The sequence below is a fragment of the Heliconius melpomene genome, chromosome 19 (genome assembly GCF_056956725.1).
Source record: "Heliconius melpomene rosina isolate 202511_hmr_F chromosome 19, ASM5695672v1, whole genome shotgun sequence".
Classification (NCBI taxonomy): domain Eukaryota; kingdom Metazoa; phylum Arthropoda; class Insecta; order Lepidoptera; family Nymphalidae; genus Heliconius; species Heliconius melpomene.
Window position 1 is genome coordinate 11,033,509 of NC_140407.1, and position 144,179 is coordinate 11,177,687.

Consider the following 144,179-nt stretch of genomic DNA (forward strand, 5'->3'; position numbering starts at 1 on the left):
TCTCTTCTAATATTTAGGCATCATTTAGCCTTAGTTTTAGAGTATATTTATAAAAAAATATATTATAAAGTAACAGTTTACATAACCGTAAACTGTAAGTGATATATTTTAAGGAATTAAAAAAAATATATATTATATATTGAAATTATAAGAGTACACAAGTTTTTGTTTTGTAATGAAACAACCTAAGCTTGCTACAAATTAAGAACATAACTGTGATACTATTTAATAACCCAAATGCGCTTTATAGTAAGTAAAAAGGAAATGACTAGTTGAACAAAATATGTATTTTTTTTAAGTCATTCCATGACATAAAAATACTATTTTTTTTCAATTGTTGATGTATGTTATTTTTATTAAGTTTCTGTACATACATAATAATAGCTTTTATATCTTTTTATAAATATATTTTATTTGTGTTATAAATTTATAATGATTGTTTTAGTATTAATTACGTGAATATACGGCTTTATTTAAAGTACGGTCAGAAGAAAAGAAAACAATATATCATTATTGAAAACATTAAACAAGTTATTTATTTAAAACGGGGGAAGTATTACAGGATTATGAGTAAAAAATAAAAAAGACGTGAATTTCGGTTATGTTGCTTTTTACTATCAATTTTGGATGTATGTGTACAAGTATGAATTCGAGGAAAACAAAGGAATATGTAATGTTTTATAATATATATTCTACATCGCAGTATTCGTTACGAACAAACATTACTTATTTTACTTCCGTTATATTACTACTCATTCATATTTTTTTTCGCTCGCTCATTCGCATAAGATATCGTGAGAGCATGTTTATTCAATACAAGTGACGAAACAAGACTATCTATATAGATCCAATCGAATTAAATAAATCATACCAGCTACGGTCCTCTCGCTCCGCAATGCCCACCGACCGTACAGACGCGGGGCGCGCGTCCCCTCGCGGGCCCTTACGGATGCGCGGAAATAAGAATATACACTGCGTATCGTAAAATCGGTGAAAAAGTTGCGATAAAAACCTAAAATCCACATACTGAAAATCTAAAAATATATTATAATAGATTTCGAATGTCTATACATAGATGAGTTCACTACGCGCTTATAACGAGCGTCGGGCGCGCCTTAATACAATATTAAATACGTTAAAACGAGAGGTCCGCGCGGGAATCAAACGAAGACCTTGGCCAGGCCGTCGGCCCCGGCGCTCGCGATGTATGGCCGCAGCGGGTGGAAGGCCACGTCCAGGATGCTCTCGTCGAACTTCTTGCGGTGCGCCGTGATCTCCTGCACGCAGGTCTTGGTGTCGAGGTTCCACAGACGCACGGAGCAGTCGTGCGAGCCCGACAGCAGGAACAGGCCGTTGGGGTCCAGCGCCAGGCCCGTGACGGCGTCCAGGTGCGCCACCATGGCGTGCGCACAGCGGCCCGACACGGCATCCCAGAAGCGGATGTGGCGGTCCTCGTGCGCCGTGACCAGCAGCGGCAGCGTGGGGTGCGCGCGAACGCGCGTGGCGGCGCTGTCGCAGGCCACGCGCAGCGCGGCCGCGCCCGTCTCCAGGTCGAAGAGCAGCAGCGTGCCGTCGCGGTAGGCCACGGCGGCTCGCGCGGCCGCGTCCGCGAAGTCAGCGGCGGCCGGCGCCGCGCCCGCGCCCGCGTCGTCACGTAGCGTGGCCAGCAGAGGGCGGGGCGCGCGCGGCGCCCATAGACGCGCCGTGCCGTCGGCCGAGGCGGACAGCAGGCGGCCGTGCGCGCTGGCCAGCGACCACACGGCGTCTGTGTGGTCACGCAGCACGGGCCCCTGCGCGGCTGGGTCGTAAGGGTCGTAGGGGTCGGCAGCGGGCGGCGGCAGGTTCCATACGCGGATAGTGCCGTCCAGGCCGCCCGAGAAGCATTCCTCGGAGCGCGGTACGCCCATGGCCAGGCACAGCACGGGCGCGGTGTGCGCGCGGAACGTGTACAGCGGCTCCACGTCGAGGCCGGCCGACTTCTTGGCGGGCACGGTGCGCTGGAGGTTCCACAGCTTCAGCGTGTGATCCTCGGAGGCGGTCACCAGCGCCGCCTCGGTCGGATGGAACGCCAAAGCTCGTACCTGTGCAATGCAGTATTTTAACATAACTGTATATACATTTTAATTTTTCTAATTTTCTTTACTACAAAAAAATAAATATTTACCATGAATAGTAATTTTGTACATATTTTTTTAATTCAAATTAGGTTGTCACTCTCAAATATAATTAAAATAAAAATGGTAACATACTCCATCAAAGTGCGAGCGGAGAGTGTACTTCGCGTTCCATGTCTTCCTGAAGGACTCCTTGCTGGCGCTGGCCACATCGTAGCCCTCGGACTCGTTGCTGACGGTGAGCTGCGCGAGCTCACCCAGCGCGAGTGGCTTGTCGTCCGCCTCGCCGCCGCCCGCACCCGCGCCTGCGCCCGCACCTCCTCCAGGATACTTTACTGTAAATTAATTTATATGGATATCAGGGGGCGAGGAATGAATTGTTTTTATTTCTACTCACTATAATAACAAGACAAAGCGCGGTGTTCAAGCAATGCGTGTTGAGTGTGTCAATATGGTGACAATATAGTTAACATTAACACGTTTGTAAAGTTAGATCGAAATCTGAAAGCTAAAACGTAATAGTAATAGGAAGAGGCAAAAGTAGACTAAGAGTGCGAGTGTAAACGCGACAGATTGTGGGTTTAATTCCCATTCGAAGAATCCCTATCTATACTTATAATAAAATCGTAAGAGGGTCGGTGTCTATACTTGGAAAATATTTTTAAAAAATGTAATTGGGAACCTTTATTAACGTAATAAAACCCAAAACAATGATTTTTAATTTTTTTTTAAAATTGTTTGTCCGTATGTATGTATGTCTTTATTATCGCTAATCTCAGAATCGACTTAACCGATTTAGATGCGGTTTTCACTATTGGATTCTGGCAAGCTTCCGAAAACATATAGGGTTTATTTTATTACAATCGGTTCATAAATAAAAAGTTATGTCAATTTAAAGTATTTAGTTCGACAAATTTGCTAATTGCCGTAACAGTTATTTTATACAACTGTTTTACCGAATTGACTGAATCTTAAGTTTTCAATTTCTTCATTAATATTTCTAGTTCAAACGGGCTTAGCCCCGTATGCGGGATTGGAAGCCCTACCTCTGTCTACCCCTGCTGTATGCGGGATACACCATGAAGCTTAAAAAAACTAATAATAACAAAATAACGCTATAATACCGCCGACTGGATATTCGTCTCCCTGACCACCTCCGTCAGCTTCGCTGGCTGTTAGCAAGTTTAACTCATTTAGTACCTCTTCCGCTTCATGGTCGACTTCCTCGCCTTAAACAAATGTATTATTATTATAAACTTGCCTAAATCAAAAGGCAGCAATTTTAGAGTCCTATTAGAAAAAACATTTGTATTGATATTAAAATAATTAATAACCCATAGAGATTTAAGATTAGTACATAAAAAAAAATTGTGACATAAAATGTCTCAAAATCGAAAGGATAGCTAAAAACAAAGAGTTTTGACTCTATACAAGTTCTGCTATACAAAGGATAAAATGCGATGCTGAGAAAATGGTCCATAAAAGCCATTTTCCTTCTCACAATGTAAATGGCACCAATAATATTGTAATTTAGCGACACATTGCGAACCGACAGTAGTAGTTCGAAAAGTACTACAGTAGGCTCAATATAAATAGCAAAAAATGTCATTTATGTACTGACGAAACCTCAGGTACAGATAAGGCGATTTTTAAGTGCAAGTTAGGTTAGAAACTTAACTTTTAAATTTAAAAATAACTAACCTAACCGAATCTACACTTAAATATCGGTAGCTGCGGTGGCGTTAGGTTAGGAAATACCAAATTCAGTCTTGATTCTTAATTGTTTATATTCTAATTTTCGAATACCTAAAAGAAAATTCTTAATACAACATACTTTATATCACATAATGAATAAAGTTTCATTTTATTGACACCTTTTTAGATTCTTAGTTCTGTGGTAACGACACATATTGGTCGGTTTTGCTGTAAAAGTGACCAATCAGGACGCCCGAAGCCGGCGATTAAAAAGTTTACAATGTATCGATAGATTACAATATCGCGAATAAAAATCATGAACTAACGGTATTTAAAATCTTACGGTGACATACACACCTTGTTTGCCCGCAGTGTGATGCATTTGTTTCGCTTCTAAATCATCTATTTCGTCCATGTCCATTTCTTGATTGGCGAGAAACTCGAAATTAGCAAACACAGCGGCCGTCTCTTGAACCGACAGGCCCTCGTCGCTATAACCGCTTCCTTGGGAAACACCCGCTTTGCGTTGGTCTTTACCTGAAATAAAACAAATCACTATTAATCTCATTTAAGAAGTTTTGATTTTTTACTTTTTATCATAATTACAAAATATATATTATCATAATAATAAAATAAAAAATATATTTATGTATAAATGCCATGTAAAGTAATTATAGTGTTTTTGTCATCACCACTTTAAATAAAACCACCGTCTTAACTACTTAATAAAAGCCTATTATAATAAAAACAAAAGAGATTATGCCAAAAATTAAAATGATTTTTTTTAAGCAAAATAATAAAATTATCGTTGTAAAATAAAACGCCATTTGTGAAGAATGACGCAAACAGACACAAACCTATCAAAGGGACGTCGCACACGCTTCATTCACGAAATCGAGTCCTAGGTATCGGCAATGAAGTTGAACGATGTTTAAATTTATTATAGAAAATAGGTATATGTGTAAAATAGAACTAGAGATATCCCTCTGGTATGTTCTTTGTGAATGAAAAGTGGCGGATCGGCAAATTTTTAATAATATTTTTGTAGGTGTTTACGTTATTGGTATCTATTCGTCACTGCGTAACACGAATAGAGTATGAATAAAACGAAAAAATCGTGAAATTAAAAAAAATACTACATCTAAACTGTTGGCTCCTTCACCATAGCGGCGAAACCGGTGTACCCCTCTTAATAGCCTTAGTTGACAACACTGGTGTTGCGGCCAGTGGCATAGCGAGCTTAACTCGCGCCCGGGGCAAAATACTTTTACAACGCCCCCCAGTCGAACACAATATAATTTCATATCTATGTTTAAATAGTTTTGCGGACTATTTGGCGCCCCTTTATGAGCAGCGCCCGGGCACGATAGACCCGACCGAGACATTAGGCCGCAACCATTCCAGCAAAAAGATCGAGTTATTTCGTACCTGAAGTTTTTAAGAAAACAGCAACATAATTATAATATTGAGAAAAAGGGTACAATTGTTAATAGTGTTTAAATAAATTTCATAAAGTATAAAATAATAAACACAAAGTAGTTTCTTTTTAATATTTCAGCATAAAAATATATTGTTGATTGTACCAATCAAACACTGTATTGACACTGTAGAAGGGGCTGTTTACAGCTCACATTACTAATGTTCTATCAACCATGTTATACAGATCTTAAGATATTTTTTACTACTGATATTTAATTGAAAATTTACATAATTACTTTCATAAATATAAATAAGACTAAATAACATATTAGAATATTGTATTACACATTTATGCACTCTAATTCAAATATGTATATTTCAATCAGCTCCTGTGTGATATTTTTCAAATTCTTGGTTGTTTTTGTATTATTGATTACTACTAATTTCAATTGGCACTTTCAAAGGAAAGACATATACACTCCTGTGTCACTCTAAAAACAGCTTGAGTTCCTTACATTGTACACCAATGTAGGTATTGTTATATTGTTAGTCTCTCTCAACTTCTCCTATATTCAAGAGTTTCTAGTAAAGATCTCTATTAGAGATAAGTTATCAATTGTACAATTATTTTTCTGGTATTATAAATTTATATACTTTCTTCTTATATGGTACATAAATGAATGAAAAAAGAAACGAAGTATATAAATAAATTGCATATTTCCATATAATATATGACATTAAAATATTATGTAATTAATATAATAAAAAATAAATAAATAAATGGTAGTTATTTTACATACTTGTTCAACTAAATGTTTTTATCACATTGAAGAAGAAATAAATGTTTTTCATTGTCAAGTTGCATAGATTTTTACATACTACTTATACATAAATATATATTCTACATTAATATATTAATAACCTATATAATTCTCAATTATTAGCAAAAAAATTAAGAATGGAGGTGGTTGTTGTACAGCAGCACTGCTTCTGACTGTAAACGTAATGGTTGTGAGTTCAATGCCCACTTAGGAGAATTAATTAATTTCATTTCCAAATTCTGATAACAAGACAACAATGAAAAAACAACGTGCAATGTCTTGAAAACTGTACAGAAGGTGGGCAAAAGTGTCTTAACAAAAGGTTCCCTCTATCTACCCTGCTATATGCGGGATATGGCATAAATAAAAATGTTGTTGTGTAATTGAAATAAATTAACATACCATAATCATACATCTTGCGACTTAAAGCAGTATTCATAGAATAGTGCTGTTGTTTTTCACAATTCCTATAATTAGAGTCGTCACCTTGTTCTTCATTATTTAGTCCCAGTAGAGTTCTTACTTTATTTGAACGCACATCAAGTATAGTATCTGTGTAGCCTATTTCCTGTTAAAAGCAAAAAACTATGTTATTTCTTCTTATATTCAATCTCACTATCATACTAAATTAAATTTTAACAAAAAAGTGCTCAGATGATCTTCACACTCCATTCTTCACTTCCTTCTCAATTTGGAAATATTGTTTGTCAACTGGCTCAATTTGTCTCTTTGATGTACCACAATTCTAGTTACACCTCCCCTATCTATGACATGCAAAGAAAATTTTATCTGTACCTGCAAATATTGCTTTATAAGTTGGCGGCCCTGCTTCCATTGAGCTCGTTCAGCCGGCTCTGGTTCTTGTGGTGGTTCATCAGGAGGGGGACGCATATCACCCTGCTGTAGTTCTACACCATACTTAAGCTTATGAAATTTTGCTCTTTCTTGTTTCAATGCATATTCCAGCATTTTAATCCGCCTCACCAGATCATTTTTTAGATTTTCTTGACCCTTTCTCTCCCCTTGGAGGAAAGCTATTTTTGCCTATTAATTAATAGTTTAATAATTAGAAAAAAAATTCTAGCAAAACATTAAAAACACCTTCCCTAGACTAAACAACTGTAAAAACATTTTTGCATACACATACATCACTATCTAGTTTATTTATGATATAAATGCCTATTTTAAGATGAAAGATTGGTTTTAACAAATCTATCATAATCACAGATCTAAAATTATTTTTTTAAATAAGCCCTGCATTGATTCTTATTGGTAGATTTTACTTTAAATTCTTGTACTCCATTGATTTACATATTTTAGTTTTGTTTATATATTGATAAATCATAGTACTCAAATCTATCATTAAGCACTAACTTTGATGAAGAGACACATTAACCATGTGAAAATTTTATATAAAATGTAAAAATACCAAATATTCAACTTAATACTTTACATACAAATTAAATTATCAGTAACATAATAAAGGGAAAAAGGATGTTAACACACCAATTCTAATGTACATCAGAAATAGGAAAACAACAGCATCCAGAAATAACTTAAGAACATTTTATAATGTGCTCATATTTATTCATAAATAAATCATGAATAGTTTTTGTACTTTAGTAGACTATTAAGACAGATTACCATAAAACAAAATTATCAAGTATTTCAAAGAATTAGGCTAGATTTATGAAAAATCTATGAGACATCACGAAATGTATTAACAATATTTTAAAAAATTGTCAATTACGATAAAATCTTACCTCAAATTCTGCTCTGTCCACCTCCCATTGTGATCTCTCGAGTTCGAATCTCGCCCATTCGTGTTGGATAAAATGCAAAACGCCCGGTATTGAATACTGGACACTTTGACTAGATTCTTCATTTTGTTTGTTATTTACACTAACTCCTATCTGAGATCCCACTTGCCCTCCGTTATGATGAGATACGGAGCTATCATCCATGGCTGTGGGGATTTTCATGACATGGCCACCATTACCGTACTTGTCACAGACCTATTAAGAACTATAACTTGAACTATACGAAATCATACACTAATATATCATTTTTAACTAAAATCTAACTAGTGTTCACGACGGCGACACCATCTAAAACTTTTTACCAAGGTAATCATGAATGAAAAATTATTGCATGACGGGATACAAAAGTCGAAACGACGTCCGTCCGCTGAACATTGCTTTTTAATTTTTTTATTGGATAAATGTTGCCCGTCTACCACTATTATCGACATACATAATATGTCTTAAAATTGTTTTATTACGAAAATAAAATGTTAAGGACAAATTAGTAACATATTATATTCTTAAAGTTATTTATATATTATATTATTGTGATAAAACAATTCTCAGAAATGTTGACAATATATTTAATTAAAAAGAGAATACACATTTTCTTTATATAATTTGGTCTGTAGATGCTTGAATTCGGTTACATACGTTAGCACTAACTTTCTCTTATTTTTTTTTAGTTTTTATTATATAAATTTTGTGCATAACTCATCATTTGGAATGAAAATTGTTTCATTCCAATAAAAAAATTTTTTTTAGCTTTACGCTGCATCCCGCACAGAGCAGGGCAAGCAGAGAACCTACTGTTGTTGTTGTTTTTAATGCTCAACGGGCTTGCTCGAAACGCCATAAACTCAATTAAATTACGGTTACTAAATTATATAATCAGTATTATTTTTCAGGTTTACATATTTTGGGAATGGTGTTGATGATACAATAGGGTTTCCTTGCAATATTCTATAAATAAAATACTATAAAAATTTCACATGAAACATTTTTATTTTCATTGTCAGTATATTGATGATAGAACAAATACTTTTTTTGTATCTTACAGTCATAGCATAGGAATGATATATGGCCTCTCTTGATGGATATTATGAGACTTCTGTCATAACTATTTTAATATTATAATAATAATAAAACATGGAATTTATATTCTAGTGAACTATGTGGACTTTTTAATTGGACTTCTTGGATTCTTTAGAAGGAGAACGTGATCTTGAACGGGACATAGATCTTCCCTTGGAGCGAGATCTAGAGCGGGAGCGGCTTCTTGAGCGGGATCCGGATCTCGGAGAGCGAGAACGTGTGCGACGACGGGACCTCGATCGGCTGAAAACATATATACATTTTAATTGAATAACAATATTAATTTAAAAACTTTTATATATAAAACGAAACAATGTTTCTGTTTTATATAGAATATTTTGTCAGTATCTGAAAAAATAATTTAAGCAAAAAAAATAACATCTAACTATTCTTAAGCAATAAATAAGTAGCACTAGCTATCCACTCATGACATTCCCTGGGTGGCTTTTGGTTTTTCTAAGAGATATTTTCTAATCTCAGTAAATTACCTATTTTATACACGACAATACACAAGGGTTTAATTGAATTTTAAATCACATGTTTCTATCTTCTAAATTATTTTTAGTAAACCTATAAAAATTTGAACATAAAGGGAATCAAGCTATTTCCAAAAGGTATGGGTTCAAGATTGGTTACAATAAAATTTGTATGTTTTCTAAAAACATTTTTCTATTCTTAGTGTGGAATAACACTTCAAAATATTTAAGATATTCATACATTAATAATCATAAGTTTTAACCTCTATTTGGCTTTCTTATTTTAGTGAATGATGTAAATTTCCTTTGTTAGGAATCACCTATGTAACATAGTAAGCCAACATACCAAATTTTTAAGAATCAAATTCAGATAAGTGATGATGCGCTGTCATTGATTTATATAAGCCATATTTAAAATATAATTTTTAAAGATATGGTTGTAATTTACTTAGTGTCTCTTCTGTGTCTGACCGTATAAAGTAAGTTTTTATGTGACATGTAAGAATCTATTTCACTCTTATATTTCAAAACTTAAAAATATCCAGTCTGCTTTGTCTTGAACAGAAATATGGGATAATAATGTGTAACTCACTGAGTGCACGCAGTGATTACAATAGACGTGACGTGACGTGACGTGACGCGGCGCGACGCGCAGAACGAATGTTACACTCAATGTACTTGTCGTTAAGCGAAGTGTGCACGTAGGTTGTTACGTTGTTCAGACGTTACAGATGCTGCCAACATTATTGAAGTACACGGCGCGAAGTGAAATCTACGTAGCGCAGACTACAAGAAGTGCAGACACTGAAGAGTTCATTCTCGGCGCACAGGCCAATGATAACCTATAACATAGTTATCATTGGTTTACGTTCATTGAAAACCATGGAATGGAATCTTTATCTTGAGTTACCATTCTTTTAAAAAACATACCTTATATATTTTTTACCTATTTAGTGTAAAACTGTGTGAAAATTATAGAGATCAATAATTTTCTCTAAAAGATTCCATACCAGCAAAATATTTATATATTGAGTAAATACGTGTTATTTTTTCACCTTCGACGACGGCGACGTGTACAGTCTCTCGCATAGTGCCCACGATCACCACAATCGTAGCAACGGTCGTCGTAAGGCCGAGGTGGGAGCCGAGAACGGGGCGGTGGTCCACGTCCACCATAACCACGGCCTCCGTTGGACATTTCAACGCGAGCCCGACGGCCGCATATTGTTCGCCCATCTAAGCCCCGTATCTAATACACAAATTTAACATTATGTCTATACATAAATTTTGTAGAAAATGGAAATTATTTATAGGTACTTACGGCATCTTCAGCGTCACGAGGATCTTCGAATTCAACGAAAGCAAAACCAGGAGGATTTCTAGCTACCCAAACATTTCTCAGAGGCCCGTAATAAGAAAATGCATCTTCTAATTCAGGCTTGCTAGCATTGTTACCGAGATCACCCACGTAGATCTTACAGTCTCCGTAACGCGACATGTTAGCTATAAAAAGAAAGATAATTTAGTATATTCGCAATTATAAAAACACACAGGTTAACACACGTTGGTTAGAAAAATATCGAAACTTACATTATAAATTAGGTAATTTTTAATAGATATTACACCATTTGTCTTAATTCTATATGTAAGTTTATAAGGGAACTGTAACTACTACAGTAATTAATATATTACTTTTATTAACAAGTAACAATAACTATTGAACACAAGCGTCACCAAACACCGAAGCCGGATGCGAAACAAAATGGCGGCAAGAGCAAGCAAGCTACTTGGATTTTGGTGCGCATCGATCGGTCGGAAAAAATGTTGCTAGCATTAAGTATCTATTATATACAGTATTATACAAGAAAATAACGGATTTATCAAACTTGAATTGAAGATTTTTTTATAATAAAGTATTATATTTTATAACAAACTATTATCATTGTTGAGTATGTCATGTTTCATAATTATTTGAGCGTCGAGTCAACAGCAACATAATTTTATTTGAACACGAGCGACCCGTTAGCAACTTCGCCCGCTGGAACTACATAATTATTATTTTCTAATCTGTATTACTCTGTATTCTTTCGTTTCCTAATAACAATATCATCAGAAAAAATAATGTAAACGTATATTGAAAAGTAAATTTTCCTGGAACCTGGAAGACCGTTACAGAGCAAAGAAATTAAATATTTCATTTCCTCAAATGGGAATAGAACCTACAAAATGTTACATTTGCAGTCACACGCGTCTGTGTACGCTACGATTGTTCTTTTATTTTTAAAATTCAGCTTTTTTGGACTGAAAAAAATCCAGTCTAAAATAGGAGCGTAAATAAATATTAGAAGCTACTGATAAATTGTTTATTCAACACATTTTAAATTACATATAAAAATGGCTACTTCAATTTTTTTGTGAGCTTCTTAAAGATATATAATTCTAGTTTTGGGGTTTACTGCATTAATAAAACATTTCTTTGAATTTATATAATTTTTGTTAACTAATTTACCATTGAGATCAAGTAGATTATCTATGTCTACAAAATTACAATCATTCTGATACACATATCAAAGTAATAATATATTTTTTAACAGATATACATACAAAATGTAATAATACTTACAGATGTAAATATAAAAATAACTCCAATTTAATAATCTCGCTTAAATAATCTGTAACTTACACATTTTTATATCTTATATGATATACATTAAAGCAATGTTTTAAATTTTATATAAAACAATAATTGTTTTGATTACCCTAATATTAACCATATAATATATTTCTATATTTACATACCAAAACTTATTGATAAATAAAATATTCTAATAAATATAAATAAATGGTAGATGAGATTTTATATGTAATAATAAAAAGTATTTATTTTTTTAGTAAAATTATACATTCAATGTATGACGTTTACAGCTATTGGAAATGTTTTATACAAATGTAATATAATACATATTACATTTGTATAAATATATATTTAATACAAATTAATAGTGTGTGTAATAAAATAACCACTTATTGTGCATTAACTCAAACATCTTTTAGACTACTACAATTTATTATGTATATATTTAAATGTATACATGTGCTGATAAGATAAGAGGCTATATAATATGGCATCCATTTAAAAATAGCTGTATGGCTCAAAATTATTAACCAACATACTTTTATCACTTTATTGAAACTAGATTTCAGTTTAATTTTATGTGAAATTCAGTGTAAAATAAATCTTTAATGTTATTAATAATTAATTTATAAAAAATAAATGAAGATTTTCCATGACCATCATAAAATCACATGTCAAGAAATATTCATTTCGAAAAAACGTGTAATAAATTTGAATTTAGGCCCCTCACATACAAGATTACACTTATAAATTTATATATATTATTGCTTTTAAGTATACCAAGGTAATTTATTCAGACATTGTAATATAGCTAGTTCACCTAGTTATAATTTAAATGTTTGTCTTGATCTTGATTTTAAGATATATGTTGTAAAAATATATATATTTTTATCATGTTGTATTTTTAATTTTGCAATGCCATAGCAAATAGCACTTTATATAAATTTGTATATTGTCAAACAAATAGTAGTGACATGTATTTTTTCATTAACTGAATGTATTTTTTATGCATTATTTAAAAAAATGAATGACATTCTGCACATTCCTTTTCTGTATAAACTACAACTGTGCCAAATTTCATACTCTTACATACGCACAATTTTCGTAAAAAGACACAATATTTTTGCTTCATGTTTATATAAAATATAAAGATATATGTAAACCTATACTTTTCATTTCGTAATATTATTTAGTAAATTATATATGGTTATGTATTTATATATATTGGACATGTGGAATTGTGCAAATTGTATTTGACCTTTGTCTGGCATACAAATAAAATTATTGTGTAAATTAATATTAACTATAAATTATGTTTGGCATAATTTTACCCATACAGTAATTAAAACAAATATAGTATACATTATATAAATTATCACTCAAAACATATTTACTGAAGATCTTAATTTAAGATATAAATTAATAATATAAAAAATTGTGTATAACACAATATGTAAGAGAAATCAACAATGTTAAAGTTAATACTTTTGTACATTCAACCCATACTTGCATACTTTAAATTTACAAAATCAATAATCAAAATGCAATGTTACTATATGACAATTTTCACTGTATAACATGAAACAACTATGAATGTAACATCCACACCTTGAACATGCGCACTGATGAAATGTACAGTACAAATATTTCATCACATTAAGTAATTATCAAAAAATATCACATTACAAAAGATGCATCAACATAGCATCCCAAACTTATCTCTTATTAATATTATATCCATATAATTAAGGTTGATAACCTTATATGGAATTCAAAATCTGCGTACTCATACATTGCTTTGGGGTCATCCATAAATTACGTCTTAATTTAGGAGCGAGGCAGGAAGCGGGTCGACGAAGTGCGACATTGTGTGACAAGAGGTGGGGACGAATTCTTCTACATCACATATCAAAATATAATATGAAATTATTATTTTACGAAAGGATTTAGCAGGGTAAGTATGGGTAAGCTGCACTGGTTTCTAATTAATTGTTTTTTAATATAACTGTATTGCTTAATATCTGAAATAGGGACAGGCACATTTTTTCCTTACACTGAGGGAGGCACAGTTAAGCCTATTAAGTAATATTTATGCATTACATGTTGTTTATACTCTCATTCCTTCCAAATCGACATATAAAATACATTTCAATATTTCGTGTGACGTTAAATTTATGGAAGGACCCCTTTTAAGCAAAAAGTATTCACAATATCAGTAATTCTCATCAGTACACAACATATTTTCCATCCATAGTGACAATAACTAGTCTTTTTACTCACAAAATGACTAGCAGAGATTTAGGCCATGCTGTGTTCACTGGTTCACTATGGCAGTGGGTGACGTTGTCTTCTCCGCTGGTGATGAAGCTGTGTTTCATGTTGGCTCAGATCTGTTTGTGTTTCATGTACTTTTTTATCAGGTTTCACAAAGTGTGCATTTACAGGATACTTCAAGGCTGTCCTTAGCTGTTCATTGTGTTCCTCTAAAGAGTTAGTAGCATAATGTAGCACAAGTTCATTCAATGTTCTGAAAAAAAAAAAGAAATTCATTAAAATTTTCATTTTATACAAATATTTGCAGTGGAGTATTGATATGTAATTTACCAAAATTATCCTACTTGGAAATCCTTGTTACTCTCATTTAAATATATTATGTACTTTTTTCAGATAATTAGAGGCCAGTCGTGGCACAGGGGTACAAAGTGTGACTGTAATCCAACTGTTTATGGGTTCAATCCCCAAGGAAGTGAAATATTTATTTAGTCAACACACAATGTCTGAAATCTAGATGGAAAGCAGTAAACGAAAAGTATTGACACTAGGTTCTCCTTGACTGTCCATGCTATAGAGGAAAAAATAATATGGCTAAAATTCAGTTGTAATATATTATATCTATTACTTACTTGTAAATATTATAAGGTTCAGCAAAACCATAACCTCTTTCGGATTTAAAAATTATGCAGTGATATACCATATTATTACAACATATTGACAATGCAAGTTGACCAGTTGAATTGGGTCTTATTAAGAATGTGCCTTGGGGTTTCCCTTCTAGCATCCTTTCAGCCATTTCACGCGTGCAATTTTCTACCATCCAAGTAATCATTTCACGATGTGCATATAGTTCTTCAAGTTTATGTATGTTGTCGTCTTCTAATGCGTGTAAATACTCCTCGGCTTTACCTCGTTTTTGTAACCATCTATAAAAACATATGATTAAAAGTACACAAGTATTAAATTATTGAGACATCAGCTCTGTTATATATAGATTTTGTATGATAGTTTGAAAAGTCAATCACAATTTTGTAACCATCTGTTTTTTTGTTTATTTCTATCTTGCAAGATAGATATTGGAATGGGATGGGACTTAACGTCGCGCTTTGTGTTGGCCCTAAAGAGGAAGTATGAAAATTATTCATTTCTCACAGTGGGACTCAAACTCACAACCATGGCATTTACAGTCACACATTGTGCTGCTGGATCATTAATTATAGAATCATTTTATTAGTTATATAATTTATTTTAAAAAATAGAACTTACACTTTGTATCGGTCTTTTATCTTATACAAATTAATAATATCAGATTTTAATTTTGTTATTTCTCTCTCAAGAAGCAGATTTGAATCAACTGTGTCCTTGAGAATATTGTTTAATCTTAATCTGGCCTGTCTTAAACTGTTGACTCTTGTTATAAGGTGCCTATTATTCTCTATTAAATCATTTCTTTCGTGTGGTTGGGCCTCAGATTGCATTTTCTCTTGTAATTTCAAATGATCTTCACAAGCTTTAAGAGTTTCTTTAAAAGCATCTAAAGCTTGCCTTTTGAATTTAACTTCCTCTCGTAGCCTCATGTATTTGTCAGAGCGTTCGTCATAATCTCGAGTTTTTAATACAAATTCTTTATGGATTTCTTTATACCGTGTTTCTAACGTTTCATCATTTATATTTTCCCCACTATCACTATCTTGATTTCGAGATAATGGATACATGAGCTTAATATCCAAACTGCTGTTACATTGTGCAAGTGAATATTCTGTGTAGTAGTTTATAAGTGCTACAATAGAGTCAAACTCATATGGTTCACAGAAACCATAATGGCCATCTTGATGATAAATTTTTATTAATTTATTTGTACCACCTTTTCTTACAGTTAATGTGAATCCTGTATCTTTATTTGAGGCATTACGTACAAGGAAAGTACCATCACATGTATCCAGTAATTTCTCATTGACTTCCTCTCTGTAAAATATTTTAAAAATTTGTTAATAATTATAAGTCTTATTTATATTTATTTATGCTTAATGCTGTATCTCATATAGCATTTTAGATAAAGGGAATCTAGTGGTAGTTGTTGCATTCAGTTCCCAAATTTCCACTCAATTTTCAAGTCATTAAATGTTGAAAGCTATACCACGCTGTATCCCGCATACAGCAGGGTAGGCACAGCACAGTAGGTTTACATAAAGATAGCATTTTTCAATAAATGGAAATATAACCAACTACACAATAAGTAGTTGGAGAGCATCACTGTAAATGTAATGGTTGTGGGCTCAATCTCCTCTCAGGGAATGATTATATTTAAATTATTTTCATTTCCCTGCTCTTTAAGACATAGGGTGGTGTAGACTTCTGGCACTTAACACACAATGTTTGAAAATTGGGTGGTGAGTTAGAATAAAATGTCTTAACACTATGTTTTCTCTGAATAATATTGCTTTGAAAAACTTGACACTTGACTTGACTTGACTTGACTTGACTTTTTATTTAACATAAATACATTTTATGTACATGAATTAATTTTATAAAAAATGATTATTTGTATGAGATATTTTAAGAAATAAGTGATATCATAATTTGTGTAACTTTGTTATTAATAAATATTATATATTATATTTTATCATTGTATTGAGCATGTTATGAAATGTAAGCAATGAAATATGAAAACTAGAAATACATATTGTCTAACAATATTATACAAACTTTTTATATTATAGAGGTATAATAATAAACATTTAGAATTTTTATTTAATTTTACATAGGTGCTTGCTTAGCAACTTTGTACTTCGTATGAATAATCATTTAAATAATAATATGTACGATAATTATTTAATTATATGTTAATATTGATTAAATAAAATAATAACGATAGATACAATCTTACCGAGTAATATCGCCCCAGTACCATTCGGCATTTTCTAAACTATCATCCGCGGGTTGTTGTGGTGCACCTTTTTCCACCATTATATTGGAATAGTAACTAGGTAACAACATGAAACACAAACTATTAAAACCAGTAGCAATATTATAAATTGGATAAAATACTTAAATCCACTACAATCAGCAAGTTCTTGTCACTTCCGCTTGATTGAGGTTACAGAGCAAGAACACCGTACGAATTGTATTTTGTAATGTTATCAATGATCCATTATGGTTTAAGACAAAAAAACTATTTTTTTTTACTATTATTTTGTGAGTTTTAACTCCGTCCTCACAAAGGAAAAGGCTTGTTAGACATATCAGTGGTTGCTATGGCTGACAAGCAAGTACTGCCAATTGCTAATACTGGTAAGCAAGCAATAGAGATGATTCTTGAATTGAATGAACATCTTCACAATGAATATATCGACTTCATCATTATTAAATAGTTATACTAATAATAAACTACAAAAAATATATAAAATCAAACGACACTTTTATCTCTTTTTATAACATATACAAATCTAAGCCATTATTTTAGAAGGTGCAAATTGTCAATTGAATTGATGAATTGACTATTGAGAAACTGTTGTTACTTTGTGAAATTGTGGACATAGACACTGATGACCAGAGTTGCCAACTTCAGGAGTCGAAAAAATAGCAAATGGAATTTAAAAAACCTTAGAAACAGCAAAATACAATACTAAATGCTACTACTTTTAGATTTGTAATGAAAATAAAGTTACAATGAAAAGATCTAATCAAAGTATTATTAATTTTGTTAAAATTACTTTATAAATATGCATTATATCCATACCCTACTTTAACTACATTTGATATAAATTGCTATAAGCCTCGTTTTTTTATCCAAATATGTATCTTATAAATCTGATATATCGGTATAAGTCGGTACATAAATATTGTTTTCTATATTTTCTATTTTATTCTGGTTGGTTGTCTGTAGTTGGTACTCTGTGGACAGTTACAAGATGACAATTGACAACACCTCATTCGCTTGTCGATGTTTTATTATTGGTGCATTGTATTGTTATTAATACAAAAATGTTAAAGAGCGAATATAATATGATCATTTAAGAATGAAGGAAACTACTTACCAATTTTTAGTAAAAATTAAAACAACCGATGTATAATAAATATTAATATTGCTTTGCGTTACATCTTAACGTCGAAATGTGTAAACTTATAATTTTATTATTATCCTGTATTATATTTGGTGCATCAGCGACCCGAATAAAAGGAGAATTTTCGACAAGTGATTTTTTTAAGTTTTTAGTTAAATTTGGATTCCAAAAAACAGATATTCATTTTCAGAAGGAAACATATGGTTACATTTTTGGTAACCTAACTTCGAAGGATATGTTTAAATATCCTGTGACATTTGCAGTTTTAGATAGACAACATTTTTTACATTACTATAAAAGTCGTGATATTGTGGATAAAGAAAAAGCTTGTCAAGTAATGTTTCAACAGTTGAATGGTTCAGCATACCATCCAAAATGTAATGCCAATGGGCAGGATTTATTTAGAAGAATTCCTTGTAAGCAAGGGGAGCTCTGCATAGATGAAGATTCTCCCTGGAATGTAATTAAAAATAATCAATTTACATATGTTATAAAAAACAGTGGTCAGCCAAGGTAAAACATATACTTCTGTCCTTATTTAAAACCCTACAATATTTGAAAGTTTCATTCATTTGTGAATTGAATTGATAATAATATATTTTGTGATAATAAACATTCCTGTATGATAATATTTGTAAAAACAAATAATATGTATTTTTTATTTTAAGATTTTGGTATGTATCAATAGTGTCATGCTATTTGGATGAAGAATCTTGTACTTGGCATCACTACACTGGAGCTCCATCTACAGACAATAAAACATTAACAAGCAATTCACAAGCTATACAATATGATTTCTGGCTTGTTAATGGAAGTCCAAACATTTCTTTTTATAATTCAATGTTATATCAATTCTCTTTTGATAGACAAAATACATTAGAATTGTATTTGATGTTTTGGCTGTGCTATATTATTCTGCTTCCTGTACAAATTTATGCAGTGAGGTAAGTAATTACTTAATAAATTAACTATCCTTAAAGATCAGGCTTAAAAGAACCCCATGCTTGTGTGAAGGACTAGAGATGTAACAAATATTCATATTTGCACTTGCCCATGTTTTGCTTTTTCTTGCACATTTTCATTTACTTTCAAAACAAACATTAAACAAAAACAAATTGAAGACAACATTAGGTTAATAATAGAGAAACCATTCCATCCTTAGTTTTTCAACATTACGAAAAAGCCACACATTATCAGCCATTACCCTACTCTATTATTTTATAAAAGTTACAAACAAATACAGACATCAAAAGTAACATAATATGGGTATTGAAAAAATATGAAACAAAAAATAAAAAATAGAAAATAACATTATTATGTTTAGTTGTATATTTATTTTGTTACGTTTTGTTAATTATTTTTGATGTCAGTGTCTATCTACTAAAGAATCTATCTAGTAAAGGTTTTATTTAATAAAATAAATTTAGATTTAACAGTCCCAAATATAACTTAAAGAAACCAAAATGTTATCTATGTGCATACTGCATAAAATAAAAAAGGATACCATAATGGAGACTATAAAAACTTCTTTGATTTTAGGACACAAAGACATCCAGTTACAAAATTATTCACATTCAGTCTTATACTGGAGTTTGTGGCACTTTGTTTTAATGTTGTTCATGCTGTGAAATATGCTGCTGACGGCGTGGGATTTGCTGGCTTAGCTGTAGCTGGTGACATACTTGACATTATGAGCAGAGTAAGTCACAATTTATTAATGAACTTTCTACTTCTTTATATTTGTATAACAGATGTAACGTTTAATGAATTAGCTTTATTACACCTATTTACAAGGAGGCATAAAGAATATGAGCCATACTACAAGGCTTTTTGAATTACTGTCAGGGTTGAGCGTTATGGATGCCCATTTTGCCTTCAGAACTTTGATAGAGGCATATAGAGAATAATACACAGGGATGTCAGAACCTGGAAAAGCTTTGCCTGGCCCTAAGGCCCTGGCCTGCCTGTGGTTGTAGACCACAATCATCCTTAGTAGTAGTCAACTTGGCCAGGCGAAAAGAAAACCTATCATAACAATTCTCTTAGATTCCATTTATATCTAAAAATAATCGTAACTCTTAAATGGTTACATCCCCAGTCTACACATGTACACTTTGTAGTGTAAGTTGTACTTTATATTCATAATTAATATAGATTTTATAATCATGTTTTCTAAAATAAAGAGATTTAATTTTCAGTTTATTTAATATTTTGTATACCTATACATCACATATTTATTGATGCTGCCAGAACGGAGTGCCATAGCGCTTGAATACAAACTCGATGGTTTTGTTTTCTATACCCCCTCGAGGGAATTAATTATTTTAATTTTCTTCTTCGCATTGCGTTAAAGACAAAATTTTTTGTTGAGCTGAGATCCAACATTCAACACGCAACGAATCGAAAATTGGGCTGTATTAGAGTTATCGCAGTGTCTTAACACTAGAAGCGCCGCTGTCCCAATTTGACCCAAACGCAAGGTTGATTGTATATAACTTTTTTATTTGTTAATTTATGTAGATGAAATTTTTTTACTATTACCAATTTTACACCTTTATTTAATTAAAAATATAAATAATTTTATAGCAGTCATACTTTTTGAAAAAAAAAGAGATTTACCTAGAACTGCCGCTGGGTCATTTTTGTCCCGCCATTATTATGTTATTATTTGAGGGTATAATTTGACATATTTTCATGCCTCGGGGACGAGGTGGAGGGGAAAGAGCAATGCGGGTGCGGAAAAAAATTGAATAGTAGGTTTAGCAGTCAATGCCTAAGTTTTTAGGGTTCTGTAGCTTTTAAGGAAAAAAAACTCTTATAAGATCATTTTTTTGTCCATCCGTCTGTCTGTGCCTTTATCTCAGGAATGCTTGGAGAAATCGAGTTGATATTCATATGAGTATATGAATATGAACTATATGACGATCTACAGTCCCTTGCTTTCCTGGAAAAGCGCCCTTAAAAAAAGATATGACTATTTATATATAAATTACTATAGTAAAATTAATTTACTATAGTAAAAAACATGTATTTCGACACTATAAAGGGAATCAAATTAATAAGGTACTTTCAGTTAACTTAGAATTATGAAATTTGGCAGCTAGCATCTACATGTAGTACTAGTACAGGAAAAAATCTGAAAACTATACATTTATGTATAAATCTTAAAAAATAATAGCTTGAAAAGTAGGGTAAAATTGGGTGTCAATACTAAATTTTGCCGCTAGTCCAAGTGAGGTATCAGATGAAAGGATGACTAAGCTAGGCTTGAATTTCAGAAAAACACTTGATACCAAATGTGGGCAATTGTAGGGTAGGTAGAGGGAACCTGGGAACCTAGTGCTATGCACTCCGCTGGCATTTTCCGCCGAATTCTGGAGGCATTACCACGCAATGTTATTCTTTCTTTGTGTTTTATTTTTTGATACTTTTATGTTTGTTAAAGAATAAGAATTGATTATTAAATATGGTCTACATATTTTACGAATTATTTTAATATTTTTTTTTGTATTATACCAACAATCAACATAATAAGTAGAATGGGACAAATTTGTCACGACGGCGGTTCAAGGGGGGTATCAATCTTCGGCACTTCTAGTGTTAACTTGCTATATCCACAACTTAACAAGCTGTATGCTGGAGCGTGATGCTAAAAAAACCTTTTATTGATTAATTGATTTTATTAATTTTTCTTTAAATTTAAATATTTATAAATATGTTACAGACATTATTCATGCTCCTTCTTTTACTATTGGCAAAAGGTTGGGCAGTAACAAGACTTGAACTGACTTATAAACCTCTTGTGTTTGGAGTATGGATAGTTTATGGAGTAGTACATATACTATTATATGTATGGAATACAGTAAGTTGTTTTTCATGTACCTACTTATAGGTGAAAATTATCCTGTTAAAATTCAATGGTATCCTGTAAAATTTTCCGCAATAATAACAAAATAAATAAAAAATAATAATTCCGCAGCTAACAATGTCTAACCTGTAAATGAGTGGTGATTGGTTGTGGGTTCGATATCCAATTAAAAAATGGACCATTTAGTATTTACTTTGTTTTTCTCTGTTAAGACAAAACGTGACATTTGGTTCCAATGAACACGATGATTTGAATGAAGTGTTTTAACACTAGATTCTCTCTGCCTAACTCCTAAGCAGGAAAAAGCGTGACACTGCTTCCTATATTACTTATTAATGTATTTTTTTATTATTTTCAGACTGAAGTTGATATAATTGAAGAAATCGACGAATATCAAACTTGGCCAGGTTGGTTAATACTGTCACTGCGCGTGGCCATTATGATTTGGTTCGTACTAGAACTACGCAACACTATGATGTACGAGCACAATATGCCAAAATTAAATTTTTTACTACATTTTGGTGCCTCAAGCCTTGTTTGGTTCGTGTACTTACCGATAATTGCGCTAATAGCTCTGGGAATTAGCCCTCTGTGGAAATTCAAGTTTATTTTAGGTCAGTAGTTGTTTTTATATTAACGTTTTATGTTATTGGAACAAATCACCAATTATTAAATTATTATTTTAGTACTAATAAATATAAGTATTACATATTAAGTAATATTTAAGCTTAGTTTAGTTTATGTGTGGCCAGTCGTGGCGCAGGTGCCCAAAGTGTGCCTGTAAACACAACTGGTTGTGGTTTCGATCCCCACTCGAGGAAATGAAATATTTATATATATTTGTATTTTCATTTCTTCGCTTTGGTGTCGAGGCAAAGTGCGGCGTAGAGTTCCGCCACTCACCACACAATGCCTCAAAAATTAGACGGAAAGTGGGGAGCGCAGTGTCCTAACCCGTGTTCCCTCTTCCTATCCTGCAAAACGCGGGATACAGCTAAAAACATATAGACAATACAAAAATAAAAGCAATTTTTGTGATAAATTAATAAGTTGTATATTTTTTTAGGTATAACATATTCAGCAGACTGCATGGCGTTCATCGTGATGGCCCATTTGTTGTGGCCAACACGTTCTGAACAGTACTTATTACTAGCACCCTCTGATTACACAGGTATTTTTTTTATTTCTTTCTTATAAACTATATTATAAACCAGCTTATTCGCGCCGCTTTATTCGCGTAAGTCCTGAACGTGTGACTGTAAGTGCAACGGCTGTTAGTTCAATTCTGTTTTAATTTGTATTTACAGTTTGTGGTTTCAATCCCCATTCGGGGGAATAATTATTTTAAATTATTTTATACTCGCTCTTGTAGACAACCAGAAATCAAAGAAATCTTGTAGTCGTGTCAGACGCGATGCCACTACGCCATGACATAAAAAAAAAATCATTTTTTAAATATTTTACAAAGGTTGTATGTGTTTCAGCGGGACTCGAAGAGTTAGACGAGTTCAACGAGTCCCCGCACGTGGTGCACAGCGACACCGTCGCTCTCACCACCGCCGAGAGCGTCAACGCGGACGACGAAGAGATCATATTCACACGACCCCACAAAAACGGAACTATATTCTCATAGCGAAGTAAATAAATACAGTTGGATTTAAAATATCTGTTCTGTTATTTGGTTATGGCGCTCTGAACGTGCCAGCTGTGCACTAATCACTTCGCCAATTGTATGGGGAATACACGAGGAGCTTGTGCGACATGAAGAGGTAATTACACAACAGGAGAGTGGATGTTAAAAACAGTTAAAATACTGTCTTCACCTATAATTAACCTAAATACGAGTATTTACAATATATACAAAACTTATTGGGTTAGTCATAAGTCATATTTTACAAAGATATATGCTTATAGTTATCGGTATGGTTTATTTGGTCCGAAATAACGGTATCCCCAGTCTCATTTTTTTTTAATTTAAAAAGTAGTAAGACGCTTTGATAGTCTGTGCCTCTTTTGTTACTGTGTTTTTATTTTTCTTATTTTTTTGTTTAAAAGCGGTTTTGTTTTGATAGTACAGTTAATCAAAGTTAGTTCGCACTCCGGTCTTAGGTCGTCCGTGCCTTTTTTATCCTGTTTTTTTTATATTATGATCTATTGTCAATTGTGAAAATCAGCTCCCAGCTGCTATTTGCCAACTGTGACATTCGGCGGGAAATTTAACTAGTCAGGTTAGTTCAAATTATAAAGAACAGAGAGCGAGAGAATGTACAAGATTAAATAATTCACTTATTTAATCACTCTTTACTCCATTCATAAATTTGTGATACTTGATTGATTGTGATAAAGCTTCAAAATTAACAATGTTTGCAATTATTTCATAAGTTCTTTCGTATTTTTTTTTTAAATATTTTTCTGTCCTTTATTTAGTCATCATTTATTTCTTTATTCTTTAATATCATGTAGCTAATATGCGTTATGTGGGAGCTATATTTTCTTTAAATCAAATACGAATTAAATAATTAAATTGTCACTGTTTTATGATCTGCTTTAGATCTTTCAGATCTGCTTTAAATGTAAGATAAATGTTATTGGGTGTTTATGTCGAGGTCATGTCGTAGAATTACACTTAATGAAATATTTGCGTTTCGTGAAATGCTTAATTATCTATTGGCCAGCTTATATGGAACAGATCAAAGGAATAGGAAATACTAAATTATTAGTACTTATTGTAAGTAATACTTTTTATTATAACTGATTTCTCGACTTTAAAATTACAATGACTGTTATATAATGTTTAGTCCACGACATATTCGATATTTTTTTATTAAAAAATTCTAGGATACCTTATTTTCCGATATGGATAAACAACAATGACAAAATTGTTAATCGTTGAAGATTCAAACATGTGGTCAAATTCAGTTGAGTTCATGGAACGAGTGAATTTCACAAAATGGTCATTCCTACGATATGGCCGAAACATACATAATTTACTTAAAATGTGTAACTACTATACTTTTCATCATCATCATCACTTGTATAGTGTTTGCTTTATTTAAAATAATATTTTATAATTCTACTTCTTTATTCTAAGTGCCAATGTACATTATTAAATCACTTAGATTACAATTTAAAATGTTAATTTTAATTTAAAATTCTAGATATTTGGCGGGTTTACGTCCCAAAGTTTATTTATTGTATTAATACCAAGGTGTTGTTTCAGAAAATGGTCCGCCAATACAAAAAAATACCTACATATTTTTTAAAAAATATATATTATATTTTATCATATTAATGACTTTAAAGACGACATTAGTTAATCAAAGGTTTATTTAATAGAAATCAGCCAAATTTTCTTTCCATACTCAAACACTACAATTAGTAATTCAATTTTTAAAAGTATTCTAAAATAGATATGCGACTGCTGTGAGATGTAAGCCTGCCATAAATATAAATATTAAATGAATTTATTAATTTTAAGAAGAATTTTAATAATATATTGTGTGTCACATATGTTGGTTTGTTATTAAGAAACAGAAAACAAAAATTAAATTATAACATAAATTTTAAATTACCCTCTAGACTTACTTACCATAGATATATTAAAGTTATGAACAAATACGATTTAAATCAAAAATAATTTATTTATTTGCATATTATGATAAACATTTTTTTAATAACCTAAAAACCTATGCACAAACTGATGTGATACCTACTGCAATTATAATGAATATTCAACAAAAATTAAATAATATAGCACAGCCAGGATTTTTTTTAAATCTATACTTTCATCTTTCTTCAAATTCATATTTTTATGCATCTCTTTAAGCCTCAACCTTCGTACTTTACTTTACACTTCAAATTGATCCAAATTATAAAAAAATAATATTTCTTTTTGAAATTTAAATATTTTCTATGAAATTAATAAGTTTAAAACATTTTAAATCCTATTATTATAAAATTATTTGCTTATAACTAATGCAATATGGCCTAAGATGAATAAGTTCAATCTTTTTGTAATGTTATTACTACACTACTGATTTAATTAACCCAAAAATTAACAATAGTAATTGGACTTTAAAGATGATTTTTAAAGAATTTCAAATAGGATGTGATTTAGTTACACGATTGTTCCGTTTAAGGAGGTTTATTTAAAATGAACGAAAATAAAGAAATTCAAAGATCTTATTATAATTATTATGAGAAGTAAATATAAATAAATTTATAACGACCAATTCAATTAATTGGGAAACCGTTATTAAAATTCTACAAGTAGTTTTAAGAATAGTTATAATTTATGTTTACTCTAGTATTTAATGTCTAAGCAGCTAGATGTTTATTTTAAGTTTATGTTTATCTATTGGCATTAGCATGTGATCTTTAGGCTTAAGTATTTATAATAGTGTGTTTGATAGTAACAAAAGTGAAAATAAAAATTTAAAAATGAGCTTTAGTTCGCTTCAGATGGTGTACATGTGATCAGTTAATTTTTATAATATTAATTAATTTCAGTAGTTCTTTTCTTTGTTCAAAGAAAATTTGGACGATATTTGTTATTCTAGATTTAGAAATTGTAAACTATGGTTCTTATAAAGGTGAATAATTATAATCTACTATATTTAATGTACCTATTCTTTATTTGTTAAATGTATAACAAAAATAAAAATTCATAGATCATCCATAATATGTCTAATATTTAATTTTTTCTAAGAACTATCAAATTTATAATAATTCACCTCTGCCTATATTTATTTGTGATCAAAAAGAATGAATATAAAAAAAACGTTGACTGTCCCACAATATAAATGTTCCTTGAAACTTATGATTCGAATATAAATAGTGTGAAATCAATTAATTGTAAATATAATATAAAAATTAAAGTACAAGTAGATCTCTGAAAATTAAAATAGAATGTTAATATTGAACTTTGATAAATGTACTTATATGTTGTAATAATAATAAATATCATGAATTTGATTTTACAGGTATCATTGTATATAACCCATCTAACCCCTAAATGGGCACACAACACAATTTATTTTATGATTCTACTACTGATGTACTAGATTATACTACTGATGTAATTAGTGCAGTATATTGGTGTAAATGAAAAAAAAAAACATCTTTCATATTAGTAAATTATTTCCTTTTGCCTGTTTAGGGATTAGATTTAGGACGATTGGTGTATTGGGAAAATTTTTCCCAGTTTTTGCTAATTTGTTTTTTTTTTTTTGTATTTTGTCCGTTATGATATTTCTTTTATAAATCATATTTTTGATTATTTAAATATCCCAATTGGCGTAAGTAGTCAACATCCTGTGAAGTGTGTTTTATATTTTTTGAAGATATATGAAAGCATACTGCGGCTTCGTGTTGTGACTTTATTAATGACTTGGCCGACCCATTGTTCCACTGAAAATAACCAAGAGTTGTACACGTACCGTGATTATCGTAATAAATCAATTTTCGAAAAAAAAAAAAATTATCCAACACAAAAAGATTGTTCCAATTCTTAAATAGTAATTCAATAGTTCTTGAACAAATAAAATCTTTAGCTTTTATCTAATATTAGACCAGATAAATATTATGAATAAAAAAATATGATGCGCTTCACCCAAGTGATTGATAAAGACGCGATAAGTATATTATAAAACAAAGTTTCGTTACGTGATAAAAACAAGGATTATGCGTAGTGATTGGTAGTTTTTAAGAAAAGATATTTTTAATTTAATTGTAAAAAAATTCTAGGTGTCTATTACTTGTATTAGATTAAATTAATTTGAGTAGAAATGTAGTAAGTAATTTATTATGTTGTCTTGTGCTGTTACATCACTTCGAACAATGCCGTAAATATGTAAATTAAATCTTAATACTATTGTATTTTTTTATTACTCACCATTATATTTCTATACGTTAATTAGTCTTCAAACAAGTGGGGAAACTTATAAAAAAATATCAAAAATCCTTTTGGAAATAAAGGTCCGAGTCCTAACGTAGCTACGCGGGCCGCTCGATTTTTTATACGATATCGAAAACCATTTTTTTTAATTTATGTCGCAGGAGCATAAAGTGTGTAAATGAAATATTACAAATAGACAAAAGTTTTCATTAGTTTAAGCCTGTTTCTGATCAAATATGAAACGAGTTAGTAACAATTAATATTAAATTGTTCGTTATTTTTGGTGACCACTAGTATATTAATCCGTCCATATTGCATAGTCCATGCTGTTCATATAGTCTTTAAGCACGCGGTTGCAATACGACATTTAGGGCCATATTTAAATATAAATTATATATCTATGAGACTTGAGAGCAATTCATAAATAGAGATTTTTAATTTATTTTACCTAAAACAGTAGGTTTAAAGAAACAAGGGTAAAATTTTCAACGTAAATAATTTTATTCAAACTAGTCTATTGAACATCACTAACTGATAAACATTGTACATCTGCAAATATGGAGTTGATAAAATGTTAAAATTAACTAGGGGTTAAAAACATTATTAATACTTATATTTTATTAATGTACACAAATTTAACACATTCCATTAATTTAATAGAATACCTATCTTAGTACGATAAAATAAATAAACATTAAAACAATTTATATTACTTGTTAATACAGCAGTAAGTAAACTTAAAATAACACGACAAAGTATACACATGTAGATCCATATTAGTTCATTCATAATTTTCAAAAATTTATATTATAATAAATATATGTTACATGCATTAATTAGTAAAAATGTATCAATATTTACATAGCTCTTGGCCGAAACTATTACGTAGAAAGATTCATACACTTTTTAAGTATAGCATTGCCATTTTTTAAATTCAGAGATTAAAAACATCTTTGGTAGGAAAATATGCACACGGTTTATTGTTGTAATAATTGAGATGTAAAATAAAATAAAACAGTAAATTTTTATATTTTTTAAAATATTTGTCATGTGAATAAAATATGTTAAAAAAATGGAAAACATTACACAACGTTAACATACTCTAAAATAGTTTAAGTACAAGGAGTCCGATTGCGTATGTACCATATAAATATGTAAAATGATCATAAATATTCTTAAGCAGCAACTGCTCATGTACAGTGCCATATTTGCAGATGGCCATTCTATTACTCCGTAAGAAAATAAAATTCTCAATAAATAAATGTCAAACACTATGGGTGAGACATTTCACACCGTATAACACAATTCCTTACTATAAAAATGATCAACAACGTTGCACCTCGTCTAAATGAGTGTCAAAGAGGATGTCGGTGTGCACAATGTCATGAGATTCAATGGCTATAAGTATAATATAGTTTGCCGCTTGAGCAAAAAATTGTGGCTGCGAGACGCGGGCGGTCGTCGGTGAAATTCAGTGTATGTATTAGTTAATTATAATATCATTTTAAAAAATAAAATCAACACATTTTTAAAGTGGTCCAAGTTACTAAAATTGTTGTCTAAAGTGAGTTTACATGATATTGCGGAATATCAACAAGCACACCGAGGCCCGTCCGCGGCTCGCGGCCACGCTTAGCCTAGCCATGCAGGACTTAGGTGGGTTCGACTACAGTACGTAATAAACTTTATAACTATATTTGTCATATTATCGCATCTTCCAGTGCACAAATCTTCGAGATATTATAAATCGGAGCATGATAAAGATTACTATACTTTAATGCTGAAAAATTCACAATTCACTCTAGCAATCTGAGTTAACAAATCAACATGAACAATATCATTTTAAATTTCTACAATATACAATTTCATTTACATTAAATCGAAGCATATAACTGTTTTTCTCAATAAATATTTTTTTAATTATACAATGCAAACATACTAACGTCACGAAATATAATCGCTAGATTAAACATTAGCAAAAACAAGCACAATGCAATATACTACGGTGAAAGCTCTGTTTTACAAATCGATTATGTTTCAGCTCGCGTGTTCGTCTCGTACGAAACGTTACAAAGGGTATCTACCGAGCGGTATTTATAAAATATGGTAAAAATCAATAAGATTTTAAAAATATGTGACTATCTACCGCTACGCTCGTCGCGGACATGTCGCGATGTATTGCTTACGTGACGCCCTCAATGTTATATTGCTTCGTTCTGCTGCTGCCCGATACTACGAACTACAACTATAACTAACACGTTGCGGATTTCAAAGTTCAGAATTAAAAACAGAATACTGTCTAGAATTAAGGTGTATGCTGACATCGATATCACCTGAGGGAAAGGGGGGGTCCAATAAAAATTACGCAAAACAAATGTTCTTCACGACGTCTGAAAGGGGAATAATTTTGAGTTATTATAAAACAATTCCCCTCGACTCGAGTCAAAGGTGTACCTATCTGATACACACTAATCAGTCACGTGAGTTTACATATCTTTGCTGGAGGGGGCTGGAGTGGGGCAGAGCGTATGGCACGGTGGCGGTGTGTGGGAAGAGGGGGGTCCTCACAGGGGGTCCCGGCGAGGCACCCACACTGTGGGACCGCTCTCTGCCGTTATCACCGCCTTCACCTTTGCGTATATCTCCTCCGGCGTGTCGCCAGTCACTACCGCTGTAAAAAAAGCAAATAACTCAATTTTATTAAAAAAAACAAATTTATATTAAAAAAAATCTAAATTATATGGCAGGAAATGGGTAATAAATATGATAGCATGTTATTTATAACATTTATTAGCCATTTCCTGCCTAAATTTTTGATTTTAAAAATTACTTAAATATAAATATTCCCCCGAAAGAAATTCGTGAATCGAATCCATACCTAATTTCTAGATTATATGTAAAACGGCCACTACACAGAACGTTATATCTCAAAATTGGGGAACCTGTCTTATAGCATTTTTTTATCAACACTGTTATATATTCTAACATTTGTGTACAAATACAAGTACCTGTAAAATATTCGGCGAATTCTTGCTCCATCTTAAGAGCACGTTCGTATGTTTTCTTAGCTTGATCCTCGGTCATTCGTTTCGTCATTTCCCTGAAACCATTATAAGCAATTTAGTGAAGTGCAAAAAAAAGGTAAAATACATGTAAAATTAAATGTAATATGTATAAGACTTACATAACAGATTCTACACTCTTTGGTTTGATAAATATGGCAATGGGGTACAATTGCGCCACTTGTAACCTCTTAATAGCGTTACCGCTTACGTCCAAAATGCAGTGTTTCCCCTGAAAATTCGAATCAATTATTTTTCAAAGTTTTATATTAGAGGCGCGTAGATAGTGGAGGCCAGTCTACATTTGGCTAGCTAGTCCCAGGCACTTAGTTTCTCTCACTGCAACTAACTCTAAAGTGCTAAGGTGTTCCATTTTGTATTAATTAGATGATACCTTTTCGGCGACTTCTCTGACGGAGGCGACGGAAGTTCCATACAGATTTTCATTGTACTGTCCGGCCTCTATGAATAAGTGGTTCTGTATATCTCGCTCCATTTGCTCGCGGCTTCCTACAAAGTGGTAGTCGCGTCCGTCTACCTCGTAGTCTCGTCGGGGTCGCGTCGTATCTGTTCATAAACATTATACTATATGTTCAGTTCTTAATTTATAGCGTGCGTGCCAGTTGAGCACTAATCACTTCGCCAATGTCACGTTGTATGGAAAACACACGGAGATTGTTCAACAGGAGAACGCATGTCAAAATATACTATATATACTATGATATACTATGTGACGTGGACACAGCTTGTATAGTTAATATCACTTAGAACGTTAGTTACAAATAATTTACATTTTTAATAGGTTTACATTTTCTATAAAATAACATTGAAAAAACACAACTCAACAGGCCTCAGCTACGCTAAAAATAAATTATTATAATAAATTCTTATACAAAATATCTAATACTCACGTGGCACGCAGCTTCCAAATTTGTCAGGGAACTCCGAGATTAGGTCATCATTGATCCTATCCTTTAGTGGGCCGAGTATAATAACTGGTCTCGTGTAATTAATCGTCAACTGTTGAACAGTTTCATATGATAGGACTGCTTCGTCTTGACCTAAGAACATAGAATACGATATGTATAAAAATGTTATCCTCCATATTATTCATCCTACAACTCTCAATAACGCACTCTACTATTTATAGGTGGTGTGTTGAATCAGGTAATAAAATTTAAAAATCGTACCAATTTCCACTATAAGACACTATTATTCGAAATTACTGGATATAGCAACACTCTATTGTTAAAAAAATATATAAGTGCCTATTGTTTTTTAAACAAATTTAAGCTCTCGATCATTCGTGCGTCGTGCTCTACGACTAATTGCTATGAAACGTATTTTACTAATATTATTTGTCTTCTCCAAGAATGAAATTTTTTTTTTCAATATACATATTTTTGTTGTGCCATTAATGTGAGTGTAATATTAACCTTTTTACATTAGAGCTTATTTATTGGATACAGCTAGTCCATTTTATTCATATTTTATTAATAATAAATAATTCAATTGAATCAAATAAAAAATAATTCATATTGAATTAATTGATGATCTAACGGATTTTTCTAAGGTAATATTATAATTGCTGCCTGGATCAACTTATAACTATATTTGTAATACAAAAAAAAATCTAATTAACTACGATGCTAATTTCATAACCTATCTAATCTACTAAAATCTGAAATATAAAATTGTAAGAAATGTTTAACTAATATGCAATGCCCTCAAAGTGTCGAATCTTGATGTTCGGTTCATATCTTACCTTCAAATAGAAAATATGAATCGAAAAACCTATGAAAACCTTTCTCAATGAATCGAGTCAACATGCTTCACAAAACCATTGTTGCATGGATGTAAACAAAGTAACATAATTCACAGGTCGACCAACAAAAAAATAATTTACTGATGAACACATCACCAGTGTCTATAAAAAAAATCTTTTAAAATCTGGCTTCAAATTGACAATTGACAGCTATCAGTACATCGAATCACTAATCAGATAAGCTTATAAATACAGCGTTTTCTAAAGCGACACAATCTACATTCGAAATAAATTCAGCACAGCAAATATTTTAAATATTTAAAAAGCCCGTATGATGGTTGTCAAAGTTTGTTTACGGTGTACATGCTCGTGACAATGTAATGTCTATAGGCAAAGCGCATACGAGTGCGAGCTGTGAACATGCGGCGCCTCGAGCGTCGGCTACTGTGATAGAGGCGGCCCTCGTGTCCTCGTGTGCTTCCAGTGGCCCACTCCCCCTTCACAACTTAATAATGACTTTCTCTCGCGTATTCAGTGTTAACCTACATTTAAGGAACTTCAAATGTCACAATGTAAGTTGCGTATACATAGCGTACCTTAATTCGTCATAGCTAATTTTGGCATACTAAATCTCATAAGTTGGTGGCAGGCACAAGATTTGTTACGGAACTTACATTGTTCAGTTCGATAGTGTAGCACCGACGGCTTGTCGTCAAGACTAAAGAGCGCGACGTCACTAGTTTGTGGGTGAATCAAATTGGGCTCGATGTGATATAAACGTGTGCTTATAGCTATTAGATTCATCGCGTTGTATGAATTAGAAAATAAAAACTAAACATAAACATATGACAAATAATAGAAAAATCGAGTGTTATTGAAATGGAAACTACATTTCTAATTGATGATCATAACCAGAATGCGGGAGATAAGGTATCGGCTACTGCACTCGCAAGCTACGCCTCACTCCCAAAACTTACTCTCGTCCTCGAGATAAATGAGCGTTATCTCCTCCATCATGGGAAGTTCCACTCGGTACAAGATTTCCCCTACACGTAGAAAAATTCACGTTACATATATTCAAATAAATTGCATCTTGCAAATGGTCCGTTTCATGGAGAAGATCTAAGTGGGAGGCTAGCGTGTCTGATAGGTGTGGTGGGTAAGAGACGAGGCAAGCTCACGAGCATAAACGGCAAATGAAACTGATGTAAGATTGTTGGCACAAAGTTAGCTCCTGCCAGGCGACTAGAAGCACAGGAACGGCCGAACGTGAGTCAAACCAAACCGTGTGCCTCTATACCTACGCGGAGCCTAACGCCGAGTGGTCGGATACTTTCTGATGTTCACTTCCTAAAACTTTACTTTATTTATATTTTTCCGAAATTAAGATAATAACATTAATTTATTTTAACTGATAAGTTCCTTGTGTTAGGCTTCAAAATTATGAGTCAGCTTCACATCTTCGAAAGCTTCCGACCACCACTTATATCGTCTAATCACACAACCGTACCATAAGGAGCATATTAAAAAACTGGTAACGAATTTATTATTTTAATAAATATAGGCGTAATTAAGTACTGTGTAAACTCCATGTAACGTCGGTCGATTTAACGATAAATTTCCTAAAGCGTCGGAATCATTCTCTAGCTTGTTTTCCATACTACATAATAACACTATGCAGTGCTCACTCTTAAATTTAATAAAGACAACTCGTCATTATTATGTAAGAAACAATGGTTTCTAAGATGACAGAAATGATAAGAATTAAATGAAGATGTGTACGTCCGTTTCTTTATTATCTAGCCTGTAAATTTTGAGGTCAACATTGGTCAGGAACGTTACATACACATATTATATTACTTTTTAATCCATCCGTCAAATGGATATAACCACTGTTGCCAGACGTCCTGATTTTAGCAGAACATCCTAAATTTTTAGACCAAAATTAATTGACCCGATTCGAACAGAAATGTCCCGTTTTTCATAGATAATTCCACATAATGTGAGATATAATATCTATCATCATTGGAAATTCAAATAAATTAATGCATAAATAGTCAATTAAATAGTGATTTATTTTGTATCGCTTTTTACGAAAAAATCACTGTAAGATCTCTACTGGTAAATATAGATCTATTTAAGTACGTACTTCCTCTCCTGCTCGATCCGCTGTGCCGTTATATGGAGTTACACTGTACTATACTTATACTCTGATCTTATACAAAATGCGAAATTTAATATAAATATAATTAATTACGTATTTGTATTTTTCTCTTTAATCATATTACAAAATAGTGTTGCCATTAAAAAAATTACAATGCGTATATTTTGTTATAAATAAGAAATATTAAAATCTACTACTTCTATACACGTCACAAATGTATAAAATAATAAGTGTTTGTATTGAAATGATCTGATCACGGTTATGCGATTAGCTACATCAGTTCTATAACACGGATGAAATAATTGGTGACAGTAATTAGTCCTCGGGCGCATTTACCATTTTTAAGCAACAGTTAATGCGTATATTTTTACTTGTAAATATTATTATGATAATATAAAGCATTATCATGCTTTCCATAGACACTAAAAGCATTAATTTATCCACACTGATCCAATTTTAAAAAAACAGTAAGAACCAATTGACTAAATACATTTTACACGCATTTCACAATTTGTAAGAAAACCTAATTGATACATGACCTAAATATCTATACGAGAAATCTATTAAAACTATCGCCTACATTATTTTTTAAACAATCTTACCAATACAACCAATAGACCGTGTGCAGTCGTTTCAAGTCAGTGACAGATGTATAGACGAGTTAACATATTTTAATGGATAGAAAAAGCACACAGCTCCGATTAAAACATTTCGGAAAGTGATAAAATATATTAGCAGCCGAATGAAAAGTTGCGTACTAGCGTCGAGATCTTATCGATCCGCTTAAATAGACCAATATTATTATATCTTATTATAAACATAAAATAAAACTAAAACAAAAAAAACGTACAATACAATTTAAATTTAAACGTACAAAACGCACCCACAAATGTTAAAATAAAATAATTACAGTCCTTTGGCATTTGGTTAAACGTTTGTTTTATTATATAACTCTTGTACATCTACTTAAATGAAGCAACACAATTATAAAAAAAATATATTCCAATATAGCTAAATGAAGTCGTTTACATAAAATTTGGTAAGATCGATAAGAAAACGTCGTGCTATAATGACCTAAATACGTACAGCGATAGCGAAATTAATATATATATTTATATATGTATACAGATATAAAGTGCACTCACCGTCCGCGTTAGCATCCTCTTGCGTGTAACAAAGCATGAAAGCTGTAACAAAATTAAATATTACAACTTCCTTTTCCGTGTCACCGTGAAAATGCAAGCTAAGCTAAATAAGATATTTGACTAACCAGAAAATATTTTTTTAGCTTAATATCTTGAGCAACGTTCAGATCTCCACGAGAGTAAAGAATTGTCACAAATTTAAAATGTTATTTACAAAGATAAACATTCGTTAAATGTATAACATTATCCAGATAATGGCTACAAAAATGTGTAAGGTAAATTGACTTCATTAATTTATATGAAAAATTATAAAGATTAAACATGGAGTGTTTCATGTAATTCTCATTGTTTTCAAAACTTATTTATAGAATTATTTATACTGTCTATGAAACGAAAATAAGAAAATGTTTATACCATACAAAAAAATTAAAGAAGCGGGACTCGAACCCACGCCTCTTGGAAATCTTACAACCTAACCACTAAACCATAGCCTGAAGAATGTATCAGACATCGACGCTTATTTTATAAAAAATATAGCTTAAAAGTGTTTATAAATAGCTTTTATACAATTTGTTAGTTGATGATTACTTACGCTCTTGGTCTGAGCCGTCTTCTGATTTGCCATCCTCTCGGCTTTTCATGAATGGGAACTTTCTACTGAATGATAAAGTTTTCTTTTTCCTTTCCAGTGTTGATTGACTCTATAATTATTATTAATTCTTGTTTTATTTCTTTATTTTATTATCTCTTTTAAATATTATAATTTGACAATGAGATTTCTAAGAACTGTATAAAGAATTGCATATATTTATAATATGGTATATTATTCAAATGAGAGATGTCAAGCAATATAACAACTTGTAGTACACTGGAACATATCCATATGATTGTATATACACTTTTAGATAAATTTATTTATTACTTGTTTAGGCATTTGACACTGTAATGACTTCGCCATGTATATAACATAATAATATGAAAGTTACGTATAAACATCTTAGAGACAATAATGCCTTTTACAAGTTTGTTTGATATCATTGCTAAGTATTATTCTAACTATAAAAAGCCTGCGCATTGAGCACCTGCGTGCGACTGTAGATGCAACGGTTATAGATTTGATACCCACATGGGGATATGAAATAGTTAATATTTTCATTTCCTAGCTCTGGTAACGGGACAAGGAGCACCGTTGAGTTTCGTGTGTTGAATTGCCTCGAGAATTCGGCGGAAGTTGAGGAACGGAAGTATCTTGACCATAGGTTCCCAGGTTTCCTCTAGTATGTGCAAGATAGAGCGTGAAGCTAAAAAAAATATAAATCCCTTACGGTGCTAACAGGCGTGCCCTGCCCCTGGAACTTGACCTGTCGGTCGCGCGCGCGCTGCTTTCTCTCCCACCGTCGCTTGGACGGGATGATGCCGATCGCCTCCGGGTCCGTTGTGTCCAGGCGTCTGGAAACAATTCATAAGCTTCTTTAGTATGTATACTATCTTCAGGTGATATATGTTATGTCACTCTTTATTGAGTGAATGAGTCACAGATAACATACAGCCAAAACTACTGTACGTAGAGAACGGAAAATTAGCACATAGGTGCCATAGGGAGTGTAGGGGTGTGTTTGTGTTTTTAGTTAAAGTAACTGAAGTTGCTGATTACAATTACAAGACAGAATTAGAGAAGAATTTTTAGTTGAATACTACATAACTGTAGTATTTGTAATGAATGTTTATTTAATACATAAAATATCATTTCAACACAAACCTCGCCTGCCACCACTCGTCGTCGGACGCGTTGGTGACGTGCAAGATGTCACCGTACCGGAACGGCAGACCTCGGGATGGCAGGCCGTCGTCTCGGATGGGGTCGTAGTCGAAGAGCGCTCTGGAAAATATTTAATAACATAAGATAAAATCTTTATTGCACATAAAAAAATGTATTTAATAGACCGTTACTAATATTATAAGGTGTTTAATTGACCGCGCTAATTTCAAAAGCTACTAAAAAACCAAATATTTTGTTCGATTATACCCAGCGAGCAAAGTCATCAGTAAAGCTAGCATAAAGTAGCAAAGCGGACCATATCACTAAAAGTGGTTTTTCCTAAGCAACCAAAATGCAATGCAAAACAGTAAAAAAGCCCAATAAAAATATATACTATCAAAACCTAAATACATAAACAATATCAGATAAATACATAAACAATCATATAAAATACATGAATTGTATGTGACTATGAAATTATTAACTGCACAAGTAATATTTACCTGACATATAAAGACCGTTTCTGTGATGTTCTTAGGAGGGTATGGTGTTGTTTTAATTCATTAATTCTGGCTTCGAATTTGTTGTACTCCTGTGGCCTGTACACCACAGTTAACTTCACATTTTGTCCGGTACTCTGTAAGTGTTTTGAAACTTCATTAAATATTTGATAGTGTTACATATTAAAAATAATATATAGTAATAATATTTTATTATTAAAGAGTGTCTAAACGTTAAATTCTTAGGTTTCCTATGCCCAGAATGCCATGTGCATGATACAGTGTGATGCTAAAAAATATATAAGATTCACCAATATATAGGCTTAAAATAAAAAAAGACATAAACAACTGGAATAAAGTCAGTCACTATTTATGTATTTTTTAATCTCTGCAGCTATGTATTAATGTTAAGTCTCTCTCCATAAATAAATTGAAATCAGTAATTAGAATTCATTTAATTACAGAGACATAAACTCACGGGTTCACAAGTGAACCTGTTCTGCAAAACAATTAGCTTCCTCTGTCAATTACAACACATTCATGGTTAGATTAAACATTGCACCAACACTTTATATGTGTAGTATTTTATGGACTATTGTTTACTTACTTAGCTTGTTATTAAATAACACATGTAATTTGAATATAATATAAAACATAAAATAATAATAAAAATAAAATAATATTGTAAAAGGCATTGAGGTAGTATTCATGTAGAGTAGAAAATATCAATACACTTTAAAAATTTACACAATTATTACACCTAAATAAGAGATGGAAAAGACCCCAATAATTAATTTACTCAATAGTTAAGATAATCACGTACATTTAACACTAACGTGATATTCGTGAGTGGCATATTTAATAATTGATATGAGGCTAACAGCTAACTTATTGATTTTCTCTTCCTCATTGTTTAGATTTCTATTCAAACAAAATGTGTGTCATAGTTTAATAAGCTAGGCGCGTGCGTTGAGTCTTTGAATAATATTAAGTATTTGCTTATGGGTGTAATTTAAGAGTATATAAATATTCTGAAAGAAACAACTATGTATTGAAAACTAACTAGCATTTAGTTAAGAAAAATTCCAATCTGATTATATATAATGTTGGTATATACATATATTTATCTTCATGTTTTAGTGGGATTTGACCGTACTACTAGTGCACTATATGCCTACCCACCTTGAGGGCCTTGGCGGCCTGCTCGTGCGTGGCGTGCGTGATGTCGGTGTCGTTGACGGCGAGCAGGCGGTCGCCGCGCCGCAGCCGCGCGGACCTTTCGGCGGGCCCGCCGGCCAGCAGGAACGACACGTAGATGCCATGCCCATCCTCGCCGCCCACTATGTTGAAGCCCAGCCCTTGCGCGCCCTTCTCCAGCTCCACCACGCGCGCTTCCTCGCCGTCCGTCACGTCCACCGCGCCCGGTGCGCCCGTCGCGTCCTCCTCGCGCCGCAGAGAGTTTGCCGTGCTCGAAGCTGAAATGTGTCATTTTAAGGTAACATTTCTCTATATACTCTAATACATTTATTTTTCACTATTATTAATTTATATTCTGTGGCGCCGCAGTGTTGGCAACCAGTTTTGTTTTGGTTATTGTCATGTGATCAGTCTTGAGACTGTGACCATATGTGTGGAGAGTAATAGTGGCTGATAATTTAACACAATAATTTCATTCATTGAATGTTAGGGAATAAGACAAAAATTACTTCATACATGATACATAATTCTGTAAAACTATCGTAGTAGATTAATGGAAACTTACGTGTATTTGCTCTAGAAGTCCTGGGTGAAGGCTGCCCATGGCGTGGACCGGGAATGAGTACAAGGACGACACGCTCACCAGACGCTTTTAAAGCACTGACTGCATCTTCATGAGTTACATTATCCAAGTCCACGTCACCTTTCTAAGTTAATAACATATATTATGCTAATATATATTTAATAAATAATTTGAATAAATTTCACAACTATTTACTACTATATTGGTCTTAATATTAAATTAGGTTTAAAATTTAAATCATAATTTATTAAAAATGGGACATTTTTATTTCAATTCATATTCTAGAAATGAATTAAATCAAAAGTTAAATACTTACAGATGTATTCTTAACAATTAGTAACTTGTCACCGACTCGTAATCTCCCATCTCTGTGAGCAGCGCCACCTGCCATTATTTTTGTGACATATATCCCATTGTCTCCAGGTATGTGCTGGTTGCCGACTCCACCTGCTATGCTGAAACCCAGACCTGATCCTCCTTTTACCAACTCAATTTCTACAGCTTCCTCCTTATTAGATATTTGTGAAACATTTAATGTGTCTTCGCCAGTTGGCCGTCGTCTTACTTTCTGTAAGAATTTAATAAAATAAGAATTTAATAAATATTGAGGCGGTCTTGGCACAGCGGCAGTCTGTTTGTAAGCGCCACGGCTGAGGTTCGATTCATTCTCGGGAGAACGAATTATTTTCATTTCCTTGCTTTCATAACAAGACAAAGCGCGGCGTTGAGTTAAGCAATTGAATGTCTCGAGAATTAGGCGAAAAGCTAGGAACGGAGTGTTTGAACACTGGAAATGAAAACTCCATCTGCCTACCGTGTGCGAGACGCAATGTTCACATTAAAAAAAATGCTAAGTATTTAAATCAAAAATACTTAGCATTTTTTTTAATAGGCTGTTATTTTATTATTATTATAATAGAAAATGTATGTAAAATTTTACTTACCAGTCTTACAGTACTGCCAGCCTTTTTTAATGCATCAACCGCCTCAGCGTGTGTGACATTCTCAACTGATGTGTCATTTACCTGAAGTAGGATGTGTCACATAGTTAGTTATGATATTGTTTGAAAATGATGAATGTCAAAATAAATAGAAAATGGACCTTGACCTGCATATTAAATTGGAACAATGAATAAAAATCATGAAATAAGTCTAGACTAGACTAGATTAGAAATCAGAATACCTGTAATATTGCGTCATTGATTTGCAGTTGACTGGCCGCCGCGGCACCACCGGGTATTAGTTTTGTGACATAAATAAGGGGATCATCGGCGACATGTGGATTGTCTGAGCCCCCTGCAATACTAAAGCCAAGTCCGGCACCGCCAGCACGGGACAGCACTACTGTTAAATATATCGAGCCGTCGTCGCCTACTGTACGCTCCGAACCACCTTCTATCCCATTTATCTGCAACTTTCAATTACATATACTCTCCACGTTTTGCTTCATTAAACAACTTTATCCTTTTTAGGGATATTTTTTTAAGTTATTAAGTTTGTATTAATAATGGGAACCAAAAAAAGTTTGCAAATGTTATTTTCAATTCAAAATACTGTTTATTTTTATAAAGAAAATATAATATAATAAAAAAAATATAATATTATTAGCAGTAATGACACATATAAGATTGTTAACCATGTGTTCATGGATAATACAAATATACAATGTATGTGAGATCAAGGTTAGATAGGGTTTCATATCTATTATGTAACTGTCAAAACTACTAGTACATTACAAGATAAACACATTTTGTATTATTGTGTGTAATATTTTCAGAGGCAATCAATTATTGTTAGTCTGTTTTTAAAATGATTAATAAATTGAGCTAATAAAAAATTTAGAAATAGATTCACTCTGCATACCACATATAGCAGGGTAGGCAGAGGAAAGCCTATTGCTATTATGTTAAAAGTTACACACTTATGCCACTGCAAGCAAAAAATATTAATTAAAATTAACAAAAAACATTCAATCATTATTTTGTATAATAATCCTCTATATTTCTCTTTCAGATTCCTACTGTTCTATTCCACTAAAAACTTTTATCCAAACAATATATACTATACTTAACTAACTTTTACATGAAAAATTAAATTACCTGCTTCATTTCAGGTGTTGAAACGTGAGCCTGGAATATAGAAATTGATTACTTAGCAAAAAATATCATAAAATATTAGAAATCAGTGGTGGTTTATATTAGTTTTACAAATTAACGATATTAATATCATCTTATATATAAACACCAATTATAACGTCAGTAAAGTAATTAAAAATATTATTTAAATAATGTGGCTGCTGCTTCTAATAGTTCTGAGACAAAGTATAATATAATTAAAATTTTAACTATGGTACTTCATACATAAAATCATAAGAAACTTATGAAATAAATTTAACTTTATTGTATATTTCTAAATTGACAAATCCTTTAATATTCAAAATACAGTAAAGACTTGATTATCTTGAATGCTTAAGAACAACAATTATTGTGTTAATCAGGTTTCTGCTGTATAATATTCATGTTTACAATTCAACTAATGGGTGATCTAGCCACTTTTATAGTAACAAGCAATAACCTACTCACCGTATCAAGATTAAATAAAGAGGAGACTTTCCGAAGGAATCCATTATGAGTTTTTTTCTTCCGCCTCTCAGTCATTTTGGAAACCAAGTGTGCATAGCCTTTGAGTAGTTGTATTCAGCTCTATACTATGTACACTGCATGCATGTTAGTTACACACTTGTGCCGCTGTCAGCACCTTACTGGCTGCTCTCCGGCATGCACCATTCTCTACCTAGAACCCACTTCTAGCTTGCACCACAAATATTTTGCCTATATGTTGCCACTTTTAACATCGCAACTTTTATTTAATTTTAAGTTTGCATAAAATCCCACAGCAAAGCTATATGTCTTGTTAGCTTACTTTAAAAATGTAACTAGTCCTTATCTTTAAAATTATTTTAGAGCCGAGCCCTTCTTGATAGCGGTTTTTATTAGATTGTATGCGTATGTAGTTAATTGGGTGTTACCAACTTGTTTAAATGATAGGATGGTAGGTATGAATGTCAAAGCGATGAACTTTAATTAGAATGTCCGTGTTACGTTATTTAACGTGCAATATAGACATTTGCTTTTATTTAGAAGATAGGTGAATCGTTCGGCAAGTAACGTAGTAATTGTTACAAGCAAAACTATTTTAGAAGTTTCATTAGTCTCACCGAAGGTTTGAAAACGTTCCCAAATTGTAAAGAAATTACTAAACGTTTAAAAATAGATTAGTGTATATTAAATGGCCTTACTTGCGACGAATACGAAATAACAGCAGTGTGAATGTCAAAATTTTATGTGCAATATCATTTCACTTGATAATCATTTACGTGTAATTTCCTTTAGTCCGTGTATCGTTCGCAAGTCATTGGCACAATTGAGAAATTTACCAGCACGAATTCACACAACCATAAAACGTTAGCGTACATATCGCTGAAAACTCGTACTATATTTTAGGTTATAAATAGTACTATGAGACGCGAAACACCAACTATCCGCCATTACTAACCACTTGTTGTATAGCGTTCGGATTCGGACTTCGTCTACGTACCTTTGGAGACGTCACGTCATCAAAAAGAAGAAAAAAAAACAAAATCAACAGCTACGTATCGGTAAACACCTTAGCTTTCAGAAGTTTTCCAAAAGATGGCGCTGATGCCTTCTTGATTTTTAATTAAATACTCAAATAGTATACAGAGTTACCGACTATCCACGTTGTCTTATGATTTAAACTGAATATGTTTTACCCGACTGCGGCGAAACCAAAAGGGAGTGCTACGTTATTAGTGCGTATGGCTGAATGAATGTTTGTCCGTTTCTTTGTTCCCTTGTAACTGTTAAACCAGTGAACCAATTTTGATAAATGATACGTCGTCGTTGGTTTTGTTTTGATTTCGCAAGTGTTACTGGATACATTAATTTAGTTCATGCAGTCGGGTTTTTGTTTTGTTATTAATATTCGATTAGAAATGAGATGCGATATGTATCTAATTTCATTTTTGAACATTATAATATTATATTAATTTACTTGCACATGCAGCTTAACATTTTTACGTATAATTTACTTTATTCGTCTACTATGTCAATAATTTTAGTAAGTTAATAATTCCCTTTTTTTGAAATGTATATAAAAAAAATATTTAAGTGATTTGTTTATTAAGAGTTAAAAATATCATGTAGGTACGTTAGACTGTAATTTTTATTTAGTTTTATTTATATAAGTTTGTTTTATTTTCATATTGGTATTTTTTGCATCTAATTATATTAGAGCAGCAGCCACATTTTATGTAGAAAACAGATTATGTACCTAACTTACCTTTTTTTCTTCTGTCTCACTACTTGGGGATATAATGGATGGTATCGCCATCTGTCAAATTAAATTAAATTACATTATAATATGTAGGTCAAATTAAAAGTTAAAAGCTATTCATGTTAATTTAATTCACTTAAAATATATAACTGTGATGAAATTTAATTATGTCTACACGTACCCTTCCCGAATCTGGAGTTTCAACATTGCGGTTGTCTGATTTTCTATTGCCATCTAGTAGAAAAGCGTTAGAAACTGATCTATAATCACTGTCTCCAACTTGTGCCTAAATCAATAAGCAATGATTAGTAGATGATTTATTTAAATAGAAATATTTTATAATGGTAATTCCATTTAATATAGTGTTAAATTGTGACTTAACGAGAAAGAATATGGATTGTTCAAGTTCTGGGAAATTGTTTTAATATTTATTTATTAAATTAAAGAATTTGGCTTATAAAGTTACTCTGTGATATGATATGGGCGGTAAGTTAATACTTACTAATGGTGAGATATTATTCCTGTGTGATTTGAGAATTATAATAACAGAAAAGGCAAGGAAATAAATATATTCTAATAGTAATATAGTAATTTACATATAAAATATATTTGTTTCATTCTTTAGATTGTATATGATTGTGATATTATAATAATAGTAGGTATTTATATTTTTTGGGCCCGCATTTGGCTAAATAATCCTGCTTTTTACTCAACACAGTTAGAAAGCTTCTTTTTCACAAAATAACAACAACGCAACGCTGGTAAAAGTATTTAACTGCAATTTTGTATAGTTTTGATACTAAGTAAATATTTTCATTGGCTATTGCAACGTTTCAATAATACAACTGTAATGTTGACTTGAATTAATTACAGTACAGCTTACTCAGAAATGTTTATAAATATTGGTTTTTCATTAAAATTGATAAACAAGATTTGTAAATATAGATGTCATTATTCTTTTGGGAATTATGTTAACAAGTTACATACTTAGTATTTAAAAAATAATAAAAAGTGACATATAAGTAATTTGCACTTTTAATATTATTACGAAACATCACTTTTGACGTTTAACAAGACGGTTAAGTACTTCTGCTGTAAGTCAGTTGAAGAAACGGTAGCGGTTCAAATCAAAGCTAAAAATTAGAAATAGTTTACTATTAGGTTATTGTATTTTGATTTATATATATATTTTTCTGCAAGTACTCAAGAAGAAGTTAAGTGTTTTTTGTCTTTTGAGTCTATATAAGCTTTTTTTTCATTGACGTACCTATAACTACCAGACTTATCTCAATATTATATTGTATGTACGCAGGAATATACAGGATACGACAACATAAAAGAAAAGTGAATACTCCCGTATTATTATGATACCTACATAAGTTAAAACTCTGTGGCATGCCCTTCGAAGGATCTACAATGAGGGGTTATTTGTTTTAAATTACTAAGAAATATAAAATAGTGTTATCGCTTACTTCACGACGAACTCCATCGGATTCCCACTTATTTGCTATGCGAATTGTCTCTGCAGTTTTCTGTTGTATACTTTTATTGTCATCGAGTAGGGTTAGCTCGTAAAACTCTTGTATGTCTGTTCCCAAAAAATGTAAATAAATTAAATATGTAATATTGGAAGGCAAGCTTAATATTAAGTAATATTATGTTTATAACTTAACAAATTGTTGCTAGGGTTTAAATTGGCTAATTTTTACGTTTAAGTTACATTATACACATTTAATCGATCATCGAACGGGTGTAGATATGTTTCAAAATTGATTTGCACGATTCCATCTTAAAAACCTTACATACTCCAAGTTAAAAAAAAAAGGAATTACATCTTATATCTGCATCATCAGATCCTAAATACCATCTAGCAAACAAAGTACTCGCCAGGGCGGATCAAACGAGTCTAAGCTCGATAGGGTTGTGTCGTTGTAATACCGAGCTTCTATAGCCACCTATCGCTTCATTTTCGCTGGAGGCATTGGGTGTTGAGTCAACGCCATGCCTCGCCACCAGAGCAAAGAAATAGTAATATAAATTTAAATAAATATTTCCTCGAGTGAGTATCGGATCCACAACCAGTCAGTTTTACAGTATGACAAAAGACTTAAGACAAAAGATTGGAAAAATAATGTAGGTAAGTATTTTAAAATATTTTCTTTTACTATTATTTTTCTACATTTCTAACACTTAGATTAGATTGTTATGAAGAACTTTAATGTGTTATCAATATTACTTTCATAAATATAAATTCAGATGAGTTTAAAAATTCACTAACGACGAATACTGTTGCATAATATAGGTATAGTAGAATATGTTAGGCATAAATGACGATTAATGCAAAAGCTGGGTAAGTACTTTTTTATGGGTACTACATTAGTGTGACTGATTTTAATATTTTATACTAAAACATAAGTAACACGTAACTTAAAACATTTTTACTTTGAAAGTATCGCGTGCTTTGTTTAAAAGATCGATAATACCAGGGGCATCGAACCCGAAAAGTATAAAATACTAGCAAACTAATAGAATACCTTATATTTGTAGTATCTACCTCTATATTTTATATTATACCCACTCTTAAAATACGAAAGAAAAATAAATGAACATATAGGTAATATAATAATACGATATATAGTATATAATTTACCTATGAAAAAATTATCCTCCATGGATGATACAGGAATATTCGTAATCTGCCTATCTACGGTGTAACACAATAAAGATATCCCTTAGTTAGGTATTCATAGCATATAGATATTACAATAATCAACAGAGACCTAATTTTCTTTGTATTCGTCTTGCATAGTGATTAAGCTTCATCAACAATTTGATGTAAATAGATATTTTATATTCGAATTAAATTTTTAAGGTACCCTTTAGATGTAAGACAACTTAGAAAACTTGAGGCAAATGCAATTGTACAGAATGTATGTAAGTTAAACTTCTAGTAACATTGATTGGCATCGCTACAATAAGGCACTTGCTGCTAGGCTGAAGTTCCATTTATTGAACGAATGGCCGAGTTATTTTAAATTTTCAATTAAAATTGTTTCAACAAAACTACTACAGCCACGTCCGGTAGCCCGTAGAGGACTAGCGTTAAAGGTAGGCTGTGACCCATATAAATATATTTAGGTCAAACAGAACACGTTAAGCGATTATCTTGCTTGCCAACATTATACTAATAAAACATCATTCATTCGAATGATTGATCAACAGCTAATTAAAAACTTTTTAACCGACTTTAAAAAGTTTCTGAATTGGACAATTATATTATTTTTTTTATGTTTGTCTATACACTGTCCGTCCGAAGTTCACGATTGTTTACTTAAAAAGAAGAATACCTTGTATTAATATTGGGAGTAGCAGAAACGCAAAAGTGCAATAAAATTGCTCATGTAATAGAAATCATAAACTCTTCTTAGGCTAACCTTAGTTTTTTGTTTTATTTTAGGCGCCCAATAGGTTTACTGAAAGCTTTTTCAGTACTTATGTGTATCTCTAACTGTGATGCCGTCCCGGGAAATATTCGTACGTCATCGCTACGCCATATTTCCATAGTCATTATCATCTCCGTAGTTAAGTCACATCTTAACAAAGTAAGTACCCACCATTTATAGGTTGGTGCGTTCTATTCTTGTTTCAATATTTTCAAGATATTTTTTATTAATGGCGAGGTTGTTGCATATTCAATTCCTCACACCTATACTTCCTTTTCTCACACTATTTGTGTACACACACGAATGCAAAGCTCAGCTTACGCCTCGCGGATTGTATGTCGTTACGCCCAAGTAACTTAGCAAGGTTAATTTATTATAAAGAGGGAAGAAAGGTTAGTTACTTATAATTATTATGTAAAAGTAAGTATTCTTGGACACAACCTATGTAAACCTATGTATTTTTACACTATTTCTAGGCTACTGAGATATTTCTCTCATAAATATTATATGTACCTACATATATTCTTATAAATTTATATACTATGGATATTTTGTAAGTTACGTAGATTCCTAAAGGTAAGACAATGCTAGGTATGTACTTACTATAACATAAACATAGTTCATATTTATTGCTCAAAATAAATAAAAAAAACGGGCTTCCTTTTAATAAAACTTTTCGAAAAAAGCTTTGTTAGTTCTCAATTTCAAGCTAATTTAATTATAGGTGTTACTCGACTCGTTGTATGCCATTCTTATTATTATAATTTATATGATTAATATTAAACAGCAGACACTAGACAGTCTGTAGATGTATGGTGTACAGTACCAGCTAAATATACTAAACAATGGCACGGCAGTGTCTTGGTCGAGCTCAAGAGCGCTAGTGACGCGTGTTGCGGTCACGCGCATTTATATTTATAGCACGTTAGCAACAATAGTAATTTAGTTCAAGATAACGATTTATTTATGTTTATTAATTGTAACACTATTGGAAAAATCAATCGTTCATTTCATTTATATTTTACTAAGTACCACCATCGTCCTAATTTCATTAATACTTTAAATATACTTAGTTTGGTCATAAATACTGTTACAATTAAAAATAAACACAATATTAGTTTTTAATTTGGAAACGATTGTACACGTGTGTTTTTTATATTTTGCGATATTAAAATGGAATGGGGTGATAAAGAGAACCAAATCGCTGCGATTCCATTACATAAAGCAGATATAGAGCCAAATACAATTTTTTAGTTTGATATTAGTCAAATGTTTGTGTATGGGCCTATAGATAGAAAGGTACATGAAACCCTCTTTGTTTGTGATAGAAAAAGATCTAGCCGTCCACGTAGTATTTGTACGAAAAACGCGATTAAAGCTGTAAGGGAAAGAATTCGAAGAAAACCTGCCCAAAAGCAAAAGATTTTATCTTGGGAGATGAAGATAGCACTTAAGTAGATCCATGTATAATATTTTTAAAGACGATTTAGGACTTATAGCCAAGAAAAGAGACGCACTGGTCATTTCTTAACTGATAATTTTAAAAAGAGCAGTGTGGAAAAATCAAAACAACTACTTAAGCGTTACGCAACCAATTAACCAAAATAATCTTATTGTAAAAAATATTCAAAAAAGTGTAATAACTGTACCTAGAAGGGTAGACAGAGGGAAACTAGTGTTGAGAGACTTCCTCACTTTCCGACAAATCTGGATGCATTGCGTATTGAGTGGCGGAACTCAACGCCGCGCTTTTGCCTAAATATTATATTCATTTCCTCGAGCGGGGATCGAACCCACAACCAGTCGCGTTTACAATCACACTTTGTGCCCCTGCGCTACTCAAAACGTGCAGGATTTAAATTAAACTAAAATAATTATTTTAATAATATTTCACTTACCGAGAAGAGCTTGGAAAAGACGTGACTTGAAAATTCTGATTACTCTTTCAATAGCAAGTCGAAGCTGTCGGTCCTGTGGTTTTATTAACTTGCTGTGGTAGTCTTCAAGCAATTCCAAAGCTCGGTGGGCCTCTGGAAGGAAAAATTAATTAATGAATTTACATTATATTAGATACACTTAATAAACAAAATAATAAATAAAATAATTATTACGAATTTAAGAATACCGAAATAATTAAGAATTAAGGAATAATATGAATGATAGACAAATAAATAAATATAGTTAGACAATATTATGATATTTTAAGCATTTATTAATTTATTTTTTAACTAACAGCACAATTAAAAAAAATAAGACTTTGGGTTCTGGCGTTTAACGCCTTCATCTCTATAAATCAATTGTTATAACCGTCTAATGTCTCCAAGTAGAAATAATCCATGAAGCCAATTTCTACTAAGCCCAGTTACTAAAAAGCCAACAAATCCCACAAGTTTAATAGGAAAATATTAGAGCATATTTAATTCAATTTATTGATGAACTAGTTTAACAAGAAGATTGTTCCGTCCTCAGTCTAATAACATTCTAATAGCATCGCATGCATAGTTCAGTTACTCGTACAAGGTCGATATTAATAGAAATAAATCGATATAGCATCACATTTAAAGAATTAGTGGATCGGGTTTGAAGTTAGCATTAATAAATAGGATAGGTATTGTTATTTAGGTGGAGATTTCTTGTGACAGAAATACTCAGTTCTCCACTCTCCCTCCGGATTTGAGATATTGCGGGTTGAGAGGCGCAACTCAAAATGGATTTTTTTCTTGTTGTGTCTCAAATTATTATTATATTTTTAAGTAAAGTAATATATGCACAGTAATAAACGTTTATAATATTGATAAATATACTATTTAAAATTATACCTATTGAAGGACCGTCACCCACGATCATTATAGACGGATATTAACAAATTTGCATGTAGACCACGTGGGTGAAGCATGATTTTCTATTGTGTAAATTATTTGCGAAATTATATATAAATTATAAAACTATATTTCATAAAAAACCGGCCCATAGTGGAACATATTGTAAGTGCGAGTCGGACTCGCGTACGAAGGGTTCCGTACCATCTATAAAAACGACAAAAAATCATGTTTGTTATATGGAAGGCCCTTAAATATTTATTATGTGGTGTTTTTAGTATGTGTTGTTATAGCGGCAACAAAAATACATATTTGAAAATTTGTGAAACTGTCTAATCATCACGGTTCGTGTGATACTGCCTGGTCCGATAGACAGATAGCGGGGTCCTAGTAATAGGGTCCCGTTTTACTCATAGGGTAGGGAACCCAAAAAACTTGGTACATTAACAATATTAGGTATATTTTAAATATTAATTGTTTTTGACAGCTACTAGATATATAAAGTATATATCTAGCTACACTTTATTTTATTTTTCTCAAAATTCTATTAACAGAACAATTCTGTATGTATACATGATGACGATGACTGAAGTACCTATCTACACAATATTTTGATCCATTTAATTATTTCTCATCGAAGCCCACGTGGTTTTATTATACTAGAAACATTTTTGAAAAGGCAAGACGAGGCTTTTAATTAAAATACTATTCTTTGGGACTAAGTAGTATAATAGTTGCATACGTATAATATATAAACGTATATCTCGTTATTTACACACCCTGTGCAGTCATCAATTATATAACTTAGACATCGGAAACTGAAATGTTTTCGTTCTACAAAACAATTTTAAGTTGAATTTAAAATTGAATATATTTACTATTTTATTTTGTCGATCTTATTAAGTTTCGTTTACTATTTTTTTAAATATATATTTATTTTGCACAAGTTAAAAGTTTTTTGTTGTTTATAAATACTTTTAAAATACTGTTATGCGTGTTATATAAATTAAAAGTGGATGAAATTTTATTCTTAGAATTGTTGTCTTCGCTGATAATAATTTAATAAAGCGTATGGCCTCTAAGTTTTAAATACTTATATCTAGTTTTAAGATATAAGCAAAATCTACCCCTTTTAGTAGTTGCGTTGATACAAAACAAGGGTTGTTGTAAGCCCCACTGTTAGTTCCCCTTGCATAATATCTGGTCAATAACAACGCAGTGGCATAGTTCAAACCACAATTTTACAATGTTACTATTGTAATATTCACCTTGCTTACGAACTGGCATCACGGTACCGCCCCCTAACGTGGTTCAGTCACACTAATAAAATACTAAAGAAATAAAACAAATGTTTCACGAAAATGGAGAAAGGAAAAAAATTATTGCACATTATCATTCACATTTAAATGCATTTTGGAATCGCGCATAGGAGCACACAACAGAAACATTAAAATTATAAGATAATATAATAAAACGATATGCGGTAGTGATTCCGCTTATACGGACCGTCGACTACTGTGTTGGTTTGGATTGGTCGATTTTCACTGTGACGTCAGAGGGTGGAAGCATAGACAATATATTAGGGAGGGTGAGGGAGAAAATATAGTGGAACATATTGAAAGTAGTAATCAGCAGGAGCAGCTTTCGTTCTTAAACGGAGCTGTACGACTAACTCTATTAAAACACTAATTAATTCATTATATTATTTTGTTACTATTATATATCAATGAAAGTAATAAAATATTGGAAATTTAAAAATATCTTCAAACGTTAAGAAAAATCTACTCATTGATTACACATCAACAAAGGAGTGACCGTATTATATGAAATGTATACTCGTATGTATGGACCATAAGACAAATTTATACAATGCTGATACAATTACAATTTCAATAAAAATATATCGAGATCCTTAAATGTTGAATTGCTTATTTTTAAAGTTTAATCCTCGCGAAAAAGAAAATTATAAAATTCTGATCTAAATTTATTTGGTACTACTCTTATCTCAGTGTCAGCTAATTTTATAACTTAAAATGTGTACTGTAATGCCTAGAAAAGGTTTTTCAATACAGATTAAGGCTTTAAATAAATAGAAAATTTAAAAGATGAAATGAAAATTGAAAATCTCACAAAGTGTTTTTACAAACTGAAAATAAAAAAAGGCTTCTTGCCCGGAAACATAGCGAAACTTCTAAGTATAATATGAAAAGTAGATTTAACTCTACTTTGTATGTACTCATAGATTGTAATTGTAGTTATAGTCAACTCATTGTTAAGAATGTGAATAATTTGATCGCATAATGTATTTGTTATTACGTATAAAAATCTGTAGGTAATTCCTTCCCGAGAAACATCTGCACACCTTTTAGCCAATTAAAAAAGAAACATACTAGGGGCGCGAACCGGACCTCAATTTTGACCCGCTGCGCTCGCAAAATCTCGGTAGTGTTCACAGGTCGAGCGAAGCGAACATCAATTGTTTTCTAAACTCAATTATAGTTACATTAATCACCTGATCGGTATCTATAGTAGGCGCTTAGCGTTACCCAGAGGAGGTAGAAAAATATTTTTAACATGTAACCCTATGGGGAAATTTGTCACTTGATTATTGCTCACGTCCATTGAATTTTTAGACTTTTTTTTCGCCTAAAACAATCTAAGTGGTCATATCACCATTTCCAAATTTTCATATCAACCGGTCAAACCATTTGGGAGCCTATTGGTGACAAAAAGTGTAAAAAGTCTCTAGTAGAGCGCTTCGCTCAAAAAGTTAAGCGACAGCTTAATGTGTCTATATCTTTAATTTATTCATATAATTAACTAGCGGACGCGCGCAGCTTCGCTTGCTTATTTAGGGGTGAATTCTTATAAACCACGAAACAAATTTCAAATTTTATAATAATCGGTGGCCTATTAAAGATTTTTCCATAAAAACTTTCAACCCATATTTCACCCCTTTAGGGTTAACATTTTTTAAAATCACTTCTTAGTGGACGTCCAGATTACAAAAGTAAACATCTGTCCAAATTTCACATTTCTAATCACAGCGGTTACGGCGGTGCATGCGTCTTACCTCAGTCAGTGAGGACAAGTCCTTTTATATATATAGATAAAAGTAGTGCGCAGTGTTGGATGAATGTAAACTGTAAATACGGCTGTTGCGTGTTCGATTCCCCCTCAGATAATGCATTATTTTAAATATAACAAGCACTTAAAAGAAGAAAAATATTAAGGAAAATAAAGCCGGTTTCATGATTTCGAAATGGTCTTGACAAACAGACAGACGAACAACAAAGTGATCCTATAATGGTTCCTTTTTTACCTTTTAAAAATTGGTACAGAACCCCAAAAAAAGTAATAAAATTCTTCATGCTCCAAAATAAAAAGAAACAAATAGAGCCATTTATTGTGAACATGTACAACATACATTGGTTAATAACACCAATCAAGTACACCTTAAAAAAAATGCATCTTTTCATTACACATAGATATAAAAAAATATAAAAACAATAATTATGATCAAAAATAATTAAGTAAAATTCTCATATACAAGCAATAGCAAAATTGTACTTATATATTTTAGATAAATATAATTAAAATAAAAAAAATAGCTGCGATGGTAAAAAATATAACAAGCTGTACCTTATGATTAACCTCTTAACAATTAGCTTAACTAGTGCAAATATTTTCGCTCTATGTGCGTTACATTTAGCCATCTTTAAATAAAATGGCGGGAAAAGTTATACTGCTATATGCTATAGCTATATGTCTCGCTCATCAGGAAGTATCTGCGTTGCCAGATTTTATCTCGATGAAACGCGGGATTTTTAAACATTTTAAGTAAAAAAGCGACATTCTTTCGCCAAAAGCGGGACAAAATAAAAATATTTATCCCTTTATTTGAGTCTTAAATAAAATTTACAAAGATATTGGATATCAATATAAAATGCTTATCGAAAAACGTCTCTATACTTATACGATATTATTTTGGTTTACCAAATAAGGTATGACTGAATTTTTGAAATTTAACTGTATTTCTATGAAACTGCTGCAACTGCAGAAAGTAATTAAAAACTTATAGTAATGATTTCTCGTAGTACATAAAATAATCCGTGAAAAGCGGGATATGCCTGTCCCGGGACATTTAAATTTTGGGCTAATAAAAATAATGTTACAACAACCTTACTTAAATAATCGTTTTTATTAAATTTCACACTAACTTCTAACAATTCCAGACATAAATATCTCGCTTTTCCCCTAGACAAAATGTGGCAACGCTGAAGACATATATTCTTTTGTTTCCAATTTAGTTTAATTCTTTCAAATTAAAAAATGTTTATATCCTTTTTTCCGAATCCTATCCTATATTATTCTTATTTATCCATACATGCTATGCAAATATTTTTTAACTATTCACCACATAAGATGTATCCATTGACCCCATGTCCAATCTAAATAGAAATTACATATTTTTCTTAATATATAATGACTATAAAACACTATTTACTGTGTAGTAAAAAGTAAAACCAGTCTTAAGCGAATATTTCAATTTAAATTGTTTTTATTTTTAATGTCGGATATATTGTAAGAATCTAATATAAAGTCGGAAAATGTTTCTATTAACTCTATTTATCGATAATAAAATTATTTATTTTGTTACTAGTTAAAATTGTTGTTATTATATTTTTTTATTAATTATAGAAGTTTGGCAGTGCTAGTCATTTTTTTAAATATTTTAATTACATTTGTCCAATTTTCTTTATTACATTCTATATATTACTTAAACATTTTCATAACTTTTAAGTAGTTAGGCTACCAATTACCATAATAATAAAAATAAAGTTGCACCGTGTAAAGCAATTTTCAAATTTGTCTAGCATGTGTTGATCTTAGTAAAAATACCGAGTAGGAGTTTTCGTGATGTCTATTACATTTTAATATATGTATATCGATATAGATTATAGCTTTTAGCTACGTAGTCGTAGATATTTTTTAGAGTTAGCTGTTAGAGCAAATTGAATCTCTAGGGAATAAGTGCAGGCCTACAAGATGCCTTTATTTGGCAAAAAAGATTTTGGTAGAAAATCAAAAAAAGAGAGTAAAGATCCCGAGAAACAACCATCAATCGAGGATAAATATGTTGTAAAGGATCTTCTTGGGACAGGAGCATTTTCTGAAGTTCGCCTAATTGAAAGTAAGGAGAATGGACAATTGTTCGCCTGCAAAATCATCGATAAGAAAGCGCTTAAAGGCAAAGAAGATTCACTGGAAAATGAAATTAGAGTCTTGAAAAGATTTAGTGAAAATGCAAAAGTTGAGAGTGGAGAGAAAAAAATGTTTTCACACCCTAATATTGTCCAGCTGCTCGAAACTTATGAGGACAAGAACAAGGTTTACCTAGTAATGGAATTAGTTACGGGTGGTGAATTATTTGATCGAATTGTTGAGAAAGGCTCGTACACTGAAAAAGATGCGTCTAATCTTATAAGACAAGTATTGGAAGCTGTGGATTATATGCATTCGCAAGGGGTCGTACACAGAGACTTAAAACCAGAAAATCTTCTTTACTACAGTGCAGACGAAGACAGCAAAATTATGATTAGCGATTTCGGCCTGTCTAAAATTGAAGATTCTGGCATAATGGCAACAGCTTGTGGAACTCCTGGATATGTAGCTCCTGAGGTCCTTGCTCAGAAACCGTATGGCAAAGCTGTTGATGTATGGAGCATAGGAGTAATATCTTATATTTTGCTCTGTGGTTATCCTCCTTTTTATGATGAAAATGATGCCAATCTTTTTGCCCAGATTCTTAAAGGAGATTTTGAATTTGACTCTCCATATTGGGATGACATAAGTGAATCTGCTAAAGACTTCATTCGTCACTTGATGTGTGTAGATGTTGAAAAGAGATATTCTTGCAAGTAAGTAGTGGTACATCCAGGCCTATGTTTATAATATAATATGAATGTTGATTTTAGGATGAAATATATGTTATTAGCAAGCTTTATATTTCTTTAATTAGTGTTACTTTATTATGTTATAAATAGAAACTGTTTACACCACAACCTTATCAGAATGACCTTTGATTTTTTATTATTATAAATGTATATCTTGTATTTATTATACATGTTCTTTTATGTGAGGAAACATTTATTATCATGGTGTACTGGCTTTAATCCCAACTTAGTAAAATTCATCATTTAATTTTTTCCAGTCTGGTAGACACAATGTGACTTCAATTCAATTTCATTGAGTTTTGAAAATATGGTGTCTGGAATTATTGGAAATTGGAATGTTTCGATACTAAGTTTTACTGCCAACCTTGGTATAAGTATTATTATTCTATATTCATGTATATAAATTTTTAATAATTATAATTTTCAGACAAGCTTTGGCTCATCCATGGATTTCTGGTAATGCAGCAAGCAATAAGAATATTCATGGCACAGTTTCAGAGCAGCTTAAGAAGAACTTTGCCAAATCTCGTTGGAAACAGGCGTATCATGCTACCACAGTCATTCGTCAGATGCAAAAAATGATTCTCAGTAGTACCAGTTCAAGTCGCAACACTAATACCCAGCCAAAGCCACAGCAATAGGGGACTTACTTAATCAGCTACTTAAAATTTGATTAAGGTACTTATAAATAGAAATATGTTATACATTACACGGTTATATAAAATAACAAGCCATTTGATATGCCATTAATGATTTTGTAGCTTTATGCTGTATCTTGCTAGACAGAGGGGACCTTAATATTAAGACACTGTTCCCCATGCACTGCCCAATTTTTGAAATGTTATGAGGTGACTGGCTTAAGAACTTAATGCCATGCTTTCTGTTATTGCCAGAGCAAAACAAAGAAACAAAAATAATTCATTTCACTTAGTTGAAATCCAACATAAAACTCGCTTTTACAACCAGATGTTGACTACTGATGATATTTATTGCTCTGCTAAATGCTATATAATACCATAGGATTTGTGTTGTTGCTAAATTGTAATTGCTTTAGTAGTCTTGTTTCAAAAATGTTAAAATGTGAATATATTCACTCAATAAGATTCTGAAGATGATCAACGAAATGTTTTAGTATATTGGACTAGTCACAGCATTTATGCAGTTTTAAATTTTTGAAATCATCTTATATTATATGATAGGAAGTATAGGTATACACATTTAACATGTGTAATCTAATTATATTTCTTACTAAAATCTGATGCAAGTTACTACTCACTTTTCTCAGAATCTCATGCTACAATCCATGTCATAAACAATCTCTATTTAACCTTAGTACATGACATTGAATGCATAAAAATATAAATATAACTTATATCTTAAAAATATATCTTTAATGAATCTTCATTTACTTTTTATCAATAAAAATTAGTAGTTAGGATATACTCTCTTCTGAACATTCTGTGCTAGTAATTACTTATAGTTAATGTGATAACCACTTAATTCTAAGGTTTGTTGCAATTGTTATAAATGAACTACGAGACAAATGTCTTAGCGCTTTATATTGGTCTGACGATGTGGCACACTGTGCGTACTGTCTTTGTTGAGTGACTACTGTTTGTTACTATTTGAGAAGATTGTCCAAAGAGTATTCATGATATTTGCAAATATTGCTATGAATATTCTTAGAATTGAAAGGTTTGTTAAAAATGGTAGTTATAAAATTGCTAGAATTGTGATTAGGTCCTGTCTTCATGTTATGTACAATAATTGTATTAGAAATTATTGATCTGTCATTGCTGCAGAAGCGGTGGACCGACAATAGCTTAATACAATTATTGCCTGCATTTAAAATTGGAATGTTGCTATGTTGAAATGTAAGTGTAAATGTGTGATTATAATATTCCCTATTTAACCATTCACATAGTTGTCTTCAAATATATTTTACTATAAGATGTAATTTAATATTCCAAATTTGACTCCTTCCTCTCTTAATATAATATGATGTATTTCTCTTTCATTTTTGAACTAATCAATTTGTCCCGGAGCAAGGCCTAATATTTAGTTATTTTTTTTAAATTCCTTTCTAGATGTACTTTACATAATTATACGAGATTCTATCTTAATGATTTATACTAACTAATAATATTAATTTAAATTTTGTTAACTTGCATTATTTGTATTATTTTTTGTGTTTAATGAGAAGGTCATTTGACTTTATAATCATTATGGAAATTTTGTTTTTAGGCTTTGTTATTTATTATTTTTTATGTATTGTAAAGTTTTAAGTTAAAAAATAAAATTTCATAAGTATACCAAAAACATTCCTATAGGGAATAATAAAAACTGACGTTTTCAAAATAAATACATTCCAACTTTCAGTATTTCACTTTTGCTATTGCATATATAAAATATTTTGTCTTTTTACTTTATGAAATTATGTCTTTTATAATTAATTCCCAAGAAATATTTAAATTTACTTTCACAAGTATCCACAGTTATTTAGTGAGGCATTCCATAAAGGTACCATTGTCATTAATAAATAAATATATATTTAAATACGTATCTACAAAAATTATACATTCTATGATATCATCTAACAATTAAATATTGAAAATTATGAACTCTACTCTATCGTTTTTATTTTCAAATTTTTATCTTCCGTCCACCTTATCACAAATTTTATATCATAGCTTACTTATAAATTATATTATTTTTTTAATAAACTTAAAATAAACATGTGGAAAGAAAGGTAATGTGTAATTCAATTATTGAATTCCACATTAGCATTATAACAAATATTTTTTATACAGTTCTACATACATCTTTATGATGTTGAATATTGGAACATATTTTGTGTTCACGGTGGCTGTGACGGGAGAAATCAATGTTTAAAATTGAATATGACATTTCAATTAAAATCAAATGTTTTGTTATATAGTATATGAAGTTATGTTATTAAAAAATACAAGTAATATATTATCTAGACTTCCAGACTGAGTACCTTTATGAATCACCACCTCTTAAATATGTACAGTCGACTACTATTTTAACGTTTTTATATTAATTAATATATATGTTTTTGCAAATATTAAATATATTATTGTTTTGTTAAATCAAATTCCTTGATAACATTTATTTGTTGGTTTTTTATTTTGTAAAATTATATATATATTCTATTATGTAGTAGACTAGTTCTTTCTGAAATCTCTATTGGATGAAAACTTACTTGTTTTAAGTATATTATGTTTACTACGACTTTTTATAGTTTATACTGAAAGTTACAACATTAAAAATATATAATAGATGAGTTGATCTGAATTGTGTTCTGATTTTTACTTATTTTTAATGTCACTTGATTAGTTTGACATTGCAATGTACTTTCTATGTATTGTATTGTACTTATTGTTTACTTTTGTAATATGTACACTGTATGAATATATTGTGTAAAAGCGCCTTCTTAATATGATCTGTATGTACTTGTAGCGTTTGTCACTGTTTTTATAAGGTAAGAAGTTATTAATATATAAAATAATCTGTATGACTATCTATTATTAAACATTGTTTCGTGCCATTAAAAATTGTTTGAGCCTTTAAAAAAAGTGATAAATAAATTTAAAATAAAATAGGCTTTACTCTTTTATTACAAAAATAATGAATTAAAATTGTTATTTATGATATTAGAGTTTGAATTGGATTATTATTTTATATATATTGGTAAAATTACGAAATAACATATATTTTTAGCATTTTATTGTCTTATTAATCTATATGGAGGCTTATTGTAATTGTGAATATTGTCTGTTGTTTAAAAATGTATCAGGTTCGCTTTGTTATTTGATTTTAATTTATCAACGCACAATTATAAAATCTTAATCATATTTTTGCAATTTTTTTTCATTGTACAGTTGGACAAATTAATATTTTTATTTCTTTTCTTCTTTTTTTCCTGAGTACACTGTAAGCTCTTTTAAAAACCATTGATCAATATTTCAACAGTGGAAAAGTACTTAGTTGTTTTAAATATAAATAATAACCCTTGCCATATTAAATGCGGGTTGCTCTAGATAAGACGACTTTTTTCTTGCTCTCTGTTAGATATATGACTCATAAAATATATTTCACTGTGCCAAACCATATCGTGATCAGTGATAACATGCTATACTTTAAAATTAAGTATTCTTATATCCATTAGAAATAATATGAATATTTACTATAAAATTCTTACTTGACGATGGTTTATGCAGTGCTAATGTAACGCATTCAAGTTCCTTGAATAAAACTATGTATCTCTTTATTATATAAAATTATAAGTAAATACCTAACACATTTACTATTTTTCGACGGTTATTACTTAATAATTAACGTTATTACGCGACACATTTTTTTTTGTTAGCACAATAGTTTTAAGGGTTGGGATAAAACAAAAAATATATCGACAAGTTTCTTTCTTGTGTAATATGAAATAGTATTTTGCCGTATTTAGCTGTTTCGGTTGTGAAATTATGTTTGCCCCTATTTTATATCAATATAATTAAAAAGATGGTGACGAAATATTATTTATAAAAATATCTGATGCTATTGATTGATTCGTAATCTTGTGATTTAGATTTTATACTTCTTGTTCTAAACAATAAAATTTATTAGTAGATAATAGATGTTAGCTCTATTTTCAATGTCATTGTAAATAAAATGCAAACTTGTTGATACTCGTGTTTTATTTAATAGGATGTCAATTAAAACTAGTTTTCTTTACAGATTCATAATATAATATAAATTAACGATTTCTAAGAAGTGGGAATGCTTATTGAAGTTCTTCTCCCAATAGAGAAAGTTGTTTTAGAAACTGCGTCGCGTTTGGTAGTGTCGTTGCACCATAGATTATTTTTCTCGATTGCCCATTGGCTGCCTGTTGCTGAAAGTGAATTAATTATTTTTATTGTATTAAAAATTGTGGCTCAGTAGCACATAGTATGTATGTGTAAACGCGTCGGTTGTGGGTTCATTTGCTACCCATTCGGGGGATTAAATTAGATGAGGACGAAATCAAAAATTTCGTCGCTCTGGTATTATAGAGTACAGCGTTGAGTTCTGCCCCTCAACTCTGTTTCTGATTCAGTCGGAAAGTGGGAAACAGAGTGCTTTGACACTAGATTCTTTCTATCTATCCTGCAGTGTTATTTGTATGCGGGGTACATATGACGCTATGAAAATGTTTAAAACAATGGTTAAAAAATGTCAATGAATGATATGTCAGGGTAATGTAAATATTTTAACAATATTTTTGTTTTCCTGCTCCGATAATAGGTGACAAATGCAGTGATTTATGACTAACGCAACATTGATTAGTAAGTTGTCAGTCTCATCCTATTCTGGACTTGATGATGCAAGATGTTCTAAATTATTTATATATTTAAAATGTCGTTAATAACACATTATGTTATGAGTAGAAGCGACGTGACAAGATATAAATTAATGTACTGTGTTTGTAACTTGTAATTTTAGGCCTTCAAATCGCTAAAGGTTAAGTTTTGATTAAGGTTAATTTCTGTGTTTTTGACCTATCATCTAACTAAATCGGTTATTATTTTCTTCTTGATCTGGTAAGGGCGACGTTGGGTTTTGCCACTTAACGCCGAAAAGCGGAGAATGATGTGCCTTTAGATTTTATCAGATGATGAGTAACTACTTACTACTAATATTATAAAAAATACGTGTGTCTGTGTAGTGTTGATATAATTTGATAAAGAAAAATAAAGTTTTTATATTTTTAATCTTAACTTAGAATAAAAATATTAAAGTAATAACCTTAGCGAAGTCCACAACGTTGTGGTACTCGATGTAGCTGCCGCCCCCCACCACGAAGACGACGGCGTCGGTGGGCGGCGGGTGACGAGGCGCGCGCGCTCTTGCGGCTGCGTCCGTGCGCGCCGCGCGTGGGTCTAGCCACGACAGCTCGCCGTCGCTGGACGCCAGCGCGCCCTCCAGCGCGCGACTCACGGGCAGTTTCTGTATAAACATATTAATTGTATGGAAAAAGGGCATGTGATGAATCAATTATCTCAGACCTCAGCTACAGGAATTAGTTGTTATCAGATTCCCAACCTAACACTCTGTTCTCTGTCTGTTCCCTACAGAGTATGTGGGGTTTATAAAACCTATATAAGCAACGGTTGGGTTTATTACACTAGGGATAAAACTTAAAATTAAAAATGCTCTTACATGTTTCTTCACAACCAAATTTTTAACGCCTTCCATCACAAAAGACGAGCCCTGTGAAACTAATTTTGAAAACATGGAAACTGTTTTAGTGCCTCCACCCTCGTATTGACCTTGACTTGACATTTTTGTGAATCCCCTGTAACAAAAGAAAATTTAAAATAATATAAATTAGTCTTGTCATTAAGCAAATAATATATACAAAGGAATTTACCATTACAATCTGTGTATATAACTGGCATTAGTTTTACAGACTGCTTGTTGAAAAAAATTGATGATTGACTTAAATATACAGGTAAAATTGTCATCTATCAAGCTGATTTTTCTTAATAAGTAGTCTACAAAAAATAACGTTTTCGGCGTATCTTATAAAAGTCACGTGATATAGTTAGCTGGTAGAGTTAGCTGGTTTGGGAATCAAGGTGTTGATATGTATGTTCCACGAAAACCACATAAGAAAATAGCAATCTTAAGACAAAAAACTTTGTTTTTATATTATCTAAATCTTTTGTAATGGTAGGATACCACTTACTTCCAACGTTTCATATACGACATAGGCTTAATATCACAATTGGCAGCTAACAATGCACTTTCAAACTTCTTATATTCATCGTCGGAGATATGAGAAGTGCACAGATAATATATAATAAAAAGACGTATTTTGTCCTCCTCAGTGCCGGCAGTTGTATCCGTTATTAGGTCCATTACAGCTTTGCTTTCAATAGCAGTACTTTTACTCATTATTTTCTCTTCCAATTCGAAGAATGAATCAAGTCGTCTTGATTTGATTGCATTTAGGATTGCTGTAATTAAAAAGTAATATTATTTTTACGCAGTTGGGACTTATCTATAATCTATATGATTCAGAAATAAATTCAAATAAAGGTTTTTTTTATTAATTATGTTAAAACTATATAAATATTATTATTAGTTTTAATGAATTTAGGGAATATGATTACATTTAGTAGTACAAACATACAGAAATAATATTTTCTTAAACATTTTTTAACACGCTGTATCCCGCACATAGCAGGATAGGAAAAGGGTACCAAGTGTTAAGATACTCAGTTACCATTAAAACTCACGCCTGTGCCCCTACGTCACTACTGGTTTCTGCTATTCCTAACTTTTCGCCCAATTTTTGAGAAATGCTGAAATCAATGAATCTTTTCTCCAAAGCGAGGAAATAAAAATAAAAAATGCCCTCATTTGGTTCGATATACATACAGTTCGATAAACCACGACGGAATAGTAAATATTTTTGATAAAGTTAGTTTTTTGTTATAAATTATACCTGTAGCTATAGTAGTGTGCATATCAATGAGTCGCTTCTTTTCCATCATTTGTGGCAAGGAATTGACCGCACTCGTTAATCTTTGAGTGTTGTCACTAACTAAGCTGAGTGCTACATCACTCTCAGCGTCTATGCCCATTGACGTTTTTAGTCTTTTCATTTCTGTTTCTGAATTTCTGTTAAAATTTTAAAATAGTTTTTAATAAAACTGCAAAACAATTATTTGAAAATTTTCTACATATTTACAGGATTTGAGTTTATCCTATTATTAGATTAGTTACCTGTATTTGTCTAAATCTTCTTGTATTGCTTCTGCTACAGTGGGAAAAGGGCTGCCTTTATGTTCGGCCCACAAGGAATCTTTATAGTCCAAATCACATGTTCTGGTTTTGTTTTTTTGTTCTGGAACTACAGATCCAGGATTCTCTGGTACAACTGCTCTAATATGAAAAAAAATAGAAATAGCACTTTATATGCTTTAATTTATATATATGTAATAAAATTTACTTATAAATAGCAGGATCTTCTTCTTCCTGGCATTAATCCCGGCTATTACCAGGGTCTGCCTTCCTACTTACCCTACTCCACTTTGCACGATCTTTTGCATCCTCGGTGGTTAGACCATTGGCTCTCATGTCCTGCATCACGACATCCAACCAGCGCTTCCTTGGGCGTCCGGGAGGTCGCGCCCCAGGAACTAGTATAGCAAGGCACTTGCGTCCGACATAGTTCTTAGGCCGGCGCGTAACGTGGCCAAACCATCTCACGCGACGCTCTTGGAGCTTATCCGCTACGTCACGGACCCCAAGACTGCCTCGAATGAATGTGTTGCGTATGCGGTCAGACCGCGTTACGCCGCACATCCACCTTAGCATCTTCATTTCCGTGACGTGAAGCTCCAGAGTGTGCCGAGATAGTGCTGGCCAACATTCGCTGCCGTATAAAAGAACCGGTCGGACGATGCTCTTGTATATCAGCCCCTTGAGCTTGGGCGGTATTCTGCGGTCGCAGACCACACCAGTGACCTCCCGCCATTTGGCCCAGGCAGCGCTTATCCGGCCATGGACATCGTGGTCGATGCCTCCAGACTCGTGCATAACGGATCCAAGGTACCTGAACTTCTCCGACTTAACGGCTGGCTCAGGACCTATAAGGATGGTGCTCGAGTCCCGGCTCCCGCAGGCCATGTACTCTGTCTTCGACACATTTAGTTTAAGACCGCCGTTCTCAAGCGTACCCTTCCAGAGGTTCACTTTACGCTCCAGCGTCAGTCGGTTCTCGGCAATGAGTGCTATGTCGTCGGCATACATCATCAGCCATGGAGGCTGGTCCTGGGTGTGAGCCGAGACAGTATCAAGCACTACATTGAACAAGAACGGACTAAGAGCCGAGCCCTGGTGAACCCCCACTATAATCGGGAAGGGTCTAGTGTCGCCAACAGCAGTCCTAACCATAGAAGCGGAATCGTGGTACATGCCTCTGATAATCTCAATATAGGCCTCAGGGATCCCTTTGGATCGCAATGCCCACCAGATACACTGACGAGGCACACAGTCAAAGGCCTTCTGCAGATCTAAAAAGGCCACGTGCAGAGCTCTCCTTTTTTCCCTGTATGCCTCCATCAAAGTTCTGAGGGCGAAAATGGCGTCCATGGTGCCCGATCCTGGCTGAAATCCATATTGAGACTCAGAGACAGTACACTCTCGGCGGAGCCTGAGGTCGATCATGCGCTCGAAGAGCTTCATGGTATGACTCATAAGCTTAATGCCCCTATAACTACCACAATCTTGAACACTGCCCCTTCCCTTGTAAATAGGGGTAATAAAGCTAAGCCGCCACTGATGCGGCATCTTACCAGTGTTCAAGATATGGTTAAAAAGGTCAGTAAGCATGAGCACACCAAGAGAGCCCAACGATTTCCACGCTTCGATCGGGATGTCGTCAGGTCCCACCGCTTTTCCGTTCTTCATGCGTCGAAGGCAATTACGTGTTTCGTCAAGGGTTATTGGGGCAATAAGTCCGAGGTTAGGCGGTGGGTCGTAATGAAGACTGCATGGGTGCTGAGTATTCAGCAACTCCTGGAAGTAGCTTCTCCATCTCTCCTTCACAGAGTCATGATTACAGAGCAGCGTGCCCTGGGAATCTCTGACGCAAAGACATTTTGCAATATCTTGCGTCACTTTATCCCGGGAACGTGCCAGTTTGTAAATGAGCTTCTGCCCCTCCACAGTTTCAAGTTTATCATACAATGGTGACAAACTCTCACTGCGGGCTCTGGCTACAGCTCTTTTACTGGCACGTTTAGCTACTGTGTACTCCAGTCTGTCTTCAGGAGAGTTGGATTCCTGCCACTTCTTAAAGGCAGCCTTCTTTTCACGAGTCACCTCCTGGACCTCGTCATTCCACCACCATGTCTCCTTGTCGATGACACGTCCTCCCCTAGAAACACCAAGAACTCGCCTGCCTGCCGCAATGATTGCCGACTCAGCCTGATCCCAAGCATCCTGAGCAGTCTCGGTGTTAGTCGAAAGATTATGACTTTTCACCTCTGCCAGGAAGTCGGTCTGCATCGGTCCATTCAGCAACCACCACTTGATCCGAGGCCTACGTTTCTCGGCTACTTTCTTCTTCGGAGTGACGTTAAAGTCGATGACAAGAAGACGATGTTGGGCTGTTAGGCTTTCGCCTGGAATGACCTTACAGTTAGTTACCCTGCCCATATGACACCGTCTGGTCAATAAGTCTATTCTATTTGAGTTGAGTGGGACCCGCACTTATACGTGATAAGGTGCTGAGAATTCTTTTGGAAGAACGTATTCACGACGGCCAGATCAGACGCAATACAGGTTCTTAGAATGTTTTCTCCCTCTGCATTGCGAAGACCATGCCCAAAACCCCCGTGAACACGCTCATACGGCTCAGCAGCCCTACCGACGTGCCCGTTCAAGTCCCCCCCAACTAAGACCACTTCGGTACACGGCACAGCAAGTAGCACCCCTTCATACTGCTCCCAGAATGTCTCCTTTTCGGCCGCGCTATATCCCGCCTGGGGAGCATAGGCACTGATTAAGTTTGTGATGACGCCCTCAATCAGTACCCTCACTCGCATCAAGCGGTCGCAGCGACGGTCAACTTCAAGGAGCCCATTCTGAAGCTCTTCAGAAAGCACTACCGCTACACCGTTTCTACCCGAAGGTGACCCAGTGTATATAAGCCGGTAACCCTGTCCGATGTTACGGGACTTATTGCCCTTCCAGCGTGTTTCCTGGAGGAAGGCACACTGGACCCGACGTCTCATGAGTACATCTGCGAGTTCCCTGCATCGTCCGGTCAGAGAGCCAATATTCCACGTTGCAAAGCGGAGTTTCCTTCTGGGTACTAGCGTCTTTAGCCGTGCCCGTACATGACACGGTAGCCCTTGCCCACTTGTCGCAGGTGTAGGGCGATGTGCCTGCGCGTCGTTTTGCGGCGACGCCCTAGCCGTACCCAGTCTGTTGTTTTGTCGGTCCATATAAGTGGCGGTTGGCGGTTTTTAAATGGAGCGACTGCCGTCTGACCTCCAAAACCCCTTTATGGGGAAAAACCGAGGAAGGGAGAGGAAAATAGAGGGGTAGGATAGGTAGAAGGAGGGAGCTAAGGGAAGAAGGGGGGGAGTTAGGACACCATTCTTACGGACTGGATGAGGATGTAAGAGTGGCGGCTCGAGGATCCGGGGTCGCGTACCCGTATGCCCACAAACAAATATCGGACAGATATTAGTCAGGACATCCTCTGGATTAGATCTTATAAATAGCAGGATATGCAGGAGGAACCTAGTGTTAAGACATATATAATATTTAAGTCTATAAAACTATAAAACTAGTAAACTTATACATGGGTAGAAAATGTTATCAATTTTTTTTAATGTGTTCAAATAAATGGCATACCTATTCAAAGACAAATCCAAAACATCATGAGCCAAAGCCTGGTAAGTCCAAGTGTGGTGTAATGGTGTTGCCATGTCTACATTTCTGTCAAGCAATATCAACATTGGACGAGTAAATTTGAATGATCCAGCTTGTCCATGAAACAAATTATTTCTTGCATCCCATAGATTCTCCCTTAACTTCTTATCAAGTTTCTTTGCGACCATTTCTGCTGCATTGCCTTTACTGCATCTTATTATTGGGACATTACCTAAATGTTTAATTTATTACTTAGCAATTGTTTATTTTTTTCAGCTTAACTCTGTATAGAGCAGGGTAAGCACAGGGGACCTAGCCTTAAGACACTCAGTTCTTGACTTTCCGGCGAATTCTGGAGGCATTGCGTGTTGAGTGGCAGAAGTCAATTCCGAGGTTTGCCTCGACACCAGAGTGAAGAAATGAAAATGTAAATTTAAATAAATATTTCATTTCCTTGAGTGGGAATTGAACCCACAACTATCATACACTTGTGTCCCTAAGCAACGACATCTTCTTATGTGTAAGTTCGTACATAATATTGTCCTTATAATATTATGTCTAGTAATTATATTTAATTTATTATGTGTTAAAACTTAAAACACATGAGTACTGAGAATATTTAGGAATGTATAAAAAAATTTAAAGTTTTACTCTTTTTTATTTGACTCAATAAGAATATGTGGAGTTAATAAACTTAATTGCATCATGGACGGTATCAAGTTGGGTTTGAGCCCCACTATAATCAACTTTTTGTATGTTTCTAAATATTATATTATTTAGTTAAGTATTTTTAAAGCTTTATACTACATACCAAGGGTAACAAAAACTGAAAAGAGACTTTCAACTATTTCATCCATTATAGCCTCCATTTCTGTGTCCTTAGTATCACCCTTATTTATTGCTGAAAATAATTTTGTTTGAAAGTTATAGTTATTATACATTTTAATTTAGCAGGCATAGCATGGTGTTAGTGTTCATTTGCAGGTTAAATTGTAAAAAAATATTTCCCAGACACTATCACTTCACACCAAAATTCAAGAATATATGTGTTGAGTGAGTGGTTATTTTAATACTGCATTTTATCTAGCCAGAAAAGGAATTTCATTGGTATTGTAGTCAGACACTGTCACACTATTTACATGGTTAGGTAGAAGCAACATAATGTTAAGTAATTATGTTTCCCATATTGTGCCCAATTTTGGAGATATTGGTAATTTTGTGGTGAAACTCAATAACAGATTTTTTGTTACTAGTGCTAGGAAATTATTTATAATTTGATCCTCCAAGTTCAAATGAAACCCACAACTGTTGTTTGCAGTCATCCACTGTGTCACTGTGCCATGCCAATTTCTTACTTAATCAATGTGAAATCAATTGCTTATTTAAAAATAATTTATACCATAGTATGACAATGAGTCAGATTGCTGGTGCTTCATAATAAATAAATCATCTTCTAAACATATAAAATTCAAATACTGGTCAAATATTTTGTGAATGCTCATAACTGAATTTGACTGAATTGCTGATGCTGCTAGATCTTCTAACTTTTGTCTAGTTATTGGTGATATAAAATTAAGGTGATATTGGTCATAAATGCCATTATCCAGGTCTTGACATATTCTACCCAAGTTTTCTTCAGAAGGAGCACAGAAGTATACTGCTGGTACCTCGGGTATAGAATCACGATCTGAGTGTAACTGTCTGTAAAAATAGTTTTATTTAAATTAGCTAGATCAAAAGAGAATTAATTATAACACAATTTAAAATTAGTAGAATATTCGAGACTTACACATGTAGAGTGACACCCAATTCTCTTAATTCTTTAACTGATATTAGGGGTGATATTATGTCTTGACCAATTCTATCATATACCAGTACTTTCCATGATGGCTCATTTGCTACTGCCTTGGTTAGTGGCTGATTTAAGTTAAGCATTTGCTTGATTGCGTCTGAAATGTAGAAAAAAATATAAATGTATTGTTTTACACAATCAAAATATGATTTGTTTTAATTGCTCTTATTAGATTTTTTGGTACACAACATAGTATATGGAATAAATCTATTATGCATGTTCCCTTTTATATTGTGATATTTTATTAAAAAGTGATATATGATTAAGAAAATAGTACATTTATTACAGCATTGTTACAAAAATAATTTAAAATGTATATACTTACTGAGTTGGCGTTCCCGTAACGTAGTCATTATGGTCAATTATAGAAACTGCCATCAAATATTAGATTATGAGTAATGACAATTACGTTTTATATTTTTTATATATTTTCATTAATAAATACAAAAATTAAACATTTAATCAGTTCATATCTGTCAAACTGACATTACTGAGTTGAGATTTCGACTGTCGACACGTCGGCTCTGTGACATCGGAAGAAACAATCGGATATACGTATGATGTTATTAAAACTATTATATATTATGGTTTTTTGATTTAGTAAAATAATTTAAAAAGAAAAAAATAATTTAAAAGTTCACATCTAATGACCCATATAAAAATGCAGGCTGCTACAGTATCGCTACTAGCATGAAAACCTGGATCCCTTGAACATTCCCCTGAATATTCAGAAGGTCATATTTTATTAAGAATGTATAGAATAAATATTGGCGAAGTGAATAGTGCTCAACTGGCACGCTCGAAGCGCCATAAATAAAGAACCGACCGACCCTAGAATAAATATGCGGTTCATTTCAGTTTTTCAATTATATTTTTGGCATTGGGAGATTTAGGTTAGTAAGATTAGTAAGATAATTCTATATTAAGAAAGACTTTAGGTTATTGCCTTTTCCCCCATTTATCAATCAACCAGTGCAATTTACATCGTTATGAAATACTAAGTTTAATGTTGAAAATATTGAGAATCCTCAAGTTCAATTGTGATGATATACTTAAATATTGTAAAATAACTTATCCTATATCTTATAAAACAAAGTCGCTTTTCGTGTCTGTCTGAACTTTCTAACTCTTCTTCTTCTAAACCACCCAAGGGATTTTTATGCGGTTTTCACCATTAGGTCGAGTATTTCTCAGGGAAGGTTTATATATAGTTTATTATTTGTACATTCTTATGTAAATTAACATAAATACGATAAATGTGTCTAAAGTCCTACCCGTTGAAACACTCTCGCGCATGCGCTGCTTTAATGGTAAGTACTACATGAAAAAAATGTACTGGAGTATTGTTCCTCTTAATAAGATCTACAAAAAAGTCCGCGAGAGCATATTTTTATCTTTTAAGGATAACGTGTAGTGATCATATTTCTGTCTAAAAATAGTAATTTCAATATATTTTTTATTGTGAGGGATATTTTTCCATAATGGTATTAATCCTTATGCTTTAAAATACTTTATTAATTTTCTACGTTAAACGAAGATAAAATTTGCTTTTTACACTATTTCGAAATTGCGAATAGTTTTAGAGAAAAACGCATTTAATTGTTGACACATCACGCCGTTGACTCATCAGCTGTGCCGACTCAAGTTTTACTTATCCCTTACTCTCAGCATACAAATAAGTATGTTAGTTACGTTGGCCATTTAATGTAGATGTCTTTTACTGTTTTTTCATTTTAATAAGTACTTTAGAAGTTGTTAAAATACTAAAACATCCTTGCTGCGAAACGCGCCTCGCGACGTTTTGCTTATTTATACAAGCGCGTCATGAGCAGTCATCGGTGGTTCAGTGGCAGAATGCCCGCCTGCCACGCGGGCGGCCCGGGTTCGATTCCCGGCCGATGCATTCTATTTAATTTTCCTCACAGGTAGTCACGTAGTGCCTGCCTCTATAGCAGAGAAGATTTAGATTCGTTTCACATATTGGATAATTTCAGTTAAATGTATTATTTCAGCGTGATATTGGTTTCATATTTTTTGTATTAGTTATTAGTAGGTAGGTTTTTGTTTAAAATTTCTTCCGTTTAAAAATAGTCATTTAAATATCTAAAAATAGTCATTTAAATATATTTTAATAAGTACTTGAAAAGATTAGTAGCACAGATTTAAAATTACAGTACTAAAAAATCCTTGCTGATTAACGGTTCGCCGCCCACCACGCGTCCGTCGTGCCCCGCAACATTTTGCTTATAATAATGGATCCGCCGCACCCGCCTGGCTTCTTTCCCCCGGGCATGGAAGGAAGGCCTGCTCATTATGCTGCTGAGGGATACCGATCTTTAATCCTTCTTAGTACGGTCGCCAAGCTGTTCGAGAAGTTACTCCTCTCACTTCTTCAGTCACACATCCACCCAAAAAGCGAGTAGTTTGGCGAGCGGGTATACCACTCTGGGTAAACTACGCAACAGTGATCAACCGAGAGAGAGTGTGAGTGTGCAATAGCAGTCTTCCTTGACGTAGCACGCGTATTCAACCGCGTCTGGCACCCGGGCTTACTTCATAAAGTGCTCAGAGCTGGCACCCCCCAACACGTCGTGCATGTCTTTGCCGCTCTGCTTTGTAAGTGACAGGACATTTTGCGTGAGAGTTGAGAGTGTTAGCAGCGACCCGATCGCTGCCGTTGTCCCAGTCAGAATTTTGTCACCTGCTCTCTACGCACTATACAGTGATGACATCACAATGCCCTAGCGAGTATTACTCAACGAGGAATCCAGTAGGTCGTACGGAACCTCACCCTCCGGCGAGTGACGCAGGCACCATACTACGTGAACACCACGTGCCACTCACCGCAACCTAAAAATAGAAACCCTAGAGGTACACATTGGTCGCCTCGCGTCCAACGTATTCCGTTGCGCCGGTGTATCGGGTCACCTGCACCTAAGGAGCAGCACTCCGCATACCCGGCCGCCCGAGGTCAGACGTCTTCTTCCGAGGGACTTTCTATCCTCCTCCAAATCCGACTCATGAGCAGTCATCTTGGTCGTTTAATCTAGGCCTTCCTCAAGAAACAGAGTATTCAATTCCAATCCCCTCCCCTTCCATGTGTCTGCTCTAAAGCAGGTTTGCGCCTGGGACCACGGTCGGACCAACGCTCTGATGTCGTTCTGAGCTACTACGGAGATGGCCGAGAGAATGCTTCAATTCTGCGCCTGGCAAAGTAAATTTAGAAGTGATTGCACGTATTTTGGAGTTATCCAATAATTATAATGTATTTCCACGCGACATAGTTGGTTACATATTTCGTTTAAGTATTTTTGGGTAAGAGAATAGTAGGTAGTCTGTTGTTTATAATTTCTTTCGTTTAAGTTTTCTGTTATTTGTGTTATTTATTTGTGTTTATTTTAAAACAATTGGAAAATCCTTATTGGCATTACGAACATGCGGGTTGCATTAGGGTTTAATTAATTTTCACATTATCTTAAGTGCTTTGCAAACATACATTATATGAATAATTCAGTAGTTTAGGCGGGCGAAGCCGCAAGAGGGTCGCTAGTTTATAATATAATTTATTTAAGTAAAAACATGTGAATGTGATTATGTTGAAGCCAGTCGTTGCGCAGGGAGCGTGTGACTGTAAATGTGACAGTTTGTGAGCTCGATTCCTACTTGAGGTAATGAAATATTTAATATTTTTGTTTCCTGATTCTGGTGTCAAGGAAAAGCGCGGCGTTGAGTTTCACCACTCAACACGCAATGTCTCTAGAATTCGGCGAAAAGTGTAAAGCGGATTGTCTAGGACACTAGGCTCCTTCTCCCTATCCTGCTACAGGGTGGGATACAGCGTGAAGTTAAAATAAAAATGTGAATGTCAGCTATTTATAGATACGGTAAATACACTTTTTATAAGATACAAAAAAAAACTTTGTTAAGTTTGAAGTATTAAGTTTCATAATTAACTTTCATAATATAATTAAAAATATATTTAAAAAATTGTATGTGAAAGCTTTGCGCAACGTAAAGTTACGTGCAACATGCTTTATCCTTTATAATTAATAAATTAAGTATATTTCCACGCAATTGGTTTTTAATACAAAGTTATAACATTCATTAGGAAGTTCTGGATTGCTTTGTTATTGTTATCGGTAGGTACATTCATTCATATTCATATCTAATAATTTAAAAATAATATGATGTCCATAGCAATGGCAATAGATCAGATGATTTAGAAGGAGAAAGCTGTAAGGTCGATTCACGATTGGTGGTGGTACCGTGGAAACCTGAGACGTGCGAGTATTGCCGCCTTGGCAGTGCGCGTGCGGTGGTGAAAGGTGCTATATCAATGTTTCGAGTGAATCCAATACGGACCGCCATGACTGTCTTTACGCGAATATTTCTTTTTTGTGCTATACTTGTGAATGGTTAGTTGAAATTTTCTGTGTTATATTAATATTTAATTATAATTAATAATTCTTTAGTGGTAGGTACAGTTGTTGATATTTACAATATAGTTAGGACGTAATTATTATGCAAGGGATTCGGTGCAGGTATTATTTTAATGATTCTTTTTAAGTGGGCAACTATTAACGTAACCGTTACAAATAAATACAGTGAAAGCTATTCAAATATTACTTATATGTGAACTGCACGTAACCTATAATATTATTAGAAAGCAAGAACAAAAGTAGCAGGCAGTTTGCGAAATATTTTTTTAAATGAGTGTACCTACATAATTTTTATATTCGATATGTAATACGTTAGAAATAGAAAGTGTCTGGTAATTTGTATGTATTATAATTATAGATGTTCAATTGCTGATCGTCAGATACGTCCTTTCTTTCACTTGACATTGAAACGTGACTGGTTACACCTCTACCAAAAAGGATATTGTTATTTCAATACAATTGGAAATAATTAGTTACGTAACATTAATGTCAAATTGATTGTGAGATTATTATGCAAGGTAATTGAGAAAGACGAGTTATTTTTGGTAGAAAAAACCTTAAAACTTCCATATACTATTTTATTACAAAAACAGCAGACTACCCGCAATAAATATTTTTAACCAATAACTTCAATATATAAAACTAAATCGTTATAATTTAATATTATAGCTTTTAGAGAATGTTTACTCATATTAGGTGATATTTGAGTTAATTTACTTATAACAACCATGTTTATCTATCTAAATTATATATGAAGGTTCCTAAAAAAACAACTTAAGTATATACGTTCGAAAAGTCTTTGCCTTGATGTAAATGTTATAGTAAACTGGTGTTCGGACAGGTTTATTGAGTATATGCAGTTGCATTCGTGACATTTTTTACAACTCACAAGCTGTTGGCATCCTTGCGTCACTTTTGAACATTTAATTCATGCCTCATCAGTCATTGACGCCACAGTGGCTTAGATGGCCATTGTCAGGCTGTAAATACTGGTATTGTGGGTGCAATATTTTGAACAGAGAAAGCGCGATACTCCGTGGGCTAACGTCTATTAAATGGGTAGAATATGGAAAACGGAGAGTCTTAATCGTACCTAAAGATAATAAAAAAAAACTACTTAAATAAAATTAACTTGAATATCTTGTGTAGGGTAGGCGAACTAGAATTTTTAAAGTAGGTAGATATGGAATAAAGGTAGATAGATACGTTTGCTTTCTATGATTTTGGTATTTAATAAAAAAAATTGCTTGAATATATTACAATTTTTTTTTTGAAATTGAATTGAAAGTGTCTGTCCGTGTCAAAATAAATGTTTTTCAAGTGCATACTTATTTACATGATACTAAAATATACACAATTTTTTTGTGTTTTTCTGTTTGTTTCGGGATAATCTACGAAAAAGCTAATCCGATTCTTATGGGACTTTCACTGAAAAATAGAGAAATTGTGGAGCAACATATAGTCTACTTTATATCATGGAAGCCCCGCGGGATCGCAATCGGGGTTTATGTGGGAAATACTGCGTTTACGGCCCGCGCGTACGTATCTCCTAGATAGATATGAATTCGAAAATTTTTGCGAGCAGAAATCTAAAAATTTTAAATTAATGTAATATGTATGATAGTATAGATAGACAACTATACTAAAATAACCAACTTTCTTACTAAATACACTTACATAATACTAAATAAATAATCGTAGGGGTCGAGCGGGCGAAGCCGCGTGTAGGTAGCTATTACTAAATGTAACAGATGTAAGTATCTTAGTATTTACTTTTATTAGTTACTATTAAAAATATGTAGTGATTAAACTATATAATAAAGTTAGCTTTATTTGAGAATATTTTTTAAAAATATATTTTCAAATATATATAATAGTATAACCATAAAGTTATTTTTAAATCAATTGAACTTCTCATAAAAAAACGGACATTCCATGAGTGAACATTGGATGCATATAAAATAGCGACGACGCGCGCGGCACAATAATTAAATAAATATGAATGCGGAAAATAAAATTGTGTTTATATATTTTATGAGGTAGACGTACTATTAAAAATTTCCGATATACAGATGTAACCTAAGAACTTTTTTTTCGTAACTCAAAAATATATAGATTTTTTATTATATGTCTATTCCTGAGTAGGTTAAATCATATTAAACATATTTACCTAATAGGTATTGAATTTTCTATTAACATGTCTAATGGCTTGTTTTCGGTTGTTTAATAGTATTACTACGAACACGTATAAACATATGTCTTACTAGTTAAAAATCTGTAAATATTTACTACTTTAACCTATATTCATAGCTATGGACGTACTGTAGTAATAATATAATAATAATAATAATAATAATAAAAAACCTACATTTGTACCTACAATACGAGAAGTGCTGTCTTAGGACATTACGGGTCCCATGGGGCTTGGATATTTGGGCACATGTGAATTTGGGGTCCTTTGGTACTCATGAATTCGGGGTCCAATTGGAAAGTAAAACAATCTGTAACGCGTTGTACCTTTTAAGAGACCTTTCGGGGGGGTACAACGGGGACCCTGGGTATTGGCGACCTGTAGCAAAAGTTCAGTATTTTCTTGTATATAGACAGTAACTAATTTACACGTCAGTCCATTGTCTCACGTTTATAGGAAGTGAAACTTGTGTATGCTATAATTGTTATCTAACTTTGACATATACGCTGTGCTTGATCTTACATAATAGGTTTGTTCACTTCTTTCTTTCGATTGCATTTTTTCAATATGCTAATTTTGTTTTCGGTTTCGTAAATCGCCAAAACATAGAGAAGGTATTAGCAAAAGGTCAATTTCGAACCGTAATATACACTTTTTGGTAGTAATTATGGTACATTAGGAATTAATAACAATGAATAAAATAAATATTTTTTTAAAACTTGTTTTTTCTTGACTTTGTTGAGATTGATGATATTTACTTTTCTTAATACTTGAATTGAAATGTATTTAAAAATTTCATATTTATATTTTACCGGATATTTTAATCGTACATAATTTAGTAATACATGTATTAGTTTGAAACAGTAGTCAGTACCTACTATATTATCGAAGGGGCCACAGCCTTAAATTCGTGTACTTTTAAGGTTCTCTAAAAGAAAAAATGGAACTCTTATGGTCTTGATAGACGGACAACAAAATGATATCATCATTTTGTTGAAATATTAACGTTAAAAATCTAATATTTTTGTGACTGACTCCACTCCTTGAGACTGCCGAGATCTGTGTTCACTTGGAATAAAATCAAGCTTTACATTTCAGTCGATGATTTTTTACGTGTAGGCTTTATTAAATATGCTAGTTAGTGTACTTCCGGCTTTTACTGGACTATTAGGTTGGTATTTAGTTTAGTGCCTGGTGGTAAAAAAATTGTTCAAGTCAAATTTTATCACACAGAATTCGACACCCTCAACACCTTCTGTTCTTTTGTCGGTGAAGTCCTTAACATTTAATTTGGCTCTCATTTCATATTTATATTTTTGATTGGAATATTATCCAATGACTTATTTATGTATGCGATCTAAATATCATATAATTAACATATTTATTTTTACATCATATTAATAAAGCTATAAAACTAGTATTATTATTTCAAATTTTAAATAGGTCAATAATATTAAAGTTTGTAAGGTCTTTATCAAGTTTAAATTAAGTTTATCAACATTTATGATATAGTGTTAGCGTACTCGTGTAAAAGAGGGTAAATGTGGGTGAAAAAGACTATAAAATCATTGGAAATGGGTCAATCGTGGGTACTTAGTTGCTTGCAGACTGATCCTGATTAGAAAATATCTAGTGTGAAGTATTGTTATTGAGTGATAAATATCACTTATTGCAATTACGTAGAACATCTATCCGAATAAAAACAACATAGACGATATGTGTTTTAAGTGTTTTTTTTATAAACGTAAACCTCTTCCGGGTTCTAACAATAGTTATATCTTTTAATCTTGAAATTGGTACAGAACACTCAGTAGGTGAGCCTTTTTATTTTTTGTATAAAATGCTACGTAGCAAACGATTCATAATATAAAATATAATTGTCTTTTTATAAATGTCAAGGCTTTACATATAATTTATGGAAATCATTAAAACTCAGTCAGTGTTTATTTAAATAAGTACGTACGTAACATATCTGCCTATGTGTGTTAATGTTAATAAATAGCGGTAGCCTCCCGCTCGTGGCTACCAAATTCTACAAAAAAATCCTTAATTTACTACCTGCATTACTTTCGTTCTTTAGCCAATTGAAATAAAACAATTACTTAATGTTAAGAAGAAGAAGCTTAACAAAATATAGTAGTAAAAAATAATATTTTTGATCTTAATACATTATTAAATGCCGCCAATAACAGTTTTCCTTATATATCTTCCATGTACAGATATCGATTTTTTACGATTTTTTTAAGTGTAGATGTAGATACTACTCTGTTACGCACTCTAATATTGATATCGGTTGTAATAAGCTAATAATTCACTAGTGAGACAGAGAGTCTAGTGCCAAAACATTCAGTTCTCCCTTTTCTGAAATATTAGTTAAATGTTAATAATATGTGACTTTAATAGGTAAGTATATATATATATATATACTTATATCTAGCAAGGTTGGAAATGTCGATAATTAATATATTACGAGTGCGATGTTTCACTTTAAGTTAGGCAACTGTTAAGTTATACGTTAATTCTAGTTCTCCTTGGGGACGAGGTTCTAACTGGTTTGAACAGAATAATATACGCACTCGGAATTTGTAATTCCGCACAATTTCATACATCGTAAGTTTGGAAACCAGTCGACGGCAAGTAATGTAACAGCGAGTAGAGAGCTCTATGAGATATTAAATTGCGGTCATGTGAACGAGAAACAATTAAGATAACGTGGACTTTAGTATGGCCATTATAAAATGTTGGAATTTCTCGTACAATAAATAATAATAGAGTCAAGTCGTAGGGAAGGGGCAGGACAGGTTTTGGGTTCGATTTCTACTCGAGAAAATGAAATATATATTAAATATTTTCACGGTACCGGAGGCAAAGCGCGGCGTTGAGAGTTGGCAGACTAATCAATATGCAATCTCTCCACAATTCGGCGGACCGTGGGGAGCGGAGTGTCTCAACACTAGGAGTCAGAAGGAGTCTAACATGAGGAATACAGCGTGAAACTGAAAATAAATAAATAAATTACTGTTGAGTAATTCACTGTTTAGTATTATAGTTAACATGGAGATTTCCATTTCAAAGTACATGTAATTAACAAACCGCTTAGTTGAGATGTTTACCATAGGTATACTATCCTCTGAATTTAGTACAAAAGTCAGCAGTTAACACTCCCCCACACGTAAGTGCTGATAGCGTATTATTGTTGTAAGGTAAGGTTCAGGAAAGTAAGCATTTCCAAAACACAGCCCAAGATGTTTTGGTAGTTTGCGATTTAGTGTACCGTAATCTGGATTGTCCCTTTTCTCTTTACTTTCCTGTATAATACAATCACTTGCCTTTATATTACCATGGGAAGTTTTAGGAAAACTTAAGTCGTAAATGTACTTCCAGTAAATGGAATTATATTTTTTACAGGATGCAAATTGTATCATTATAATACAGACTGACACAAAATTGTTATTTTTAGTTTCGATCTTTTTTTTATAAATCGCTTTTATCAAATATATCTACTTTCTTAACTAACATGTGAACCACTTGGAAGCATGCTCTTTCAAACAAAAAAAAATAAATAAATCGATTTACAAATGACTGAGAATTCGAGAGATATGCCAACATAATAAATATAGGTTGAATATAGAACCTCTTCTTTTTTCTAGTCAGTAAAAAAATACAGTAATGTTGTGTGTCAATAAAACGAAAAAGACGAACAAATGATTTTATTGTAAAAATAATTTGTAAGATCAAGTTTATGCATTTTTTATGATTTCCTTATACAGAATGATTACTTAAATAAGACTTTAGGGAAAATTTATATTACCATCTTTTATTTTCAGTTAATTGCCAGAAAGAAAAAGAAGGAGAGGATTTCGTTTGTCCCCAAGGTACTCAAGGCAACGGCAATTTTGCTGATCCGGCCACTTGCCGGCGCTTCTACCAAGTGAGTACCTACTCCCGCTCATTAGAATTTATAATGATTAAAATTTTAAAATTTAAAAAGTTTAGTTTACCAAGAGCTACTTCAAAAATATATTTTTGAAATGTTTAAATTAACTGTTTATTATAAAAAAATGCCCAAGCTTATTTTTAAAGAGGAAGTACTTATGTTCAGATATTTATTTTAATATTATTCTAGATTTACCGGTTCTAAGTGGCAAGGTAACAGGATTCTTATTGACTTGAATTCTGACATTTATGTAATCGTATTATAATTTTTAATCTATGCTATGCATGTCTAATGGCTGTATAATAAGTATACCATGACATAAAATACAACAATTTTATGTATATGCAGCTCATCAAAAGCAATAAATATATTATTTTAAATATTGATATTATTAAATATTGATGTTAATGTCAAAGTTATCAAATATTTTTCAAATAATAATTATTATAATCAATAATTATTGATCGAGGCCGTTATGGCGCAGAGGCACAAGGCTGAGGCTGTAACAATATTAATATTTATATTTCTTCTCTCTGGCCACCAACTTAAAAGCCCGGCGTTGATTTCCGCCACTCAACAAAGCGGAGAGTGGGGAACGGAGTGTCTTAACATTAGGTTCCCTCGGCTTACCCTGTTGTATGCGGGATACACCGTGAAGCTGAATTAATATAAATCTGAAAATATACATTGCAAAAATTTTATTTTAGTGTGTAGACGGATACCCATACCTGAACAGATGTCCTTCCGGCTTGTACTTCGATGATATCAGCAAGTACTGCACTTTTAAAGCGGAAGCAAGATGTGGTCCGATAGCGACTAGTAAGTTTAACATTTTTCATTTATTAATATACAATAACTAAGCATTTATTAAATATACTCTGGGCAGGTTTTCTTCTTTTTCAAGTCAAAGCAATAACAAGACACAAGCTTTAATAAACGCATCGTTTTTGTTGTATTTTCTATGATATTCGTTGCGTGAATCATGCGGTTGATTAAAATCTATAGGAATTTGGCACGAAGTGAGAAATTACAATAGAAATAAAGGAAAAAAAATCTGAAAAGTGAAAATTTATTTTGTCAACGTTTATAAGTTGTACTTCATGTTGACCTACAATCCTGAAATTTTTACGGAATAAATGGAGAAAAAGTAGGGCGAGTTCGACTCGCACTTGATCAGTTTACATTCAATCCAACTAAATTTTCTAAAGTGTAAAACTGTAAAATTCTAATTTTATCTAACAAAATGAAACAAAAAGCATCATCTTATATTATGTTCATTAAATTCACTTGTGTTAAACTTAAACTGAATTTAATTGTATCAACATGGAACTTCACACCGATTTAGGAAGTTAAAACTACATTAGTGGGCGTGCACCGTGTGTAGTGTGCCCGCATACCCGCATGGCGCAATGATAGCTTTATTCCCGTACACGGTACACACTGGTGTACGTACACAGAGAGCGCCGTGACACGAACAAGAGGCGAGACAGGCGGGACGGCGGGACGGCGGGATGGCACGGATGCCAAACATACAACTGCGAATGCCTGCTCACACACTACCTCTGTTTGCCGACGGGACATGCACTCCAGCTATGTACACAGCCCCCGTTGCGATCTTGGAACGATTGTTTGAATAGCTTCGTGATCACGACTTTAATAAATATTGAAATAGACAATGGTTTCCCACCTACGGCTCCGGTGAGAGTTTGACGCGCACTTAAAAACTTTTCGAATATAAGTTTTGTAGATTAAAAAGATTTAGTATTTAAATTAAATCTGAAATAGTCCTGCAAAATCTTAATCCAGCAACTTTAATGTTATTTCTCACAATAGAAAGTTTTAATGCCTGAACTTATAGTGGTCTAAACGCTAGCTGGTCTAAAGCCTGGAACAGATTTAAGTCTTCCTTCGTACTGAAAATTACGTGAAATATAAAATTTATTTCATTATAGAACAAACTATAAGAAATAATTAGAATATGTAATACTATTTTTTATTTATAATTTTATGTTTTATACATTTAGGCTAATCACAAAATCTTTATCTTCAAGTGTATTTTAAAAATGTTTCATTTATACTATTAATTACTTAGCATGTCGTTCATGTCGCCGATTATTGTATTAAATTGTATGATTTCTCAATTCATTTTGTATTATTTTAGCTGAAGCTCCTATAACAGAGGCGCCCCAAGACCTGGCGACGAAGTGTGATACGGCAGAATGTCAGTTGCCATACTGTTTTTGTTCAAAGGACGGCACGCTCATACCAGGCGGTCTGGACCCGGAGGACGTAAGTCTTAGAACAATAATGTCATTGTCCTTGCACTGAGTACGCTAATTGAATTACTACTAGATTCCTAGTAGTCGTGGATTTGTGGGTTCCCGTATTATTTCTAATGAAATAAATTTATTATGCCATTTTAGTATGAGGGAATACAATAATACTGTATTAAAAATGCTATTGTAAACATTTTGTTGATATTTTCATTTCCTGCAATTATAACAATTATTCACAGTAAATATTTTCTGTCTCTCTCTCTCTCTCTCTATTCAATATTTTTTAAACGTGCCTGGCGTTAAGTTGAAGCTTTGTTTTATATATCCAAATTGAACCCTGACATGAGAGTACATTTATAGTTGTAGTAGTAGAGTATTGCGAGTGTGATATTGTCATATAAGCGAGCTGAACCCGAAGGACGCAAGACTCTGAACAAATATCATTGTGCTTGCGGAGGCACGTTAATTGAATTGCAGTACTTCCAGTGCTGGATTTGTTAACATTGGAGCTCGAGTGCTGGATTTCATACAATTTCTACTTTATTAACCAGTAATATATTGAGGCCAGCTGTGTGACTGTAAACGTGATAGGTTGTGGGTTCGATTTCCATTTGAGGAATTAAAATATTTAATATTTTCATTTCTTCGCTCTTGTTCTTATGCTTCTTGCTGAAAGCGCGGTGTTGAGATCACCCACTGAACATGCAACGTCTCCAGAATTCGGCGGAAATAGGGAACGGAGTGTTTCAACACTAGCTGTCCTCTGCCTTGCTGTGTGCGGGATACACAGTGTGAAACTGAATATAGTAACAATATACATATATGCGAGATTATAAAACGCTTCTAATACTTACGTAAGATCTTTCAGTTTTTAGAGTTCTTTATTATATTACGTAACTAGCTCGTTAACCAATTAATAGGGAGGTATATCTTTAATATTAAGAGTACCGGTTCCGCATAATAATTACTGAGAATTTTAATAAATCCATGATCCTATAATTATAACTTAAGATTTGTTTTTTAAACTGTGACTTAGACATTTTGACACACTTACTACTTATGATTTTATTAACTTGACACAAGGAAATCATTGTGACATATAATAACTTAATAGTAGTTTGTAATCAATATGAGATTGAGTTCAGCTCAAAAGTATTTTTACAAAGACAACTATAACAATGTGAAATTGGAAATAAATATATTTTAATCTGCATATTAAATAAAATGCGAATATATTACTGATTAATATTGTGAGGATGCGTGAACCACTACAATTTTTAATAAAAACGATACAATTTTTAATTAAAAATGATGACAGGTAATCTAGTGTTTTTATTCTAAATTATCATAAGAATTGGAAATTTAAACATTGCAAATGGAAATCGCGCACCGATTGAAGTTATTAATATTTATCGAAATGTTTCAAATAATATGTATGTACCTATATTTTTTAGTTTCATACTGTATCTCGCTCAACAGGGAAGACAGAGAAGACACTGCGTTCCCATTATGACACTTCCGTTTCCCGCTTTACACCGAATTTTGGAGGCACTGCTTCAACGTCACGTTTTGCCTTGTTACCAGCGAGGAAATGAAAAAATAAATATTAAATGTTTAATTACCGATTCCCGGGAATCGAATTCACAATCGTCGAGTTTACAGTCCCACGCTGGTCCCCCTGCGCTACGACGACCACAAATTATATTACTCTTAAAATATAGATATTAAATTTCATTAAATTTTAAAAATTTTAACTTGAAATTTCACCTCGGAAAAGTAGTAAAAAGCTACTATGTTATACTTAATGAAAATGAAACAAAATTGAATGTTATTTATAATAGGGCGGTAGAATCCACTTAAAGCAAATGAAATTCCTCCAAAGACTTTACCTTCAAACGTAGCTTTTCATTATTTTTACCTAAAAATATTAAGCCTGTTCACCTATTTGAAATTTTTAACCATATCTTTTATGACGCGGGTTTATTTTAACACTACGAGCAAATATTCATATATATGTATTTTTTCAGCTTCACAAGTGTGTGGTTGCACTTGCACCCTCGCGCCATCATGGCCTCAGCCATCATCGCCCTGGCCTCATCACTCATCATTAATATCTCACTTTAATTCCAGACGCCGCAAATGATAATGCTCACATTTGATGGTGCCGTTAATTTGAACAACTTCGACTTGTACAAGAAAGTTTTTAATGGGAAAATACGTAATCCAAACGGCTGCCCAATTCGGGGCACTTTCTTCTTATCTCACGAGTACAGGTTAGTGAGTGGTATTTCACTAGTATTAAACTGAACTAAACGTAGGTAGGAACATTAGCATTTTTAGATATATTTTCTAAAGGGGGCTTGGAAGTTAGCTTTGAACAGATAAGTTCTAATAAATGTTTTTTTTTGTCGGGATAATTTTTGTTAGTGAAGTTTCTGAGGGAGCACGGCCCACCCGGCTCCCTGCCTTCCTACTAGGAAGCCTTCTTAGTAGGTAGGAAGATATTTTACTAAATTATTAATAGTTAAGACTCAAGATTGTCTGTGAACGGTGCGGTTAGCCGCATTTGTCTACAGTACGTTCACAATAATGAAAGTAATATTCGACTAACTGTCATCAGATTATATTTCAATCGGAGCTAAGATGGGAATAAACTAATGGATTAAGTTTCCGTTTCAATTTACTAGTGGTTGTTTGGTGTTTATTAAATTAATGAATGTTGCTGAAAGCGTAAAATTATACGGTACAATATCATCATCTTTCTAATATTATTAATGTAAATGTAAGGTTGTTTGTTACGCTTTTACGCCAGAACTACTCTACCGATTATGATGTTACTTTATACACATATTCTTATAGGTATTAGGAAGGACATGGCATACTTTTTAAATAAAAAATATTATCTTTTGGCTATAATATAAAAGTCAATTGAAGCGAGCGAAGCCGCATGTCAGTCGCTAGTAATATAAACAAGTTTATACTTGAAATTTAAGATATCATTTTGCATTGTATTTATATACTGTATTTATATAAACTCCACAGTTATTTTTATTAAGAACTCTCGTGTAAAACGTGTCATTTTCTCTTGAATATGTTGTACAGAACTTAAGCTGTAAGCTTTCTGTGTGCGAGGCGTGTAAAGTAATCGAATGAGAGATGTTTCGTTAGGCGACACATAAGAGCCGTAAAATTGGGTTATCTGCAACTGAAGGCGATTAAGCCTTCTTGACGTATCCTTTCTCGACTCTTTATGTTCTTTCATGTTATGTCTAATTCTATAAAACTCTTATAGATACTTCGATAGAAGCTTTCTCTTCGTTTTAGTTTTGAAACATTTATAGGCTGTACAGAGGACATGAAATAAAGATGCTAAAAATTTTATATTATAAAATTTTAAATATATATTCAAAAGAGTTGGATGATGGTTGGGTATAATTAGTTGCGTTATAATGTTTATAAGTAAATTATAACATAAAATTCATTTGAATATTTTCCAAAAAGAATATAATGTACCTATAACTGTTTCAATGCTTTCATATACTTATATTTTGTGCGTACTTAGAGAAGAAATCGATCTAGTTATTATGTTTCTGTAATATAGGGCTAATAAAACTCCTTTATCGCCTATTTAACTTAAAACTTTTATAAGGTAAACAATAATAAATTTTGTTTACGAGTACTAATAACGGTAGCCGTAAAAAAATCTTTAACTTTTTTTATTAAAGCTTAAAATATCTTTATAACATCAGTATTAATAATATTTTATAAAACGACGCTCAAAATCAATTATACTATAAAATATTATTATACTTGCACAATTAAAGCTCTTTGTTGAGGAAAATGCTGAACTTTTTATTTTTATTTATACAGTAATTACGCAATGGTGCAGTCTCTCGCACACGACGGTCACGAGGTAATTAAACATTCTTTGTTTATAATATATTTCAATTCGTATTCAATTTAATATAAATATATACAATCTTTGTTAAAAATAAAGAAATATTATAATAAACAGATTGTTTTATTCTAGATTGCCACTGGTACCATATCTCAGCAACAAGGACTCCAGGACAAGGGTTACGAAGAGTGGGCGGGCGAGATGATCGGCATGCGCGAGATACTAAAGATATTTTCAAACGTTTCTCGGTCAGAAGTGGTGGGCGCGCGCGCTCCCTTCCTTAAGCCCGGCAGAAATACTCAGTTTAAGGTTTGCTTTTATAAAAAAAATATTTTTTGTTTTTTTTTTTAACTTGTACCAAATGAATGGTACTTCCCGGGGACCTACAATTATGAAATTTGGCAAGAAGTGAGAACTTGCAGTATAAATAGAGGAAAAAAATCTAAAATGTGAAAATTTGTAGATATTTCATAGAAAAAATAATTACAAACTTATATTTGTAGTTCATTTCATATAAAATTAGTGCATACGTCCGCAAATTTCAATTTGTCAAATTTAATGTACTTCCCGTTGGCAAATATTTCTAAAATTGGTAACGTTTCAGGTGTTGGAAGACTTCGGTTACATCTACGATAGTTCGGTGGGCGTGCCCCCGCTGCCGATCCCCGTGTGGCCGTACACGCTGGACTACAAGATCCCGCACGAGTGCAAGTCCGGAACTTGCCCCACTAAAACTTTCCCAGGTATTTAACTCATTTGACACACGACTTTATTGACGTTGATTTTATGAAATTTATTAGCTTACTAGCAACTTGCTCGCGGCTTCTCCCGCTTGAATTACACAATTATTTGTCTAGTAATCTGAATTACTTTCGTATTAACCACATTAACATTTTCCACCCATTTTATAAAACAATTGTTTGGTAGTAATTTTCTCGAACAAACTTTGATACTATTTGCTTTATATTGATACTACTTTCAACTTAAGAAGAACATTCCATGGCACACAGTATTTCTAAACATTTTTGTATGTATAAAGTCCGGTTTTCGCCGCTAAACAGAAATGAGCGGGTAATGCTAGCGCGAAACAACTCCTTTGCTCCTTTTAAATAAAATAGATTTACATATTCACCAACAATGAGTTTTGTATTTTGTAATTACTTCGCTCCGTTCCTTAACTGAGCAAATTAGTTTCAACTCTTTCTGGTCGCTCGATCCTTCTCCGGGTGGAAATTGGTGAAAATATAAGTATGCAGATTACTCTTGCGAGTTCAACGTAGTCCTTAATGAGTCCGCTCCGCTCGCGGTGGAAACCAGGCTTAAAAGTTGTATGCATATATTTGTCCAACATGTCTTAATTAAAAATCTTTAGTTGGCATATGTATAGCGGCATAGAGCTCTGCGTCAAAAGTAAAAATGTTTTTTTCTTTTCTCTCATATAATTTTTTCGTACGAGTATTGTATATTAGTTTAATTTTAATGCATAATGTGGTGCACGCCTCTCGGCTAATACACTTGAAACTTGGTAGCGAGCACGTTAAATATTTGCAAGACAAATTAAATAACAGCTAACTAACCTAATTTCCACGGCAATGTATAGTTGACACACTTCTAAATAAATATTCATTTTTTTTGAGCTTATTTGTGGTAGTTTTAAAAAAATTAAGCACAAGGCCAAGTGACGTTAGTACGTGATTTCTTTTTAACAAACATACTCAGGGACATACATATATGTATATAATAAAAGTAATTCCTAGGCAATCTGTCAAATTATAATAATTAATAAATAATTTATTCCACATTAATAGCTTTTGTTATTTATGTATTTTTATCTTTATTACAAATTAAACACAAATATTAGAATAACAGTTTCAACATCGCTCTTGAACTTTAGTTTCATGACTTATACGCGAATTAAATTCTTTAATCAAATTCATCCTTTTCTATATACATATATATATAAATAAATAAATAAAATAATAATTATATATAATAATATAGTTGTACAATTATTTTTATTTTCATATTTAAAATATTAAGCACACACGCCATCTTAAAATTAAATTATCTTGTGGCAATAATTGAGACTTCCTAGAATATCATAGATAGTGTAATATGCGTAAAGGAATTATAATAACGTTATCGGTCTCTGATGCATTAGACCTTTTGACGTATATTGAAAATAGATATTGTATATGAAATTGTCCCTTGAGGTGATTAAATACATGTTGATTTAGCGCTATATATATAACATATTATATATAACCTATATATGATATATGAACAAAGATGAGGCCATTTCATTTGATTGGATCCTGGATCGGATGGAACCTGGAGAGCGGAGTGTCTTAACACTAAATTCTTTCTGTTTTAGGCAGGATAATGGTGAAGCCTAAAAAACCAATTCCTTTATTGTAAGGATAAAAAATGCATATTTGTGCGTTTAAGTTAATGTATGACACAAAATTAAATATAATGTTTGTCAAAGTGAAGACATCAATTAAAGCAAATTTAATAACAGTATCTTTAGATTAGTCATTGCTTACTGTAATGCTTAAACTTACTAAATCAATAAATCAAGCCAATAAAATGAGGATTTATTTTATAGAAAAAAAAAATTATAGTTAAATATGATTTACTGATAATTATAGATTTTTTTATGTTATTAAAATATATATATGTGTTTGTATATTCTGACCGTAATCTATATATATAAAAGGACTTGTCCTCACTGACTGAGGTAAGACGCACGCACAGCCGTAACCGCTGTGCGTAGAAACGTTAAATTTGGACAAAAGTTTACTTTCGTAATCTGGACATCCACTAAGAAGGGATTTTGAAAAATTTTAACCCTAAAGGGGTGAAATAGGGGTTCAAAGTTTGTATGGAAAAAAATTTAAATCGGCACCGATTTTTATAAAATTTGAAATTTAGATTTTTAAAAGTATTTAATTGAACACGTATTTCATCGTTTTCTAGAATTCTCCCCCTAAGGGTGCAAATAAAGGGTTGAAAGTTTGTATAGGTTTTTTTTAAATCGTCACCAATTTTTATAAAATTTGAAATTCAGACTCTTAAACGTTTATAATTAAACACGTGTTTCATGGTTTTCTAGAATTCACCCCCTAAGGGTGCAAATAAGGGGTTGAAAGTTTGTATGGGAAAATTCTTAAATCACCACCGATTTTTATAAAATTTGATATTAGACTCTTAAAAATATTTGATTGAACATATGTTTCATGGTTTTCTAGAATTCACCCCCTAAGGGTGAAAATAAGGGGTTGTAAGTTTGTATGGAAAAATCTTTAAATCGCCACCGATTTTTATAAAATTAGAAATTTTGACTCTTAAAAATATTTCATTGAACACATGTTTCATGGGTTATTAGAATTCACCCTTAAATACGCAAGCGAAGCTGCGCGCGTCCGTTAGTTTTTATATAAATATCCACACAAAGAATTTTTATATATTTTATAAGTGTTTGAGTTACATACATTTTGCTATACGTATCTAGCTAGTATCTCCGTTCATATAAATGTCTTATACGCTCGATTAGGAAATTGTGCACGAGTACGTCTGATACATGCCCCACTAAATTACTTGCCGGTATTAACACTTCTATTGCTACGATATGGACTAAATAATGTTCACAATGCTGTTTGTTGTTTCACAAACCAAATGGCTGTTTGTAATTAAAAATATTTATTAAGAGATTTCAATTTATTTTATGAAATTTATTTATATTATTATATAGATTAAAGGAAGTCTAATATTTTAGTGTAGCTTATGCTAGAGTGTTTACAAAGTACATTTTCTTGTATTAAGATTTTCATATTACGTCATATACTCGATTATTTAATAAGCGTTTTGTAGGTTTAAGCTTATCTATGCTTAGTGGTGCAGTTGATGTATTCTAGTAGATAACTCGATTTACACACAGTATCCAGCACACTTTTATAACTTCACACTGTATTCTAAAAACCTAGTGTTTAAACACTCCGTGGCTTGTGCCATTAAAGTAGATTTTTTTCTAATTAATTTTATTTTATTTTGACAGGTCTATGGGAGGTTCCTTTCAATGCTCATTTCGTAGAAACTTACGAAGGAGGACACTGCCCATACTTGGATCAATGTGTTCTGCATAATCATGACTCCAATGAGGTTAGTTTCAGGTTTAGTAAAATATTTAAATACCCTCAGAACACTAGCATCAGAAGAAGACAGTGCGATAAAATGGGAGATTACACATTTTTGTAAATGATATGAAATTACATGACTCGTGCAATATTTAGAAAGATAACTTTAAGATAGCTGCCGTCATAACATGGCGGTATAAAATAATAAAATTAAATCATAAAAATTATATTTATGATTTAATTTTATTATTTTGTATGAAGAAGGGGATTGTGCGAAGTAAATTAATAATTAAAATTAAACAACCCTTTGGTTACAAATAAAATTATCATTTGGCTTAGAATTAATCAAAATGTAGTGGTTTGAATTTTATTACCTACATAATGTGATCTAGTGTACGTTTGCACCTTTTTTATGTAACCACTCATTTAGATTTGAACACTTCTTCGTTCGGTTAACTTGCTATTCTAGCTCTGTTGTTGTAAAAACCCTACCTTAGCGTGTGCCGTGGATACGCTTCAAATAAAATAACGAACAAAATAAATAAAATGAATAGCTAAAGTGATTTTATGGAAATCATATAAGTACATAATATCGTTGGAAATATATAACAAAAAATATACCTAAGCGCGCTAAGCATTGTCGGTGGCCACTGGTGGACTAAAGAATTGATACAAAATGGTTCTCTATTAGCGAAAATAAAATACAGCTAGTACATATTTACTTGTATATGTGGGTGACCCCGTAGTGCCTCGCGTCCCCGTTACACCCCCTTTCCCCTACCTATTTCGTTTCGGGTATTCCTTTCTAAAACAGTGTTTCGAATTCATTGAAACCGTCTTTTGTTCTGAATATCATTTTATTACAAAACTTTCTGCAATAACGAGACGAAAGTCTTTGTTGTAACTTTCGTCGGTTAACTTATCTACGTAAGAAATGAGTCATACAAACATTTATAATAACAAACTCGGTGTACTCATACTGGAAAACTCGCCATATCTATATGAAGGTTGCAAGTGCTAAAAACTTATTTTGATATTTTTTTTCAACCTCACGCTGTATCTAGAGGGAACCTAGTGTCAGGATTCAGGGTCACTCCGTTCCCCACTGTCCACCGAATTTTCGAGGCATTGCGTGTTGAGTGGCGGAACTTAAAGCCGCTTTACCAGAGCGAAGAAATGAAAATATGAATAATAATAATGAGGAATCGAACCCACTTCCTATTAACAACCACTGGGCCACGACTGTCAAATAAACAACACGTTTTGAATTTTCGATCCAATACAGTAGGAATTGAGCGAGCGCGAAGAAATAAAACGCACGCGTGTGTTAACAGCGTGGAGTGTAATTGATTTCCCCGCATCGGGGTAGATTTCCTTTTATTAAAGGAAATAAAAGTTATGTAATTAGAATTGCACGTGCCGACGTATAATTTCTACGCTTTATATTAACAACTGATGTTATCTTATTGTTTGTTTCACTTTAAAAAATATTATTTTCATGTTTGTTGTGATCCTAGAAAGTTAATTATGGTATATTATCGAAATATGTGTGTGAAATGGTGAAACTCGTTATTAATAGTTAATTTTAATATTGAGAACATTACAATATTGTAACGAATACTTGTATTTTTCTAAAATATGTTAGCCCATATAAATGTATAATAAATATTCTTTCTTTCTCTATCTTCATTATTCCAAGAAAATGATCAGTATGTATTTAATAATATTTTTTAGGTATTGGAATGGCTCCAAGAAGATTTCAGTAGATATTATGAACAAAATCGTGCGCCATACATGATGCCTTTCCACACGAACTGGTTCCAGATTAAAGAGCTGGAGCGTGGATTACATAAGTTCCTTCAATGGGCGTCTGATTTGTAAGTACCTATTATATTATCTTAGTCGTTTGATTTTCTTTATTCGTCTAAAAGTTAGGAATGTTATTGAATACGTATCTGATGATTTGAGCAAGTGATTATTCAATAAAAAAAATATCATATTTTTTTACGGGGATCTATTATAAAATTATTTTTTTACTTCAGAACTAAACTTTTAAAACTTTTAAATTTTACAATATTCTGATATTTTTTAAAAAAATTGCATTAATATATTGTTATTAGAGTAAACTATGTCTAACTAGTCTATATATGTCGACATTAAACATAATAGCTAAAATTTAATTTTGCAGTATAACTTGTACTAGGTTTACATCGTGAACACCACGTGAACGGTTTTCAGCAGTTAGCTTGCGGCTTGTAACTTCTAGGTTATTACCGCTCTCAAATTCGTATAGTAAAATATGTAATTTTTGAAGTATTTGAAAGAAGATGGAACTAGACTTATTGATAGGCGAAAAATGACGATTAATTGTTTGTAAAATTAAATCTTCCCTCCTTTTTTCCTTATATGCTACGTTTTGTATGACACTAGATGTTCACAACTCCAATTCACATCCATAATGGTGGACATCAGTACACTAAATCTAGAGAAATTTGTTATTGTTTTACAGGTAATTCGCTTTGTAAATCATATGCAAGAAGAAATTGTAAAAATGATAGAGTAGTTATTTTTAGATAGATATTCATTGTTTAAGAAAATATAAAAAAAACTATAATGAGAATGTAAAAAAAGTAATGAAAACATTATCTGTATAATGGGAAACTTTTTATTATTTTCTGATAAAAGTTTTCTCGTTTTAAAATACAAATCTGGATTGAAAAAGTGTAGTTACGAGATTGTTAATACTTTAAAGGGGCATTTTATTTTACTGCAAATTACTAGAGCGATACACTTTGCAATACCTACGTTACTTTTAATACAATGTAACAAAAGTAATGTATATATTCAGTGACATTAAATTTTAAAAAAGCTTTTCATGAAGAATATTCTTTATGTGGGTTGGTACTCTATGTATGTGTATGTTGCGTTCATATCATTAAAAAATTTCACTAGTAATTTAACTCATAGTTATAGTTCCACGAAAAACGTTTTGCGGAAATTTAATAATAAGTTTTGTATGTTTGTTTATGTGTATTATTTTAATATCTGCATCCCATAAATAGTTTTTCATAGGCTGAGAAAATAATTCAAGATAATTCTATCAAGCTGTTTATTAACTGTCTTTTATGGGGCTTTTACTCTTCGATAGAGGACGTTATGGAGCAGCATACAAGATCCTTTTTATCCCGGAATTTCCGTGGGATACGCGAGAAAAATCGTGATTGCCGTGTGTGTGTACCCAGATAAATATGAAATAACTTAACATTTTTCTATTAAACATTAACAATAATTTTTGGGAACAAAATCAAATAGAAACCAAAAAGATTTCAATTACGATTTATTAAGTGTAATAACAATATAGATAACCATAATAAAATAACTAACCAATTATCCCTAAATACACTTAAATAATAATAATAAAAAAAAGTGGGTGAAACCAGGCAAGCCACTAGTATTAGCTAAATATTCGTATAGTTCAAGCGGGCGAAACCCCACGGAGGTCGCTACTAATTAAATAAGCGTTAACAAATTCTTTTTATTATTTATTTTTACTATAATTAAGCTAAATTACTATAATTATAATATACAAAACATATAATTTAATATACAATTATGCCAATTAATAAAAGATAATGATGATGGAATAATTCGAAATCGAATACCCAAATCGTATTAACGACTGTCGATTTACTATTTGAGCGTGATATTACCTAATCTGTAGGTATAATAAAATTGTATATCAATGGATTTATGCTCTCTACAATTATTGTTATTAATTTAAAGGATAATTTTAATTCATAATAATGTGTTCGTTATAGTTTTACCTTAACGAAGTTTGTTAACTGTATTAAATATTGCAAGCGTGTAAAGTTGTGTATAAATATAAAAGAATATTAAATTTATTATGTAGTTGTTTGTATTTATATACGTAACGTTTATTAAATACGTAATTAATGCATGATAGACTAATGAGGCCAGTCGTGGCGCGAGTGGCTGTGGGTGTCATCCCCACTCGAGGAAATGAAGTATTTATTTAAATTTATATTTTCATTTTTTTCGCTCTGGTGTCGAGGCAAAACGCGGCGTTGAGTTCCGCCACTCAATACGCAATGCCTCCAGAATTCTGCGGATAATGGGGAACGCAGTTTTTAATTTTGATTAATACATTAATTATTCTTTCAAAATTAGGATCAACACATTGTTTTCAAGAAATATTGCATGGTTATTGTTCTTTATCTTTCATGGTTAAATTGATTTGTGAAACTACTTTTAATTGCCGTTAAAAATTAAATGAAAAGTCCGACCGCTAGTTGTGGTCTGCACCCGAGGGTTATTTAATTGTGGAATATTTTAAACTTTTATACTTAGTTTATAGTAAAGGAAAGTTCAGACATAATGTTTCATAGAATAGATGAACATTTTGAGCAATTTGAACTATGAACCAATGCAGGGTGCAGGGGTCAGTGTCCAATAGCAATGAACAATTCAGAAGCATTCCTACGTCACATAATCAAAGCGTAGCTGACACTACGAATAAAAGCGTACAGTGACAATTTCTATGGCGAGTGGCAATTGAAATTGTACCACGTATTTTCTGACTGGCCCATTTTTAAAATAAAACTAGATACGGTGTAACGTGTTAAAATTCAGCATTTTTTTCGTGTCATGCTTCCATATGTATGTGTATTTTATATCAATCAGATATGGAATATATAGAGTTTAAATTATAACTTTTATGTCAGACTATTGCCGTCAACTGCTTGGTTAGATAGTTGACGTTGAGTAATAAGTACCTACTATACAATATCATTTTATATTTATACAAATTATGCCTAAATTTCTTATACATACTTACATATTTATTTTCTCTTAGAGAATACATTAGTAAACCATTACTTTTTTCAACAATTTTTACTTTTTTATTAAGTATCTATTAATAAAAACCTAATATCTCATATGCTGGAGTTAGTGAAACAGCTAACGACAGTTTCCTAACGAGTTAAGTCTATAAGGTTTATAAAACGTAAGATTTTACAATTACTATTTTAAATAACAAAAGGTGCCTGAAATGTGGTTACCAAGAATTTAGTGAGGTGTGATATTTCAAAGTTTAACTAAAAAGCTGGGATACATTATACTGAAGGGTTCTTTTTACACTACTTGCTCCAGTAAAGTGGTTCGAGTTGAAATATATCTCTTTTGTTTTAAGCCTGTAATTAAATGAGCAACACGGTGAAATTTTATGTTTAGATACTTAATGGATATAAAGGTTACGATATACGACGGTTAAATAAAGAAACACAGTATTTTTATGTATGTATATTCTAAGTTTTGTTTATATTCAATAAACAAATGACTTATACAAATATTTTGTATAAATTGACTATAATATAACAATAAATCTAAGCAGGCTTGGATGGCCGCGTGTGGCTGGCAAATCTAATAGGTATACCTAATATACAAGTATTTTTAAACTATATTAATTTAGAATAACGTATCATTAAGAAGAACAAAAAGAAATTATAAGTTTTATCGGATAATTAAACATTGGGGAGATAATGAAAGCAGTTGGCTGAGTTACGTGACCAATATGTCCTGAGGCGGGCCGGCGACGTCAAATTGACGTCGAAATGTATGTAACTCACGTACCGCGAGTTTGCTTTGCCAACGTGCGATGGCTACCTTACTCCTGGCATCAGGCATGGCTCGACTGGTGGATATCGAATTAAACTTCGATCTTGTATTCCGTCTTCGATGTCGATTGCTTCCCATTTGTTTGATCTTATCAGTAATGTCTCGTATGTAAGATACTGTGTGCTATTTTATTTTTGATGAGGCTAATAAATTGTGTTAAATTATTGTTTTCTTTGAGCTATTACTATTAAAACAGAGCTAAAATGTAACGTTTTCATAAAATATCTGTTATACTTAATAAAATGATTAAAAACATCTGTTTTTATGGGTTCATCCGAAGTTTGGAGATACTAAATTTCAAAAAATGTTGTGATATAATTTGGCACTCTCTGCTAAATAATTAATAAAGAACATTTATGTTATTTTCAGGAAAGATGTCCACTTCGTCACGGTAACGCAGGCTCTGACTTGGATGACAGATCCAAAACCTGTCAAGGCACTTAACAACTACGAGGCATGGAGATGTGATAAAAAAGATTTACCACCAGCACCGTGCAACCTTTCTAACAAATGTGCTCTGTCCTTCAAACATCCAGATACAAACTTTACTGACACTCGCTATATGGAGACTTGCAATGAATGTCCTAACCAGTAAGTAAATAATAATTATAATAGTAAAAATAATTTATTAGTAAAAAAATAAATCAGCTTCACGCTGTATCCAACACACAGCAGGGTAGACAGAGGGAACCTAGTGTTAAGACACTCCGTTCCCCAATTTCTGCCGAATTCAGCAGAAAGTGGGGAAGCCTCAGTAGTAATATTAGATATATAAACTTAAAATACAAATTACTTCATATTTACAATTTAAATTATAAATATTTTGTTTCTATTTTGCTTTACTGCAATACTCTGTCATTATTATTAAAATAAATTTAATAAAAAATCAAAATGATTTATTTTAATACGATTCATCTAAATATTTACATCTTCTTCTTCTTCTTCCTGGCATTAATCCCGGCTATTACCGGGGTCTGCCTTCCTACTTAAGCTACTCCACTTTGCACGATCTTTTGCGTCCTCGGTGGTTAGACCATTGGCTCTCATGTCCTGCATCACGACATCCAACCAGCGCTTCCTTGGGCGTCCGGGAGGTCGCGCCCCAGGAACTTGTATAGCAAGGCACTTGCGTCCGACATAGTTCTTAGGCCGGCGCGTAACGTGGCCAAACCATCTCAAGCGACGCTCTTGGAGCTTATCCGCTACGTCACGGACCCCAAGACTACCTCGAATGAATGTGTTGCGTATGCGGTCAGACCGCGTTACGCCGCACATCCACCTCAGCATCTTCATTTCCGTGACGTGAAGCTCCTGAGTGTGCCGAGATAGTGCTGGCCAACATTCGCTGCCGTATAAAAGAACCGGTCGGACGATGCTCTTGTATATCAGCCCCTTGAGCTTGGGCGGTATTCTGCGGTCGCAGACCACACCAGTGACCTCCCGCCATTTGGCCCAGGCAGCGCTTATCCGGCCATGGACATCGTGATCGATGCCTCCAGACTCGTGCATAACGGATCCAAGGTACCTGAACTTCTCCGACTTAACGGCTGGCTCAGGACCTATAAGGATGGTGCTCGAGTCCCGGCTCCCGCAGGCCATGTACTCTGTCTTCGACACATTTAGTTTAAGACCGCCGTTCTCAAGCGTACCCTTCCAGAGGTTCACTTTACGCTCCAGCGTCAGTCGGTTCTCGGCAATGAGTGCTATGTCGTCGGCATACATCATCAGCCATGGAGGCTGGTCCTGGATGTGAGCCGAGACAGTATCGAGCACTACATTGAATAAGAACGGACTAAGAGCCGAGCCCTGGTGAACTCCCACTGTAATCGGGAAGGGTCTAGTGTCGCCAACAGCAGTCCTAACCATAGAAGCGGAATCGTGGTACATGCCCCTGATAATCTCAATATAGGCCTCAGGGATCCCTTTCATCTAAATATTTACATATCTGTTATAATTGCTATTTCCAGATATCCATGGTTGGGCGACTCCGGTGGAACAGGTATACCCGGCAAAGATAACTATATTCCAGATAACCTGAAAAGAAAATAATAGACATATGTAGGTTCTCCTTACTTCCTTACTGTTCAAGTTGACGGCAGATACTTAAATTTTTAAGACTTTTCGCTCTAGCCTTAAAGCTTGCCCAAGTTCGTCACAATTTTTCTATTGTGAAATTCCTTGATTTACTCTTTCTTTTCTAAACCTACATATACCTATTTGTTTTAATAAAAAATTGTATCAAATCTGTCGTCAGCCACAAAATAATCTATTCATTATAGTAGCACACTTGGCCCGTATTTATAAACTGCTCTCAAGTCTGAGATCGATCTTGAGAGCGGTTTACAAATACGGGTTTACTGTAGTAACTGTATACCTCAAGAATTTAATCCATATCAGGCTTAGCACATATAAGGCGGTGTTTCTCTAATTAAATACCTTCAAAATAATTATGTACTTTTATATATTGCTACTGAATAGATTATTACATTGTACATAAATACTCATATATCTATTTTGTTATAGCAGTGACTAGTCATTGCGGTTTGACGTTGTATGGTTGTATAAAAGCTTTTTGTATGAATTTGCTTGTTTATTTTTAGATTAATTTTAAAACTGCACGAGATACGATTGTGTGAGTACACAGTTTTTTATTTGACTCAAACAAGCAGATTCTGGAAAAAGCTTTATATTTTAACGTAATTGTAATGACGTATCATAAGTTATATTAAATTTCGATAAAACAATTGTAATTAAATAATTAAAATAATACATTTGAAAGGCAATTTTATTTATTACATCTATAATAATAAATTATTCTATAAAATCTCAAAAATCTTATCTAAATGTTCTTAAATTATTCTATTTAATTATTATTTTATTTATTTCCTCTCTCTGGAGCCCTAGCCACCGATGGCTTGGACCCTTGTCCCGCCCTCGGAAGAGTGGTTTTTTTATATTTTTAAATGAATTTTTTTATAATAATTTATATTTAAAAATGTAAAATTGATTCACTAATTTTATGAAAGTATATTCTGTAATTATTCTTAATACAATATCAAAATTAAATGCATAAATGTCGATGCCTATTTTAAACGAAGTTATTGTGAAATATACGGAGTAAAGGAGTGGTGTACTCCACAAGTCCATGGAACCAGTCGGAGTTTCAGAGTCGGTGCAGATTTAATTTGAGATTGGGCGAGTGACTACGGAAACTTTTACGACGCGACGCTTGCATTCACTTTAAAGACTGGTTTGCTCATATTTGGATCTAATCTCGTTCGTCGATTCAATGATCTGGTAAACTTTAAATTTAATATGGTGAATATTTGCTTAAAATCAAATTAAATCAGCTTCACGCTGTTTCCCGCACGTTTTACACGCACACTTTGGAAGTCGGTTAAAAATACAAACAAATAACATTAAATTACAAAAGTTATACTTTCCAAACAGTACCTATGTGGAATAGCTCAAAAGAATATTACGTTTCATACGAGCAAATAGCTACAATAAACAAGTAGGTAGGTACCTAAACAAATATTAGCTGAGGTATGTGGGTAGTGGTACGTATTTAATAAGGCTATGTGTATTTTCAGGCACATTACGGCCCCCTGAAGCATGCGCGAGGGTTTCATAAAATATAATAAGACTCGCATAATGAGACCAGGTCAACACTAAACCATATATTTTTGTTCTCATTTATATTATACATCAGCACTCATAACATTTATTTATACGGTTTCTCGCTGTATTCCGCACATAGTAGGGTAGTTAAAGGGAACCTGGGAACCTAGTGTTATGTCACTCCGTTTCCTACTTTCCGTCGAATCTTTGAAGGTATTACGCATTGAGTGATGGAACTCCGTACCGGGCTTTTGCCAAGTTCAGTGTGAAGAAATTAATAATTAATAATTCATTCCCCCAAATGAGGATCGAACTCACAATTATCGCGTTACAGTCGCACTCCTGTGCCATTTGTGGATATTACTGTGTGATTTATAGATACATTAAAATATACATTTTCTCTGAATTGTATTAAACAGCACCTACCTATAAACATCCACATAAACTCTAGCAGTTAGACGTTACAAACAACATCGAACGCGCCACTACTTTTATTTTCATTAATAAAGACGCAACAAAAACAAAAGAATAGTAATAATGAACAAATTGGTATCACAAGTCGACCATATAAAACTGTCTTAAGAAGTTATCCCGGGGTGATGTGTAGCTTCGTAAATACGTTTTAATATAATATTACGCTTCTATTAGTTTGCTACAATAACAAGTTAATCTCCATCGATCCGTATAAGTCCACTCATTATTTTTCCTTATCAGAGAACATATGGAGATAAAAGCTTGGCTTCTCTTGTAGGATGACATTTTATGTCTCTAGAATAGGAAAATAACGAAGTCATAAATGGAATTTGGACGATAAACAAACTCTGGCAAAGAGAGTCTGTTAGACTACTAGTATTGACGACAACATGTAGCTTATTCCTGAAATTATTATATTAATATTATTATATGGAGTCCGTTATGGCGCAGTAGCACAAGCTTGTGACTATAAACGCGACAGTTGCGGGTTGAACAGGTTAGGTAGGTAGGTTTATAAATAATTTTAATTTTTTCGCTCAGTTAACAAGGCAATGAGTAGCGTTAAGTTCCGCCACTCAACACGTAATGCATAAAAAATCAGCAGAAGGTAGGAAACGAAGTGTTTTAACACTAGGTTCCCACCGCCTACCCGATTAAATGCGAGATACAGCATAAGCTGAAAAAAACAAATTAAAGTAAGGCAATATATGCTTAAAAGTCAAGTTCAAACTAATAGTGAAAATAACTTTTTTAGGCTGTAAAAGTCACATCGAACAGTGTGTAGGTTTCAAGTTGAATTTTAATAAGCTTGAGAGTAAGCAGCGCAGAATTGGGCAAGAATGTGAAGTTTCGTATGCATTTGCTGTAAGTCTCAAAATAATTTTGGGCTAATAAGTTTTTCTTTAAACAAAATGGTTGTGTTATTAAAGTCAACGTAAACACCACTCACGTAGATTTATAGGTAGGCAGAGAGAGAGAGAGACTTTAGAGGGCAGGTATATTAACATAAAGGAATGAAAGTAACGAAGAAATATAATAAGGACATTTTATTTAATCATTAATAAGGAGATTTTTTAATTAATTAATTAAATTTAATCAAATATCAATAATTTACTTTAATTATAACAACCAAATATCTTGATAGCTATAACGGTACGAGGAATCATTTCACGTTGCTTAGTAATAAAATGGTTCACATTCGCTACTTGCTGACGAACTATTGAAGCCAAATGACATACTCGTATCTCAGGACTATGTCGAGTACGAAAAGGTATGTTATATATTTCTAAGCCTCGTTTGAACGACTGATATAGTTGCCTTAGAATTCGATATGGTATAAAGATTGTTTGGTTCCCATTGAAGGAATTGAGTTGTTTTCTTTCTTCCAAGCGGGAATCGGCGGCATTAAATTCTGCCATTTATTACGATGTTTTGAATTCAGGCGCTAAGTGGAGAACGGAGTGCCTTGCCTTGACACCTTCAAGGGGGTAAGGTAGGTTCTGACTGCTTATTCCATAAAAAAAACATAAAGAAGATATTTTATTTTTTAATGTTTTAATGTTATTTAAGGTAATTAAGATCTTTGTGGCGCAGGGGCACAAGGATGCGATTATAAACGCGACGATTGTGGGTTCGATTCCCACTTGCGGAAATGAAATATTTAATATTTTCATTTCTTAGCTAATGGGGAACGGAATGTAAGATACTAGGCTCCCTCTGCCTACCCTGTTATGTGCGGGAAAGAGCGTAAAGTTAAAAATAAAGATTAATAAACAAAAGTTAAGATGAGATTAATTTTAAGCACTGCCCGCATACTTCGGCAGATATAGTACTCGTACCTGATGTACATACTTATTTGTATGCGCGAATAGTTTCCAAAAGCAATTTAGTGACAGCCGCTCAGCTGACTTGCGTATTTTCCACAAGACAAATAACAAGGTTCCATCGATAAGGCCGTCGTCAACTCGTCTGTTCGCAGAATAAATCGTTTTGTAGATGGTCTGAGTTTTGTATTTACGTGCAGCCGTTTAGCAAAGATATTTGCTTATTTTCCTAATGGTGGCCCTGTTATCATTTATTTTTCTTCTCCCGTGCTACATACATGGAATAAGAAAAATAAATAAATTAAATATTTTTTCCCCAAATGCAAATTGAACCCATACAACCTTTTATCAACTGGGCTACGACCCTTCATTAATAATGAATAACAAGTGTATCTCCTTTCAATAATTGGTCGAAAAATCTGAGTGCGGAAACTTACAGTAGAATTTAATATTAAGGTTGTTATAAAGTTTTGGCTTCATAAGGACAACCATCTTGCAAATTATACAAGTTTATGCCATTGAAAGCGAGCAGAATGCGTGAATTTTCGAAACAAGAGATACTGAATAGAATTCTAGTTCATCTAAAGTGTGTATAGGATAAAACCCGGACAGTTGCAGCATTTTTTAAAAATCTGTATTTATTAAGAAAAATGTAGTATGTATATGAATGAATACATAGTTATGTCATAAATAAAAAATAAATTTATGTTTTAGATTAACTAGAAATCCAAATTCCGTAGATAAAAGCTTAACGATTATTTATTGAGATTTAGTCGAAAAAAAATATATTTATGTACTTATTTATACCTAAATTTCGGAATTAACTACAAAATATGGCATTTAGTTTTGTTATGATAATATATGGTTATTAAAACTTGAGAAAAGAAAAATATGAAAATAATTTGCAGAAATAAAAATGTAAGTAAGATACTTTTATTAGGGTCCAAGTAACTTATTCTACAATCCCACAATTGAAACCATTCGACTGCAAATAATGGTCGTCTGCAGTAAATAGCGAAAAAAGAGGCTTATAGCAGACCCTTTTCGAATTGCATAATTTTCTCTGACGTTAGAATTTAGTATAATTTTATAAGTAAAGATATACTATGTAAGCTAAACGCAATTCTAATGATTACTAACTAATCATTTATGGCAACACTATTAAGTAATTTATTTGTTTGTTATTTGAAATAGCAACTCTTTTGATTTTCTAAAACAACTAACAAAAAATTAAATATTTTGATAATTAAGTGTAAAAATAACAGTGGCCCGGTTTGTACGATATTTAGGTAGGTATCTTTAAAGTTTGCTAAAGAAACAAAATAATTTGAATATTTTATTATTATAGTAAAAAAACATGTACAGTTACCTACATGCATTCTGTATTAAAAATTATATTTTAAATTTATTTTTCCTGGTATAAATATTTTAGTATACTATCTTAGAGTGCTCTTATAATAATAAAATTAGTATTTTTGTTTTGCGATGTGAAAGTTAATATGAGTTAAAATATACGTTCTTTAAAATAGGCCACTGCCTAGAACCACTTCGCTATAATAAATAAAATATCCAGTTTCTTGCTAATTATATTTGATAGCAAGCTATTTTCTAAATAGATTGTTTAAGTAAGTTTAAGTATACAGCATGTAAATGAAATGAATATTATGTAATTATCATAATCATAGAAAATATTAATTTAAAATACATTTTAATATAATTTTAGATGATTTCGAGACTGGGTTGATTGGCTGCGAAGACTGCAAGAGCAGTCTTGAAATGAAATCATCTTAAATTCGCCAAGAGGTGACGTCAAACCCTTCTAGATTACGGTAGGAGTTTATCACGGCTCAGCTCTAAGTCCGTTCTTATCCAAAGTAGCGCTAGATCCTTTCTCGACTTGCACTCAAAGCTAGCCGTCAGGGCTGTTGATGTTTGCCAATATCATAGGACTTATTGATGGGAATCAATGGATGCTGGAGTGTAAGGAGGCATTCGCCTCGCTTGAAAACGGTATTCTTAATGTGTCGAAGACCCAGTACAAGACTTGCGAGAGCCTGCACTAGAGCACTATCAAAATGAAATTGAAAATATTTTTCATTCATATATTTTTTTATAAGCACTTTTGCATCGTCGAAAGAGCCAAATGGCTGAGTGTTATTGGTGTGATGATATACAGGAGCATGGTTTAACCTATTCTTTTATAAGGTAGCGAATAGTGGCAAAGCCTAGCATGGCGAAGCCTAGCATGAGACTGTATGGCCAGCTTGCACACGGTGCTTGTGGATCTGATCTGAACTGGGGAGAATCATTTTAATTATTTTTATTTCACTGTACCTATGGAATTGAATTCCACCACCCAACAAGTTATGTCTTGAAATTGATTGATAAGTTTATACTTATCGATAAAATGAATTGGATGGATGGATGGTTGGAGTGGATGGTATTTTTCATCACAAAAATGTGTTCAAGGTGACAAGAATGTATTAAAGCTTTAAAATTACTTACTTTATTACCTACGTAGCGATGGAATTTACTTTAATAATAATTATTCTAGCTTTTGGGGATGGTGCCAAAATTGTAAGATGCTCAAGCTATCCAGGTTGGTATAAATTCCTTTAGTGTAGGCTTTTGCACGAAGTCACGAACATATAAGACAAGAATTTATTTATACCTTTTGCAACTGCTTTAGTAAGGTTTATTTTTGTCGTAAAATTTCGTAATAGAAAAATATAATCATGATGACATTAAGTTTGTAATAGCGCTATTACGGATTCTACCTATATAAGTAGTTTAAATTCGTGTTATTTTTTAAATATTAAAAGCCAAATAATTATTTATTATAATGATGATAATTGAAAAGAACTTCAAGAATGGTTAAATCCAAATATCAACAAACGTTGTTCAAAATGAAAACATACGATGAAAACTTTTCACAGCCACTCAAAGCGAAATCTCAAATTAAATCTGCTACGAGTCTTAGACGTAGACTGTCACTCTTTGAAATAAGTCTCAGTTCCATACGCTTTGTATGGTCTTACTTACAAATATATGTATATATGTTTGTCTGAAATAATAATATTCTTGAACATTTAATTTTATGGTAAAAATATGAAAATATTATTTATCTTTTATATCTTTATTTAACTAACAGGGAGAGGGAGGTCTTAATGATATAGTGTATACTTTTCATATTGTGGCCGATGAAGGTGGACGTTAAATCTATCTTTTATTTTTTAAATTATGTGAAATTCAAAAAAGCGTGTTAGCATTAACAACATTAGAAATTTAGGAAAAAATACAGCTAACTTTTCCTTTTACATCAGAATCAAACGCTTTCAAATATTCAGGCACGGTTGACGGTAGGTACCGTCCGTAAAGTTTGTTCTGGTTATAAATTCTATGTTAAACAGTGTGTAGGTTTTACGTAGAATTTTAATAGGTTCATGGGTAAACAGCGCAGAACTAACCAAGAATTGGAAGTTTCTCCAGAGGTTCCCAACTTGAAAAATCATAAAGATTCTATTAATATAATCGGTAACTTAATAATATTATGTTTATTATCTACCATTAATAAACAGTTAACAGTTCGTTTTCTGTTAAAGTAATATAATAAATACGTCATTAAAAATCCGCAACTAGCTAGTAGAGAGAGAACGTAGGCCCGTATTTATAAGCCGTTCTCAATACGGGCGTTAGTGTTGAATCTGTCGTTCTCCTATGAGTCATTCACCCATTATTAATACATAGTGTAAGACAATTGTCAGTGTGAGGGTATTTTACAAAAAATAAAATAAAAAAATACCCACATAATTATTTATAAAAAGTGACGTTTTTGATGGATTGAGTCAGTACGTCGTTATTCTGCCTCTCGTAAGGTGTAGAATTGTGACGGTGTTCAAGTATTTAAAATCAGTGTCATTGTTGTAACTATGCGTTTTAAAACGTCTATAAGTGTAAAGTGTTATAGAGAAACAGTGTTAAGTGTGCTGTGTAAAGTGTTAGAAGTGTGTATATGTGAAAGAGGAACAAGAAATTAAGGTAATTCAGTGTTTTTTTATACTTACCTCCTGACATTTTAACAATAGCGGGAAAATGTATATATAAATAATTTCCTCGAATAGACATCGAACCTATAGCCATCAGTGCACTAACAAACAGAGCTGCTATAGTGAAATAATAAATCCAAATTAATTTATGCAATATTAACAAAGTTATATCTGACATAATATAATATAATATAGATAACTGTAATTTTGATAGTATTTTATTATTATTTGGTATTATTTAGTGGCAATATATTTCTGTGTAACAAAAGCTTCTATTCTGTTGGTGAGGGTAGTTCATTTAAATTCCACGCTCGCGAATGTGAACAGCGGCAAGTGTCCTTTAGTCCTATTGTCAAACTGCACTTTCAAATGGATAAATAATGGCTCTTTATGTATGTTATATTTCTATTTATGGTAAAAAGGAAGGTTTTTTGCAACATACTCGTATGTAAAATATATTAGCTAAGTAATTCTATTTTAGTGCATATTAATTAAATTGTATATATGTATGTTAATACTTATAGTAAAATGTATTAAATACATCAAAACATAAGTTTTTAGTCATTCGATTTTTGTAATTATAAATACGCGTTATATTATAAATACTAGCGACTAAAACGCGGCTTCGCTCGCTTAATTTTCACATTTCATTATATTCGCAGGATGTACATATATTACCGTGCGTTTTATTGCAAATTAACTTACAAGAAGAACAATTTAGTATATGTTCTTAATTCTGGTTATAAACTTCGCTAAATCTGAATGTAGCGGCAGATGAACTACAAAACAACTGTACACATACTCGTATATAACATAAGTTTTCCAATTTAACTTTCAACTACATAAAGAATTGCTTGTTATACTTTTGTATTACTTCGTATATGGTGACTAGCTTGTGAGTCTAGTTTCAGCATATTTATTCAATTGTTTATTCATTATTAGTAGGTGGCTTATGCATAATTAAAAAAGCATTTTTAATCATGCAAATATATTACTCATTTGTAACTAAGGCCGTCGGCGAAAAGTGGGGAACAAAAGTACCTTAATGAGGTAATAATCTTGAATACTAGGTTCCCAAGTTCCCTCTGCCTAACTTGCTATGTACTAAGAGCAGTGTGAAGCTAGAAAAAAGAAACTTTGTAAAACAAATGTTTATTTAGTTGTCTTCTATTTTTATTATAAAATCGGAACTAATGATTTGTAATATGAAAAGAAATACTAATATAGCGACACCAGTGTAACTAATGTTAGCCAGTCTATCTAGCCCTGTAAAGTGAAATATGTTCACAGTTTTTAATTTTTCTCTATAATGTATTGTTCGTATAACAAGTCTGTGGAAACATTGTAGTTTGACAAAGTTCATTTAAATTTTGTACCCCTAGGGTTGTAGTTGCAAACATCCTTCTATTATAATGTGTATTAAAGTGTTAGTAGGGTACTAGAGTTAGTAATCACCTCGTTCCAAATTCGTTCGGAAATATAAATAGCGCTTTGTATAGTTTTATTTATATAGGTTTTATATTTTCATGTAGATATAGTTACTATATAAACATTTATTTTAAAAGAAAATGATGAATTTATATATTTTTTTTAATTTTTGAGGATTGCGTGTTGAGTAGCGGATCTTAACATCACCCTTTGCCTCGATACTAAAGCGAAGAAATGGAAATATAAATTTTAAATAAATATTTATTCTCCTCGAGTGGGGATCGAACTCACAACCAGTCGGTGTATAGTCATACTTTGTGCCCCTGCACCAGAACTGGCCTCAATCATATATTTATAGTAGAAAATATTAAAAAAAGTATAAAGTTCTCAATTACAAGTGAACGGAGCTTAAGTTAATTTAATACTTCTTAATTTCGCAAACACATGGGCAGATACTTTTATAGTGAAAGTGTGTTACTAAAAAAATCTTCTTTTTCTGCAACGTAAGAGAAGAAAAATGCTTAGGTAAATACGAACCACAGATTCGCTATACTTTTTAGTTTACGTTCGAAGCAACATTGTAAAGCCCATACCAGCCTGCAGTAAAGTTTAAATTGTGTTCGGAATTTAGCTTCGCGGGGAGGTATTGAACGAAATTATTTTTAGTAATCTGCTAGAAAAGGGAGGAATGTAGAAAGGAAAATTGTTTCAGTGTTTTAGAAGCCATTAAGCGTCATATAGGTAGCCGCAGCTTGGCTAACTAACCCGTGATGTCACAAAGCGTATGTGGATGACATTTCATTTATAGTCATCGTGGCGCAGCGGCACAAGGGTGTGAATGTAACGCGACGGTTGTGGGTTCGATCTCCATTCGTTGAAGTGAAATATTTATTTATGTTTATATTTCCATTTCTACGCTCTGGTGTCGAAGCAAAGAGCGGCGTTGAGTTCTGCCACACAACACGCAATGCCCCTAGAATTCGGCAGAAAGTGGGCAACGGAGTGTCTTAACACTAGGTTCCCTCTGCCTATCCTGCTGTGTGTGGGATACAGCGTGAAGCTGATTTTTATATACGCACGTATAAAAAAATATTTCTATTATCAAATAGTGTTATAAAATTATTATATTCGTTGCGATTATTGCGAAATGTTTTATAGAATATTATTCGAACAATTGTAATTTGAATATACTACGTCGTAGTGGGATAGCGAATGTTTGTAAGCAAGATGATCGTAGGTTCGATCCCCACCTGAAGAATGAATTATTTTAATTTACTCATTTCTCTGGTAAGATAAAGTAATGGGCTATGCCACCCAACACGCTATTTTGAATTTAGGTGAAAAGCAGAGAACGAAGTGTTTTAACACTATACAGGTTCTCTCTGTCTACCCTTCTATACGTGGGATACAGCGTAAAACTAAAAATATTGTATAAGTATATGTACAGATTCATAGCATTAAAAAAGTGTTAAGATTGATATTAAGTAGAAGAAAAATCATAAGACAAATGTTCGACCTATAATTCTTTTAAGCGCAGTAAGTAAGATCGTAAATTAGGCCAACTTTTCTTGTGAAAGTTTCAATTTCTCTGGAGTGCAATAGTAACGAAATTCATGATTTAATTATAAGAATACCATTTTTACAATTGTAATAATAACTATACAGTTTAATTTTATTTTAAAGTGATTAATATTCAAATGTTTTTACTAATTAATTCTCACTTATGTGCATAGAATATAGAAGTTTGCTGGACTTAAAGTCAACTTCAAAACGTACTTAGTAGGTTTCTAGCAGTAAAACATACAAAAATCATCATACAGGAATCCACTATGCATCTTTCAGAATTTTTTGGTGAATGTTAACTGAGATGAGCATCCGCCTCTGTACTCGCAAATATCTGCCTTTAAAAATGCTCATACGCGTCTGTACTCGCGCGCGCTATTAATAAGGTGGCAACCACAAAATTTCTCATTAACATAAACGTTGTAGGTACACATACAAAAATAAAAGTTAAATATAATGAAACATGTTTTGAAACTGGGATTGAAATGAAAACTTTATATTAAAACGAAGTTAGAATAAATAGCATCCAGGTGAGACCAATTTCACCTTGGTCGAAATTACAGGGGGAGGTTAAGAGAATGCTTAGGAGGGTCAGTTGTGTTCGTATAAATGTGCGATTTGGCGGAGAATTTACAACTTTTTCTCTGTTCGGTCTCGGATGGAGGCCGTAAACTCGGAAGCAATCTCGCCGCACAACCGACCGACTTATTTCGCAGAATATTGCTGCGCGCGTGACTAATAAAATGACAAATAGAGGTCCTCGACGCTGCGAGCGACACACCGAGCCCCGAGGTAGCGTACAGAGAATTTTCTTTACATTTACTTCATGGTACGGCTTTAGTGTGGTTTTAGGTTAAGTTTCTGCTTGTTTTTGAAATAAAGTGAATTGTAAAACAAAAATAACAATAATAATACAGTTCTATTTGTGTATTTTATATCAATTTTCTATGTCGAGTTTTTATCTCATTATTAAATGAAATATTTTATTAAATGGCAACTGTCACTTCTAAATTTGTTTGCGTAGTTAAAGATTATCCTAGTATGTAATAAGTTATTTTAATAATGCTACTTAAACAAGCTTCTTTAAGCTTTTCTATGTATTTATTTAATATACAGAATTAATTCCCAATAGAAATAATTAAAATTGTAGTAATTTTTATAATATACATGTAATGCTATGAATATTGGGTATATCAACCAGTGTTTTGTCCATGTACATGTAAAGCGCAATGAATATGGCACAGAATGTACGGAGACGGGACGTTTCGAATTTAATCTCGCAGAAATGTGCGCCAGATATTTGTTTTTTACGGGAGTCATTTCGTTGCAAGCATCATTTACAAACATAAAAAAATAAAAAACTCTGTGAGTTCTGAAATGGGATTGCACTAAATTAAAAAGTTTCATCGAGATCGGAAGGTAGGGCGAGTATACTTATTTTTATACATCAACTTGAACATTTGCTTAATTTAGCATTGAGTTATTCGAATAAAGACATATTCTAGTTATTGTAAATGGAAAATATTTTAATGTATATATTTTTTTTTAATCTAAAACAAATGGAGCAGGAACCTCTTCTTCTTTATAATATTTTACAGGATCTCATCTAGCTATGTGGTGTATTGGAATACATCGTCACAATTGAATAAGGATCGAATAGTTTGTCCTAAGACCTTAAGAAAGAATATATCATTTTTAAAATATACTTTCCTTACTTCCTATGCTTTTTATTTTCATGTAATGGTCTTTGATAACTTTAATTTTGGTAGTGTAAAGTATAATAGGTGGCATTGTCTACTTTAGACAATAAATCATAGTTCCAGATATAAATATATTATTTGTTTTTTTTTTAAATATATGCCTACGTCAAAAATACAAAATGAGTTGAATTAAGCAACGAGGTTTTAACCACCGAGCTGTTAAATTACAGTAAAATGATCTCTTTATGTTTAACTTTGTGACCACTGAACTGGATGCGAAATGTTATTTTGTTAAATTTAATTATTGTACTTTTATAAATATGAATATTTGTGTATGTAGATTTATCCATATTTATAATAAGAGGAGATGGGCGTTGAGATTTCAATCAAAAAAATTCAATAAATAATTCTTTTAATTTTGTTAATGTCTCTACCACTTAACACGCGGTCTTGAGTTTAGCTGTTTGTACATGTATAATTGGGTGGAAAGTGAAGAAAACGTTTAATAACCTTAGATTCAATATATAAAAAGCAGCCTGCCATGACTGAAATAACTAATAGGAGATCGTTCGTCCGTCCGTGTTTGAATCCTAGTTGTATTATACAATATATAATATTGTTATACTATTATTCTATCAAATAATTTGGTCCAGAACATAACAGAGCGAGCATACAGGAGCGTACAATGTACTCGTACTAAAAGGCATTATACAATTCGGAGCGCGCCATTGTGACAATGAGAGTAAAGGAATTCATATTTGCTACAGTTGTATCTCACGGGCAAGGAATTTAAATGAACTTTGCCCACCAACAATGACACCGCAGACTTTTGTTTCGTGAACAATACATTTTGCCGGAAAAATTAAAAGTTGGGAACAAAAGAGTACAAATTCATATTGCAGCGTGGCGTGGCGTGGGCGGTCCGCGACGATTACGCAGCTCGAGCCTCGATACTAACGTGAAAAAGGAAAACATACTTCCTTTTATTTCCTTTTTTACCAGGGCACATCTCGTACGCGTGCTATATGAAACCTCATTGCTACGAACGTTACGTACTCGGTATTGCTACGGTGATTTACGGATTGCGACTAGTATTAAATTGGTAGTGTAGAAAAAATATTTTTTTCTGTTATTTTTTCTCTATTTCTTATGAATGCATTTGTGTACTTTTATAAATATGAATGTATGCATAAGAATTCATTATTTCATAGCTTTTTTCTACTTTTATATATTAAATTTATTCCGCTATAAAGTAGCTAAAATAATAATATTATATACATATTTGACAAAATTAACGATTATTTAGTGTACAAAATGTTAAATTTCAAACGTTGTCACGTTACTAAAATACTGAAAAGTGTATAGCTTTAACGACTTTAGCGTTATAACTTAATATAATATACGAATTTGCCAAATTGAGTGTTATTCAAATATATTAAGTGCAGAAGTTTTAACTTCATTAAATTTTCTGCGCTGTTAGTCATACGCCTATAAAATTTCACTTCTAGTTTTCGTGTAAAAGTTTCAATTCCACTCAGATGTTGGGTGGTATTTTAAACTTTTTAAAAGCTAATAAGCAAAGAGACTAAGCATATGAAAAGTTTACAAAGTAAATAGTAAAAACTCTGAGCGTGCCTGGACTTTATAGGTCCAAATACGTATACAAAACTTGTGAAAACCAAACTTGATTCACATAATTATTATTGCGGCCCATTTTCATCATTTCTCTTATAATGGCGGGTTGCGAGGGCAAAGCAATTTTGTCAGGGGCCTACAGAAATTTGAAAAAGGAAAATTACACAATTTGCTAATAGCTACGGTACGGATAATTTTCTTGGAACCATTTTTATACTCGGAGGTACATTGGGAAAGTTTATGTAGCTATTAAGAATTAAATGTTTAATACTGATTGATTTATATTAAAACAATTTTTAATTAATCTGTGTATATATAAGTACATATTACATTAATATAGTGTTATTTTTTTATTAGTTTTTATTTATTTTATTTTTTATATAGTTTTATTCTATGCCTCCAGAATTTGGCGGAAAGTGGGAAGTGAGTGTCTTAACACTATAATCCCGCTGCCTACCCTGCTACATGTGGGATAAAGCTTGAAAATTATTACATAATTTTCGTGTTTATTTCGGGTTTCTCATATATCTTACCTCCTTCTTTTCTCAAATCTTAAAGATTTGATTTACGCCTAACAAGCATCATCGACTAATGTCTTTTTAGAAGTTTAGATATACCTACTTGTTAATAAATTTTAAGCCGAATAATTGTATAAAACATATCTTAGCAGTCGTTTAACTTTATTAAGCAAATTAATGTGAAATTTCTGCGTAACTGTTAGGCTTATAACTTCTTATGAGATTTACTAAAACTTTAATTCTGTTTTACATAATATATGTAATTATTTTTAAGTAGCGACATAAACCCTTTTTAGAAGATAAGCTTCAAAATTTATCAAAGAGATGTTTCTATGGGTACTCAGAAGAGCTTGATGATGCATTAGTATAACTAAGAAGTGCCTTATACAAATAATAAATTAGAAGCACAAAGCGGGCCTAAGTAGCTTTTATTCTCGAGAAAGACTTATATTATATTCTTGAATTGAAATAGAACCCATCGCATAGGTGAATGTGAAACTATCCCGAGCGAGAGAGATTAAAGGCGTTATTCAGTATGTCACGCCAGCAAACGAAATGTTCCGTATAAATAATCCTGAATAAAGCCTTCACACAGAATGGGAGGGGGGCGCCGCGAGGGGGGAGGAGAGATTTATCCTCTTGAATCTAATCTTGTGGATAACGAAAAGAGCATTTTCTACAAAAATTTTGTCTCAATTTTCGCGTCCCGAGCGCGACACTATATATTTCAGGACAATTCCCTTTTGTCTACTGAAAAGTCATTCGGTCGAGATGAATTAGAGTACAACTCAAAGGTAGCGCGAATGACGTTTTTGCAAAAAGAAGAATTGTAGCTTTTATGTATATTGCAGAATTACTTAAGATTTCTGAAACGCGAAGGCGTCGCTCGGAGATGATTTTAACGTTAGTTAGACAAGTGTACTCACTATACGTTCTTGATGTTCTACTTTGCAATACATTTTTTTCATAATGACATTCGATTTTATTATTTTCATTTTTTTTTAAACTTCACTCTAATGAAATAAATTATATTTGCTATCTATATTTGAAATAGAAACTCTATTTTCAACTTAACATTCTTAAGAAATAAAATGTATAGTAGTGAATGTTTGTTGCAGCTCTCGTTATCAGACAGGTTGTTATTAAGGAGCGCTCACGATGGAGAAGTGCAATGAACACATTCTTATCTCAATAGTTTTGGCTTTCAGTAAGCTGTTATATTTTCCCAGAGTTTGCAGTATTTATTTGCTAGTTGACCTCTCATGTTAGAGCTGTATTACCTAAAATAGTTAGATAAAGAATAAAAGTTTTTGAGATCGATGTTTTCGTATCATATGTACATAAAACTAGTCAAGTGCGAGTCGGACTCGCCCATTATGGGTTCTGTACTAATTTCAGCATTGTAGGCCAACGGTTAGTACTTTTGATTGCGTTGATCTGCCCTCCAACCCAGATCTGGATAACTGATATAAAAAGCTTAATAATCAAAGATTACATTAAGAAGATTATAAGAATAAGAAAAAGTCTAAGAAAACAACGACGGTCGGGCGACAAGTGTGTATTTATATGGGAGGCTCATTAAAATGCAGACAACATTAACTAATTTAAAAGTATTTAGATTATAGAAAGTGCTGTACCATCATTTTTCATTTATATTCATCGTAGAGTTAAGCTTTATGTTCCGACTATAGTAATATGAAAGTTCAGAATGGATTTTAGTGCTCAGAGGGAAATATAGTTCATCCCCGGATATTCAAACTGTACGCAAGCCAGATTCACTCGCCCATAAAAAGATGAAATTAAAAACAGAAATGGTGTGCTAAATTCACGTATTCATTGTGAATAGTAGAATATTTCAACACCCTGTATAGTGAAAAATTATTTTTAGTGCATTTGTTATTATACACCTGTATCGCCATTTGTATGAAAATAATATATACTTAGTTCCATTTATACGTTGTACGTCCGTTCTTTTTATGGTTTGTTGTCTTTAATAAACATTGTTTTGATGATAGTATTTTGTTACTTTAATTTTATTTTGAATTCTCCTCTAGTGGACAAAGCGCGGCGTTAAGTTGCGCCATTCAATATGCAACGTCTCTAAAAATAGGCCAGAAAGTGGATAACGAAGTTTGTTTATACTTGTCTAACCTGCTATGCGGAAAAAATCGTGAGACTGAAGAACGCGAGAAGAACACATGCATAACATAGCTATTATTGTGTTAGCAATTTTTTTCAGTATCAGCCTGTATACGGCATGTAGGTGGGTAGGCTCACCGAGCCTAGTGTTAACACACTCCTCTCCCCATTTTCGCCTAATTCTGGTGGCATTACATGTTGAGTGGCGGATCTCAACGCTCTTCGCCTTGATACCAGAGCGAAATGAAAACATTAAATATTTCATTTCCTCGAGTGGGAATCGAATCCACAACCTGTCGATTTTACTCTCACACGCGCGCTAACGATAAAGTTGACATATGTTTAGCTTAAAACACAAAATCCGAATTAGATATGTATTACAATATGGTATAGAGATCAAGCAACCATGATTAAATAAATTATCGACTGGGTAATTAATCTGTTTACTATATACCATATAGAGGCCTCAATCAAAGTAAATTTATTATTAACCAGATGGAAATTAGCGATGATATCTCAAGTTGATAATGAAACATCCAACTAATTTGATTGATGGCTGTTTGATATTGTCATTGCAAAATGTATGTGGGAACGTAACATTTGAGACAAATAAGCTTGGAATTATAATTTTATTTACTTACTAGCGGCCCCACGGCTTTGCCCGTTTAATCTATACGTATATTTATTTAAGTAGTAGGTATTTAAGAAAAAATGATTATTTTTGTTTGGTATAGGTAAGTCCACCAGCTTAAAGTCGCTCAGCGTGCTATGGAAAGGGCTATGCTTGGAATATCTCTGAAGGATCGAATTCAAAATGAAGTTATCCGACAGAGAACCAATGCTATCGACATAGCCCAAAGGATTAGCAGGCTGAAGTGGCAATGGGCTGGTCACATTTGCCGCAGAACCGATGACCGTTGGGGTAAGCGCGTTCTACAGTGGAGACCACGCCTCGGCAAGCGTAATGTAGGACGTCCTCCAGCTAGATGGGGTGACGATATTCGCAAAGTAGCGGGCAGCGGCTGGATGCGAAGAGCTGAAGATCGAGCTCAGTGGCGTGCCATTGGAGAGGCCTATGTCCAGCAGTGGACGAGGACAGGCTGATGATGATGATGATGATGATAGGTAAGTATACAGTTTTTTTTTCTATACGCTGTGCCCACATATAGTAGAGTAGGCAGAGGAAATCTAGTGTTAAGACAATCTGTTCCCCATTTTCTGCCGAATTTTGCGTGTCGGAACTCAACACTTTATGCCTTGCTCGAGTGAGTATCGAACCCACAACCGTCGCGTTATAGTCACAGGCACCCCTGCGCCATGACGGTCTCGGACTAACACTGTTATGCACTAAATAAATTGTAATTTTGGATATTTATTGCATTTTGTTCGTAAAATATATCTACTCTACTCACTAATGACTGCGACACAGTTAATACTAGTATGACGCCAACATTCACTTCTAGATTTTCAGCATATAAACATTTTTTTAAACTAGATTGAGTTACTAACTCACAAATCCTTTACTAAATAAACATTTCATATTATTATTTTCTTGTAAATGACTTGCTTATCATTTTAATTTTTTTTCATTTGTCTGCTTAATGATACCAACCCTGAACTTATACTTATTTCTTTGGTCACGTAAGCAATGCTCCAAACAACTTATTGCAGTTCTCTCTGTTTTAGAACTTTTTGCTTTTCACTTTTCAGCCTCAGGTAAACATTCAATAACAACGGAGAAGTTTCAGTTAGTAGATTTGTTTAAAGGCAGACCATATCTAACACCTCTTTGTAATTACAAAAGTTTTTAAGCTATCGATTAATTATAAAAAAAAAATAATTGAAAATATTTAAAAAACTGACTTTTCTAAAATTGTGTAATATAATGTTTGTCCTTTTATAAAGTTGTTATAACTGTGTAAATTATTATAGCCAATTTATATTTTATAAAAAGTTTTATTACAGTCGAAAATTAGATTAAATTTTTCAATTTTTTCTTTCACAAGGGTACTATCGTAATCAACTCACGATTCGGAACGCGAAAAAGTAATCAAAATTTATTATTCTTCTCTTCGATCCAAACGATACGAGAAGTTATTTTAATAAAAGTTCGATTACAATTCTAGCAGTTCTGGTATATTAAACTTCTATATTATTATAGGTACTCAGCCTGTTATGATTAAAAAATGATTATTGAAACATTCATGGTTCATTTCTCTCTACTCATATGATTTTTTAAAAATATATATTTTTTATACAAAATGGATATCGTTTTTATGTGCCGTTCAATTATTAAGCTTTTAATTCTATTTTAACCCTTTTACACGTCTACTTTCATGAATATAAAATAATAAACTTAAGAATATGGAGAATTGGTAGCACGATTTCGTACTTATCACAGGTACCAGGGAACCCTCATTATATAGGCTTGACGTTTTGTACCTTTGTAGATACAGTGTTGTTTTTGAAATAGATAATTTTTTATTTACTTATCTGGAAAGCGTATAAAATTTGGGATTTGAACCAGCCTCTTTTGGACACCGTCCAAGCGTTCTGACCGCTAAGCTATACCTTCTCATCAAGCTACGTCGAAATTCTTATACGCTTTTTAACTAATTTAAGTCGTTAGCACCTGTGACCTTTTGTTAGACTATCTCCGTCTACCTCATAATGCGAGAGTTTATTAGAAAATTTAAAAAACCAGTCAAATGCAGGTCGGATTAGTATACCGAGAGTTCCGTACCAGTTTCAGGATTATATTTCAACGGGAAATACAATACATAACAAAGTTAAATACATAACAAAGTTTGCGGCCGTTTGCAATCATTTTGTATGATTGTTTTTAACGAAATATCTATAAATTTTCACTTTTAAATTTTTTTTCTTTATTTGTACTGCAAGATTTTATTTTTGAAACATGTGTTGAGTACCGGAATTCAACGCTGAACTGTGTTCTTACCACAGAAAATAATTTTCTTGAGTGGAAATCGAACCTACAATCGCCGCGATTACGGTCAGACGCTGTGCCGCTACTAGACGACCTCAAGAAACGATAGTTTGTTATAAAAATATTAAATTAAATTATGCTTATGTTATATAAACATGCTGGAGTGGATTGTGAAGATTAAAACGTTGCTTCTATCATAAATATTATGCCTCCGTCGTACTACGAAATTTGTGGGAGATATAATTTTGTTGGAATGATGATTGTACCAGCACTGATTATATTTCATATTGGGTTCGTTCGTGTTTCTTTTAAATAAAAAAAAATAGCTTTACACTGTATCTCATACACAGCAGCTAGGCAGAGGGAACGTAGTATTGAGACACTCCGTTCCCCACTTTCCGCCGAATTCTGAAGGCATTGTGTGTTGAGTGGCGGTTTCTTTTAAATATTGTTATAAAATCGTTTGATATGCTATCGAGAGCGTGGGTCTCATGAATAAAATTATTTAACTCGTAGAAATATTCCGCATTACCCGTCGTCGGCAGGCCGTCTATTGCTCTACAGGGTATAGTTACTTTCATTTTAACTTCTACAACGATGTGAAAATATTTCTCGGCGAGTTTATTGCTGGCGGGAGAGTTCCTGCGGTCCAAACGGAATCTGAATATAGTATTATAGTGCTTAAGTGTCAACCGACCTGCTTGGAGCGCAGGTTTGTTTTGTATTTGTTAAAGAATATTTTGGTTATTTATTAAAGTTTTAATTTTGGTTAAACTTACTGTTACTACAGTAAATTTGCATATTCAAATTCAAATTCAAATTCAAAATATTCTTTATTCAAATAGGCAATTATTATAAGCACTTTTGAATCGTCGAATGAAAATATGAACAAAAAGCTACCTAGCTAGCTACGGTTCGGAAGGCATTTCTGCTGAGAAGAGCCATAGAACAAAGAATTTGAAAATATATATTTTTATATAAACTTATATGACCTATATACATATATTAAGTTGAGTGTACTCCAGGTTTTTTATATTATATATTTACTATTTATTTTATTATATTTTTTAAGTTCTCGCCGTATGAAGCAGAGTAAGCAGAGGGAGCCTAGTGTCGAGACACTCCACTCTTCACTTCCCGCCAAATTCTGACGTCATTACGTGTTGAGTAGCGGGACTCAACACCGCGATTGGCTTCTTTATTTTGGACGTCTAATAAAATCGTGTACATATATAGAGTCTACATATGGCAGGACAATATCGTTTTGTGTTGGGTTTATTGTTGTTTATTAAGCACGTGAGCGCTACCTAGCTACTCATTGTGCTTACTTGAATGTTACGCTAATATCTTTGTTTGCACAGTGTGTTCACGAACTTGTACTAACAAGAAATAATTATTACCTTGTTGGCGCGCTCATATCGCACGCGAGAGAGCACTACGCAAACCTCAAACGACACGACGTATACAAAGGGCAACCTAATATAACGTGTACGTTATATTACTGTTATTATTCACGTAAATTATTACTCTACCAAACATAATTGCTAGCCAAAAGAAAGCTGTGAAATCATAGTAAATTTACTTTACGAGTAATTTTGTTACAGACAGATATGTAGGTGTAGTAAAACAGATAGTTCGATAGCTATAATAAATTTCAAATTTCATTATTTGAAGAGGAAGTCGCGAGTTGCCAATAGCTATTGGGTTTTCCGATCACGTCTCCATACTATTGGCGAGGATATTCGAGCCACCTGTGCCCGAACTCTATGAGGCTTTAAACACGCCTCTGCTCTCGATAAACCGACTGTGAAATATTCGCGGTGTACGCCTGAAGCCACATTTCCTTATGAATGATACATGCCAGCGTGCGCTTCACCATTTTCTGGCACGACGCGATCGAACTGCTGTAGTTATTGCATAATTTCTAAAAGCAACTCTATCTCGAGTTGCTTTGCTATACTACAAGATTTAAAAGTTACAGGAATATAAATGGTTAAAGGTAAAGTGGTATGTATTTTAGTCGATCGTGGAAACCAGGAAGCTTTGCTTGTATTTGTTACTCATGGTATAGAATGTGGTCATGAGCGTATCTCAAATTAAATCTCTCCTACAAATCTTCACTAGAATGAACTGCCCCTACTTATGTTTTCCAATTAAAATATTAAAAAAGTTAATTTAATTTTTTTAGAAACAATTTATTTCAATTACAATTGAAATATTTTCATGAAAAGATATAAATTGTTACACAATAGTTATAAACAGTTCCCGTGGTGACCAAGTTCGTAGATGATTAAATTCCTTACGATGCGAAGTGTATATGAAGAGCAGGCCACATCATTATGTTTTCCATTTTCTGCCAAATTTGAGAGTTCTTCCTTTAAATGTACGGATGATATTTATGTTGCCTGACACACACAAGTAACAACTTCTTGTTGTTGAAGTATATTCTCTTATTGGTATATACTCGTACCTATATTATTTTACAATTAACTTAATTAATTAAATACAAAAAACTAAATTAATTACAAAGCAAAAATAATAGAAAAACTCAAACGAGTTTTAAAAAAAATATCCTAACTTATTTAAAAACATATGTACGTAGGAAATTCGTTTTATTACGTTAAGTAAATGTTTCAGCGGGTAGAATCGCATCATTTGGAAAACTACATTTCATAGTACGGGCCAAAGCTCATCTCTTGGCCGAGTCGCGGACTTTACGAGTCGCAATTTGTTACCGTACAGCCTTAAAAATCCGCATTTTATTGTTTCGCCTCTCATTTTGACTAAAAAAATGCCCTTTCAAGGGTCACATTCAGCTCTATCATTCAAAGAACTGTGTTTAAAGAAAAGATAAATATAAAATTTTACATTGATATCTCTCAGAATTTTGGATGTATCTTTTAATGTTTTACTATTAAAATTATTAATTTATATTAATTCATGATTTATATTCGTAACTCGATCAAGTAAACATCTATATTTATGTAATTTTTCCTGCCTTATACCTGTAGGCTTACAACCATCGTACAGTCTAATATGAGTATTTGCGCTAATTGTAAAATAGAAATAATAATAATGCTAAAATGTTAAATTACATAAAAAAATACGTCAGATGACGTAGTTATATTACAGCGATTGCGAGAAAGATTTGGATACAGGTTTAATTTGTTGTAGTTTACGAGGGATTAGTAGATCAAGCCGGGGTCGTAAACGCGAACCTTAGACTGAAATGAAAATGAAGGCATCAATGGAGAAAGCATTTATCAAAACGTTTTACGAACCAGAAGAATATAAACTAGAAATATAAATTTCAAAGCAATCCCCGTGGCGTCGCCATATCTTTAAGTTTGATTTTAAAGGTCAGTACCTTTTCCTCAGCTTTATGCGTTTCTGCTGGAGATAACGATATAACTGTACGTAAGTATTACTAATATTTACGGAGTTTTCGCCAAGTCATGATGCATCCAAAAGAAGAGTTACTGTACAACTTCTGAAGGTTGAAAGAAGTGAGATAAACATTTATATCCTTGTAGAAAAACATGGTAACTATAAAACTAGGGTTTCAAAAATAGGTGATACTAAAAAAGTATTACCGTTTTGCTGAAAGTAGAATATAATGGTGTGGTGTCGTGGGACACCAGGTAGGAACGAAGTTCCTTCGGCTAATGTAGAATCGACACAAATTGCAAAAAAAGTCGTTCTCAATTTTATGTAGGTTTTCTTGATTTTTCTCTTAAATTTTGCTGATTAGTTTTTATTTAAGTACAAGAAAATATTTAGGAAATTCAGTATTTTAGGAAATAATAAATTACTTAAAATAAAAAAAAATACTTAAAATAAAAAACATCGTTAATTCAAATTATCAACTAAAAAAAGAAAGAGGGAGAAAGAGAAAAGTATTATACACTACTCGTCTGTGTATGCGACTGTCGCGCCTGCGCACGTCTCATTTAACGGTTTTATTCCACGCATTTTTCTTACGGTTTTACTATCACATTTTTTTCAGTTCCCTCCCTATCCCTTCCAAGCCTGCCGTAAGGAACTTCGTTCCAAAAAAGGAACGAAAACCTACCTTCCACCCAATATTCTATACATAGAGTAATTGAATCGAAGAGTTCAACGCCGCTCAAATTTTTTAAATTGATTCTCATAGAAATTGACGGACATTCACAAAAAATTGTCGAATATAAAACTTCCTCCTCTTTGCAAAAAGAATTCAATTCAAAATAAATATATACATAACAGTTATACACGAGTAAACGCGACAGGTTGTGGGTTCGCTTCCCACTCGAGGAAATGAAATATGTAATAATCTAGTAGTGTTCCGCTACTCAACACGATGACTCCAGAACTTGGCAGAAATGAGAGGAGCGGAGTGTTTTAACACTAGGCTTCCTTTGCCTACCCTGTTAAATAGCGGCAGACTACGTGAAGTTGAAAAAAAAAACAGTTTTTACTTATTTATACAAGTTACATCTAAAATACTAGCTAACATTTCCAAAACAATAAGTAACACTGTATAGGAGAACGTGAAAATTAAACCGTTTGAAAGGAAGGGTATAAATTCGCGAAATCGCACCTTGCTGACACATAAAGTGAAATAAATAGTCGTCGCCGGGCGTTGCGTGCCGCTCCCGCTGAGCTTCATGTGTACCGATTGTCATTTCCAATCTAAACATCGACCTGTCTTCATAGAAATATGGTTATTGTCTGAAAGGATAAATTACTTTATGGTGGTTTGTTTTGTGTACATATATACAATATCATATTTATATATTTATTATCATTAATGGTGAAGATAAAAAAAAAATCAATATTAACATTATTGAAATATCAAAAACTTTTCAGCATTATTAGATGATATAAAATATGGTGCACCTATTTTGAAAAAATACAGTTATATTAAGAACTGCCTCGTGTTTATTAATTTTTATTATAATTAATATGAACAATTTTTCTTAAGGGCTGGGCTTTAGATAAATATTAATTTTAAGAGTTTTTTTAAAAGGTAATGCGCTAAAATGTTAAAATAAAAATTATTGAAAATAGTACTAAACTTTTAGAAATACTATAAAATTAAAACAAGTTCCTTATTAATTTATAGGTAGACAGACATTGATTTCGAAATTATTATTACCATTGACATGTGTTTGCGAATATATAACCACCTGCATCAAAACAAGAAAGTATTAGATACCCCCAATGTTCGTACAGTTTCAAAATAACACAAATTCATCTTTGAATTTTCCCGACCAACGAAGGAATACGATGCTATTACCAGAAATTCAATACAGAAACCCAATGGAGCTATTTGAAATCGACTATACTACATACAAACATATATAGGTGTATACTCCCTTTACTAATGCTGCATATAGCCGCCGTATTCGTATTGTAATAGTTATATGTTGCAATCTAGCTAATGGGACATAGTTATTGCCAGGTCTATGGCTCGACTAAATTGCATACTGTATTATGGTACTGATAGAAGCTTTTATGGTCTTGCAGCTTAAGACAATCTAAATTTTAAATTTAAAAATGTAGGCAGGGATATTTAACAACAATAGATACAGTAATTGGATTTTCCTTAAGATTCGTCTCATTTTAGGTTAGTTTGTATCACCTAATAACGTTCAAAAGTTTTCGAAATCTAACTGTTAATATTGAAACGGCGTTAAGTTCCGCCATTCAACACGCTATCCCATAAAGATTCGGTGGAAGACGGGAAACAGAATGTCTTTCCACTAGGTTCCCCCTACCTCTCCTGCTATATGCGGGACAGTTTGAAGCTGAAAAAAATATAAGAGGCAAAAGGCTATTATGGAAATAAGCACGTGTAATTATTTGACAGAATATACGTTAAAATTAAACTAAAGCTCAACGAGATGAGAGAAGAGGTAGTTGATCAAAAGGAATATTGTTTGTTAAAAAGGTTTTGTTAATAAGGTGGCGTTGGCCGGTTTCCATTCAATTCGGTCTCGTCGACTACATTAAACTGATTGCAGCAATTAGCGGGTGCTGTAATTCTCGTCTCTCAGTCCCACCCCCTGCACTCTACACTTCACTCTGCCCCCACAGAAAATTACTTGAGCCTCGCGACGAATTTTCTGTGATTAAATAAAATCGACTTAAAAGAAATTGTTTTAGATTTTCTCTGTTGATTGTTTCCCTGTGGGCGTTTAGCATTGGCCGTGGATTTCATTAAGGTAAGTGGATTTGTGATTAGAATATTATGTTTTTTGGGAGGATTTGGGTGATGCGGTGACATTCCATTTGTTATAATGTGATTACTTTCTTATACTCAGAACAATTGGCGCGCGAATTTTGCAAGCTCACGTCGTCGGTAAACACAGTTTAGGAAAATGAGTTTTGTTTGAAATTGTGCTGGAGACCTGTTTCTAGTTGGAGATAGTTATAATATTTACGTGCGTTTGGTTTAATTAGAGATTGTAATCTGGAGAGCCAGTATTAGGTGTATGAAATGTAGTATGAATTTATAGTGTTGTACAACAGTTCTTTACTGCTAACGAATTTAGTTATTATAAAATGAGTAATTTAAATGAGTGTAAAGTTATAATTAATATAATTATGTATATTAGTGTTGTGGTTGCAGAAAAGAAAACATTAAATTAAAAGACACTGTGACATGCTTCCATAAAAAAAACTCCTATAATTGCTTAACAGATTAGCAAGCTAATTGATGAGGCCAGTCTTGGCGCAATTGCACAAATTTGTGACTGTAAACGAGACTGGTTATGGGTTCGATTCCGACTCGAGTAAATGAAATATTTATTTCCATTTCTTCGCTCTGTTGAGTGAGTTGAGTTCAGCGACTCAACACAATGCCTCCAGGATTTGGCGGAAAATAGGGAACGAAGTATCTTAACACTAGATTCCCTTTGCCTATCCTGTCTGCGGGATACACCGTGAAGCTGATAAAAGCACATAGCAAGCTTCCTCAATTATCACTTGAATTAAAATACAAACAAAACAAGGAGTAAGATAAAGTTATATAATCAACGTTTGCGGTCGCAAATGTACCTGGAAATGATTTAACAGTGACAGCTCGTACAACGGTCGTGCGGCACATTTAAAGGCAGTACCGCGGCACTGATAAATTTCAGCTGAGGCTGAAACAATGGAGGTTCCTGTTTTGTCGGCACACACACGATGTATGGTTTGAATGAGGCGAGGCTTAATTTATTTGAGATAGGCATATTATGTGAAATAAATAAAAAATAATAATAAATTAGGTTTTCATTTAACAATATATATTTTGGATAAAATATAAGAAAAAAAAACGTAAAAGTATTCACGTAAACGTAAGTGGTTAGAGTACTTACTTACTTATTATTTCTATTGTTTTTTATAGAACCTCAATATCTTTATGTCTCTTTGTGAACAGAATAACAAAAACACACAGAAACTTAAAAATATTAGTTTTTTTTTGTATTGTAATTGTAACTATTTTATTAATGTTAATTTCCTGAAGTAAAGAAGTGTTTTAATGGGAACAGAGAATCTAATAACCCTTGACTTAACTTCCAGGTTACCTATGCCCACTCTGCTATATGCGGGATATAGCATGAAGCTTTATGATGTTTTAGTTTGTTAGGTCGTACTTGCGAGTTCGATTACCTTTGGGGGGTTGAGATTTGTCACTTTGACGCTCTTGTAATAAGGAGTTTTGCCACTTAACACGTAATGTCTCGAAAAATAGACGGGGAACGGAGTATCTTAACACTAGGGTTGTCTTAAAAAAACACTAACTATATATTTTTCCAATTATCACAATTAATATTGCTAGTATTGTCTAAATGACATCACAGTAAATTTAATATCAGATCACATATTAATATAGGCGTACGAGCTCTCAGTTGATATGCGGTTGCCGACATTCCTAACGCCAAGTTCTATACGATGTCAATGATCTGAATCGAATATATGGGGAATGTCATTGAACAGCAAGTTGCAGATATACTATGAGAAAGGGTTTTTCAGTGAAATAGTAGTTTGTGAATTAACTTCATTTGTATTTTTCGTATAACTTATTTCTATATTATGAAAGACCTAGTAGTACTAAGCGTAGTACTAATGCGTCTAGGGAGGCAATGTCTTATCATTAAACAGCTTTCTTTCAGAGAGTGGATAAGTGAGAGGAATAAGATACTGTATTTTTTACTTTAGGCCAGTCGTGGCGCAGGGGCACAAAGTGTGACTGTAAATGCGACTGGTTGTGGGTTCGATTCCCACTCGAGGAAATGAAATATTTATTTAAATTTATATTTCCATTTATTCGTCCTAGTTTCAAGGCAAAGCACGGCGTTAAGTACCACCAGTTAGCACACAATGCCTCCAGAATTCGGCGGAAAATGGGGAACGCAGAGTCGTGACACGAGGCCTCGAGGTCGAGGTCCTCTACCTGCTGTATGTGGGATACAGCGTGAAGCTGATTTAATCAAAAGTAACTTTGAAATATTACGATGATGAATAAGCAAGTCTGTCAATTATTTGGATTACATGACAGAATAAAAAACAAGGTAACCATAATATAATATAACTAGAAAAGTCTATTTTATATAGTAATCTAATAACGTCTATCTTCACACGTAATGGAGGGAATAAAGGCCACAGGGGTAGGTGGAGTTGCTGGTTAACAAAATAAATTGAACGTGACGGTTTGTTTCATGCCTTCTTGTCTATTTAGCTGAGAAAAATAAATACACGAACACCTAAGTAAATTTCGAGGATTAGTAGAGTTATTTTTTTTTATAACTATTATATAGTTTTAAAAACCCTTTATATATTATAAAATAGTTCATAATAATTGAATTATATACAAAAGCTATTTAAAATATGGATTTAAAATTTTTTTCATTTATTATTTCACTAAGTTGTTACTTAGTCAAATACTAGCGACCCCCTTGCGGCTTCGCCCGCTTTTACTACTGGATTATTCATATAATGTATGTTTGCAAAGCACTTAAGATAATGTGAAAATTAATTAAACCCTAATGCAACCCGCATTTTTTTTAGTTTCAATAAGGATTTTCCAATCGGTTTTACACAGCAAGGATTTTTTAGTAGGTACCGTAATTTTAAATCTGTGCTACTAATCTTTTCAAGTACTTATTAAAATATATTTAAATGACTAATTTTAGATATGTAATGTTATGTGAAATATGACTGAATGTAATTACATGATGAGACATTTATAAAATTAATTGACAATAATTTAAAAAATATTATAAATATTTAGAGATTAAAAAAAATAAAAACCAACATTAAATCTAAAATAAACTTACCTTGACGTATACCTACAAAGACTATAAAGGAGAAAATAATATGTTAATTATGTCAAAATAAGGAATAATTAAAAATTATTAAGGGAAATTATTAATAAAATTAAATTATTATATAAAATCTGATATTTTTGAAGTTATTGCCTATTTTTTTAGCTATTGTTCCATGTATTTAGTAGTTATGTATCAATGTTATTTTTATTTTATTTATATAATTCCTTTTACCTGTACTTCTTGCATGAGAATAATATCACTGTTTTCTTTTCGACTACCTTGGCAATAATAAAATGCAACGAAGATGAAAATTCATTGATTCATAAATAAATCAAACAATATAAAAAAGTATGCACAGAATCTTTATAAATTTGATGTATATTTCAACGAAATAAATAAAGATCTCATAAATAAAGATCTTCAGTATTGTACAACTGACAGAATTGTCAGTTAATACAAAAGGCTGTAGAGTAACGAAGTTTCACACTTCGTCGTATATATGCAGTCATGAGATACGAGCAAAATGTACGGGCGGGCATGGTCTTTGAACAAGGAGAATAACAGAAATGGCACAAAATATTATTCTTCTAAAAAATAATATTACGCGATCGTATCTTTATTATTACGGATAATTTATAAAACACAATGTAAAAATTCCAGTGGCTGGAATTATTTTTTGTTACTGTTAATCTATATCTTTAAAATATTATAGTATGAAAAATATTTATAACTAACTTCATCTGAAGAAAGTGCTTAGATATTAATAATGAAACCGTCATCGTTGCGAAGATTACTTTTAGTTTAAATGAAACACTAAACGTAAATATTTGAAAATTTAATGTAAGTATTTTTAATTACAAAAAAAAATACAAAATATTCATCCGTCACTACCTTGAATCATTTGTTGTTCATTTTAATTCAGGGCAGCTCCCTCAGGAGACGGTGTGACGTGATTCATTTCCGAGCTGTATTATAAATTTGAATTCTCATTGTTTCTTTTGCAACCAACATTTGCCTATTGTTGAGACAAACAAAAGATTGGACTCTTATATCTTATATTTCTGCTCTATCTTATCTTATTTTTTAATTAAATATAGATAAGTAATATATTTAAGCAAATTTAGAAATGACATCTGATACTGGTAATCGATCGTCATTTCGAGGAATTATTAATAGAGGAAATCGGTTCGTATTCTCCTACGTTAGCGTGGGCGATTGATCCAGTTGGATTAGTAAAATGACTGTCAATTAAGCTATCAACTGAGTGGGCTTTAGAATTTAGCAACCACAAATAAGGATGAAATAATTAAAATAAATTATATTCTAATTATTAAAATTAATTATATATAGAAATATAATTATAACGAAGCAGACGTGGTGAAGATTTAAATAACTAAGAGGTAGCTTAGCAGGTAATATAATATATTGGTATATAGGTAATATATAAATGACTAGTGGACCCGAACGCGGCTACGCCCGCTTGAACTATACGAATATTTATTAAATATATTTATGAAATTATTTTCAGTTTTCAATAGAGAGATGCATTAAGCAAGCTCATTTTGGGTGACGTTTTCTAACAACAAACTTTGCAAATCGTTGCTTAGCAACGGTCGCATAGCGATGGTTGTTATTAAGAAAAATATAAAATATATTTTTTACACTGAGCTATATGCTAAAGTAAAGAGTCGAACATTTCAATTGTTTCATTTATTAAAGAGATATTTATTTTAAAAATCGAATGTTATTTATTACATTAAAAATTGGGCTTTACTTACCAGAGACTAGAGTACACGTTTTACAATTTATATGAAGAAAGAAGAAATTTAATAAGTTTAATAAATATTATAATAAGAAATATGAAATCCATATCGTACAGTCATACAATAACATTATTATAAAGTAGTTATTTAACTGAAATTGTTTCGTGTTTGTTTTATCTGTTCTGAATTTTATATATATCCTGCATATAACGGGGTATGCAAACAAAATCTCCGCTTTCAACTCGAAATTCTATGTTGTGCAGCGCAACTCAACGCTGCCTTTTGACCAACCGGAGCAAGAAAAAGAAAACAATTCATTGCTCTAAGCGGGAATCGAACTGGCAATTGGCTTGAATATTTTTACATTAACTTAAAACATTAATAATTGTGTCCCATAATATTTGGACTCACAAATATTGTGTATAAGTATAAGTTTAACATTTTTGATCTTAAACTATATCTTGTGGGTATATCTATAAGCGACGGTTGTGGGTTTGATCTCCACTCGAGGGAATGAATTATTATTTGGCGGTCCCAGAGCAAAAAAATGATAATATATTAATATTTTCATTTCTTTGCTCTGGCACCGCAAGGCAAAAACTCGGCGTTGAGTTACGCCACTCAACACGCAATGCCTCGAAAATTTCGACGGAAGGTGGACAACAGAGTATCTTAACACTAGGTTCCCTCTGCCTGCTCCTGCTGTATGCGGGATACATCGTGAAGCTGAAGCCATATCTTAAGGTAGTCATCACAAATGAATTGTCCACAAAGACATTAAAGTGCATAATTTGCAACATGAAACGTTAACCGCAATTCGGCAAATGGGCCATACGCCTAATCCAGCTTACTGGTGTAAACCAATAATAATAATATGACAATTGCTTCGTTGTCGAAATAGCAACCGACGCCTATACTACGAGGATACCTCGGACGATAATAGCCAAAATATTTGCATAAATCAAGATGAATTTAAATTCGCAAAGTTTGTTGGGGATTTTGAAATGTAAAATATTCGTTCTTGTCTTGCTTATTACTTTGCTTAATAAAATATCCCTTTGTTTGCTTTAGTAAAATTTATGGTGAACAACATGAAATAAGTAAATCTTTTGTTGCCTACGTTTTATATTTATAATTTTCATTTTGCTCATAGGGTTGCGTACCTCAAAAGAAAAAAAATGAGACCCTCGTAGGATCACTTTGGTGTCTGTCTGTAAAGACCATTTATTTTGAGATCGGGTGGAGGTATCAAGCTGAAATACATTCAAATATTCAGGTCTATGCATAAAAACAGTAAAAAACAATTTTCTGAGTCAATGGAATTAAAAGATATGAGCAGAGCCTTTATGCAATTATTTTACTGCATTTTATATGAAATTCGTCTCTTAATTAAAAAAGCAGAAACACATTGCAAACTTAAATTGTTCAACTATTATAAATTGTACTTTCTGTTGACCCTCATTATAATTCTGTAATTGATACGGAACCCTTCATTTTTATAATTTTACTAAAGCTTACAATATTATTAATTTTCGTTATATTATTGTAGTGCTACAGCACTACCCAGTACTACCTACAGATAGTTCGCGTATATGGCTAATGCTAGTAAAAATAATTATCATAATATAGTAATTACAGCCAAAAACTTGTTATTTATAAAATACTTTTACGCGTACACAAGAGATATTTTCACCGCGAGTGTTGGAAATATATAAGAACCCTCATATCATACATCTCGTTATTCCTCGAGGAGTGGTACCCGCGACAGCCTTCCGGAACTAACAGCCACGAAGGCTGTAAACGTCTCCAACGCCTGACTTTTGGTGATTTACTCCGATTTTATGTGTCGCCTCTCCTTGGATTTATATTAAATTTATTTTATGGCAGTTTTATAACCCAAAAACATTTTCGTTGTTCGTCGTCGTCAAAAACGTTGTTCGACTCTCTCGTAAGTCGTAGGTCTTTTTAGTTGACGTCTTACTTGGTTATTGCCCATTCGAGTCTTATGTAAGGAGTCGAGAGAGAGAGAGAGAAGAATATGTTTTATATTTTATTATATCTTCACAGAGATCTTATTTAAAGTATAGGCATGGACAAGATAATACATAAAGAAATTTATTTAAGTTTAATAAAAAAGTTGCAAATTAATTATTAACCTGTTTAGAATTTATTATAAAATATTTGCAAAATATTACTTACATTAATTTCTAATTATGTCACATCAAGCTTTTAGAGTTATAAGAATAATAAAGTTTAAATAAAATTATATTAAAGAAATTATATTTTCGATAATTCTTTATGAAGTTCTTATATAAGATATTCCTACTTCTTTAGTAAGTAATTATATAAGAAATTCTATTGCTTATAAAAATAAATTCTCAGACTGGGTTCTTAAAGAAATAAAATTTTAAACAACTGCCGTCGTAAGAAATGTTTACCAAAACTTTGTAATTTCATGCTAACGAGATGTGATCGTGAACATTTTCATTTTCATTACTTTTATTTACTCATTATGATTTTTGAATTTCATTAAAACAAAAATATTTTCTAATTTTTGTAATAATATGTTTTAAAATGATAAAAATGTATAAGTCCAAAAAAGTTAAATCGATGCTCATTTTTTTCAATTTTACGTTTTTCCGTATAAAGCAGGGTAGGCAGAGATCCTAGTGTCAAGACACTTCGTTTAGCAGTGCGTAGAATGATATTGTTGTCCATATGTCCATCTGTTACAAACTTATATTTATCGTCATTTAGATACATATAAATTGTGCTAATATATCTTTACAGTAATTTTTAGTAAAAAAAAATAATTTTAGTTGGTGACCTAGCTCCAGCAGACTATTTGTACCGGTTTTAAAAGTCACATAATCGAAGCAAGGCGTACGCTTCGGGCGAAAGAGATAATTCCCCCAGCGAGTAGTAATTGAAACCGCGCCGCACATTTTTTGCCTGCCCCCATTTTTAAAACAAATCACATACGAGAGAAAAAATGTGAACCTTACCATATTTGCCTCTGACATGTGAAGAAAATTAAAAAGGAAAAATTAATAAAATGGTTCATGTTATCTTGTATTGAATTATATACGTGTTTATTATTTCAATTATACGTTAGACATGTGTGTTATATGAAAAATAATAAATTTAAAATGGTAATTAATTTAATTTGTATTAACGTACAGCGTAAAGCTTCCTTAATATTTTAATTTCCTAGCTTTGGTAACGAGGCAAAGCGTGACATTGAGTTCAGGCACTACACGCAATGCCTCCAGTGTTTTAATAAGGACGGAGTGTCTTAACACTAGGTTCTCACGTTCATACTGCCTATGTTGCTATTTGCGGGAAACAGTGTGAAACTAAAGAAAATATTTTTAAATTTCATTTCATTGTTAACGGTTTTCGTTAATCAACGTTATTCTTATTAGACTTCTTTTTTATGTTATTTTGTAATACGTATATTTTTGAATGAGAAATTTACCGTATTGTTTAATTTTCCACTTTCTAAATATATATGTACATTTAAAAAATAAGCTACCTATATAAAAAGTAATCAGCGGTATGGACTATTTTATACCTTCTAAAAAATTTTAGAAAACGATACAATAATAAATAAGAAAAGTGAATCGGAATGCGTTACATATATAGTATATACAAATACACATATATATTCGTTCGCAACGATCAAAGCAGCGGAACTAAATGAAGTGTCTGTACTTCAGCAATAGCTCTCAACAATAGCACTCTTGACATTTTACTATTGTTTGTTCATTCCATTATGTGCATGTAGTGGAGTGGAAAAAGTAAGGAGTTGGACGCTGTCTGTGACGAGCACTCTACATTTAACATTTAATCCTTGTCAAAGCATTAGTGGTTAAGCGGATTTTAACTGTAACATTTTTAGACGTTTTTAGGGTTTTTTTTAGGGAAAAATCTGTGTAATTTGTTTCAATTGTAATTGTTTCTAAGCGATTAAAAATTTAATGTATTTCGTTTATACTTTGCAGGGTGCAGCAGATGGGGATCTAGGTGTAAACATGTATGTAATTTATATTTCTTTTTCAAAGCAGCAGGGACCAGGAAAAATTGCTTTTAGACTCTGCGTTCCTACTAAGTCACTTCCGTTCCTTACTTTCTTTGGAACTCACCCTTGCCTTGTTACTAGAACGATGAAATGTGACTTGTGAGTACAAATTGAACCCATAACCGTCGTGTTGAACTCATAACTCGCATGCTTGTGCCGCTACGCCACGACGATCTACTATGTATTGGACTCGTATATTATTATGCCGGAAAGCTAGGCAGAGATATAGATAGAACATAAGACTGCCTTTTGACTAACTAAATTGGGACCTATATCTTTCTTATTTACCTATTACAAAATATGTCTACTAATCATCCGTTTTATTGTATTTATATGTTAGAAAACTCTTAGGAAAGTTCTGTAGAATTTGTTAAGAGCATTTAATGTTGATATAATTATAGAAAGTCTGTCTACTGTACGTGGCACAAGTTAGCACTGTCGGTTTCAGTGTATGTAACTCACGTTCCTTGAGTTTGCTTTGCCAACGTGTGAAGGTTACTTACCGCTTGCACTGTTTGTCTAGTTAAACTCCGATCGAGGTGCCCGTAGGTACTTATAGTTATTAGATGTGAAAAATAAAGAATTTTTAAAGTGTACACACTTAGAAAATTAAAAAACAAACGTATAACATAATAACTTATCGGGATTTGCACCCGCGCTTCTAGTAAACCAAAAGAAACCTTGTTAACAAAGTTAGTTTTAAATTGGTTCATTTATTAGAGAATATTTTTATTATATCCATATTTTATAAAATTAAAAAATCATCATGATTAATAGCCTTGTCGGTTACAGGTGTCTCTATTATATAAGAAGTTTGGTTTTTTTAACAAAACGTATAAACATTTTCCCAAAAAGAAAATAATAGATAAAGAATCTAGTTTTCAAATAATATATTTTTCACAGTTTTATTTGCAGCAGTTAATATTGTCACAATGCAAATAGATTCAATTAAAACAGCAACTCGAACGTAACTATATATTTTAAAGTGAACTTAACCCGAAATTACTCTATGACCATGTGTGATATATCTTTCTATCTATCTTTCGCATAGTTTAAATCTAAAAGAAATGACTATGTGTGAAAACAGAATGTGTGGAATCCGATTAAATTTAATATAGCTGCTTATATTTGTTTACATCTATAATAAATAGTATTAATCGATATTGTGGTCCACTTTGGAACATTTTGTTTATATAAATATATTCATAGTATAAATTTGAACTCGATTTTATCATATCGAGTTCAAATTTAAATTAATTTAAACTATCCTATATTATAAATATATCCTATTCAATATAGATTATATCATCGGGACTCTAGAAAGCTGAATTAATGAATACGTGCGCGGACCAATTCCCAAATGAAAGGGTGATAACTATCTGAGACCAAGTTTCAATCATATCATTTTGGGCCGTTACACAACGACCCGAACATTTCATTTAGATAGCTGTTTCACGTACCGTACGATATATGCCGAGACCGGCTTATCGATGACTAACATCTAACTGCTTTGTGACTTTGCCAACTACATAGATGACAATTTTCCAGAATGTACATTTGAAAAGATATAATCGAAATAGATGGAATTAAAATGTGGTTTTAATTTAAATATACATATATATAAATACAGGAATATTTTATTTTAATTTTTTATAAAAGTATGAATATGTATTATTCCTTTGAAATTATAAATTATGTTAAAATATCGTTATCGTGAACTTTAAATAGAAAATTCATGTTAGGGCAAGATTTAGGATGGCCCTGGAGTTGTAGTTTGGAGGTTTATTATATACCCCAGAACGACGATCGTTATATTATAATTGATAATAAACTTTATCTGCGGTATAATCGTAATGGATACGACTATAATTGGAAGAAAGAATATTTGCTTACAATAATTCAAGTTTATTTATTTGCATTATAGGAAAAAAACTAGTACAGAAATTGACATCTCGTTGAAGTTCGCTTGAGCGAGCTTTATTACAAAAGATATAAACAAAATCATCGACCGGAAGGATATGCAGAGACTTTGTATTTGCGAGTGACAATAGAGTCCAAATACCATGTTACTATTTCTGTATACGTAATAGATAAAAGTAAGTCTTATTATATAAACATATTCAGATTTTTGCGCTCACTGATAGATTATTTAAAGTGTCAGTATTGACTTTGATCGTGATCTATATATCATTATTTTAAATCAATTCACGCTGTATCCCGCACACAGGAGGGTAGCCAGTGGGAACCTAGTGTTAAGACACTCCGTTCCCCACTTTCTGCCGAATTCTGGAGCCATTGCGTATTAAGTGGCAGAACTCAACGCCGCGCTTTGCCTCGACACCAGAGCGAAGAAATGGAAATATAAACCTAAATAAATATTTCACTTCCTCGAGTGGGAATCGAACCCACAACCTTGTGCCGCTGCGCCACGATGGCCTTATTATTATATTAATTTTCCTGTTTTACCCTTGATGGAAATGGTAATGGTATTTCTTAGAACTAGCGTTAGAACTATATTAATTTACTAGCGGACCCGGACGCGGCTACGCCTGCTTGAAATATAAGAATATAATTTCTATAGAAATATAATTTCAATCTAGATGAAATGCTAAAAGTGACTATTATATTTATTTTCATAAGGATGAATATCAAAATGACGCGGTAACGGTTGCGTAGCGACGCGACGGTTGTTATTAACATGGCAGAATAAATTGCATATTAAATTAGAAAGTATTTTCATTTATTAGTATATATGTGTAATGTAATGTTATATAGCCTATAGCACTTCTGAAGAATGCAGCTTTCATACAAAACAAAAACAATGTAGATCGATCCAGTAGATCCAGAGATCTTAGCGTTCAAACAAACAAACAAACAAACTCTTCCGCTTTATTATATTAGTACTAGCGGACCCGGACGCGGCTACGCCTGCTTGAAATATAAGAATATAATTTGTATAGAAATATAATTTAAATCTAGATGATATGCTAAAAGTGACTATTATATTTATTTTCATAAGGATGAATATCAAAATGACGCGGTAACGAACGCGGTCGCGTAGCGACGACGGTTGTTATTAACATGGCAGAATAAATTGCATGTCAAATTAGAAAGTATTTTAATTTATTAGTATATATGTGTAATGTAATATTATATAGCCTATAGCACTTCTGAAGAATGCAGCTTTCATACAAAACAAAAACAAAGTAAATCGATCCAGTAGATCCAGAGATCTTAGCGTTCAAACAAACAAACAAACAAACAAACAAACAAACTCTTCCGCTTTATTATATTAGTATAGATAGATATGTAATGTTGGACCTGTGAAATTTTCTTAGGTTTCAATTATATTATTATCGTTTTTTCTAAGGTTATATAAGGGACCATTTACACTATAATGCCGTAATTAAACATGTTAATCTATTAGATCAATAAATCATTATATTAACAAAGACAAGTAAAAGCATGTATTCTTAGTAAATTAATAAATATATAATCATATTTAAAATCTAATCTAATCGGGTTTCAGCATTTAAAATCTCATCTATTCAATATAAAGAAACTAAAAACATACATTTGCATAAGAATTTGTATAATGTGATTCAGCAGATAAGTTTAAATAGCCATATTTAACATTGCCCTCTTGATCTGTTCGCAAAAAGAATTGGTTTCGAAATTGCTTTCTAAATTGGACTGCTTCGATGGTAGACAATTTGGCAAGACATTTGTATTCTTGCGGAGAAAAATAGCATGTACTGCGAACATCTGATAGTGAGGCTGTTCGAGGTTTGTCGGCACCCATCGTAGTTGGGCTGCGGCCAATCATGCCATACCAATGAAAGATGCTGTCCCGCCTCCGGACTGCTATTATAATGGGATCATTTTCCAATTTTATCTTTTCCTCTCGTCATATTACTATGTTTGGATATTCATATCGTAAATTGAGAAAAATATTGCTAACATTAATAAATATTTCGTCGAAGAAAAATAAATTAATGTTGTATTTATGTATTTTATGTAAAAAGAAAATTGATTGTTAAGAAGACTTAAAGGATACCTTTTACGCAAAAGTGGAAATGTTGTGAATAGGGTATCATCTCCTTTCCTGGAAGTTGAAATAATATTGTATTGTGTTATAATATATAATAATATATACATATAAACTTTTGTAATGTATGTATACTCTATAAAAAAATATAAATCCATACCTATATTATAAATTCGAAAGTAACTATGTATGTCTGTCTTTTACGCAATTAGGGCCAAATTAATTGTGATAAAATACTCATATAGAGATACTTGAGGGTCTCGGGATGAACATAGGATACTTTTTTTTCGCATAATTGTAATATTTTGGATATATAGAAATATATTAAAATACTTATTAATTTGACATGCAATTTATTCCGCCATATTAATTAAAATTAACAACCGTCGCTATGCGACCGTTGCTAAGCAACGATTTGCAAAGTTTATTGTTAGAAAACGTCACCCAAAATGAGCTTGCTTAACGCATCTCTCTATTGAACACTGAAAAAAAATCACAAATATATTTAATAAATATTCGTATAGTTCAAGCGGACGTAGCCGCGTTCGGGTCCACTAGTTCCTTGTATAAATTTATATCATAAATGAATAAACTCAACGTCGCGCTTTGCCTTGGCACTACAGCGAAGAAATGGAAATATAAACTTAAATAAATATTTAATTTCCTCGAGTGGGGATCGAACCCACAACCAGTCGCGTTTACATACACACCTCGTGCCCCTGCGCCACGACAAGCTCACATAATAAAACTTAACACATAATATATTTAAAAATTAAAAATACATATATATATATATACTTGTTATATAAATTATTATTAATAAGAAATAAATAGCAACGTTAGTGAATGGATAACGAGGATGCCAAATCAGTATTGTAATGGCAGTGCGGTTTCGTTATCTCCTGGTATAATGGGTATGACGATGTCAACAATTTTCTCTTATTGTTTATTTAAATTGGATGGCACGGTAATTTGCTCATCGTACTGTTTTTAAAAATGGGTATTATATTGTGCTCTCCTTTATTTAAACTCAAATTACTCCTCATTCATTAGTGGGGGAGGGCGAGCGCACTCTTTTCTATTTTTATTTTTCATTTTCATTGTTGGTTTTCGAAATTAAGCTCCGGCAACAATTGCTTTGCTAATAAAGGTCCGACGATTAATCTACTTTATGTTTTTCCTTTTGAAAACAAATTAAAGGACTTAAACAACATTCAACTTTTATAAACGTTTATTGTTATAAATTAAGTTTGATGATGTTTGTCTCTTATATTTCTTTTACTTTTTTTTTATTGCTTAAGAAGATATAAATTAATGACATAAATGTTTTACGTAGTACTAAATTTTCAGTTATTAGTAGGTTAGTAAGTATTATTATATTTTTTAAAATCTCTAATTATGTACTTTAAAGTATTATTAGTACACAATAAACAATAATTGAGTACACTAGTAAATAATTTAAAAAAAAAGTAAAAAGAGTGCTGCTGCGAGTTTATACATTCAGGTGCATTCTCTGCTGGATACAAACGGTCCAAAATAAACAGTTTTATTTAAAGCCATGTAGATTGGATATTTATACTTTAATGGATTTTATATTTTAGTTAAATTTATCGTCTATAACAAAATAAAAATATAATAAATACAATAAGTATTTAAGCCTGCTAAAATAACTTACCAAATAATAATTATGCTTTATACAGCCAGCTAAAATACTAAAACAAGATATTATATTACAATCTCCCATACTTAGATTCTGAAGGTGATTAGAATAGACGATCGTACAAACGACGTGAAAATTACCGTAGCAACATAAGCAAATATTAAACAATAATTTTCACAAAATATAATTACGATTCATGCATGTTATTCACTCTTTGAACGCAGAAAATGTGAGTAATTTATTAAGGGATTAATATTTGAGCCCGTTTATGAGAGCACGATAGTACCATATTTGTCTGTTCGCAACAACGGCATCCTGCTGTCATCTGTCAGGCTCAACCGGCGACAAAACAAGCGCACCAAGAATAAATGACACATCATCAGTATAGATGACTGTCATTTTGTATCATATATTTAATAACCAAAAATTGCTTGGGCAGCTTTTGTACTCGTATAATTGAACAAACATGAGTATGGGAATAAATCAACACATACATTGAAATAATTCAGACATCAGCAAATGGTTCATTAGTTTATCCATTACGTGCAGTAGCTTTGTGACATTTGATATCATCAAGCTTAGCCGTTAGGCATTGGAGATATCATGTTATATTATATTCGAGGCACAAGTGTGTGAAAAGGCGACAGGTTGTGGATTCGATTCCCACGTCAGTAAATAAAAAGTTGCATCTTTTCTTTAGTTCCTCTAAGCGCAAGGTAAAAGTAAAGCGGGACATTGAATTCCGCCACTCAACGCTCAGAATTAACACGGAGTGCCTTAACACTAGGTTCCCACTGCTAATATAATTGACTAAATAATATAATTTAACAAATTCCCATTACTTAGAAAATAAAATTAAAACCAAGGAAATATATAACACTTTCACAAAACAAAAACTCCTAATCAATTTTTCTGTTTGCAAAAATGTACCAACAAAATAGGTATAAAAGGATTTCTTTAAAACAATATCGTAACTTTGGGGTATAATTATGAAGTTATTTTATGAATTTGAAAATCTCAACTGCTCTGTAGAATAAGATCAAAGTTTTATAGCCATCCTCGCAACTTTATTTCATTTTCTGAATCTACATAAACAGATGACCTACAAGATATCCCATTAAAATCAAATAAAGGATATAACAAACATGATATTTGTTTTACGGCGAAGTTATTTCCACCCTACAAAGGTCCGAGTCCAAGTTGGGACTTTGTAAATCTATATCCCAAAAGGAAAAGATCCTTTATTGACCGTTCGTCTAACCTCGTTGAGTTTTAAACCTCGTATAGAAGTGTTACTTTGGTCTTTAGAAACAATGATCTCTCGTACTCGAGAAGGCGGAAGTTAGTTAGTGTCCCAAGAGGAATATAATATGATTTACGACCAACTATGGGCTAAGCGGTCGCCTTGAACCAATTGTAGTTATTATTTGTGAATGGAAGTTAGTGTCAAGGAAAGGCTACGTAATTTAACAACATTTAAGTTTAATATTAAAAATAATATCATGGGGTCGAGGTCGTAGCGCAGGGGCCCAGAGTGTGTGACACGCGATAGGTTGTGGGTTCGATTCCCACTCGAGGAAATGAAATATTTGATATTTTCATTTCTTCGCTCTCGTGTCGAGGCAGTGTGCTCCAGAATTCGGCAGAAAATGGAGAACGGAGTATCTTAACACTAGGTTCCTTCTGCCTACCTGAAAATTTTAAGGATTTTTTGGTATCTATAAGACAATATTTGTCACAAACATTTATCTTATAACATAGTAAGTAATAAAAGCAACATTGTAAGGGAAATTTAATAACATAGTGCATGGAAATTTACTTAGTAATAAGTTGGGGAAAATTGCTTCCAACTTGGCCTTCCTATCGACTGGAAGCTGCGGGCAGGAAATTCAAGTAATATGCTCATTTATGCTATGTATGGCTAGATGAGTTAAATATTATGGTACATTCTTAATAAATAAGTTTTATTCGGTATTTATTAATTAAGACTTCAGTTTCCCACTTGCCGCCGAATTTTGGAGGTTTTACGTGTTGAGTGGCGGAGCTCAACGACGCGCTTTGCCTCCTTACTAGAATGAGGGAATATATAAAAACAAATACTATAATCACTTTTTGGTAGGTACAAGCTGAACCCCGCGTATACGTCAGGCAGAGAAAACTTAATACCACTCCGTTATCTGCTTTCCTCCCACATTAGATACAATACCAATTGTGCACGACTTCGCACTTCGTGTTGCCAGATCAGGAAAATGAAAATAATACATTAAAAAAATATATATCTGTCTATCTATGCTACAATAATTCATAATTTGTTTCACTTGTATTCTATGAAATCTAAAACATTAAATTTTATATCTTCCCCTTTTGAGGTCGTTTAGATACGGGCTGTAAAATGAGTCAATGGTTGCTGTCCACACCCAGCCATAACCAAGATATTCGTAAACAATTCAAATTTTATTTTATATCACTTATTTTATTATGGTATTTCATATAATGTAATGTTTTTATAGATCACCATATTTTAAACCGTCTAAATAATTAGGAATTTAAAGCAAATATAGCTATCTTTATTAATATATTCTTTATTATATTATGTTAATTAAAATACCTTAAAAGTATATTTTGCTTATTGTCATTCACTTTTAAGAGTATGCTTTTTTATAAAGCCGTAGGGCAACTACACTTATTTTTTTGCAAATACCAAGTTATATGATAATATGATCCCCAGATTTCGGTATCTTTCTCTTTAGCAGCTTATGAATGCGTGAACCATCTTTTTATATACCTCATGTGTATACGATAGAGATGGGCGTTATCGTTTTTTTCCGCTAACGGTTATGAAACCGATATATGGTTTTCGTATCGATATCAATAACGGTTTTCAGATATCGTTTTTTTTTCGACTTGTCAATAAGCGCAATCATAAGTATAAAATTATAATATAATAATAAATATATTTAATTAGTATTACATAAAAAATGCTTTATAAACTATAAACATAAGTTAAAAAAACAATATTTAGTAATTAAATTGAAATAATGTTAAAATACAAAATCATATTTTAAATCCAAATTTCTACCTTATTCATTTATTTAGAAGTTCGATTTCATAACGAAGAAATAGTAACTAACTAAGAAAACCGCCAAAACATGAATCTGCTAGTTAGTTAGCTATCGGATATTCGCTTCATTTCTTTTACACCCGTGAAGAATATACGGATAGAAAGAGAGGTAACGAATATCAGTTTATTAGATATTCGCCTTATCTCATTTACGCCCGCTCGGAATACATTACTTAGAAAGAGAGGAAGTTAGTTTCAATAAAACCGTTTGAGGTTTCAGAAGTTTTGCGTTATTACGTTTTCGTTCAGATCACAGATATGTTGAGTTTTAAGTTTCTGTAAAAACGGTTTTCTAAAAACATATATCGATACGTTATGTTTTCCTTAACATATCGGTTTTAAGTTACGTTTTGATATATCGAACTCATCCCTACGATACGACGATCTTATAGAGCTTTTGTAACGATACTAAAAGAAATTTCAAATCAGTAATGTTATTAATATAATTATTTCTTCTTCACTTCTCATTCACACTGTATCCTGCAAGTTGCAGAATATGCAGAGGGAGTCCAGTGTTAAGGCAGAAGTTTAGTGAAAGCATGTTGAGTGGCTAAACTCAACGCTGCGATTTGCCAGAGCGAAGAAATGAAAATATTAAATATTTCAGCCCTCGAGGTGGAATCAAACCCACAACCTGTCACGTTTACAGCCACACGCTTGTGCCCCTGGGCCACGACTGGCCTCAAAAGTTCAATGAAATTGTTTTCAATTTCAAATAATATTGAATTCAGGTACAAATTTTTCATAAAATTGTTTGCTTTACAAACTACGTGTTGTGAGTTTTGATCTAATCATATCATTTTTCAGAACCCTGCAAGTGTTGCTGCAACTTACATCAAAAGCACGTAATTCATTGCAGTATTTAACGTGATAGCAATTTCTTGGCCCGCGTCAATTTAACTTTATCGACACTTTATAAGACTGTTCCACTTTATATTGGCACGATCTACATCTTAATTGATTTCTCATATACATTTTATTACTAAATAAAAATATATATTTGTGAATCTCAAAAGAATTCTGTAATACAACTGTAAAACTTATCGCGCCCATCAAAAATTTATGTAAATTAAATCAATGTCTATATAAAGAGCGATAGCGGGCTACCGATTGCGAACAGTACACGCAATTCGGCAATAAACTTGCAACTACGGAACTAAAATTTCAACGCAACTTTGTTTTTATCGAAGGAAGTCGTTAGACGCTATCTGAATCACCTCGCACGTATTAACATACATAATTATAGGTAGTTCAACAATTGGAACGGCGCCAGCTCGATTGTACTTCTACGATCGTTGTAGTTTTACGCCTTTCTCTAATGTAAGAAGAACATTTTCTTATTATTCCTATTGTATCGTTATTATTATTGCTTCTCTTTCATAATTCTCGGGTTCAAAAAAACCCGGAAGAAGAAGAAAGGCTGAAGAAGGCTTCAGTGGAGACATAGACCCAACATTTAGAGGTCCCATATTGAAAGTAATTTTTTTACTGTAAAGTATTATTCGGGATCCATCTCTGAGTAACCACAGG

The 144,179-nt window shown here is 32.6% G+C and overlaps 8 protein-coding genes across 22 annotated transcripts; 3 read left to right on the forward strand and 5 right to left on the reverse strand.

Moving 5' to 3' along the window:
- Positions 1-593: 593 nt before the first annotated feature.
- On the reverse strand, positions 594-8,261 carry Cka (Connector of kinase to AP-1). The gene is made up of 7 exons (XM_085203156.1): positions 7,813-8,261; positions 6,845-7,093; positions 6,452-6,617; positions 4,167-4,346; positions 3,239-3,343; positions 2,250-2,449; positions 594-2,081 (listed from the first exon to the last, which is right to left on the reverse strand). Exons 1-7 carry the CDS (start codon positions 8,029-8,031, stop codon positions 1,161-1,163), a joined length of 2,040 nt encoding a protein of 679 aa, XP_085059282.1. The 5' UTR covers positions 8,032-8,261; the 3' UTR covers positions 594-1,160.
- Positions 8,262-8,837: 576 nt separating this feature from the next.
- Positions 8,838-11,186, reverse strand: LOC146528732 (serine/arginine-rich splicing factor 7-like). 2 transcript variants are annotated; one of them, XR_014879071.1, is made up of 5 exons: positions 11,013-11,186; positions 10,744-10,925; positions 10,478-10,671; positions 10,015-10,264; positions 8,838-9,189 (listed from the first exon to the last, which is right to left on the reverse strand). XR_014879071.1 is itself a non-coding variant. In XM_085202797.1 (4 exons), exons 2-4 carry the CDS (start codon positions 10,918-10,920, stop codon positions 9,036-9,038), a joined length of 525 nt encoding a protein of 174 aa, XP_085058923.1. In that variant the 5' UTR covers positions 10,921-10,925; positions 11,013-11,186; the 3' UTR covers positions 8,838-9,035. The 2 variants fall into 2 exon arrangements, 1 of the variants encoding a protein (XP_085058923.1); XM_085202797.1 differs by lacking the exon at positions 10,015-10,264.
- Positions 11,187-11,770: 584 nt separating this feature from the next.
- On the reverse strand, positions 11,771-17,484 carry Pi3K21B (phosphatidylinositol 3-kinase regulatory subunit alpha). The gene is made up of 4 exons (XM_085202795.1): positions 17,219-17,484; positions 15,598-16,296; positions 14,961-15,257; positions 11,771-14,584 (listed from the first exon to the last, which is right to left on the reverse strand). Exons 1-4 carry the CDS (start codon positions 17,326-17,328, stop codon positions 14,383-14,385), a joined length of 1,308 nt encoding a protein of 435 aa, XP_085058921.1. The 5' UTR covers positions 17,329-17,484; the 3' UTR covers positions 11,771-14,382.
- A 743-nt stretch (positions 17,485-18,227) lies between these two features.
- LOC146528734 (transmembrane protein 145) lies at positions 18,228-28,135 on the forward strand. Of its 2 annotated transcripts, XM_085202894.1 has the most exons (8): positions 18,250-18,448; positions 18,586-18,908; positions 19,064-19,339; positions 19,935-20,094; positions 22,120-22,257; positions 22,622-22,877; positions 23,330-23,434; positions 23,748-28,135. In XM_085202894.1, exons 2-8 carry the CDS (start codon positions 18,631-18,633, stop codon positions 23,894-23,896), a joined length of 1,362 nt encoding a protein of 453 aa, XP_085059020.1. In that variant the 5' UTR covers positions 18,250-18,448; positions 18,586-18,630; the 3' UTR covers positions 23,897-28,135. The 2 variants fall into 2 exon arrangements, with proteins under 2 accessions (XP_085059019.1, XP_085059020.1); XM_085202893.1 differs by having other exon boundaries at positions 18,228-18,908.
- Positions 28,136-28,638: 503 nt separating this feature from the next.
- Positions 28,639-52,469, reverse strand: dlg1 (MAGUK family member discs large 1). 13 transcript variants are annotated; one of them, XM_085202881.1, is made up of 22 exons: positions 52,221-52,469; positions 50,032-50,163; positions 46,163-46,278; positions 44,872-44,976; positions 44,697-44,747; positions 42,434-42,463; positions 41,518-41,742; positions 41,279-41,359; positions 40,651-40,902; positions 40,317-40,458; positions 39,737-40,029; positions 38,558-38,691; positions 38,055-38,174; positions 37,621-37,744; positions 36,888-36,996; positions 36,296-36,337; positions 33,964-34,032; positions 32,133-32,282; positions 31,616-31,788; positions 31,344-31,453; positions 31,168-31,259; positions 28,639-30,830 (listed from the first exon to the last, which is right to left on the reverse strand). In XM_085202881.1, the coding sequence occupies exons 1-22, from the start codon at positions 52,237-52,239 to the stop codon at positions 30,724-30,726; spliced, it is 2,676 nt and encodes an 891-aa protein (XP_085059007.1). In that variant the 5' UTR covers positions 52,240-52,469; the 3' UTR covers positions 28,639-30,723. The 13 variants fall into 13 exon arrangements, with proteins under 13 accessions (XP_085059007.1, XP_085059006.1, XP_085059005.1 ...); XM_085202880.1 differs by having other exon boundaries at positions 41,518-41,748; XM_085202879.1 differs by lacking the exon at positions 52,221-52,469 and adding an exon at positions 50,441-50,486.
- A 3,364-nt stretch (positions 52,470-55,833) lies between these two features.
- Positions 55,834-61,613, forward strand: LOC146528736 (calcium/calmodulin-dependent protein kinase type 1-like). Its single transcript, XM_085202593.1, has 2 exons — positions 55,834-56,873; positions 57,337-61,613. Exons 1-2 carry the CDS (start codon positions 56,002-56,004, stop codon positions 57,548-57,550), a joined length of 1,086 nt encoding a protein of 361 aa, XP_085058719.1. The 5' UTR covers positions 55,834-56,001; the 3' UTR covers positions 57,551-61,613.
- Positions 61,607-70,727, reverse strand: Slh (sec1 family domain containing Slh). The gene is made up of 11 exons (XM_085202592.1): positions 70,541-70,727; positions 70,153-70,312; positions 69,763-70,064; positions 69,175-69,264; positions 68,346-68,595; positions 64,701-64,859; positions 64,420-64,595; positions 63,658-63,928; positions 63,129-63,264; positions 62,715-62,915; positions 61,607-61,821 (listed from the first exon to the last, which is right to left on the reverse strand). The coding sequence occupies exons 1-11, from the start codon at positions 70,566-70,568 to the stop codon at positions 61,711-61,713; spliced, it is 1,884 nt and encodes a 627-aa protein (XP_085058718.1). The 5' UTR covers positions 70,569-70,727; the 3' UTR covers positions 61,607-61,710.
- A 3,743-nt stretch (positions 70,728-74,470) lies between these two features.
- Positions 74,471-99,564, forward strand: Cda4 (chitin deacetylase Cda4). The gene is made up of 12 exons (XM_085203248.1): positions 74,471-74,630; positions 80,673-80,776; positions 81,490-81,601; positions 82,944-83,071; positions 85,189-85,331; positions 86,929-86,971; positions 87,089-87,265; positions 87,561-87,699; positions 91,014-91,117; positions 92,827-92,969; positions 97,156-97,377; positions 98,754-99,564. Exons 1-12 carry the CDS (start codon positions 74,552-74,554, stop codon positions 98,833-98,835), a joined length of 1,476 nt encoding a protein of 491 aa, XP_085059374.1. The 5' UTR covers positions 74,471-74,551; the 3' UTR covers positions 98,836-99,564.
- Positions 99,565-144,179: the final 44,615 nt, after the last annotated feature.

Bases quoted from the DNA above. Each gene is read 5' to 3' on its own strand.
- LOC146528732 (XM_085202797.1), bottom strand. From the start codon at position 10,920: ATGTCGCGTTACGGAGACTGTAAGATCTACGTGGGTGATCTCGGTAAC. The intron at 10,672-10,743 runs GTAAGTACCTAT...TTTGTGTATTAG, and splicing joins CTCGTGACGCTGAAGATGCC to ATACGGGGCTTAGATGGGCG. The intron at 9,190-10,477 runs GTGAAAAAATAA...ATATGTTTTCAG, and splicing joins ACACGTCGCCGTCGTCGAAG to CCGATCGAGGTCCCGTCGTC.
- Cka (XM_085203156.1), bottom strand. From the start codon at position 8,031: ATGAAAATCCCCACAGCCATGGATGATAGCTCCGTATCTCATCATAAC. The intron at 7,094-7,812 runs GTAAGATTTTAT...ATTAATTAATAG, and splicing joins TGGACAGAGCAGAATTTGAG to GCAAAAATAGCTTTCCTCCA. The intron at 6,618-6,844 runs GTACAGATAAAA...TGCTTTTAACAG, and splicing joins TTATAAAGCAATATTTGCAG to GAAATAGGCTACACAGATAC.
- LOC146528736 (XM_085202593.1), top strand. From the start codon at position 56,002: ATGCCTTTATTTGGCAAAAAAGATTTTGGTAGAAAATCAAAAAAAGAG. The intron at 56,874-57,336 runs GTAAGTAGTGGT...TATAATTTTCAG, and splicing joins GAAAAGAGATATTCTTGCAA to ACAAGCTTTGGCTCATCCAT.
- Slh (XM_085202592.1), bottom strand. From the start codon at position 70,568: ATGACTACGTTACGGGAACGCCAACTCA. The intron at 63,265-63,657 runs GTAAGTGGTATC...CTTTTGTTACAG, and splicing joins TCGTATATGAAACGTTGGAA to GGGATTCACAAAAATGTCAA. The intron at 62,916-63,128 runs GTAAGAGCATTT...ATGTTTATACAG, and splicing joins ATTTGGTTGTGAAGAAACAT to AAACTGCCCGTGAGTCGCGC.
- Cda4 (XM_085203248.1), top strand. From the start codon at position 74,552: ATGTTTCGAGTGAATCCAATACGGACCGCCATGACTGTCTTTACGCGA. The intron at 91,118-92,826 runs GTTAGTTTCAGG...AATATTTTTTAG, and splicing joins ATAATCATGACTCCAATGAG to GTATTGGAATGGCTCCAAGA. The intron at 97,378-98,753 runs GTAAGTAAATAA...TGCTATTTCCAG, and splicing joins TGCAATGAATGTCCTAACCA to ATATCCATGGTTGGGCGACT.
- LOC146528734 (XM_085202893.1), top strand. From the start codon at position 18,445: ATGTGTAAACTTATAATTTTATTATTATCCTGTATTATATTTGGTGCA. The intron at 18,909-19,063 runs GTAAAACATATA...TTTTATTTTAAG, and splicing joins AAAAACAGTGGTCAGCCAAG to ATTTTGGTATGTATCAATAG. The intron at 22,878-23,329 runs GTCAGTAGTTGT...ATATTTTTTTAG, and splicing joins GAAATTCAAGTTTATTTTAG to GTATAACATATTCAGCAGAC.
- Pi3K21B (XM_085202795.1), bottom strand. From the start codon at position 17,328: ATGTTGTTACCTAGTTACTATTCCAATATAATGGTGGAAAAAGGTGCA. The intron at 16,297-17,218 runs GTAAGATTGTAT...AATATTTTACAG, and splicing joins TACTGGGGCGATATTACTCG to AGAGGAAGTCAATGAGAAAT. The intron at 14,585-14,960 runs GTAAGTAATAGA...TTTTTTTTTCAG, and splicing joins GAACCTTATAATATTTACAA to AACATTGAATGAACTTGTGC.
- dlg1 (XM_085202878.1), bottom strand. From the start codon at position 50,471: ATGGATTATTTCTACTTGGAGACATTAGACG. The intron at 41,749-42,433 runs GTAATTTAATTT...TGTAATTGAAAG, and splicing joins CAACACCTGAAATGAAGCAG to TTGCAGATAAATGGGATAGA. The intron at 32,283-33,963 runs GTAAGTTTTGGG...CTATGTTCTTAG, and splicing joins CATTTATCTCGAGGACGAGA to GTCAAGACGAAGCAGTCCTA.